Source organism: Eublepharis macularius, chromosome 6 (genome assembly GCF_028583425.1).
Source record: "Eublepharis macularius isolate TG4126 chromosome 6, MPM_Emac_v1.0, whole genome shotgun sequence".
Lineage (NCBI taxonomy): Eukaryota > Metazoa > Chordata > Lepidosauria > Squamata > Eublepharidae > Eublepharis > Eublepharis macularius.
The window spans coordinates 55,054,086-55,175,981 of NC_072795.1; the positions used below are offsets into that span (position 1 = coordinate 55,054,086).

The 121,896-nt window shown below is 43.9% G+C and overlaps 2 protein-coding genes across 2 annotated transcripts; one reads left to right on the top strand and one right to left on the bottom strand.

The window, feature by feature from the left end:
* Positions 1-30,975: 30,975 nt before the first annotated feature.
* SRPRB (SRP receptor subunit beta) lies at positions 30,976-48,689 on the top strand. The gene is made up of 7 exons (XM_054982812.1): positions 30,976-31,155; positions 32,783-32,877; positions 33,303-33,380; positions 35,666-35,748; positions 37,539-37,675; positions 43,751-43,805; positions 45,590-48,689. The coding sequence occupies exons 1-7, from the start codon at positions 31,035-31,037 to the stop codon at positions 45,804-45,806; spliced, it is 786 nt and encodes a 261-aa protein (XP_054838787.1). The 5' UTR covers positions 30,976-31,034; the 3' UTR covers positions 45,807-48,689.
* A 9,387-nt stretch (positions 48,690-58,076) lies between these two features.
* RAB6B (RAB6B, member RAS oncogene family) lies at positions 58,077-120,913 on the bottom strand. The gene is made up of 8 exons (XM_054984251.1): positions 120,663-120,913; positions 86,013-86,071; positions 76,230-76,283; positions 73,091-73,196; positions 67,940-68,051; positions 67,529-67,622; positions 65,658-65,724; positions 58,077-59,719 (listed from the first exon to the last, which is right to left on the bottom strand). Exons 1-8 carry the CDS (start codon positions 120,730-120,732, stop codon positions 59,655-59,657), a joined length of 627 nt encoding a protein of 208 aa, XP_054840226.1. The 5' UTR covers positions 120,733-120,913; the 3' UTR covers positions 58,077-59,654.
* Between the last annotated feature and the right edge of the window lie 983 nt (positions 120,914-121,896).

Genomic DNA, 121,896 nt, shown 5'->3' on the forward strand with positions numbered 1-121,896 from the left:
TAATCCATGTATATGAATTGCTCCTGGTTTTAGTGCTTTTAATCCACCATGAATTGTGTATGAATTATTGCTGCTTATATGCATGAATTGCTCATTGCCACTTATATAACTATGAATTATTGCTATTTATGTTAACGGTTGCACTTAGCACACCTCCTGGTGTGGACCCAGAGACCTGCAGCCCATTGGCTGATCCAAATTCACTCATTCGGCTAGGTGGTTCTCCAAACTAAATTTTTTAGTGACGCCTCCCCCTCCTTCCCTTCCCACTCCTTCTTCGCTCGAAGCTCGACCACTCGATGTGCCGTTCATCCTGCCTTTGAAGCCAAGTTCGGAGACCCACGCGCCTGATGTCACGTGGTCTCCGAGGGGGAGAACTGTTGCCAAGTAGGCTCCCTCTCCTGCTTTAAGGTCTGCCATGGACTGTGTTAAAGTTTCCTGCATTGCTGTTTTACTGCTACACAAAGATTGCCCTGCACGTGTGTGTTCTGGTACACGTGTCAGTTTCCTGCCTGCTTGTTGATTATCTTGCTGCTGCAATAGACTGTGTAGTTCCCTGACTCCATGTTTGGTTAACTGCACAGAGGACTCTCTTCCTGGGCAACCCTGCCCTGCCCTATATCTGGACTTCCCAGTGTGTGTGTGTGGACTTTGTTACAAGTGTGCCCCGTGCCTGCATTGCCATCTGCCACGGACCGTGCCTGTTCCCTGCTTTGGACTGTGTTTTACGTGCTGTTCCCCCTGCCTCCATGGAAGCCTGCCTCATCTGGGCCCAAGCCGCTGCTAGCAGCCAGGTGCCTGCTGGGGAAACCTCCAGCAAGCCTGGCTAGGCGCTCCCTGGTCAGTTCCCGCCTGGAGCCTCCCGTGGGCTGGTCCCCGAGCTTGCCCTTGCTACCGGGCAACCTGCTAGCCAGCCCCTGCCATGCCTAGCCGGCGACCATGTTCTTAGGCAGCCAGAAGACCAAGGGAAGAAGCCTGCTTTGGGAAGCCATTTCGGCGAAGCGGACACACCACGTCCGCAGCGAGAGTACCTCGCCCCGCTCTGCATATCTTAGGAGCCGCCCCGGAGAAGAAGCTAAGTGCCGACCATCCCAAGCACTTAGAGAATGCATCTCAAAGAAACCTCCGCATTCCAGAGCTGATGACATCAGGACAAGCCCTGTCCGCTGGAACATCCATTCAGCCCACTCGGATGTCCCCCTCCCTCTTTTTCCCCCTCTTCCAGACGTGTCACTTATCACAATCAGATTACCAAAGTGGCCCATCCAAGCCATTCAGTAACCCATTAGAGCCTTTGTTTTAATCTGTGAGAACCACCAAGTACAGCACCAGCCCTAGGGTGCGTTTTGGGGTATTTAAGCTGGTCTCTCAGACCGCATGGTGCTCAGGCCATTCCTATCCAGTACCCCTTGCTGTCTGTCCGTGGATTCATTGCTGGCATTGGACCACCCCGCTGTTGTGTCTCTGCTCCGCTTCAGGATAGTGAGTATTTCCCCTATCATCGTTGGGAACCTGCTAATGCAAACGTCTCTATATTTCTTACTCTGTATTTCCTAGTCCTTGTATGCTTTCTTGTGTGTATGTGCAAGTTCAGGCTTACGCCACACTATTAGTAAATACACGTGTTTATTGAACCTATTTGTAGTCTGCCTCTTTGTCACTAGAGCGTCTGGAATCGGGACCTCCGTAAACATTGGTTAGATCCACGCTAATTTTAGTTCCAAACTGCTAAGCTAATTTCCCCATTATAAAAAGCAGTTCTGGTAACACTGTGCCTAAAAAAAACTTTTCATAATTCATCAAATACTAGGACGTTTGGAGGGCTCATTTTGAGAGGGAACGTGCAGGAACACAGTTCCAGCAGTTCCCCAAAGAGGTTACATATCAGGTGGCCCTGCCCACCTGACTCTTGGCAATTTTGGGCCCGTTTCAGCCTGGATTGGGGCCGAAACGGTCCGGATAGAGCTTCTGACGGGTGGTGGATCACTCTCCCATTCAGCAGTGACCCGATCCTGACCATTTTGGGCCCCTTTTTGGCCATTTTCAGCCCCTTTTTGCCATTTTGGGCCCAATTTCGGCTCTGAATGGCCAGGATTGGGTCCAAAACAGCCAGGATAGGTGATGTCAGGGGGTGTGGCAATGCAAATCAGTTGTGCCAATGACACACTTCTGGTGATGGCAAGGGGCGTGCCATATGCTAATGAGTTATGCTAATGAGTTCCTCCAACTCTTTTTCTATGAAATGACCCCTGGACGTTTGTAATTAATTCCATCAGTAACTGCAATTCCAAGGGAGTTATCTATGTTTTCCAGTGTCCTTGCAACCTATTGTATGTAGGTATGACTACTAGACCTGTTAAAGTTCGTATTTGTGAGCATAAGAGCTGTATTTTTTTTTAAAAAAATTCTTTATTATTATTATTATTATTATTATTATTATTAGCATGATAATCAGTTATACAAATAAGAGGAGGGAAAAGAAAATATAACGGTACACAACATTTCAATTCACAAAGAACATGGAACTTCATCGGCACATGTTAATGCCAATATCTAATGATAAATCAAGTTAAACAACATTTGAATACTTATCAGCATCAGTTGATTTTTAAATTTCACAATATATAACCATAAAATGTTAGCCATGGTAATGAATCTGAGAGTAATATGAGAGTAAACTAGGGACTATATCAGTTTTCAAAGATAGCTTGATATAAGCGGTTAGGTGCCTACAATTCATGTTCAGCTATATACTCGTCAAACAGCATCCATTTCTCATAAAACCCCGAGCTACTGCTAAGGTTCTCCATATTGTGCAGATTACTAGTGATCTTTTCCATGATGATGAAATCCCAGACTTTTAGTAACCATTGTCTAGTGGAAGGTTGGCACTGCTTGTTCCAGTTGAACGCAATTAAATTTTTTGCAACTGTCAATAATGTCGTAATTAATTCTCGTGATGGTGGTGAGATTTTGACCCCTTGCCAGCAGTTGAGAAATACAATTTCTGGCCTAATTGGTATCTTAATTTTTGTGATTAAATATATGTATTGAAAAATATCTTCCCAGAATTTTTTAAGGACAGGACATTGCCACCAACAATGAAAATAAGTACCCACAGATCCTCACTTCCTCCAGCAATAGGGGGAGTAAGTTGGAATAATTGCTGCCAGTTTCTTTGGAGTATAATACCATCTAGTGAGTATTTTATAATTTAGCAGTTTAGTATTTATTTCTGTTGTAGTGACTAGCGTAGACCCCCATACATTGTTCCATTGCTCAGTTGTGATTTGGCCATTACAATCTAAGTTCCATTTTAAATAAATATTAGTGGCATTGTTTTTCTCAGTGTGAAGAATGATGTTGTACATTTTGGAGATGAGACCCTTCCGTGGTGTATCTGGTGGTTGTCCAAGGATCATTTCAGATTCCGTTTTAGGAGTACTTATTATTTCTGCCAAGTCTATTTTAGAAGCCATATGTGAGAGTTGTAAGTAGAGAAACCATGGTATAGCAGAGTTGATTTTTGTCTCTAGATCAGCTTTTGGTAGTACACCTCTATTAGAGATGTCTATTAGGGTAGTGGTGTCAAGTTTTCTCCAGAAGTTACGTGTGTTTAAATCGTTTCCTGGCGGGAACCATTCTTGTGTTAAAAAAGATGTATACCTAGAAATTTTGGGGAGTATTTTAGCTTTGTATTTGATCCATACTCTAATGATTTCCGTGATAAATGCATTTACCTGTATTTTTTTTTAGGGCGCTTTGAGGGCCCCATAGTGCTTCTTGTATCTTTATGGGTGCAATTTCAGAGTGTAACATTTTTATCCAAACAGGATGGTTGTTCTTCAAGAGAAGTTGACATGCATTCATTAGGCGAGTGGCCAGAGCATAAATATTCAAGTCTGGATAACTGAAACCCCTTTTCTGTGATTTTTGCCTCAGGGTTTGAAATGCGATTCTGGGGCGTTTGTAATTCCAGAGGAAATTGTTTAGAGTAGATTGCCATAGTTTTAGTTTTCCTGGTGGAATGGTATATGGAATAGCCCGGAATATGTACAGAAATTTAGGCAGTACAAAAGCTTTTATGAGATTAAATCCGTCAAACCAAGCGAATTGTTGTTTATTCCAGGACAAGATTTCATTTTTAATAGCTTTGAATTTCAGATCATGATTATATTTCATAATCGAGCCCAACTGAGAGGGGATGTTAATGCCTAAGTATGGGATGTATTTTGATGCCCAGACGTATTTAAATTTGGCTTGAATTGCCTCTCTAGTCTGCTGTGTTACGTTAATGGCCATTATTGTTGATTTAGAAATATTGACTGATAAGCCTGTGATTTGAGCAAAGTTATTTAAAGTCTCCTGCAAATAGGAGAGTGATTCTATAGGATTTGAGATATAAAGCAGCATGTCGTCTGCGAATAGACTGAGCTTTGAGATGTTTTTTCCCCACATTTATTCCTTTAATTTTGTCTTGCTCACATATAGCATAAGAACTGTATCAGATTAAAGAAACTGAATGCCCCACTTGTTAACCACTATCTCACTGCCGGCCATACAGAGAAGCAGCTGCAATTTTGGGTTGTGAAAGTTATACAGAACACATCTTCAGGGTCTCACAAACTCCTGCAGAAAAGAGAAGTGTTTTGGATTCACCATCTCCAGACGTTGATGCTTTGGGGACTTAATAAAGAAGTGGTCTGGACTTGCTGTGTCTTGAGATGGATTGGATTGGATTTGGACAATGGCCCTAATTAAATGTGTGGTATGTATCAGCCTCTCTGGTGTTCCCTTCCTTCTCTCTCTCCTCCCCTCCACCTCTTTTGAGAGCACATCTACTTATCACATGGGAGGGATTGCATCATCCTTATACCTTGTCATATAGCTGAACTTTTTAAGGTTAAAGTGCCATTGTATCTTTACTGCAGATTGATGTAACACACTCCTATACATTGGAAACCAAGCCTCAGGTGGGTTTGTGACTGGATTTGGAGAACCTAGGGGGCAATTAAGAGCATGTTAGGGAATAATTTTATAATTTGATACATTTTTTCTTTAGAGTGCTACAATAAATGAAGAGCATTGTGTGAATGCAGTCCTTTGCAGTTTATCACACAATACTAGAGGTAAATTTTCATCCAGTATTTTACCTAGAATATTTCTAGCACATTGCATGATTGGTTTCCATATGTGTGGGTGTGTTTGATCATAAATTGTTTACGATTTATGTCTCCAGCGGCACAGAGGGCAATCTAAACTCCCCTCTTTCTGGAGATCAGGGGGCAGGGCCACCAGCCATGTGACCATTTTCGCCGAGGGTGATTTAAACTTTTAAAAGCTCCCCCCTTGTTCCAGCTGACCCAAAGTGACGTCATTGGTCCTGGGAGCATGCACACTCTTTGACCACGTGCATGTGGTACCAGGGGCACCACCTCCTGCCAAGAGTTGGCCCCTGTGCTGGCAACTCACTGAGTTCCACCACCTCTTTTCCTATAAAAAAATCCCTGGCTACCTCTGTTAAGGGTAAGGTTTTTCTATAGGGATCCCAAACCCCCGGTGGGCGTGGGGGATCTCCCGCCCCTGCTCCCCACACCCCGCCCCCACTTACCTGAGCAGTGGGGGGTGCACCTTCCTTGCGCGCACCTTCCTTCTGAGATCAGGCCTGTTTTGGCCCAGATCGGGGCCGCTGTGGAGCGCAGGAGCAGGCCGGAACGACAGCAGCGCCGGCGACGTATCCTCTGCGGAAATTGCATGCAAATTACGCGCAGTGGCTGTTGGGAGTCGCGTTCTTTTCCCAAGTGCTTCATGGGAATCGTAGTTTTCGCAACCATTCTGACGCAGGGTGTGGTGGGGTGAAAAAGCTGCAAAGCGGAAGGAAACGTGAAGGGGGTTTAATTGTGGTATGTTTACTGTATGGTTTGAATTTCCCTTTGGTTTCCTGGATCTTGTGGAACAGCTCTCTTGTTCTTCCTTTTTTGTTATTCTATTTCTTTGCGCTGGTTATTATAATACATTACTTTGGGACAGGGTAAAAGCTGGAACGAGACAGAACAGGCCGAAACGGGCACTAAAGAAATGCCAGTGCCACAAAAAAGAGGGGGATGTGTTAGAGACACTCCAGAACAATATTTTAGACATGAAAACTCTGGACTGCCCTGCTTTTATTAACCCGTTCCATGCCAAAAAGCTCCCGGAACAGCACAAAACAGCCTGGAACGGGCACTAAAGAAATGCCAGTGCCACAAAAAACAGTGGGATGTGTTAGAGACACTCCAGAACAATATTTTAGAAATGAAAACTCTGGACTGCCACCCTTCAATTAACCCTTTCCATGCCAAAAAGCTCCCGGAACACCACAAAACAGCCCGGAACAGGCACTAAAGAAACACCAGTGCCACAAAAAACAGTGGGATGTGTTAGAGACACTCAAGAACAATATTTTAGACATGAAAACTCTGGACTGCCCCGCTTTTATTAACCCTTTCCATGCCAAAAAGCTGCAAAGCGGAAGGAAACGTGAAGGGGGTTTAATTGTGGTATGTTTACTGTATGGTTTGAATTTCCCTTTGGTTTCCTGGATCTTGTGGAACAGCTCTCTTGTTCTTCCTTTTTTGTTATTCTATTTCTTTGCGCTGGTTATTATAATACATTACTTTGGGACAGGGTGAAAGCTGGAACGAGACGGAACAGGCCGAAACGGGCACTAAAGAAATGCCAGTGCCACAAAAAAGAGGGGGATGTGTTAGAGACACTCCAGAACAATATTTTAGACATGAAAACTCTGGACTGGCACCCTTCAATTAACCCGTTCCATGCCAAAAAGCTCCCGGAACAGCACAAAACAGCCCGGAACGGGCACTAAAGAAATGCCAGTGCCACAAAAAACAGTGGGATGTGTTAGAGACACTCCAGAACAATATTTTAGAAATGAAAACTCTGGACTGGCACCCTTCAATTAACCCTTTCCATGCCAAAAAGCTCCCGGAACACCACAAAACAGCCCGGAACAGGCACTAAAGAAACACCAGTGCCACAAAAAACAGTGGGATGTGTTAGAGACACTCAAGAACAATATTTTAGACATGAAAACTCTGGACTGCCCCGCTTTTATTAACCCTTTCCATGCCAAAAAGCTCCCGGAACAGCACAAAACAGCCCGGAACGGGCACTAAAGAAACGCCAGTGCCACAAAAAACAGTGGGATGTGTTAGAGACACTCCAGAACAATATTTTAGAAATGAAAACTCTGGACTGCCCCGCTTTTATTAACCCATTCCATGCCAAAAAGCTCCCAGAACAGCACAAAACAGCCCGGAACGGGCGCTAAAGAAATGCCAGTGCTACAAAAAACAGTGGGATGTGTTAGAGACACTCCAGAACAATATTTTAGAAATGAAAACTCTGGACTGGTACCCTTCAATTAACCCTTTCTATGCCAATATGCTCACGGAACAGCACAAAACAGACTGCAGTTTTCTGCAGACTCGGGACTGAAAGCACACCCAGACCATGTTTTTCGCTTCCCTCGTAACAGCTTGGTTGGAAAGCTGCATGAAGTATTGGTATCTGAAGAGGGTTTTGAGTGAAGTGTCAGCAGGTGCTTGGAGAGACGGTTCAAGCATACAGGAGGGAACAGCAGAGCTGATTTGAAGAGAAGGAGACCGGGTAAGGTTGCAACCTCCAGATAGAGCCTGGAGTTCTCCTGGAATTACAGCTGATCTCCAGCTAAGAGAGATCAACTCCCCTGGAATAGCTGCTTTGGAGGGAGGACTCCATGACATTATATGCCACCGAGGTTCCTTTCCTTCCTAAACCACATCATCCTCTGATATTACCCCTAAATCTGCTGGCACAAGCAGGAGTCAGCAACTGTAAGACTGGGGAGGCTGAGGATGGTGAAGCAGCAAATATCATACTCTAGAATGTAACAGATAAAGGGCTTCTAAGCAAGATCAGGTTTGCCATTATGGCCTCTAGGAGAAAATTTCCTATGGGATGGTGGTCTGGGGCACCACTTGTCTGCACACAACACACACACACACGTCAGTGCCCAGGCAGCCAGGAGGGCCAATAAGGCTGGCTAGGCAAGAATCAGCCAGTGGTCTAGTGGTGCAGAAAAGCCTGGTGCTGCAGCTGCTGCCTATCCTCCTCACTTGGCTTGCCTTTGCCTCAGTTGCCCCATCAGTGATCCCTCTTGATCAGAGACACCAGCCACAGATGACCAATGATGAGGCAAGTGAGGCAAAGACGAGCCGAGGGAGACAGGCAGCAATAGTCCTTGGCTTCACTGTGGTGCTGCCTCCTGCTGCTGGCTTGTACTTGCATGTTAGCCCATTATCTGTTGGATCTCCTCCAGATGAGGCAGTGTTGATGGAAGAGGGATGGGACCAATGGTGAAGAACCATTTTCCATGGCTTCTTTGGCAACCCTGTCCACCCCTGTTGCCACGTCATAAAGATGATCCATTTCAGTCTGAATGTTGCCCTCATCATGGCAGACTAAGATCATTTGTTGCCCTACACTGATCCTCTTATTTAGAAACTGCATCCTTGTTTGTTTTCCTGTACTTCTTAGTGCCTTTTGATATCGTTGACAATGCCATCCTGTGACAGCACAGCATTCATATTTGCTAACGCTGTGACCTGGAACCAGGTATTTGGGACACAGGGAAGTTTATATCCCAAACATCTGTCTGCCAGGCAGCCACAAAGAGGTAGGTAGATAACATGCACAAATGATGTCTTCTTCACCCACTGGTTTGTAAAGTGTGGGTTGGGGAACCCCCAAAAATGGAGCCAGGGCATCCATTGTAGATGTCAGCACTCAAAAGGCAAAGATTGGGGGGGGGGTTACCTCCCCCTGTCACATATGTGGAAGAGAACAGCTTCTCACATATGTGAAGGACAAAGGCTTTACATTCAGTAGACAAATGGCAGCTTTCTCCCTCCCTCCTCAACGGTATCTGAAGACAGCCCTGATCAGGTGAGCAAAGCTGCTGTGGTGGAACATAGAGGAAGAGGTTGTCCTACCGATATGCCAGGCCAAGGCCATGTCATAGACAAGACCTTGAACTGAGTTTGATAACGGATGGCAGAGGCGGGGTGGGGGGCATCAGGGGGAGCAGCGCAGCCGCGACCCCCGGGGGCCCAGCTGTCTTTGTCTTTGTCTTTGTTTTTGTCTTGGGATGGGGATGGGGATGGGGATGGGGATGGGGAATTTTATTTCTGGCAACCTCTTCTACATGCAAAACTTTTTTGGTACAAAGTTGTAATGTTATAAAATGGTAAAAATTTCATAAAATTGTAATTTTACTAACAATCCAACTCAAATAAGTTTACAGATAATTCAAACAGTATTGCTTCTATAATCATATTAGGCATAAATATTAAACATAACTTTTAAACATTAAGTAAAAAGTATTAAATACTCGGTAGAGATGGGTTGAAGGTTTTATCTTAAATCCTGAGCAGTTTGAAACCTTCAAGTGAGAACTGAAAACACGTTTCTCTATTTTCTAGAAACTGCTTTTCAGTACAAAATAAACGGGATGTATGTTTTTGTTGCACTCTCCCAACCAGGAGACAGACTCCTCCTAAGAGTTTAATGGCTTCTTTCATTAACAAACGCTAGTCGTTTTCATTACGTGAGGTATCAAAATATAAATGTTTATTTAAATAAAACGTAGAAAAATAGAACAGATGAACACAACAAGAATTAAGTTTCCTAACATTTCTTAATGAAATCTAACTCAGTCAGATTAACGATGAAATGCATTAAAGTTACCGTAGCACATATTACAAGGGTAAGTTTCCTGCCTAGATCTTCATGGGATTTCTTTTGGCCAAAACCCTGATCTGCTATTTGGATTACCATTTTTATATATTATCTTATGCAGAAATCTAAGATCTTTTCATATGATAACAAAGATAAATATCAAACCAATCATAATTTAGTTCTTTTTTACTATTTCCAATCATGTGACATTCTACCTAGCCAAAAGTACCACTATGCCCAGCTGCAAGATAAGAGATATGGATAGTAAAAATGACAAGAAAAGTTACATGACCAGATCATCCTTGGTCTCTGCTAACAATTACAGAACATGTATCTGATACTGTTCACTATTTTTAATTGGCTGTCAAAGATAAAGCACCAGTTATACACCATACTAGAAAAAGAACTACAGTGATGTTCATACAGCGTTATTTAGAATGCATATGTTTCACAAAGTATGTGTTCTAAACCATAATCAGCAGTCTCCTGCTTTGAATCCCACTACTGACATGAGCTCAGTAGGTGGCCTTGGGTCAGCCACTCCTCTCAGCCCCAGCTCCATTGTGGGGATAAGAATAACACTAACTTGTTCACTGCTCTGGGTGAGGCACTAATATGTGTAGAAGAGCGGTATATAAGCACAGTTATTATTATTATTTATATTTCCATGACGCCATCCCTTGACCTGTGAAATTAAGTATTTTGATAAATATGAAAGTGATACAAAATATAAATGCATTGCATAATGTGTGCGTGTACATATACAAACTTTAAAAATTGTATTGGATAATACCGCAAAGCATGATTACTGAGAAAGCTGCTTTCACTGCTTTCAGTGTGGAGAGCTGCTTGTAGATCAAAACAACTTGATGAGCTGTCTTCATGCAGAGTACACTTGATTCTCTTGGCTTTCAATTCTGCTTTTGTTCAGCATCGGTAAATCAATGTGTCAGCAGTAAACATTTGTATCACTCCTCTCTGAATGACCTTTTAAATTTTACTGCCTATCGTGTCAAAGCAATTAAAATTAACAATACAGTTACTAAGCTGCTAAGATCAATTAATGGCTCTTAGGCTTTATCTATTGATCTAGTGACATCTTCAAAACCCACTGGTAACAGACTATACATACTTCTCTTCTATCCACAATATATACACAAGGATTGATTACATATTCTTATCGTCTAAATTACATATTTAAATGACATATTCTTATCTCCTAAATTAATCAGTCAAACTCTTACATCAAGGATTGGTGACAAGTTGTGGACAGACTATGCTTGGACAGAATGTACACTGAGAATAAATGACATCAAACAAATTGGAAACTAAATAAATCACTTTTATTTAACAAATAAATTTCTTCTGAAGTCTCTTTAGAAATTAAACAATAGAAACAAACTATGTGGCATTCCTCAAATCCACGTGTAGGATGCTATGGAAGTGGTACTTAGAGGGAAATTAATCTCCGTTGCCTCCTGTCATGAAGAGCAAAAAGAAGACATTAGAAATGAAATGATATCTAGAATAAGAAAACTAGAAGATGAACACAAAAAAGGCCACCCAATCTATAAACTTGCTTGCATGAAAATTAGAGGGAAAAACCTCCTCACATTCTATACAAGCTATTAAAGGCACCCAGGAAAAACTCAAACCAATTCTGTAAAATTAGCCGATGTATTTGCTGAATACTACCAAACCATTTGTACATCAGACAATCCTGACACTAATCATATTTTAAATTATTTATCATCACAGGAAATTTGGAAAAAAAACCTCACAAGAACATAAACAATATCTGGACCAACCAGTCACAACAGAAGATGTTACAGTCACTATCAAATCCTTGAAAAAAATAACAAAGCTTCAGACAGGGATGGATTCCCTGCCAAATTTTTACAAAAAAATACATTCACCTACTTTCAACTCCACTAACTGCCACATGCAACTCTGTTATGTTAGGAGGTAGCATCCCTCTATCTTGGTCAGAGGCTGAAATAGTAGTTACTCCAAAAAAGGACAACCATATTACAAATACTAAATCTTCTCAACCAATACCCTTACTGAATCAAGACCAAAAGATCTTTACAAGCATATTTGCCAAAACATTGTCTAAATTTAAATAACCAACTACATTCACCTTGACCAGACAATACACGTAACACTTTAACTATAATTAATTTCTGTGAAGCATACAAAACCCCTGCATTACTTCTGGCCTTTGATATAGAGAAGGCATTTGATTAAGTGGAAATACCATATCTAAAACTTTTACTTCAAAAAATGGGTTTTGGCGACCAATTCTAAAATGCCATTAATGCTCTTTATCTTTCTCCAAAAGCTACAGTTAGGACTAACAATGTACATTCAATAGATATCCATATAGCAAGGGGAACTAGACAAGGCTGTCCCCTTTCCCCATTTCTGTTTGCCATAACTATAGACAGGGCCAATGCTACCATTAGACCAACTAGGCAGCCGCCTTGGGCACAGACCTCAAGAGGGGCATAGTTTTAAACAGATTACTTTCTTGAAAAAAATGCAACTGAGAAAACCTATTGAGCACCCCCTAAATGGTCCTGTCCACAGACATCAAGCAGCTCAAAAGCTCACCGTAACTTTTTTATTTATTTATTTATTTATTTGATGTATACCCTGCCCTCCTCACAGATGGGCTAAGGGTGGCTAACAACATTAAAAAATACATTAAAATCACAGAAACATAAAATCAATCATATTTTTTTAAAAATAATTAAAATAGTCCAGGAGCAGGCTATTTAAACAAATATTGGGAGTCCGTATACAGGCATGGCAGATGGCTGAGGGCAGCTCCGGAAGAAATGGTGGTCTTAGATGGAAGAAGGACACTCGCTGGCACTCAGCCAAAGGCCCAGCAGAACATCTCCGTTTTACAAGCCCTGCAAAACTGTAACAGGTCCCACAGGGCCCAGATCTCCAGCGGGAGAGCATTCCACCAGGCCAGGGCCAGGGCAGAAAAAGCCCTCGCCCTGATTGAGGCCAGATGGATGTCCTTTGGGCCAGGGACCACCAGGAGTTGCTTGTCTGCAGAGCGCAACACCCTGCAGGGGACGTAATGGAAGAGGCGGTCCCGCAGGTATGGAGGTCCCAGTCCATGAAGGGCTTTAAATACCAAGGTTAACACCTTGAACCAGATCTGGAACTCCACTGGAAGCCAGTGCAGCTGGCACAGCACATGATGAATGTGCGCTTGGATGGGCGTTCCGGTAAGGATGCGTGCCGCTGCATTCTGGATCAGCTGTAACTTCCGGGTCAGACCCAAGGGCAGTCCAGGATAGAGTGAGTTGCAGTAGTCTAGCCTGGAGGTGACCGTTGCATGGATTACTGTGGCCAGGTCCTGTGGTGAAAGATAGGGCGCCAGTTGCCTGCCCTGTCGAAGATGAAAAAAGGCACACCTGGCAACAGTCATGACCTGGGCCTCCATTGAAAGTGTAGCATCCAAGGTCAGACCCAGACTCCTCACCATCAGGGAAGGTTTCAATTGTACCCCATCAACAGCTGGGAGCCGGTTCCCAGCTCGATTGCCCCATGATCCTGACACAGAACCTCTGTCTTCAGGGGATTCAATTTCAGGCGACTCTGATGTAACCATACCGTCACAGCCTCAAGACCCTTGACCAAGGAATCCAAAGCAAGATCGGACTGGCCATCTGTAATGATTCCAAGTAAATGTGTGCATGTATCTTTAAATGCTTGATGAGATAGGTGAAGAGTGGGGGGTGAAGGAGATGGATGAGTGAGTGATATGTGTCAGGCTATGGCATTCCAGACTTGATAGTCTGTTTCACTCCCTTCTGCAAGAAGACGAGGTCTTTTGATTTCAAAAGGTTTATTGTGAAAGACAGCATTCAAGCCCAGATGTGCATATTCCAGGATTAGAGATCCTGGCCGAGCAAAGCATTGCTAGGAATGAATCATAGAGCAAAGGTTGTTACATTTCACACTCCCGGAGCCCAGCTTCCCCCCCCCCCCGAGTTCATACAGCAAAACTTCTCAGAGGTGCGCTGAGCTGGCCAAGGTCGAAACAGCAGATAAGACAGGATCCTTTCCCATGGAATCGGCTCCTTGCAGGTGTTGCCTGGAGGGAAAGAAGTCTAAACACTACACGATTAAATATGGCGTTACTTAGGTTAAAACAGTTTCTGACAATATGATTGGTTGAGGACTGAGAGGGTGGGTGGAGTGAATGCAGTTTGAGACTGAGATTAGAGAGAAAATGTTTAGTCAGAAGAAAGCAGGCTAGCTGTGTGCTGCCTGAATATGTTGAAGTGTTTATGAGAGAAATATAACCTGTGTGGAACCTGAACTGAGCATGTTTGTGAAAGGACACTCAGTCAGGGAAAGCGAGGCAAGCTGTGCGAATGAGAGTAAATGAAGTAACTTTAAGAACCGAGAACTACGTTTATGAAACCGATACGCTTCTCGAATAAATAAAAGCTTATTTTTGTTTTGCTATATCCCAGTGTAGCTGTCATTGCTATATCCCATTCCTATCTTCAGGGCCACATAGAACCACGAAGGAGCCTGACGCTTAGGAACGTTACCAAAGGGAAAATTTAAATAAAATATCTTGGAATAAAATATTACGGGTGGCAGCAGACTACCCAGAGGGTTAAGGGATAGATTAAAAGAAAAATCTACCCTAAAGAAAGTAAAGGTCATAACACCATCCATCAGCAGATAGAGCTGAGTGTCATCCGCATACCAGTGACAACCTAGCCCAAAGCTGCGGGCTAACGGGGCAAGGGGGCACATATAGATGTTAAATAGCATCGGGGAAAGAATCACCCTCTGAGGGATGCCACATACCAAAGAATGGTAAGCAGACATCTGTTCCCTGAGTGCCACCCTCTGTCCTAGATTGTGAAGGAAGGAGTTCAGCCATTGCAGGGCTGTTCCACGAATCCCCACATCGGCAAGGCAATGGGTCAGAAGATTATGATTGACCATGTCAAATGCTGCTGTAAGATCTAAAAGTATCAGCAGTGCCGACCCACTCCGGTCCAGGTGTCGCCGCAGATCATCTGTGAGGGCAACCAGAGCCGTCTCTGCACCATGGCCAGGCCTGAAGCTGGACTGGAATGGATCCAGGATAGAGGCATCACCCAGGTATACCTGCAGCTGTTCTGCTACCGCCCTCTCAATTACTCAAAGTTATCTCAGAAGTCTCAGTCAACTTGAGAGGAACAATCCTTAGTGAAACTACTCCTTTTTAGCTCTCCAGAGAGCCAGCTAAAAAGAAGAAAGCAAACAAATTAAGTAACTGCAGACAAAAGTATCTCCTTTTCAAGTACAACACAATTCTCTCTCTCATTGTCTCACAGCAAACATGAGAAGGGGGTGGGAGTAGAAGACGCTCTGTTGTGCCAGCCAGGAAAAAGGTGGGGAAATAGCTTCCAATGCTAGAAAAAGAAACTTTTCAGCAACTTGAGGAAGCCAAGCAAGAAGTGAGAAGGAAAACAAAAGGGAAAAGGTGGGAAACTGCCTCCAGAGCTAAGAAAAAAACCCACTTCTTAGAGCAAACTGTATCCCAGCAACACCAAGAGAAGAGGCAGAGTGGAAAACACTAAAATCTTCACAGCTATTCTGCTGTGTCTGGAAAGAAATGGGCAGAAAGTCAGCTTCATAGCTGCAATAAAAGGGAGGAAAGTAGGGAAATTCTGCTGTAGCAATGCGCATAGCATACTTGCTGCAGAGGAACAAGTGCAGGGAAAAATACCTCTGCACTAGAACCTACAACTATATAGCCAAGCTTTTAAGGTTTCCTCAAAATCTGAAAATCCTTTAAAGAGTTATGATGACCTCGTCCAATCCTTAAGGCCACTTTTGGTAGGTGCCCGAGAGGGAAAACTGGTCAAGACCAATTTGTCATCTAAACCTTGGTTTGATCAAAGCTGTATTTGTGCTAAAAATGCTTTAAGCTATGCCTATATGCTAGCACTGAGAGCTGATGAAAAGACCAGACAAGATGCATATCGTTCTCTTTCATTTTTAAAAAAGAAGTATAAATCACTGGTTGCCCGCTGTAAGAAAGAACATACCAGAAAACTGTGGGCCAATATAACTGAAGCAGCTACGAGCAAAAACTCAGTGGTGTTCTGGAAACTAGTGTCAAACCGCGCCTCCACAGCCGCCTCCCCCTCGGCTTCCGCTATCCCCCCAGATAAATGGACTTCTTTTTTCCAAAAAATGTATGATGATCCTATTCAACCCCCTCCTGCCCTAACAATAGAAAATCTGGCCAAATGCCCCCCAGTTCATGCCGAAGAGGTAAAAGCTTATATTAGCCAGTTAAAGAATGCAAAAGCCCCTGGGCTTGATGGAATATCTCCAGAATTACTAAAAACAAATAAGGACTGGTGGGAAACTTTCCTAGCCTCCCTATTTACTTATATTGATGAAACCGGCTACATCCCCAATGATTGGGGAATGGCTATAGTAGTCCCCTTCCATAAGAAGGGAAAGAAGGAGGATCCATCCAATTATAGACCAATCAGCTTACTAAGCATTGTAAGCAAGTTGTCTACAAAACATCTGCTGAAGAAATTTTTAGACTGGCTAGAACAGGAGAATATAATTGCTGATGAGCAAGCTGGGTTTAGAGCTGGCAGGTCAACAATAGATCACTGCCTAGTAATGCAACACCTTGTAGAGAAATACGCTACAGGAGACCAAGCATCACTTTACCGGGCATTTGTTGATTTAAAAGCAGCTTTTGACACAGTCTCTAGAAATAGACTTTGGAGGAAACTGCAGGCCTCCTCTATTGATAGGCGACTGCTGTCCCTTTTGGGGGCTATGCACAAGCAAACTGCCCTGAGTAAGGTGCAGCCGAATTGGGCATTTGACTGACCCCATTCAAACTTACAGGCAGGTGTGCCTTCTAGCCCCCTTTCTGTTTATCTTCTACATCAACAATTTGGTAAACCTTTTGAATGACCCTGGATTGCACCCTCCCAAATTAGCAAATAGGCACATTCACGTACTGCTCTATGCAGATGATGCTGTATTACTTTCTAGGACCCCCATAGGGCTGAAACGAGCCCTAAAAAAATTCTCCCAATTCTGTGATACTGAACACCTTCTAACTAATTACCAAAAAACTAAGATCCTGGCTTTCGGTAAAAATCCAAAGATCAGACGATGGGAGCTTCAGGGGCATCAGTTAGAACAACTTACCAGCTTCAAATATTTGGGTGTAGTTTTGCAAGCCTCGGGTACCAAAACAATACATAGCAGCTTCATTGCTGATGTGGGAGAAAAAACAGCACACGGTATACTGAAATTCTATCGATCACAAGGGGGGCAGTATGTACCGGCTGCACTCAGTTTGTTTAAAGCCAAACCATTGGCCCAATTACTATACGGATCATTCTTGGGGCTGCCATCCTCCTCTTTCTCTCAACTTGAGAGAGTGCACTCCAAATTCCTTAGAGCTCTATTACAAGTGCCCAAATGCATGCCTAACTCATGGGTTAGACTGGAAACAGGAATGTTAAGGGTAGAGGCCAGAATCACCATCCTTTCAATTTTCAAATGGCTGTCAGGACGTCTAAACCCGCAAGGTCTGCTCCCTCTGTTATTCCAAGACAATCTAATTGGCAAAAGGCGACTCTGAAATCCCTGGGAAAATTGGGTCTTTCCCCTCAAAGTTTGCTAGTCATGGGGTTAGACCGAGCAAAATCACTCATTAAGCAGAGAGTGACAGACATTGAAAGACAAACATTTTCTTAGAGCACCAGGTTTTATTTCTTCAGATACTACTAAATATATTGCCGCTCCTGCAGCCTATTTTTACTTTCTTGAATCCAGTAACTCCAGAATGGCATTTGCTTTAGCTAGAAGTTCAACTCTACCCTCTGCCGTTCTGGAAGGAAAGTTTAAAGCTGTCCATTACTCTCTTAGGCTTTGCTCCTATCCCCTAAGAGAAATTGACTCAATGGAGCACATCTTCTTCAACTGCCCAAGTCATAGTAAAATTAGAGCGGAAACCATCAGACCATTAGTAGAAAGATTCCCTGGAAGTTCAAATAAAATCAAACTTGATTATCTTTTGTCTGATCGGAATCACCAGACACCATGTCAAGTAGCAAGATTCTGTGCCCAGGTCTACAAGCAACGTAAATCACATAAGGCAGCTTAAACAACTAATTTATGATGATCTTATTTTTTTACTCTTATATTTATTCATCGTTCTTCCCCGGTATCCAGTCTCAACTGCTTTTAAACTGATTTGCAAATGGTTTTATATGTACTGGTCGCAGACTGCAATAATAAACTTGACTTGACTACCTCTGCACTAAGAACAGCAGAAATACCTGAACCTACTTCATGGGGTGAATTATCCTAGCTACCACCAGAAGAAGCTGAGAAATGGAGAAAAGCGGAGGGTGTGGTGTCGGTGTTGAAGAGAATGATAGCACTTTGAAAGAGCTCCGTCTCTCCCATGCCTGAAATTTAAAATTTATGTTGAAAAGGTAAAGTAAAAATATTTACCCTTCCAACGTAAAGATACGCTAAGAGATCCAAAAGGCAGATTCATATTTATTAAAGGCACTATAGAAAACCAAACTTACACATTTGGCTCTTTCTCCAAGCTGGCTCATCTCTGCTACTCAGGAATCTGCCTTTTGGATCTCTTAGCGTATCTTTACGTTGGAAGGGTAAATATTTTTACTTTACCTTTTCAACATAAATTTTAAATTTCAGGCATGGGAGAGACGGAGCTCTTTCAAAGTGCTATCATTCTCTTCAACACCGACACCACACCCTCCGCTTTTCTCCATTTCTCAGCTTCTTCTGATGGTAGCTAGGATAATTCACCCCATGAAGTAGGTTCAGGTATTTCTGCTGTTCTTAGTGCAGAGGTAGTCAAGTCAAGTTTATTATTGCAGTCTGCGACCAGTACATATAAAACCATTTGCAAATCAGTTTAAAAGCAGTTGAGACTGGATACCGGGGAAGAACGATGAATAAATATAAGAGTAAAAAAATAAGATCATCATAAATTAGTTGTTTAAGCTGCCTTATGTGATTTACGTTGCTTGTAGACCTGGGCACAGAATCTTGCTACTTGACATGGTGTCTGGTGATTCCGATCAGACAAAAGATAATCAAGTTTGATTTTATTTGAACTTCCAGGGAATCTTTCTACTAATGGTCTGATGGTTTCCGCTCTAATTTTACTATGACTTGGGCAGTTGAAGAAGATGTGCTCCATTGAGTCAATTTCTCTTAGGGGATAGGAGCAAAGCCTAAGAGAGTAATGGACAGCTTTAAACTTTCCTTCCAGAACGGCAGAGGGTAGAGTTGAACTTCTAGCTAAAGCAAATGCCATTCTGGAGTTACTGGATTCAAGAAAGTAAAAATAGGCTGCAGGAGCGGCAATATATTTAGTAGTATCTGAAGAAATAAAACCTGGTGCTCTAAGAAAATGTTTGTCTTTCAATGTCTGTCACTCTCTGCTTAATGAGTGATTTTGCTCGGTCTAACCCCATGACTAGCAAACTTTGAGGGGAAAGACCCAATTTTCCCAGGGATTTCAGAGTCGCCTTTTGCCAATTAGATTGTCTTGGAATAACAGAGGGAGCAGACCTTGCGGGTTTAGACGTCCTGACAGCCATTTGAAAATTGAAAGGATGGTGATTCTGGCCTCTACCCTTAACATTCCTGTTTCCAGTCTAACCCATGAGTTAGGCATGCATTTGGGCACTTGTAATAGAGCTCTAAGGAATTTGGAGTGCACTCTCTCAAGTTGAGAGAAAGAGGAGGATGGCAGCCCCAAGAATGATCCGTATAGTAATTGGGCCAATGGTTTGGCTTTAAACAAACTGAGTGCAGCCGGTACATACTGCCCCCCTTGTGATCGATAGAATTTCAGTATACCGTGTGCTGTTTTTTCTCCCACATCAGCAATGAAGCTGCTATGTATTGTTTTGGTACCCGAGGCTTGCAAAACTACACCCAAATATTTGAAGCTGGTAAGTTGTTCTAACTGATGCCCCTGAAGCTCCCATCGTCTGATCTTTGGATTTTTACCGAAAGCCAGGATCTTAGTTTTTTGGTAATTAGTTAGAAGGTGTTCAGTATCACAGAATTGGGAGAATTTTTTTAGGGCTCGTTTCAGCCCTATGGGGGTCCTAGAAAGTAATACAGCATCATCTGCATAGAGCAGTACGTGAATGTGCCTATTTGCTAATTTGGGAGGGTGCAATCCAGGGTCATTCAAAAGGTTTACCAAATTGTTGATGTAGAAGATAAACAGAAAGGGGGCTAGAAGGCACACCTGCCTGTAAGTTTGAATGGGGTCAGTCAAATGCCCAATTCGGCTGCACCTTACTCAGGGCAGTTTGCTTGTGCATAGCCCCCAAAAGGGACAGCAGTCGCCTATCAATAGAGGAGGCCTGCAGTTTCCTCCAAAGTCTATTTCTAGAGACTGTGTCAAAAGCTGCTTTTAAATCAACAAATGCCCGGTAAAGTGATGCTTGGTCTCCTGTAGCGTATTTCTCTACAAGGTGTTGCATTACTAGGCAGTGATCTATTGTTGACCTGCCAGCTCTAAACCCAGCTTGCTCATCAGCAATTATATTCTCCTGTTCTAGCCAGTCTAAAAATTTCTTCAGCAGATGTTTTGTAGACAACTTGCTTACAATGCTTAGTAAGCTGATTGGTCTATAATTGGATGGATCCTCCTTCTTTCCCTTCTTATGGAAGGGGACTACTATAGCCATTCCCCAATCATTGGGGATGTAGCCGGTTTCATCAATATAAGTAAATAGGGAGGCTAGGAAAGTTTCCCACCAGTCCTTATTTGTTTTTAGTAATTCTGGAGATATTCCATCAAGCCCAGGGGCTTTTGCATTCTTTAACTGGCTAATATAAGCTTTTACCTCTTCGGCATGAACTGGGGGGCATTTGGCCAGATTTTCTATTGTTAGGGCAGGAGGGGGTTGAATAGGATCATCATACATTTTTTGGAAAAAAGAAGTCCATTTATCTGGGGGGATAGCGGAAGCCGAGGGGGAGGCGGCTGTGGAGGCGCGGTTTGACACTAGTTTCCAGAACACCACTGAGTTTTTGCTCGTAGCTGCTTCAGTTATATTGGCCCACAGTTTTCTGGTATGTTCTTTCTTACAGCGGGCAACCAGTGATTTATACTTCTTTTTTAAAAATGAAAGAGAACGATATGCATCTTGTCTGGTCTTTTCATCAGCTCTCAGTGCTAGCATATAGGCATAGCTTAAAGCATTTTTAGCACAAATACAGCTTTGATCAAACCAAGGTTTAGATGACAAATTGGTCTTGACCAGTTTTCCCTCTCGGGCACCTACCAAAAGTGGCCTTAAGGATTGGACGAGGTCATCATAACTCTTTAAAGGATTTTCAGATTTTGAGGAAACCTTAAAAGCTTGGCTATATAGTTGTAGGTTCTAGTGCAGAGGTATTTTCCCCTGCACTTGTTCCTCTGCAGCAAGTATGCTATGCGCATTGCTACAGCAGAATTTCCCTACTTTCCTCCCTTTTATTGCAGCTATGAAGCTGACTTTCTGCCCATTTCTTTCCAGACACAGCAGAATAGCTGTGAAGATTTTAGTGTTTTCCACTCTGCCTCTTCTCTTGGTGTTGCTGGGATACAGTTTGCTCTAAGAAGTGGGTTTTTTTCTTAGCTCTGGAGGCAGTTTCCCACCTTTTCCCTTTTGTTTTCCTTCTCACTTCTTGCTTGGCTTCCTCAAGTTGCTGAAAAGTTTCTTTTTCTAGCATTGGAAGCTATTTCCCCACCTTTTTCCTGGCTGGCACAACAGAGCGTCTTCTACTCCCACCCCCTTCTCATGTTTGCTGTGAGACAATGAGAGAGAGAATTGTGTTGTACTTGAAAAGGAGATACTTTTGTCTGCAGTTACTTAATTTGTTTGCTTTCTTCTTTTTAGCTGGCTCTCTGGAGAGCTAAAAAGGAGTAGTTTCACTAAGGATTGTTCCTCTCAAGTTGACTGAGACTTCTGAGATAACTTTGAGTAATTGAGAGGGCGGTAGCAGAACAGCTGCAGGTATACCTGGGTGATGCCTCTATCCTGGATCCATTCCAGTCCAGCTTCAGGCCTGGCCATGGTACAGAGACGGCTCTGGTTGCCCTCACAGATGATCTGCGGCGACACCTGGACCGGAGTGGGTCGGCACTGCTGATACTTTTAGATCTTACAGCAGCATTTGACATGGTCAATCATAATCTTCTGACCCATTGCCTTGCCGATGTGGGGATTCGTGGAACAGCCCTGCAATGGCTGAACTCCTTCCTTCACAATCTAGGACAGAGGGTGGCACTCAGGGAACAGATGTCTGCTTACCATTCTTTGGTATGTGGCATCCCTCAGGGGGTGATTCTTTCCCCGATGCTATTTAACATCTATATGTGCCCCCTTGCCCCGTTAGCCCGCAGCTTTGGGCTAGGTTGTCACTGGTATGCGGATGACACTCAGCTCTATCTGCTGATGGATGGTGTTATGACCTTTACTTTCTTTAGGGTAGATTTTTCTTTTAATCTATCCCTTAACCCTCTGGGTAGTCTGCTGCCACCCGTAATATTTTATTCCAAGATATTTTATTTAAATTTTCCCTTTGGTAACGTTCCTAAGCGTCAGGCTCCTTCGTGGTTCTATGTGGCCCTGAAGATAGGAATGGGATATAGCAATGACAGCTACACTGGGATATAGCAAAACAAAAATAAGCTTTTATTTATTCGAGAAGCGTATCGGTTTCATAAACGTAGTTCTCGGTTCTTAAAGTTACTTCATTTACTCTCATTCACACAGCTTGCCTCGCTTTCCCTGACTGAGTGTCCTTTCACAAACATGCTCAGTTCAGGTTCCACACAGGTTATATTTCTCTCATAAACACTTCAACATATTCAGGCAGCACACAGCTAGCCTGCTTTCTTCTGACTAAAAATTTTCTCTCTACTCTCAGTCTCAAACTGCATTCACTCCACCCACCCTCTCAGTCCTCAACCAATCATATTGTCAGAAACTGTTTTAACCTAAGTAACGCCATATTTAATCGTGTAGTGTTTAGACTTCTTTCCCTCCAGGCAACACCTGCAAGGAGCCGATTCCATGGGAAAGGATCCTGTCTTATCTGCTGTTTCGACCTTGGCCAGCTCAGCGCACCTCTGAGAAGTTTTGCTGTATGAACTCGGGGGGGGGGGGAAGCTGGGCTCCGGGAGTGTGAAATGTAACAACCTTTGCTCTATGATTCATTCCTAGCAATGCTTTGCTCGGCCAGGATCTCTAATCCTGGAATATGCACATCTGGGCTTGAATGCTGTCTTTCACAATAAACCTTTTGAAATCAAAAGACCTCGTCTTCTTGCAGAAGGGAGTGAAACAGACTATCAAGTCTGGAATGCCATAGCCTGACACATATCACTCACTCATCCATCTCCTTCACCCCCCACTCTTCACCTATCTCATCAAGCATTTAAAGATACATGCACACATTTACTTGGAATCATTACAGATGGCCAGTCCGATCTTGCTTTGGATTCCTTGGTCAAGGGTCTTGAGGCTGTGACGGTATGGTTACATCAGAGTCGCCTGAAATTGAATCCCCTGAAGACAGAGGTTCTGTGTCAGGATCATGGGGCAATCGAGCTGGGAACCGGCTCCCAGCTGTTGATGGGTACAATTGAAACCTTCCCTGATGGTGAGGAGTCTGGGTCTGACCTTGGATGCTACACTTTCAATGGAGGCCCAGGTCATGACTGTTGCCAGGTGTGCCTTTTTTCATCTTCGACAGGGCAGGCAACTGGCGCCCTATCTTTCACCACAGGACCTGGCCACAGTAATCCATGCAACGGTCACCTCCAGGCTAGACTACTGCAACTCACTCTATCCTGGACTGCCCTTGGGTCTGACCCGGAAGTTACAGCTGATCCAGAATGCAGCGGCACGCATCCTTACCGGAACGCCCATCCAAGCGCACATTCATCATGTGCTGTGCCAGCTGCACTGGCTTCCAGTGGAGTTCCAGATCTGGTTCAAGGTGTTAACCTTGGTATTTAAAGCCCTTCATGGACTGGGACCTCCATACCTGCGGGACCGCCTCTTCCATTACGTCCCCTGCAGGGTGTTGCGCTCTGCAGACAAGCAACTCCTGGTGGTCCCTGGCCCAAAGGACATCCATCTGCCCTGGCCCTGGCCTGGTGGAATGCTCTCCCGCTGGAGATCTGGGCCCTGTGGGACCTGTTACAGTTTTGCAGGGCTTGTAAAACGGAGATGTTCTGCTGGGCCTTTGGCTGAGTGCCAGCGAGTGTCCTTCTTCCATCTAAGACCACCATTTCTTCCGGAGCTGCCCTCAGCCATCTGCCATGCCTGTATACGGACTCCCAATATTTGTTTAAATAGCCTGCTCCTGGACTATTTTAATTATTTTTAAAAAAATATGATTGATTTTATGTTTCTGTGATTTTAATGTATTTTTTAATGTTGTTAGCCACCCTTAGCCCATCTGTGAGGAGGGCAGGGTATACATCAAATAAATAAATAAATAAATAAAAAAGTTACGGTGAGCTTTTGAGCTGCTTGATGTCTGTGGACAGGACCATTTAGGGGGTGCTCAATAGGTTTTCTCAGTTGCATTTTTTTCAAGAAAGTAATCTGTTTAAAACTATGCCCCTCTTGAGGTCTGTGCCCAAGGCGGCTGCCTAGTTGGTCTAATGGTAGCATTGGCCCTGTCTATAGTTATGGCAAACAGAAATGGGGAAAGGGGACAGCCTTGTCTAGTTCCCCTTGCTATATGGATATCTATTGAATGTACATTGTTAGTCCTAACTGTAGCTTTTGGAGAAAGATAAAGAGCATTAATGGCATTTTAGAATTGGTCGCCAAAACCCATTTTTTGAAGTAAAAGTTTTAGATATGGTATTTCCACTTAATCAAATGCCTTCTCTATATCAAAGGCCAGAAGTAATGCAGGGGTTTTGTATGCTTCACAGAAATTAATTATAGTTAAAGTGTTACGTGTATTGTCTGGTCAAGGTGAATGTAGTTGGTTATTTAAATTTAGACAATGTTTTGGCAAATATGCTTGTAAAGATCTTTTGGTCTTGATTCAGTAAGGGTATTGGTTGAGAAGATTTAGTATTTGTAATATGGTTGTCCTTTTTTGGAGTAACTACTATTTCAGCCTCTGACCAAGATAGAGGGATGCTACCTCCTAACATAACAGAGTTGCATGTGGCAGTTAGTGGAGTTGAAAGTAGGTGAATGTATTTTTTTGTAAAAATTTGGCAGGGAATCCATCCCTGTCTGAAGCTTTGTTATTTTTTTCAAGGATTTGATAGTGACTGTTGTCCGGGGTCAGCAGCCCAGCCCCCGGACTTGCTGACAGACAGTGGCAGGGGGCAGCCGGGAGACAGCAGTTCAGCCGCTCTGTCTGGCAAACAGAGCCAGACCCTGCCTACTCCAGGGGAAAGGGGCAAAAGGCCAAAGCCTAAGAAGGCTGGAGGGAGCAGGGAGAAGCCAGCTGGTCCCACCCACCATGGGGGAGAGAGGGGGCTAAGCAGGCTAGAGGAAAAGGGCCAAGACAAGGGGAATAGGGACACAGCAACAGCCCAGACAGAGCCCTTACCTTCCAAGGAGGAGAAGCAGCCACTACAGCCCAGAGCCACACCCTGGCTAGAGGACAGAAGCCTGGCTCAGGAGGTGCTAGGAGCCAAGCCCCTCCAGGTGGAGCTGCCACAGGCATTCTGAGGGAGGAGATGGGTAGCCCCTCCCGGCATCAATGAACAGGCAGCACAGAAGCTGGCCAGGGCAGCTACTCGCGAGCAAGGCCAGACAGGCTCAGCAGCACAGAAGCTGGCCAGGGCAGCTCCTCGCGAGCAAGGCCAGGTAGGCTCAGCAGCACAGAAGCCGGCTGAGGCAGCTCCTCGTGAGCAAGGCCAAGGAGACCTCAGCTGGGGATGGCTCGCATTCAACCCCACCCTGCCAGCAAGGCAAGGAAGCCAAGAAGGGATTAGTGGTAGGAGGGAAACACCTGAGGGAAGGCACAGCTGGGCCAAGTCAGGAGAGAGAACAAGCCTAGAAGGAGGGCGGGGCGGGGAAAGGAAGCCCTATATAAGGTGGCTAGGAAGAGCTCTGAGGTGGTGGGTGTGAGTGAGGGGTGATGATGTGGAGTGAGAGCAGTAGGATGCAAGGGTGGCGGCTTGGAGGAGAGTTCTGGAAGGAGGAGATGAAGGAGGATGCAGAGGGTAAGCAGGCCAGGTTGAGCAGGCCAGCGAGTGGACTGAGAGGGAGTCTGGGTGAGGTATACCGCCCCTCCTTCCACAGAGCAGGGTCCTGCAGAATCCCTGGCCCCCCTGTGACGTCAGGAGCAGACTGCCCAGGGCCACGCCCAGTGGCAGCCGCAGCAAGCCCTGACAACTGTAACATCTTCTGTTGTGACTGGTTGGTCCAGATATTGTTTATGTTCTTGTGAGGTTTTTTTCCAAATTTCCTGTGATGATAAATAATTTAAAATACGATTTGTGTCAGGATTGTCTGATGTAGAAATGGTTTGGTAGTATTCACCAAATACATCGGCTAATTTTACAGAATTGGTTTGAGTTTTTCCTGGGTGCCTTTAATAGCTTGTATAGAATGTGAGGAGGTTTTTTCCTCTAATTTTCATGCAAGCAAGTTTATAGATTGGGTGGCCTTTTTTGTGTTCATCTTCTAGTTTTCTTATTCTAGATATCATTTCATTTCTAATGTTTTCTTTTTGCTCTTCATGACAGGAGGCAACGGAGATTAATTTCCCTCTAAGTACCACTTCCATAGCATCCTACACGTGGATTTGAGGAATGCCACATAGTTTGTTTCTATTGTTTAATTTCTAAAGAGACTTCAGAAGAAATTTATTTGTTAAATAAAAGTGATTTATTTAGTTTCCAATTTGTTTGATGTCATTTATTCTCAGTGTACATTCTGTCCAAGCATAGTCTGTCCACAACTTGTCTCCAATCCTTGATGTAAGAGTTTGACTGATTAATTTAGGAGATAAGAATATGTCATTTAAATATGTAATTTAGAAGATAAGAATATGTAATCAATCCTTGTGTATATATTGTGGATAGAAGAGAAGTATGTATAGTCTGTTACCAGTGGGTTTTGAAGATCAATAGATAAAGCCTAAGAGCCATTAATTGATCTTAGCAGCTTAGTAACTGTATTGTTAATTTTAATTGCTTTGACACGATAGGCAGTAAAATTTAAAAGGTCATTCAGAGAGGAGTGATACAAATGTTTACTGCTGACACATTGATTTACCCATGCTGAACGAAAGCAGAATTGAAAGCCAAGAGAATCAAGTGTACTCTGCATGAAGACAGCTCGTCAGGTTGTTTTGATCTACAAGCAGCTCTCCACACTGAAAGCAGTGAAAGCAGCTTTCTCAGTAATCATGCTTTGCGGTATTATCCAATACAATTTTTAAAGTTTGTATATGTACACTCACACATTATGCAATGCATTTATATTTTGTATCACTTTCATATTTATCAAAATACTTAATTTCACAGGTTAAGGGATGGCGTCATGGAAATATAAATAATAATAATAACTGTGCTTATATACCGCTCTTCTACACATATTAGTGCCTCACCCAGAGCAGTGAACATGTTAGTGTTATTCTTATCCCCACAATGGAGCTGGGGCTGAGAGGAGTGGCTGACCCAAGGCCACCTACTGAGCTCATGTCAGTAGTGGGATTCAAACCAGTAGACTGCTGATTATGGTTTAGAACACATACTTTGTGAAACATATGCATTCTAAATAACGCTGTATGAACATCACTGTAGTTCTTTTTCTAGTATGGTGTATAACTGGTGCTTTATCTTTGACAGCCAATTAAAAATAGTGAACAGTATCAGATACATGTTCTGTAATTGTTAGCAGAGACCAAGGATGATCTGGTCATGTAACTTTTCTTGTCATTTTTACTATCCATATCTCTTATCTTGCAGCTGGGCATAGTGGTACTTTTGGCTAGGTAGAATGTCACATGATTGGAAATAGTAAAAAAGAACTAAATTATGATTGGTTTGATATTTATCTTTGTTATCATATGAAAAGATCTTAGATTTCTGCATAAGATAATATATAAAAATGGTAATCCAAATAGCAGATCAGGGTTTTGGCCAAAAGAAATCCCATGAAGATCTAGGCAGGAAACTTACCCTTGTAATATGTGCTATGGTAGCTTGAATGCATTTCATCGTTAATCTGACTGAGTTAGATTTCATTAAGAAATGTTAGGAAACTTAATTCTTGTTGTGTTCATCTGTTCTATTTTTCTACGTTTTATTTAAATAAACATTTATATTTTGATACCTCACGTAATGAAAACGACTAGCGTTTGTTAATGAAAGAAGCCATTAAACTCTTAGGAGGAGTCTGTCTCCTGGTTGGGAGAGTGCAACAAAAACATACATCCCGTTTATTTTGTACTGAAAAGCAGTTTCTCTAAAACAGAGAAACGTGTTTTCAGTTCTCACTTGAAGGTTTCAAGCTGCTCAGGAACCTTCAACCCATCTCTACCGAGTATTTAATACTTTTTACTTAATGTTTAAAAGTTATGTTTAATATTTATGCCTAATATGATTATAGAAGCAATACTGTTTGAATTATCTGTAAACTTATTTGAGTTGGATTGTTAGTAAAATTACAATTTTATGAAATTTTTACCATTTTATAACATTACAACTTTGTACCAAAAAAGTGTTGCATGTAGAAGAGGTTGCCAAAAATAAAATTCCCCATCCCCATCCCCATCCGAAGACCAAGACCAAGACCAAGACCGGCCCCCGGGGCTTGCGGCTGCGCCGCTCCCCCCGACGCCCCCCGCCTCGCCTCCGGCTCATATTCACCAAATATGAATGCTGTGCTGTCACAGGATGGTATTGTCAACGATATTAAAAGGCACTAAGAAGTACAGGAAAACAAACAAGGATGCAGTTTCCAAATAAGAGGATCAGTGTAGGGCATTCATCAGGGCAACAAATGATCTTAGTCTGCCATGATGACGGCAACAATCAGACTGAAATGGATCATCTTTATGATGTGGCAACGGGGGTGGACAGGGTTGCCAAAGAAGCCATGGAAAATGGTTCTTCACCATTGGTCCCATCCCTCTTCCATCAACACTGCCTCATCTGGAGGAGATCCAACAGATAATGGGCTAATATGCAAGTACAAGCCAGCAGCAGGAGGCAGCACCACAGTGAAGCCAAGGACCATTGCTGCCTGTCTCCCTCGGCTCGTCTTTGCCTCACTTGCCTCATCATTGGTCATCTGTGGCTGGTGTCTCTGATCAAGAGGGATCACTGATGGGGCAACTGAGGCAAAGGCAAGCCAAGTGAGGAGGATAGGCAGCAGCTGCAGCACCAGGCTTTTCTGCACCACTAGACCACTGGCTGATTCTTGCCTAGCCAGCCTTATTGGCCCTCCTGGCTGCCTGGGCACTGACGTGTGTGTGTGTGTTGTGTGCAGACAAGTGGTGCCCCAGACCACCATCCCATAGGAAATTTTCTCCTAGAGGCCATAATGGCAAACCTGATCTTGCTTAGAAGCCCTTTATCTGTTACATTCTAGAGTATGATATTTGCTGCTTCACCATCCTCAGCCTCCCCAGTCTTACAGTTGCTGACTCCTGCTTGTGCCAGCAGATTTAGGGGTAATATCAGAGGATGATGTGGTTTAGGAAGGAAAGGAACCTCGGTGGCATATAATGTCATGGAGTCCTCCCTCCAAAGCAGCTATTCCAGGGGAGTTGATCTCTCTTAGCTGGAGATCAGCTGTAATTCCAGGAGAACTCCAGGCTCTATCTGGAGGTTGCAACCTTACCCGGTCTCCTTCTCTTCAAATCAGCTCTGCTGTTCCCTCCTGTATGCTTGAACCGTCTCTCCAAGCACCTGCTGACACTTCACTCAAAACCCTCTTCAGATACCAATACTTCATGCAGCTTTCCAACCAAGCTGTTACGAGGGAAGCGAAAAACATGGTCTGGGTGTGCTTTCAGTCCCGAGTCTGCAGAAAACTGCAGTCTGTTTTGTGCTGTTCCGTGAGCATATTGGCATAGAAAGGGTTAATTGAAGGGTACCAGTCCAGAGTTTTCATTTCTAAAATATTGTTCTGGAGTGTCTCTAACACATCCCACTGTTTTTTGTAGCACTGGCATTTCTTTAGCGCCCGTTCCGGGCTGTTTTGTGCTGTTCTGGGAGCTTTTTGGCATGGAATGGGTTAATAAAAGCGGGGCAGTCCAGAGTTTTCATTTCTAAAATATTGTTCTGGAGTGTCTCTAACACATCCCACTGTTTTTTGTGGCACTGGCGTTTCTTTAGTGCCCGTTCCGGGCTGTTTTGTGCTGTTCCGGGAGCTTTTTGGCATGGAAAGGGTTAATAAAAGCGGGGCAGTCCAGAGTTTTCATGTCTAAAATATTGTTCTTGAGTGTCTCTAACACATCCCACTGTTTTTTGTGGCACTGGTGTTTCTTTAGTGCCTGTTCCGGGCTGTTTTGTGGTGTTCCGGGAGCTTTTTGGCATGGAAAGGGTTAATTGAAGGGTGCCAGTCCAGAGTTTTCATTTCTAAAATATTGTTCTGGAGTGTCTCTAACACATCCCACTGTTTTTTGTGGCACTGGCATTTCTTTAGTGCCCGTTCCGGGCTGTTTTGTGCTGTTCCGGGAGCTTTTTGGCATGGAACGGGTTAATTGAAGGGTGCCAGTCCAGAGTTTTCATGTCTAAAATATTGTTCTGGAGTGTCTCTAACACATCCCCCTCTTTTTTGTGGCACTGGCATTTCTTTAGTGCCCGTTTCGGCCTGTTCCGTCTCGTTCCAGCTTTCACCCTGTCCCAAAGTAATGTATTATAATAACCAGCGCAAAGAAATAGAATAACAAAAAAGGAAGAACAAGAGAGCTGTTCCACAAGATCCAGGAAACCAAAGGGAAATTCAAACCATACAGTAAACATACCACAATTAAACCCCCTTCACGTTTCCTTCCGCTTTGCAGCTTTTTCACCCCACCACGCCCTGCGTCAGAATGGTCGCGAAAACTACGATTCCCATGAAGCACTTGGGAAAAGAACGCGACTCCCAACAGCCACTGCGCGTAATTTGCATGCAATTTCCGCAGAGGACACGTCGCCGGCGCTGCTGTCGAGTCTCGCCGGAAAGCGATCGAGGGGCAAAATGGCAGCCCCCGAAGTGGCCACTTCGCGAGAAGCGCCGCCGCCTCCGCTGGACGTACAGCTCCCGGACTTGGTGCCGCTCTCGTTGTTTGTGGCGCTGGTCGTCGTGGCCCTCACGCTGCGTGAGTGTCGGCGCTGTCCCGGTCGGATCCTCGCGTCTCCCGCCGCTTTGCCAGGCCGGAGAGGAGGCGAGAAGGGGAGGTCCGGCGGACAGGAGAGTCCCGAGCAGCGGCATAACCGGCAGGCATCCTGCAGGGCTGGCTCCTCCTAGGGAAAGAGTCCCTGTGTGATATCTGCCTGTCATGTTATGCCAGCCAAGGCCCAGAGTCGCTGTTGGCGGGAACTTCTGCTTCCCTCGTTTTTACACCCCCTCCCGCCGTTGCGTGTCCCATTAACCGTTTAGAGAACAAACCAGCCTTCACCAGCTCGCTGCTCCCCAGCTTCTGACAGACGAACTTTCTCACCCAGTCTCCTCATCGTTCTCCCTCCGCATCTCTTCACCCCATCTACCCAGTCTTTTCTTTGACTGGCTGCTCAGCTCTCCTGAGGCTGAGGCTTCTCCTTCCCTCACGCCTGACCTCTTCCTGCTTTTCTTGGCCCCCCAACCTGCCTCCTCCCCTTGCTCCTTTCCCTCTGGTTCTTGCCCTCCACTCACAACCCTGTTTTTACTGCCACTCCTCCCCAGGCTTCTGCTCTTCCCTTCACCTGTTGTTAGGTGCTTTTTGTGGTATTATAGGAATGGCACCTCCAGTTCTTTTTCTCCCTGCAATGTTTGTGCATGTGTAGACTGCTGTTCTGGTTTGTGGAAGGTTTTAGCTCCTCCTCTGTCTGAAAAGAACTTTTTGTATTTCCTTACAGTGCTGGAGTTTCTCCAGGTTTGCAGAAATACCTGTTCTGTGTGTCTCCCAAATAATGTCAGTATTGTTATAGTGTAGATTGGCTGAGATACTGAGCAAGTTAATAAGGCTGCTTAGAGAACTCATGGTAGAGACCAGGTTTCTATCTCACCTTTTTAGCTACAGCGCTTCATACAGCAAGTATCTTCTGTCTGTCCAGTCTTCATCTGGTCCAGACTAGAACACCAAAATCATGTCAGTCTTTCATGATACTGTATCCTTTAAACATCAGAAAACACTAAATTTGCCCTGAGCTTTCATCATAACAATAGACATGTCTACGCTACATATTACTCAACTGTCTGTAAATGGCAAATTTACAGTTTAACTATAAAGAAAGCACTGATAAGGCAAACATGAGAAAAATAGTTATGAAGAAAGTAGAACAAAAATCTTTACCAGAATGTCTAACACCATTTGTGTTAATTCATAAGCATTTTTGTCTGTTGCTCTTTTGTACCTGTCCTGAGATAAGGCAGATTTGGGAGATAAGGCAGGTTATATACATGTTGAATTCTATCCATCCATCCAGTACTGCTCATACGGCTATTGCTTTAAGCAGAAATTAAAAGAGGAAGAACCTTATGTGATATCATGTCTCTGATGTTTAATTATTGCCCCTATATAAATAGTTTGAATTAATAAAAAAATGTACTGGAAAATTAACTTCTGTGAATAAAGATGTATGTATGGGGCAGGTGTGTCAAAATAACTTTTTTGTACAGAACTTGAATTTAGTTCTGGCCATGATTAGTGATGGTATATGTAAAACAGCTTTTTTCATGTGTGGCAATATCAGTTGTCTTGGGTACAAGCAAAGGATAAACTCTTAAGATTTTATATTTCATTGTAGTGATTTTGAAATTTATCCAGACCAGGAAGAGCAGTCGGAGAGCGGTGCTTCTAGTGGGCCTCTGTGACTCAGGAAAAACCCTCATGTTTGCTAGGGTATGTGAGTTCCTTTCTCAACATTTAATCATTTGATCCCATTTTGTCTGTAGAGCACTTTTGAGATAAAGTATGAACATTATTTCCTAGTGTTATGCTTTATTTTAAAATATTGTTGCTTGTTTATGGAAGTGAATGTTTATTTTAAAATAGCTTCAAGTAGCTTAAATGTATCTGTACACTGGGCAGCTTAAATAAAATGCAGATATGCAGATATGTTCGGCCTGTAGTTGCAGAAATGTACGTGAAAGAAATGTTTTAGCTGCTGAGGCAGTATGTTATTCCTTTGTAGATGAGTTTTCGTTAAATAGCTTCATTAAATTCAAGGGGAAATGGTTGAAACAAAAATTGTGCTTTTTGCTAGGGTTTAGATTGTTAATAATTTTGGAACATTTAATTTCTCTGTGTTATTTTAATTTTAATAGCTGTTAACGGCCAATTTCCAAAATACGCAGACTTCCATAACAGATAATTCTGGCTTGTATAGAGTTAAGAATGATAAGGTAAGGAGACTTCATGTTTTGCTTTCTGTAATATTCTTCTGACTTCCGGGGCAGTAATGAACAATTGATATTTTATGGTCTAATAATCTGTAACAAGTGAAATAAGAGCTGCTAGTCTCTAGACTTCAGCCCTTCTCACAAATGTAAAGGTACACATGCAGTAAAGGATTCCACATTAAGGCATTTTCAGCTGTTCTTTTATTTCAAGCCCTTGTAATGTGCTAGACCCTAACCTTAAATTTCAGTTCCATCTCAGGGCCCCGATGTGCTGGCTACTTGTGCTCCATGACAAGCCTCTTTTGGACCACTTTCCCATTCACCTTAATAGTCAGGCACATTTCTCAGGGCTGCCAAGTAGGGCAGGGCTTATTGATTCCCTGTGAAAAACTCACTGTTGCGCGTGCACTTTTTTGCTCACTGGACAGGAAGGACTACGTACTGTTAACATCAGTAGCCCAAATTTTCATACTTATTAGCATGTGGTGATTAACCATGTGATGGTACTATTTTCATTGGTTAATTAATAAGAATATGTTTTTGAAAAATCAGTAACTTTGATTGGATTAAAAATTAAGGAATGCTTAAGTAACTTCTCCGGAAATTATCATGGGCCAGTCTACCCTCTTTGTCATTCTGATTTCCTTGGTGTAAAGTTTAGATTGCCAAAGAAGTATATTTCTCTTTAATATTAATTGCCTGTGTATTTACTTCTTTTAAATCATGTACACAGCTTTTTCTCAAAAATAGTTATCCTGATAACTGTTTACTCACTCCTCTTTCAAAATTATATCCAACATGCATGAAAATGATGATGGACTGCATGTACTAATTTTTCTAGAAAATGCGTGTAAATATATTCAGAGGCTTAAAGCATGAAATAAAATGATGAATCATGTTTTCTCTATAGACTTGAATTTATGGTAGAGACCAATGCTTAGGTTGGTTTGCACTTGTCCATAGCTCTCACATGAATGCTTCAGGAGCTCACAGAGTCCTGCCATTGAACTTCTGCCTAAATTTGGGGGGCTGTATACAATTCCCTGCTTGTGGCGAGCCCTTACAGTTGTTCAGATAGCAGTGGCTGTGTATACAACAGGCATGTAGTTGTGGGAGCACCATTTCATATAAATGGCACAACTGCTTGAGTGGAGCTCATCTGTGAGTTCATCAATGGTCCCATATACACTCGAAGTGCTTATTTAGGTCCATTGGCAAATGTGAACTAATCCAGTGTTGAGTCTGAAGAGACTAGCTGGTTGGGGTTTAATTATGGAGAAATACGCCCCTGTGTTTGTATAGAGATGAACTTGCTAGCTGCTAACAATTGATCACTATCTTTTATAAGGCTGCAGCTTTTCTGTGAGGTGTGCTGTTGAGCTACATCACAATTTTAATCTGGTTTCAAATGCTGTAAAGAGTCATTACTCGACAACTGTACATTCATTTCTCTCTTTTAGTACTGATTTCTTTTAGTACTGTCTATCTGCTCAGATAAATATTGTTTTAAGTATTGTCATGTTTGCTCTGAGAAATTCACATCCTAGGATTCTGTGACATGCTAAAACTGCTTCTACAGAGCTGGAAACTCTGGTAACTAGTCTCTTGCTTCATATGTGTACATCTGTTGTATACAACAATGTAGTTGGTTGGAAGTAAGTAGTAGTATACAGTTTGGTAACACCAAGTGCAATTACATCAATATTTTCAAAAATGAATTTGTTTCCTGATTGCATTGTTGTTCTCAAATTATCTGTTTACTGGTCTTTAGTAATGATAATGATAATGTTAATAACTTCACTTATGTACTGCTGTTCTAGACAGATTAGTGCATCATTCAGAGTGATGAACAAAGTCAGTGTTGTTATTATCCCCACAATACAGCCGGGACTAAGAGGAGTGGCTTACCCAAGGCAACCTACTGAGTTCATGACAGTAGTGTTTATTTGAACCAGCAGAGTCCTAATTCGCAACCCAACCACTTAACCTCTATGCTGCAGCAGCTCTCTAGTCCAGTGGCACCTTAGAGACCACTTGGGCTCTCAGCGATGGTATACAAAGTAAAATGAGTCCGCTTATAACAATTTATCACCTTCACTAAGGCAATAACTGCATAAGTAGATATAAAATGATGCAGTTAGTGTTTAGAACAAACTGGAATTGAACTTCTTGAAAGAGTTAGGAGGTATTTATCAGTTTAGGCTGATTACAGGAACAAATTGAGGCCTTAAGTACAAAACAGGTCAAGGCTTTAAATGTTTATCAGAACGTTACTGCTTCTTCTACAGAACTCAAGTGTGACTTTAATTGACCTTCCAGGACACAAGAGCTTGCGACTTCAGTTCTTGGACAGGTTCAAGGCTGCAGCTAGGTAATTATCAGACGAATGTTTCATTTTTTTTCAGTCTATAACCAGAAATATCTTGGATGATGAAGCTGAACTGGCATGTCATATATAAGTATCTTCTAGGCCTATGTTGCGTTAAATTTTTCTGTCTGGCCAGTTGGATGGGGGAAAGGCAACAGGACATGTTTGAGACTTGGAAGAGGTTTTCTGGAGAGAGTTATGTGTAGATGGAGGAAGTCAGTGAGGGCTGGAAACTCTTGACTCTTGACAATAATGGGCAGGCCTGTACAACATAAGGACAATATTGCCTTGGTGTAGTGGTTAAGAGTGGCAGGACTCTATTCTGGAGAACCAGGTTTGATTCCTCACTCCTCCACTTGAGTTGGGGGATCTTGGATCAGTCACAGCTCTTTGGGAGCTCTCTCAGTTCCACCCATCTCACAGGGTGATTGTTGTGAGGATAATAATAACACACTTTGTAAACTGCTCTGAGTGGGCATTGAGTTGTCCTGAGGAGATATATAAATCAAATGTTGTTATTATTATTGCCACCCCTTTCCTGAGGAATTCTAAATAACTACTAGTAACAAAGCTAGTTGTGGGGAAAAAATACAACGGGCTCTAGAAAGTGGAGGGCGGGCAGGCAGGCATTGCCACCTCCTCCAAGCCTGATCCTGTCTGGGTGAAGGGGGTGGGTGGGCATTGTCACCTGCTCTGCACCTGATCCTGGCTGGATGAAGGGAGGCAGGCATTGCAGCCTGCTCCACACCTGATTCCAGCTGGGTGAAGGGGGGCAGGCATTGCCTCCTGTTCCATTCCTGATCCCAGCCAGGTGCAGTCGGGGGGAGGGGGGAGGCATTGCCACCTGCTCCACTCCTGATCCCAGCCGGGTGAAGAGGGGTTGGACATTGCCTTCTGCTCTGTGCCTGATCTTGGCAGGTGAAGGTGGGGGGTGGGCATTGCCACCTGCTCCCCTCCTGATCCAGCTGGGTGAAGGGGGGTGGGCAATGCCCGCTGCTCTACTCCTGATTCTAGCTGAGTGAAGGCAGGGGCGAGCATTGCCACCTGCTCCCCTCCTGATCCCAGCTGGGTGAAGGTGGGGTGCAGACATTGCCATCCAAATAATGCAAGTTTATTCCGTGAAGACAACTCTAGATGCTTGTGAATAATTCCAAAATGATGAATAATATCATCTTACAGGTTGTCTAGATCCTGGTTAATACCATTTCAAATTTCATCTTTCTCAAAGAGTACACAGACAATATTTCCATAATAAAGTGTAGAGAATAAAGGGGAGGGTTACAAGGTGCCGAGGGAGATGTAGTGGTAGACAGTTCACAGAGAGAGCAGGAATAGTAGATTAACAAAACAGTTTTAAAAGAATACTCAGAATCAAAATTTTAACAATCCTTTTTAGATGATAACGTAGGAACATGATCCTCTTAAGTTAGTAAAAATGTAAAAGCAGCTCTTAAAGTGATTTGTTGTGCTCTGGTTGTGACTACTATTGAACCAACTTTTTAAAAAATCTGCATAGGCAATCAGAAGCCCTGCTAAGCAAAATTTCCACTTGGCTCCACCCACTTTTTAAAAACACTTGGCAGGCACCACAAGAAGTGTCAGTGGGCATCATGGTGGGGACCCCTGCTTTAGTGAATTGGCGAGAAGAATTTTCTGATTCACAGTGTAACTCTGCTAAGACTACATTGGTTAACACTGTTCTTGTAGAGTTGGTTTTTGACTGGAATTTGATTCTGCCTGGTAGCAGACTAAACTATTTTCCATTTAATGAAGTGCCATTTTGTTTTTTGCAGGGCGATTGTGTTTGTTGTGGATAGTGTAGCATTCCAGCGGGAGATGAAAGATGTGGCAGAGTTCCTGTACCAGATCCTGACTGACAGTGTGGTACTGAAAAATGCACCACCCCTGCTAATAGCCTGCAACAAGCAAGGTATTGGATAGAGTAGAACCTCACAATTTGTTAATTCACAACTTGCAATTTCACTTATTTGGATGCATCTATCAACTTGTGCTGTTGCATCGCCTGAAGCACAATCCTATATGTAGTGGTGTGCAATCCGGGTCTGGGATTGCAAATCCCCAGATCTAGGATTCAGGGGGAAAGCCAGATTTTCCCCGTTCTGGCTAAATCTGGCTTTCCTGAATCAAATCAAAGAATCCAGGGTCTGATTTGGGAACCTGGATCCAGACTGCTGGATAAATCCAGGAAGTGTAGCTTCAGCCTCTGGCTGGCTCCATCCGTCTGGGACTTGTCCCACTTTTTTCCAAGTAGGGAGGGGGATTGAGGCAGAGGGAGGGGGAGTGAGTGAGGGTGGGGGGAGTGAGTGAACAAGTGGCCTTGTCTACCTGGGTTTCATGAGTGACACTGGTTCAGTTGGGCTAAGTCACAACAGTCTCTCTTGCTTCAGTTTGGTTTGTGTGGCATTCTATGTTTTGACATGTGGTTTGATGTTGGTCCTTTTGATTTACTTTGGTTCTATTGGGCTTCCTCTTGCATTTGGGAGTATGTCTTTGGCCACTGGGAGCCTTGCCTATGTGTGTTTTTGCCTAAGATCCTGCTTGGAAATGTTTCCCCCAAGAAACAATAGAGAGTAGCTGGGCAGCTTGTCCAGGGAGCAAATGGGTTTGGCGGTGGGGACGGGACTTCAGTTTGGTTCTCTTGGGCTTACTCTGGGTTGAGGTTGCATTTGGGAGTGTGCCTTTGGATACTGGCATACTTATCCCTGTGTATTTCTGCCTGAGAGCATCCTTGGAAATGTTTCCTTCATAGGAAACAATAGAGAGTAGCTGGGCAGCTTGTCCAGGGAGCGCATGGGTTTGCGGTGTGTGTGTGTGTGTGTGCGCGCGCGTGTGTTTAGTTTGGTTCTCTCGGGCTTCCTCTGGGTTGAGGTTGCATTTGGGAGTGTGCCTTTGGCTACTGGCAGTCTTGTCCCTGTGTATTTCTGCCTGAGAGCCTCCTTGGAAATGTTTTCCCCATAGGAAACAATGGAGAATGGCTGGGAGCACCTTCTTCAGGTGGTCATAGAATTGGACCCTGGGATTCAATCTTCTTGAAACTTGGGAGGCCTTTAAACGACAGTCAGCAGTAGGTTCCTTGCACATTTGATGGAGTTGGCTTGAACAATGCTACCCCATCCCCCTGGACACTCCCCAGATAGTTTTACTCATAGGGAATAATGGCTGAATAAATCTGGGATTCTCTGATCTGTCTTAACCAGATCAGTGAGTCTGTCCCAGATTTCAGGAATCCCAGATTTTTTTGGGATCTGGATTTCCTGGATTTATTGGGAGTGTGCGCACACCCCTACCTATATTCGAGGAGTAGGGTACAGCCCACAAGCTGTAAGAAATGGTTGGTACACAGTTTTACAGCTGTTGTGGGTCATAAAAACACATAAGATTCTCTGCAGACAAAAATGATGGAGCTCTGTTCCCAAATTTCAGAGCAGTACAGAGACCCACAGCTAAGACATGAAGGTACACACTAGCATAGCAGAGCCCATGTTCTTTTAGCAGAAGAACATAGACTCCTGGCTAGAGATGGGCACGAACTGGTTAGAGATGGGCACGAACCGCATTACAAACTTCAAAAACCCACAAAATTGGTGATCATGATCCAGTGGTTTGTGATTGTCCATGGCAAACGAACCAGCGTTCGGAAGAGGCCTGGTTTGGTGTGTTTGGCCGCGGTTCGGGAAGCCAGACAGTCAGGCACCATCAATCAATTCCCCTGGCAACGGAAGCAGGGGAATGCCTGAACTGTGTCTGCGCTCCTTCTGTCACCCAGGAAACCCGAATGGAAGCCCAGCTTACCTTGATCGGCAGGTCTTCCTTCCAACCACGGAGCTGCAAAGCGGTTACAAGTTGGGAGAAGACACCCAGGGGAGGGAGGGGGAAGCGGGTGTTCTGTAGCCATGGGCACTCCAATCTCATCTCTGCAAACCCTGATAGGCAGCTCTGATGGCCAAACACAGACCTCCTGCGTTGCTGAACGGGACCCGTGCTTATAAATAGCCGTGGTCTCCCAGGCTGGGTTTCACTTTCAACGAGCAGTGGAATGGGACAGAACTCTTGCTTGCCACTTGCTAGCCTTTGAGGAGAGAGACTGAGAGTATAATTCAGCTTGGACTTGGGGGATAGGGATCTATCTCCTCTGGTTCCAGGGCTGCTGCCAAGCCCTGGGGCCAAGCTTAGCGGGCACCTCGGCTGAGGGCTCACAGTATTATCACTGCCTGATCTGGTGGTCAGGCTTGTGGTTGTGCTGCTGGGCTAGCGCTATAGCCTCAGCCTCTGGTGCCAGGGCTGCTGCCAGGCCCTGGGGCCAAGCTTAGCGGGCACCTCGGCTGAGGGCTCACAGTATTATCACTGCCTGATCTGGTGGTCAGGCTTGTGGTTGTGCTGCTGGGCTAGGGCTATAGCCTCAGCCTCTGGTGCCAGGGCTGCTGCCAGGCCCTGGGGCTAAGCTCAGTGGACACCTCAGCTGAGGGCTCACTTTAGTGCCTGATCTGTTCAGGTCTGTGGGAGTGGTGGCCTAGGGCTCTAGTCCCTCCCTCCGTCTGGTGCCAGGGCTGCTGCCAGGCCCTGGGGCCAAGCTCAGTGGGCACCTGGCCTGAGGGCTCACCAAATGATTCTTCTTATTATCACAATCATTATCATTTTAATTCTTATTCTTATTATTACCATTATTATTCTTAGTCTCTGTGCCTGTTCTGTCCAGGCATCTTGGTGTGCTGGGCTACGGCTGTAGCCCCAGCCTCTGGTTCCAGTGCTGCTGCCAGGCCCTGGGGCCAAGCTCAGTGGGCACCTCAGCTGAGGGCTCACACAGTATTATTAATGCTTGATCTGGTCAGGTCTGTGGGAGTGGTGGGCTAGGGCTCTAGTCCCTCCCTCCCTCTGGTGCCAGAGCTACTGCTAGGCCCTGGGGCCAAGCTCGGTGGGCACCTGGGCTGACGGCTCAGTGCCTGATCTGGTGGTCAGGCATCTTGGTGTGCTGGGCTAGAGCTCTGGCCTCAGCCTCTGGTTCCAGGGCTGCTGCCAGGCCCTGGGGCCAAGCTCAGTGGGCACAGCGGCGGAGGGTACACACAGTCATCTCCTTTCCTGTCCTCCTTAATTCTAGTTTGGTGGCACAATGAGTCTTCCTGTTGTGTTGGCCGCCAAGGGTGGTTGTGGGATGAAGTGTGATGGCAGTCTTCCTGGTTCAGTTGTGGAAAGCAGTATTGGGTGTGGCTTGGGGGCAGCAGAGAGTCCTCCTGCTCCCCCCAATTCACCTGTGTGGGCTGTGGAGGAGGCCAAAGAGATCTTTGCGCAGGGGGGAGAGAGGAGGGGTGAGTGGGCGATGGATCCCTGGAGGAATGGTATGTGTGTTATGAAAGATCCCTCCCGTCCCCATCCCAAACTCTCGGTGGTGTCCCCGCCTGCAGTCCACCCCTCACCCTGTTGTCCGTGTCCAGCCCCACAGTGCAGCCTGTAACCATTTGTCCTCCTTCCCCTGGGACAGTTAGTGGTCGACATTTCAATGCTTCCGTATGGAGGCACTTTCAGGCCCTTCCTGATGACCCTCTTGTGGTGCGGTGCTGTGCCTGTGATGTCCTGGTGCGCAGGGGCAAAAACCCGAAGCACCTGTCTTTGATGTCCCTGACTCGGCACCTGAAGAAGCACCACCCGAGCCTGTTTCCCTCCTCACCCAGTGAAACATCCATTGGGGGGAGAAAGGGGGCCACCAGCTCTTCTGAGTGGGGGTCAGTGGGAGGGTCTCTTTGCCCTGAGGGTGATGCTGGTGAGAGCAGAGCGCTCCGGCAGGCCGCGCTCATGGAGGTTGTCCCCTCGGGGTCTGGGACAGTGCCACTTAGAACCTCGAGGCTGATGGCTCAGGAGGCGGGCCTTTGCTTCTTGGCAGAGACGATTGCCCTACATGGCTTGCCCCTATCCAACGTGGACTATGTGGGCTTCCGCAGGCTACTAAAACATTTCGCCCCTTGGTTCTCCATGCCGTTGCCACGCACTCTTGCCTGTCGAGTCCTGTGGGTATCTCGAATGAGGGCTGGAACGTTTGGGTCAGGTTTAGCCAGGCCCACTCCCACTGCTAACAGGCTTCTGAGACCTTGATAGGCCTTCCTGGCACAGCCAGATTATCATGACACCTCCTTTCTGCGAAGGCAGGAAAGTGGGTGATGCTGGAGGCAGCCTCCTTTGGGCACTTGCGCAGCAGCTCAGGAACCGTTTCATATATAGTTTAGCCGCAAGGTGCCCCCATCCATCGCAAACGCTGAGCCCTCTAAGCAGGGGGGAATGGGTCGCTTGACATGTCCTTCCCGCAAAGGCAGGAAGGTGGCCGATGTCAGCTGCTGCTGCTGCTGTCCCATTTCTGTCTCCCCCTCTCAGGAACCACTCTGACCCATCCAAGCAATGTCTCCTGTCCTGCCCATCCCCTACTTTCCGCAAAGGCAGGACGGCAGGTCATGTCAGCCGCTGCTTCACGAGGGACCATCCTGTTACTGCTCCCTCCTTGGTTACACAGCTTGGTTGCTATCGCGCAGCCGATTATATTGTATAGAGATACAGTCGGTTGCACAGCGTGGCAGCTCCCCTGTCAATGGGACTGACTGGACCACTTTCAGGTGGGTGGGAATGTGTCCTGCAACTCCCGTCCTTCCTGTCAAGGCAGGAAGGTGGGTACTGTTGGCTGCCGCCACCGCACTGTTCCTCAGTGGGACCCTTGGGTGAGGACCCGCAGTTGCTGAGGGATCTTCCCCCTCCCCCTCCTCATGATGACATGTCCTCTCCCTCCCATCCTTTCTGGCAAGGCAGGAAGGTGGGTACTGTCAGCTGCTGTCGAAATTTTCCTTAGTGGGACCCTGAGGTGAGGACCTGCAGTTGCTGGGGGATCAGGCCCCCGTCCGAATGTCATGTCCTCTCCCACCCATGCCGGGAATATCAGTGCGCTCCTCTTTGGCCTGGTGGGCAGGCACATGGGAGGTGCTGCTGGTGAGTGGCCAGACCTCCCGCCCCCTGAGGGGAGGTGGCTCGCCGCCGCCTCCCCGTGCCCACCAGGCCCGGTGGCCGCCAGCAATACCCACCGTTCCTACATTGCTGGGAATACAAGTGCGCTTCTCTTTGGCCTGGTGGGCGGGCACATGGGGGGTGCTGTTGGCGAGCGGCCAGACCCCCTGCCCCCTGAGGGGAGACGGCTTGCCACTGCCTCCCCGTGCCTGCCAGGCCCGGCGGCCACCGTCATCACCCACGTTCCTGCCCTTGCTGAGAATACCAGTGCGCTCCTCTTTGGCCTGGTGGGCAGGCACATGGGAGGTGCCGCTGTCGAGCGGCCAGACCCCCTGCCCCCTGAGGGGAGATGGCTTGCCACTGCCTCCCCGTGCCTGCCAGGCCTGGCGGCCACCGTCATCATCCACATTCCTGTCCTCGCTGGGAATACCAGCGCGCTCCTCTTTGGCCTGGTGGGCAGGCACATGGGAGGTGCCGCTGGCGAGCGGCCACAACTCCCCCCCCTTGAGGGGAGGCGGCTCATCGCTGCCTCCCCATGCCCGCTAGGCCCGGCGGCCGCCATCATCACCCACCTTCTGTACACTGGACCAACATCAAATGGTGGCTCTAATTTTATCGAGTGGGAGTTTCCTGGGGGCCTTGGATTGGAGAGGGTATAACTCCAAGATCCCTTTTGCAATCTTGTCCAAACTTGGTCTGATGGCTGTAGGAGAGCCTGCAAAACACTCCCCGGGAATATGGGCTCTCTAAGTGCCATGGGGGCCGTTTTGCGCCCAACAAACCGCGAACTGCAAACCTGTTCGGCAACGGAAAATGTTCGTTGCAGTTTGAGACCTCGGGATTGTCGTCGGCACCGAACCACGAACTGCAGAGTCATTACATTTTTTTGGTTCATGCCCATGTCTACTCCTGGCCTCTGTGAAGTTTTCAATGTCAAACCACAGATGTTGTATTCTTTCTGTTTAACGTTATAGTTAATATAAAGATATTTTCCTTCCTTCTTTAGATGTCACAATGGCAAAATCCTCCAAACTTATACAGCAGCAGCTGGAAAAAGAACTGTAAGTTGAAGTGGTTGGTTTGTCATTCATGTTACCTATCCTAGGATCACAGCATCATAAAGTCGGAAGAGGCCAGATAAGCCATCTAGTCCAAACCCCAGGTTGAGAGATACAGGTGGGCTGGTCTTTGATCATAATAAATGAAACTGAACTGAGTAGATATAAAGATAATGCTACTCAAACAGATGTCTGTCTAACCACTGTTCAAAGATCTTCATTCAGTGAGAGTCCACCAGAACCATAGGTTCTATTGTCCAACTGCTGTCACCATTAAGAAGTTTCTCCTGATGTTCAGCAGAAAGGTGGGCTTTAGTGCACATCTGCTATATTGTGTTATTTGAATACTTCCTTTTCATTGGAATTGGATAGTAGAAAGGGAAGAAACACTGAGATTATTTGCTATGAGAAATACTACAGGCAGTAGAGTAGGACTTGGTGGCAATTGCCTGACTTGTTGCATGTAATGTTGAAAAGGATTATATAAATGGCATCACATAAGTCAGTTTAATCAAATTAGTTCATGCTTTCATAGTTTAAAAATATTAAAATTATTACACTGAACAAGGCTAAACTTGGTTCCTGTAGGGTCAAGAATATTATTTCAGATACGTTAGTTAATAATTTTTCATTAGGTTAACAGTTTCATTGCTGCTGATTTTGTCTTGGTATCCAGCAGGTGGCAGTAATGTAACGAGTTCAGCATGCAGAAATCTGCAGAAGGCCAGCCGCTGAAGTTCTCACGCTCGCTGACTGATGCGGATTTACTAATTTTCAGATTCCATTCTTAGAAATGTATTTTGACTTTCAAAAGAATAGACTTCAAGTGCTGACAGATGAAAGTTAGAAACTTAAATGAATGTGTCACCTCCTTTTCCCCCCAAAGCATTAATTTTCCTGCAAATACCAAATTTTACAAATACCTCTAAGTTATTACATTTATTTGTTGCATTTATACTCCATATTTCTTCTCAGTGCTGCTTATGTAAAATTCTCCTATCCAGGTAGTGACCAGGCCTAGACCTTCTTAGTTCAGCAAGGTTGTTGAATCATATACCCTTCAAACATACCTGGCCCCTACTTTTAATGATATAACATTATGCAGATTCATTATTGCATGATTCATTTTGAGTACAAGTAATTTTTATTACATATCTCTAGTTTTCTTACATTAAGTGGACTTGTTAGTACTGAAGTTAAGAAAAACATTGGGATTTGTATAGGGCTTCAGCTTCAGAAGTTTGCTTGTATGATGTTCACAAAATACTTCCTTGCCTTCACTGGGTTTATACATTTACATTTTTAGTTACATTGGTGCATAGGAAGAGGATAAAACTGATAATTGTAGAAAACTAATACATTTATCGCTGCAGTCCCATGTTAATCTCTAGAAAAGTCAACATGCTACAAAGGTGAAATCAAAGAAAAACATCTTTTGTTTTCCCATCCTACTTCCTGTCCTCTTCCTACCATGAAAAATGCTGCTAGTTACACAGATGAATAAAAATGGCTGGACAATGAATACCTGAAGCTTTTAAGGAAACTATACATAAAACGTTATGGATGGACATTGTTTTGATTGATTCTATAGCCTTTTTTTAAAAAAAGGTTATAGTTGGTTCATGGCCATGTCTCTGTGAGCTAGAATGGTAACTCTTCTCCTGAACTGGGAGCATATGTATAGTCAGTTTAGCATTGATCTCTCTAAAAGTGATTGTATGTTGAAGTGCTTAAAGCACAAGTCTCAAAACAGGTGTGCATGTAATTCATTCTCTCTTTCCTAACAGCAATACCTTACGTGTGACCCGCTCTGCTGCTCCCAGCACACTGGATAGTTCAAATTCTGGATCTGCCTCTCAGCTTGGGAAGAAGGGCAAAGAATTTGACTTCTCCCAACTACCCATGAAGGTGGACTTTATGGAATGCAGTGCCAGAGGAAGCAAGGGAGAGGAGGGTAGTGGTGACATCGATGACTTGGAAAAATGGATAGCCAAAATTGCTTGAGTGTAGGGAAGCATCAAAGACAGCTACTAGAAAATGTGTGAATTTGAATGGTATGTGAAATCTCACACAGGAAGGATGAGTCCTGGAAGTGACCTAGGTGGGGCGGTTGAAGCCATTGGAACTACAATAATGGGAAGGTCATTCTTGCATTCTGCTGTACTTTGGGATGCTTTTCTGCTTGCTGGTGTTAATGACTATGTTATATTGCAGAATTCCTCCAAATATACACCACAAACTGTAGTCGCTTTTCTTGTTCCCGCTCTTCTTTCATTATTTTTTCCTACTGTGTTTTATCTAGGTATGCTTTACATGAGGATTCTATATTGTATGAAAGTTATAAGACCATTATTTCAGAAATGGAACCTCCTCCTCCTTGCTTGCCTTCCATCCATTGGTACCATCATCTGATATGCTTCTGTTAAAAACCTAGTTACTCATGTGTCATACCTTACTTCCTTTCCTTGTTTGGGAAGGAGAGCAGTGTTTTGGAATAAATGAATTCTGTGAGCATCTGTGAAAGCCGCATGTTGCCAGATATTCAGACATCTCAGTCGGAGATGTCAGCGTCTGCTGCGTTTAGCATTGCATTTTCTTGCTGCTAGGTTTGTGGTTTCAGGCTTCTATGAACTGTTCTTGAATAACTGCTCCGGAGAGTCAAAAAATCCAAGTTGTTGAGAAGGTTTTTGGTTCTATTTCTAAGGCTTTTTTTCAGTCATAGAGAAAAATGGTATGATATTGCTGAGTTGATATGACAGTATTTGAAATATGCTTCTGGCAAACACTTCCATATTAATTGGCCGATGTGCCCAAGGATGAGGGCCTTCCTAGCTTTAGGTAAGAACTAATGTAATACTCTCTTAGACTTCAGACAATGATAATGTTGTGTAATTGTTCTCCATTCTGGTAGTTTTACTTCTTGGTGGGTTTGGGTCTTAATATACTAAATGGAAAATTGTCAGTGCCCAGGTATCAAAAGATGTTTCTGCTGTAAGAATTTTGTTGTTCTATTGTTAGAAAAGACAAATGTTGGGACTGTGTATCCACGCTTGGCCACCAAGCTAGAGTGATTCTCAGGGTGACACTGATCTAGTTTGCAAGAAATTCTTTATGAACAGGAAAAACGTGGCTTACAATTATTTTAACATGTCACAAGAAGTATTTGGGCTTACTTCATGTAATAGGAAAGAGATGTTTGCTGCATGTCCCAGCAGTGAAGGAAGATGATCATCTGCAAACATTTGGTAAACATATGCCTGCAAGTCTCATCCAGCTGTTATTCCTGGATTCAGGTTTTCTATATGTCCACAGATGCTGATCTCCTTTTCAAGCACTAGTGTCCACTGCCTATTCCAGCAGTGACACATACATGCATCTCTTTCATATTGTGAGAAGTGTACCCAAGGTTTTATCTGCATACAGTATAATCAGTGTGTGTTAGAGACTGTTTACACATGGACTATTTGCCCCCTGTTTGGCCCTGTATTGTGTTAAATTTTTTTCTGATTTATGCACAGCATCTGATACCTTCAGTGGTGATCTTGGCACTATGTCGGGGTTTGCCCAAGTTTTAATGGATGCTGGTTTATTGTGCCGGAACTGACTCCCGCCTTTCCTCTATCTGCCCTAGACCTGCCCCCTGCACATTAATTGGCATTAATTGGTCTCCTCTCCCCCTTTTCTTCTCACCTCCCCTCTGCTCCTTGGGGGCGCTCAGCCCGTGTGTCACACACTGCAGTTCTCTTGCCTTGTTTTGGACATTCTGAGGAGTGTCTCTCCAATCAGCACCTACATTCTGTCTAAACACTAGGTTTGCCAAATACCAGGAGGGGCCTGGAGATCTTACAGAATTACAACTCGCAAGAACAGAGTTCAGTTCCCCTCTAGGAAATGGCTGGTTTGGAAGATGGCCTCCATAGCATTATATCCTTACAAGGTTCCTAACCTGCCCAAACCCTGCCCTCTTCAGGCTCCCACCCCCCAAATCTCCAGGAATCCCCCAACCTGGAGTTGGCCAGCCTACTATACATATGTAAACTGAAGGTTTCTGGATGACTTGAAATCCAAGTAATCTCTGCTATGCAGTGTAATTATAGATTAGTCTGCATACAACCACAGCAATCAGGATCTCCCAGAACAGAAGATGCAAAATGAATTATCAAGGCTCAGCCCCAGGAGATCCCAGAAAACTTCACAACAGATTCTAGCTGTAGAGGACAGGAAGATAACGGCCTTAAATCTCTTAGGACAAGACGGTTTTAGCCTGAACTTGTATGAGCTACAGTTGTGAGAGGAGAGAGAGAAGGAGGGAGTCTCGGGCAGGATGTTAGCGATTGGTTGCTTTAGCAATTTAACAGTTGTGAAAAACAAATTATGTGCAATGAGTTAAGCATTTTCAGAGGATCTTTTTTCCAATCAGAACTCTTTTTCCAATAGGGGAGCTGTGTGGACAATTAATATCGGAGAGAAATCCAACACAGAGGTGGAGGTACATAATGGTGAGGTGGAGGTACATAATCAAACAAGAACAGGCTAAATAAATGAGCTTTCACTTCTGAAAAGATCAGGAGCAAGGCGAGAGTGTGAAAAGGGTTACAGTTAATAGCATGGCATTTTCCCTGTTGTGGATTGGTTGAAAATTGGCTTTGTATCTCAGAGCAAATCCTGCTGTGGATCACAGTTCACCTCATTAACTGCTTGTTATGTTCATGCACGGTAGCAAGAGATGGATGCTCAGCCTCAGAAGAATGTGCATCTCACGATGGCCGAGGCCCAAGGTCCAGGAAGCTTTGTATGTTTTGCATTCACAAACGCACAGGTGTAAGCATCAAATCTTTTCAATTACTCTTTAAAAATACCTGTGAATAAAGTCATTTACTAACTGTTTGGTTGCTTGGCTCTTCTCTAATGCTCCTCTGATATCCCTTGTCACTCTTAATATTATTTGCTTCAAATCAAGGTGGGGATGTTTTATACAGTTCTGTCATCGAAGTCAGTGTGCCAGTGGGAGAAGCTTGCTCTAAGTGGAGTAAGATTCTCCGCTTGGATTTTGTGTGCCAGTGGGAGAAGCTTGTTCTAAAATGTTTGTATGACTGAAAGATACTTGAAATGTGCATAGCATATTTGCAGTCTGATTCTAAACTCATTAGAGAGAAAGTCCCTCTGATGATTTGTGACATACAAGCCAAGGAACTGGCTTTCGGAAAAAGTTATGGTTGAATCTCATGGCTCTTGTTCAGTGCCAGATCCAATTAATCTCACACCAGATCTCTGTTGAGGCTGCTGCCTGTTGTCCAAGTATTGTCAATTTGTTTACTGTCAGCTATAGCGGAACTTTCTGGTCTCATCTTTCCCCTAAGGATGGCTGTTTGTTAGTATCTAGCTAACCATTCTTCTTTGCATTATATGCATGCCAGTGTTTCTGCTGGTTGGAATAAGTCAGTATTATGATGTGTTTGGGGACATCATGTGGCCAGAGCCATTCTGACTATTAGACCTTGTTTTCCAATCCACAGTCACAAGAGTTGTGCCCAGAACATTTCCAGAAGTAATCCGAGTCTTTTCAGGTACAGCATTCAGAAATACATTTTAGTAACAGAGATGCGTTTTGTCTGGGTGGGGAAGTTCTGGAAGATTTATTTTGTAACTAAATGAATGAATTGTAGGACAATAGAAGTTAAAGCGCTTCCTATCTTAAAACAAGCAGAACATAGGCTGAGCAGATGCATGAGAGCAGCCAGCAGCATTCTTAGACTCCTGTAGATTATTCCCATGTTGAAGTGACTGCAGGGTGTTTGCTGCATCAGTATGAAAGAAGTTCCCCAGGAAGTGGAGTGCATTAGGATCTACCCATGTTAAACTGGATCATGCTCCCCCAATTTTTGCAGTTGGAGAACTATCGTGCATTATGTCATAACCCTCTGACCCATTTTCACACATTAAATTAGCATTATGGGAGGAAATCTTTTCCATGGAAGGATTGGAAAGATAGGGGGATTTTTACTTTGGGTCAATTGATAGGTTATAATGAGTTTTTGTCATTTTCTCAGCTGAGGCTTTGATATGATTTGTCCACTTTTGCTGAATGGCAATATTTACTACATTTGTGGGTATCAAAGTATGGCCCTGCAGCATTGAGTGTTTCAGTCTCCCACACTTTTTGGAAACTCATTGAGTCTATGCAAAAAACAAAATCTACAATATTTGTTTCTAAATATGCAGAATCTTAGGAATGAATGGAATAAGAAGTTTGCCCAGTTTGGCAAAGCAATGGGATAATGCCTTAATGCTATACCAGCTACTTCTATGGATCCTAAAGTGTAACTTATTCAGCAAATAAATATGTTTAGGTATTTTGGATAGCACAGTGCCTTTCTAGTAAAGGAAAAGTACAATGTATAATTGCTGGCGCTGTAGTTTACAGAATACTTTGCTATGGTTATGTTCAGTTATTTGACCTTTTGGGGAGGAGATGTTTACATACTTTTAAATTACTTGTTTGTATCCCGGAATCTAACTGGTGGTCAACGAAATGAACCCTCTGTGTCTTTTCTATGCCTTTACTATAGCTAAAAGACTTACGTTACAACATTGGAGAGACAAATGCCCACCTCCTATAATTCAATGGATGGAAGATCTTACAACTTTTATCTATAGTTGAATGTATGGCATGTAAACAACTACTGTGGATGGACTTATTTTTAGATGTTTGGAAACCTTTAATGGATGCTTATGTGTAGATTTCTCACTTGTTATTTCTATTATGTTTGAGGATTATTTTTTATTTTATTTTCAAATAAAATAAAAGTTGGAAAAAATAATTACCCCAAGAAATAGAATATAACACTGAAGGTCAATGAGCCATGTGTGGATGCTAGTAACACGCAGTCTATAATGTTCATAGATACTAAGCACTTTTGTGGCAAAGAAAGTTTGAAGACATTGTTTGCCTTTCTTCCGTTGGGATGATTGGCTGGTCTGTTAAAGGAGGAGATGTCCCCCAAATCTTGCATCAGCTCAGAAGAGTTCAGTGTAAGGCTTATATAGAATGGATATTACTAGGGTTATGGTCAAACTTACCTATTGTTGCCATTACCCATAACAAAATCCACAGTGACTGTGCCCTAGAGAAAGTGTGTTGATTCGAGTCATTTGAGACACTAGAAGGGGGCATGAGTATAGTAAAGAGGGAAGTCTTGGTACTGTCCAGAGAGTCTTCCTGTGCTATAAGGCTATTTAACCTTCGTGGGCCTTGCTGGCCTATTCAAGGGATAGAAATATAGGAAAATGTCAACCCTAGCATTTTCTTTATTAAATGGATGCGCTAAAGTATTGCTTTGGCTTTGCTGAGAACAACCATGGTTTGCAAATTGCCATTTCCAGTAACTTGTCAAGGTGGAGTTTTATTGGTAAATTTGTGGATAGTCTATACATGCATAAGAAAGAGCTGCTAAGGACAGACCAGTTTTTACACTTTCATTGTAAATTAATGGCTGAGGGACTAAAATTCCTTATCTGTTTTAGGTTGAAGAGAAGAAATCAAGAAACGGTGGTTCTTTTCCAGTCAACTGTTACTACTTGTATCTCATTCACAATGAACTGCTAAATACTTAGCCTTGCTCACCAACTTTGAAAATGTCTGCTTTTTAGTATATGCATTTCCTGTGGGAGAATGTGTGATATTTAAGAGGAAATAAAATGGCTAATACATAGCCAAGTGACAATTCATTCCTTCAGGCAAAAGTCATAATCATAGAACTGTATAAAAAGCTTTTGGAAAGATTTGGTCAGGCATAAATGTTGCCATGGGGTGTGATGAGGCAGCTCAGGGCCAATCTGATTTTGACTAGAGGCAGTGGAAATTTGGGGTAGCTTCACACTATGATCTCCTTACTCTGCTACAGGATTCCTTTTCTGCATTCTGGTGCAAGTGAAATTGAAACAGGCCCCTCTTAATAATCCATCCCTAAGATAAGATTGTGCTACTTGTTAATTTGGAAGGGAGCCCCTTTCAGCTTCTCACTGCGTCTTTTATTTTGTTTGTCTTCAGCCTAAGGAATTACTTCATGTTCTCTGCCAGCTCCAGGGTGTTCTCATGAATAAATGGTTAATTGTTTGCTCTTGTGGAGAGCACTTAAGTAATGCTTTTTATTGTATAGTTGTGTTGACCAGACATTGTCTGGAAATTCCATTCTCAGAACTTAATTTCCAGGCATCTGCGGACCCTACTTGGGTTGGGATCATGAGAATAGGCATCGCTATTGTTGAAGAAGGAAAAATATATTTAAAGCCCTTCAAAAGTTGGAACAAGATGTTTGAGGGTCATGTTTCTATTGATGACTGGAAATGGATTTGGTGTAATAGTTACCCTATTTAATGTCAGTGGCACAAAAATAAAAATTTAAGCTGTATAATTGGCATCTTGTACCTTACAAACTGTTTGTGGTGTTCTAGCAAGACAGACTTGTTTCATCACTTTTGGTCATGCCCAGATATTTATTAATGTAAATTTTTGTTTGGTTATTTTGGAACTTACAAGATAAGCTTGTCCTGGATCTACCGATTTGGTTGTCATGTTATTTAAAATGTGTTGTGGATGATACAGATTTGAAAATGATGTCTTGTTTATTGTAGCTGCTAGACAATGCATAGATAGACCAATGAGATCCCTACAGTAAATGAGTGGTTAGCTTGCTGTTGGCATTTTGCTAATATGACTAAATTGACTCATGGATGCAGATGCTATAACAACACTCAAGTCCAGTTGGATAGATTCATAGGAAATGGTCTATATCTGTTATGTCATGGAATGATAAAGTGAAGCCATTTGTTTTTATTCAGGTGTTGTAAAATTCATACATGTATGTGTATACAGTGGAAAATAGGTACAAAACACTTAAGAGAATTTACATGAAAACTCTTAAAAAAGGCTGATATAAGTATACTGATGTAAAGAGATTTTTCTCATTTTCTGTGGCTTCTTCCATATTCAGGTCTAATCACTTTGTTGGCTGATCTCTTAAGGGAAGTGATGTTATTGGTGGTGATCAGAGGAATGAGCTGTTTGAAAGGGCAAGGAAATTGTGTTGCTGTAAAGCATTGTGACTTGTGGCTGAGATCAATTACAGCACAAATTCCACTGGAAATGATCCCTGTGGGACCGTGGGACCCTGTTTCTTCCTCTTCTATTCTGCAGCTGCTGCATGTTCTCTTCTCAATCACCAGTTAGTTCAGTGGAGCGCCGTCCCTCTCATTTGTGATCTTTGCAGATTGCTCAGGAGAGTGCAGCATAGCTGTTCCTTGACAGCCCTTCATCCTAGCCATCCATTACTTCTGCCTTCTGCTTTAATCTCTTCAGTTGTTGAAAGGGAGGCCTGAGGAGAGTTGCCATTACAGTTTTGGTATTTTCAAGCGTTCTCTCTCTGTGAAACTCTTTCTATAACCAGCAATTTAGACTTCTAAAGGATTGCCATATCTATCACATTTCTATCCTACAGTTCTGTCTTCTCCACCCAGCAGTCCTGGAAGGTAGATTTAGGCTGTGGAAGAGACACTGGTGTTGGGTTACCAAACCAACTTTATTTGAACTCCAGTCTCCCTGTCTTGGTCTCACAGAGTCTCTCTACACATTACTAAGTATCTAGGGATGCTCAAGTGAACCTCATTTCATGTGTCCCCCCTCCAACTTTCCATGCATTCAGTCGCACGGTCACACTTCAGTTTGCTCCGTGTCACGTTTGATATCAGTTCCTCCTCAATTGCTAAAAGTATTCCAGTTTCCCCCATATCCAGTCGTTGAAATGCAGGTCTTGATACTTTCTCACACCTTAAAAGAACTGCAAATTGGCAATTCAAAGGAGCCCACAGTACTTGTTCTTGCAGCAAAACAGTGGAATTGGTGCTTTGCCTCCGGAATCACTTGCAGATGCTGTCACTCGGAGCTCTCGTGAAATTGGCATTCATGTTCATTGAGCAAGAACAGCCTGCATGTGAATTGAGGGCTAGACATACAATCCTACACTTGAGCATCCCTTGGTACTTAGTAACATGTAGAGAGATTCACACTCTTAATTACTAAACTACACTGGTTTCCTAAGTGTATTTCTGAATTGAATTGCACAACCCACATTGTGAGAAGCTGTTAGGAAGCAGTCCAAGATGGGTTTTACTGATTACCAAAGTGTACATCCGCATGCACTAGTAGTTGCTATAAATTTGTCTATGAAGGTTAGCACTGCTGAAGAAGTTTTGCATAATTTTACCTACAGGCTGAAAACAACAGAAGGTCTTTGGATCCGGATTCCAAGGTACTGTTTGTATCCTAGATTCTTGTGTCTGGCTAGCTTGCCAAGGGCACATAATAATGCGTGCCTTATTGTAATGTAGACAATAATTAGGCTGGTTTCATGAAGTCCCAAGAAGGCAGTTGTAAAGTACTTACTGGATGTTGAGGTGCTGCAGAACTTGATCCACAGGAGCAAAGCCACAAGATTGCATGGTTTCTTGACTTGAAGTACACTGTTTGCAAAAGCCACACCACATTGAGTTACTTCAGTTTCTAAGGTGTCTTAGCAATTTTAGGCTTCTAGACATTATTATTTATATCATATAGATAATTCCAAAGTAGCCTATAGAGTGTAGATCAATAAATCTACAAAGTGAAGCTAGGGACAGATAGCGGGGACCTGAAGGAAGTCCCAAGTTTGCTGGAAAATCTGAAATCTAACAAAAATACATGGAGGATTAAAACTCACACAATAATAGAAACAATGCCTGTAGCTTTAAGAAAGGAATGCCCTCTGAGCTCTCTGTGGCCATTTTGGAGGTTGTTGGGAAATCACAACAATATTGCTGAGTCTTCCAAGTATTGGTTTCTGTAAAGCAAACCCATGTGGGGAGGGAGGGAGTGTATGTGGGTAAACTTGGAGACCATTACAGACCTGGAAAAGGTGCCATCCCTCTAACTTGTCACATCTCCTGATGGAGGAGGACTCATTGAGAACAGGCCTGGCAGTGACCACCAAAGACATACTACCCAGATTACTTGGCCTGGCCCAGTGGTGGCAGCCACTACATAATTTGATCAGACTCTTCCCAGAGAGAGGCTGCCAGAGGGGGAGAGGAGGGAAAAGGTGAAGAGCAGAAAAAGGTAGATTGGCTAGTGGGGAGAAAAAAAGAAGAAATGAGGAAAAGAGGATAGAGGTACTACCAGAGGAGGGAAAGAGGAAATAACTGAGGAGGGAGGTGCATGGGGAAATGAGATACCCCCTGCAAGTCCTTGTAGCAGTTTAATGTGCAAAGTATTTTGGGAGGGTCTTGTCCAACAATCCTAATAGACAGCCCATTATAATTCCAAGTATGGAACTAAGCTATGAGCAGCTTAATGCTGGATGATTTCACAACATGAATTTGGAGGGGTGTGTGTGTGTTTGAGTGTAAGCATCCTCATGCATGAACCTATGCTGGGAAACTTTCCAATACTGGTACATATGAAATATACTTTCTTCACTTGTGATAACTTACATGAGTGGACACTTCCTCTGTATACAGCACTAGCTCCTTAAAGAGCCTCAATTAATTACTTTGCTTAAGGTCTCTCAATTCCAGCGCTAACAACTTGGCAGGTATTTTGTCTTACGAGGTTAATGGAACACAGAAGGATGGAACAAGCAAGAACCCAGGGTATAGTTATGTAGACGGCGTGTATCTGTGACTATGACCATTGTCCCTTGTGCTCTAAAGCAGTTGTCATGTTCTTAGAGAAGTTTATAGTTTACCTTCATGTCATTTACTGCAAGAGACATGGTACTGAATAAGGTAGTTTATTGATCATTGGACTAACACGGCAGTCTACATCTTCCACTGATCCAGTGAGGAGTTAAAATGCCATGTCCTAAATCATCTGCACACATGAGTGTAACAAGTGGGTACAGAAGAAGAATGAATAAAGCTGAGAGAATGAGGAGGAGATAATCTCATTGGTCAAGGCCTAGATTACCCAGTAGATTAAGGTTCTGTATAGGGGACCCTTCAAACTGCCCAAGCTGTTTTATAATTATCTGAGCACATATGTCTATTCTGCCAGTGCTAGACATCTAGCAAATTTCCAGTTGCTGTGGACATGATGGCTATTGCCTTACTATACAAGTAGAGCAGTGGCCTTGTTCCTAATTAGTTGCCCACACTGCACATTAGTCACCATGTGCGAGGTATTAATGTGCTGGGGAAAAAGTGCCTTGCCTCTGTATAACCATTTCTCTGTACCTGAGAGAATAGTTCAGCTTGCTCCAAGACACATAAAGGCTCCTGAATGTAGATCAAGATAGAGGCCCATGTAGTATACACAATGTGTATTGCATATGTATGACACTCCTGACTGCGGTCTCTGGACAAAGTGTGATATGTTCTTCCCATCCACCCACATGCATCCAGGTTCTCACTGAGTGAAAAGAGAGCCAAATGTATGGATTTCCTTAAACAGCTTGCATGTATTGATAAGAGCAGGCTGCATCTAGTATGTTTTGCCCCCTAGCTATTAGAATTCCTGCCTCCTTGTTAATCTCTGTTCTTACCCATGTGCCTTCTCTCTTCTGGCTGGCTGGAGAAAACTGAGCCAGATTGCAGCGGATCTATTCACTTGAAAGGGGTTGGGACCACCATACAATATTGCCATATGTTGAAGTTGCCTTCCTTCCTACGACGATTCTTGTTAATCTTTATGGGACAGTTCCTACAGAGTTCGGTTTGTTCTTTTATTTTCTTTGTTCACAACAAACCCCACAAGTTCTCTTGATACAATATTAAAATGAAACAAGTTAATTATATTGAACAATGACTTAAAAAAAGAAGTATACATAGTTGGTAGACCCTTTCTGCCAAGGCATTCAGATTTCTTATATATAAGAAAATCTTCAGTACTCTCTGCTCTACGAAGGTCAAGGGGTGCTTCGTCATAGCAGAACTTGGGTTTAGTTTAGTTGGGGGGGGGCGAGGTGAAGCCTTCCCAAAGCACACAGTCCTGTGTCTTAGATGCTTTTTGAGTTCACTGGGCACCATGCTGATCAGGAAGCCCTGGTTTTTCATTGGCGATCACTATTATGAGCTGAAGGTTGTGATGGAGAAGTCCAGTTTTTCTTGTTGTCATTATCAAATGAATGCTACCACTTACCTAGATTTGCTCACTGCTTGCTTGTCCATCTTAAGGGGATTTCTTCTGCTTGATGGTGGTAATTCAATTACATCTCATGAGATTTAATTTAGAACTTTGCTGTTTCTGGCTCAGCATCCTTATTCAAACCCTCTTTGTGACCTCCCCTTGACTGTATGCCGTGTTTCTGCTTCCTCTTGGTTACCAAATGCAAGTGCCCCAGATAATTTATCTCATATACTCAATTTGCTTAGCATTGATTTTTCAACAATGCATTTTCGGTTCATCTGGTTTTACCCTTCGCAGAGTGTTTTCTTACAGTCTAAAGTATTCCAGAGAAGGAATATGTGATGGACACTTCCTAGTAATCCTTTAAGTAAAATCTGCCCCTGGGAATCTTTGTACTCTAATGGGGCCTCTTCAAAGGTCTTTGTGCTGTATCGTGGTTGCATGTGATTTAAAACATGCAAAGTCTCCATTGCTTTCATTTTAATTCAAAACCTCAAGTTATATTTTTCATAAAGAAGGAAATGTGGGGCAAGGAGGGATATATTGGGGGAGATGGTGGCACTGGATGCTAGTGAAGCTTCCATGTTGAATGAGCCCACGGTGAGAAGGTCATGGAAGATCTTAAACAGTGATGTGAAAGGAGTGTGAGAAGGAAAAAGAACACAGCATGGAAGCTGAGCTGGGTCAAAGGAGGATTGATTTGGACGTGGATAAAAGTTCTCAATATCTAGTTCTGGCTGCAGGCTACATTTAGATGAGATACGGTACACGTGATGCTTGAACTTCTGTGTGATTACTAATGAGCAAAAGAGTCCTTCAAAACATGTGCTAGCGTAACAGTAAGGAGGTGTGTGTGTTGCTATACAGTTGTGGACTACAAGTAGCACTACTCGATAACGAGGAAAAGGAAAAAATCAGCATATTCATTGAAGTGGTAATCACTCTGACATTTCCTAATACTTGTGCCAAGAGTTTTTCTGGACAACATGTGGGAGGGGGTCTTTGATACTATACTGACCAAAATGACAGTGAAGTAACGTATGGGCTCATAATTGCTATCCTGCTGTAGTGTTCCCAGAATGTGATTACATGTGCTATCACACACTGAATGACAACACTTGGAAATACATCTCTATGCATTTTTTCTAGTTATACATGAATCTGAGTTTAATTTATTGAAGACATGACAAGTCACACTTTTCCCCAACAATAACAAAAACCTTCTAGACCCACACACTGCAGCAACTGTAATTTTCCACAACTGTTGTTGGTTGCAATTCAAGTCATAACAGTGGGAGAAACCAAGCATCTATATTGTGTGTGTGTGTGGGTATACATACACCTCCACACAGTGATGTGTGTAAATGTATGTTTTATGTCAATATAAAACATGCATACACATGTATACAAAAATTAAATACATTATCTATCACATCTTTGTTGCCAAAGCAGTCTTCTCTTCTTAGGCGACAGGGCCTTCTTCCTCTCTTTGTCCACTCATGCAAAAGTTATTATCACTCATAATAATGATCAACCACCATGAATAGTACAGTCGGCTAAAAGTGAGCTGGTCCCAATGGATTATGGTTGAAATGACAGTAATTGATCATTCTGGTTAAACCTTGGCCACCATTTTGAGTTGCTTCCTTGAAGGAATCTGCTTCTAATCATAAACTTAGAGATGAATGCATCTGGATACATTGGATTAAAGGGTTTTTTTAGCAAACCAATTTCGAGTGCTTTCTTCAACACAATTTTAAACTTAAAGTGGCAGCCATATTTGGTTGTGATGGTTCATTGGCAGGGAACAAAGACAATCAGAACCCCATGAGATAACCATACATTTAAAGTGACAGCAATGCCATTAGTTTCACAAATATACCCTAGTGTATGGGTGGGGCGGCTTCTGCTAGCTAATGTGATTCTTTTTTAAAATTGACTTGCTTAAGACTATGTGACAAGTGAATGTCTTAAAATATGTACCTGCCCTAGCAGTGCTTAAAAAAACTCTCATGGTATAATAAAATATCTCATGGAACATGATAGCAAGATATGCATGCACTATAGACCCTGTGAAGCCATTTGGGAGCTATGAAGGTGTACTGCCTCTATCATGAACAAAGTGTTGCTAGTTGTAGCTCTCTTGTCCACCTCTACGTGCCTATATAGTCAGAGGCCTTGTTTTGCATACTGGCAAACTGCAGCACTCACTGCTGGCCTTTCATTGGATTGTGAATTGAATATTTATTGTCTCAGTGAACCAATCAGGGACTGGTTGCCTACAAGATATGTCTGCTGTTTATGCCAAACATTGAAATTAGCCAGCCTGTATAATCTTGGGGTTTTCTCTGTAAGTTTACAAATATACAATTAAAAAAGGTGCCCAAAAAGATACATGTCCCCGTGGCTGAGAGCTGTATACACGCAATTAAAGTGTCTTGTTTAAAATTCTGAACTGTTTTGGCATTTTTAATAAAGTACAATATATTACAGCCAAACCCAACAAAATAAAATAGAACCAGCTGTTGAATAATGTATTCTGATCCCTGCCACCCCCTCCCTTCCCTGGAGAGAGACAGAGAAAAGAGATCCTCCCCATTGAATAATTCAATTTGTAGTATTAGGAAGCTAACCAATAGGAAGCAACACAACAAGCGTGTGGTGTCAAATGGAGCTGACGAATCCTGCGCTTTGCATTAACAAGAGCACCCTCCTTCACTGGCTGGTGGTTCCTGTGGTTTGTCCAACTTTATGTCAATCACTGAAGAAAAAGGTTAAGGTAGAAAACCAAAGAGGTAGGAAAAAGAGCATATGTGTCATGGTGGTAGATTGCGACAGGCTAGTTATTTAAAGACTACATCTCATCCTATAAACTCCATCTGCTCATCTGCTAACGTGCCAGTTGCTACTTACTTGCAACTATTTGTGTGGAAATCAGTTGTCATGGTCCACCTCACAAATGTTATGTACAAAATAACTATCAGATGCTTTCTGATCCAGTTTCTAGAAGGGAAATAATGACAGTAATATTTTTAAGTTTCACAGAACTCTTCCACTATTGGCAAATAACAGAGAAGCCGCAGCATTGGCTTCTGATGCTCCAAATCTCCTGTTCACCCCTAAAGCTCACTGGGGCAAATTATTTCTTACAATAACTCTGAAAGACAGGTTAAGTGAAGCATGAAGGAGAAAACTTTGAAGCCTCTTGCAAGTTGAAAAGTACTAAAGAAATCCCCATCTTACAGATAGTCTTTAAGATGCCTCAGGACTGTTGTTCTAACAGATTTATTGTCGCATAAGCTTTTGTGAGCCAAGGCTCATTTTGGCAGATGCATTAAGTGGGCTTTGGTTTATGAATGATTATGCCACAATAAATGTGCTAGTCTTTAAGGTGCCCAAGACTTAGCTGCAATACACCAACACATCTCTGGAAGTTATCAGGCAGCCAGAAATGGCCTAGGTCTTGGCTATGGCCCAGCATGACTAAGTTGAATGGGATGGGGCAGGTCAGGAAGGTCCACATGCCCCTCTCCATTCACTTTATATTGCTGGAGGCAACAGCAGCAGCTTGGATACTCTGGGCTTCTCCTCTCTCCTCGTCGTTCTCTTCCACTGCTGTGATAGCAGCAGCAAGGGCTAGTTTATGGCAAGGGAGGCTTCCTCCACCCAGAATCCTGCATACTACTGATGCTGTTGCTGTAATTCAAACTTAAATGGGTAAGCAGGGCATAGAGTTGTCTGGGCCCATTTGGCATCTCTTCCATCCAAGAGAAGTTGGAGTATATATGTATGAAAAGAGAAATCCTAGGAATGGTGTGTGTGTGTGTGTGGGGGGGATGTCTGAGAAAGATAAAGAATGGAGACTCCAGCCTCTGAGCTGCCATCTTCCCTCATCATGGAACAAGTGGGAAAGGCACTTTAATCTGATCATTATGGATCTTGATTGGAGCAGAAGCTACAGGGGGAGAAGAGGGACGGACTTGACCATCTTAAGATAATTTGCTTGGTATTGGCTGAACAAGCATGTGTGGCCGCCTGTCCCTTCCTTCACAGCAATCGTTTTCTACCAAACATACTGGAATCTTAAATTCCACTGCATAAGTACATGCAGTTGCAGTTCCTCACACTCACCCCTTGAAACTCTCTCCTGCCCCTCGATCTGTTGCCTTTGTTACCTACGCTTAGAATGTGTTAGCGTCCTGGCAGAGAGTAGGGGGCCCTCTTTCTTTTTGTTTACTTATAGAACTCCCTAAAGAGCCAGGTTTATGAATGACTGCAGTTAAGATTTGCAGCGAAGTGCAAGAGGACTGTGGTGGGAGAAACTATCATGACAACCACTCACTCATAGCCTACTAATCTACACCTAGCATCTTGAGCAAACTAGCATTCCTTTCCCACCCCAGAGGTGTTTCAGTATCAATAGGCTTGTGCTGGGCTCCTGGGTGATATGTTGGCACTTCATATCCAAGTATTAAGTGTAATTTGTTTAACTGGGGGGGGGGGAGCTAAACTATGTACCCCCACCTGCCTCTCCCCCTCTTGTAATTAATGAGGCATGACTCAAATTTCAATGAAAATGAAGACTGACATGCATGAGCTGCCAATTAAGAAACCCTCCCTGTCCATTTTGCATGCTGATAAAAGTGGAGACAAATTTCCTCTGCCTGTGCACTAAACTACTTAAGGATTTACATTTTTTTCCAGAAGAGATCTGAAGTAGCCAGCTGACTCAGTAGACCACTTGCTGCAGAGGAGCCTTATGCAGAACTAGACCATTTGTGTTTCTAGTTCATCACTATCTGCTACTCCTGGGCAGTAGCTTTCCAGGAATTCAGGCAGTGAGAGATACTTTGAAGTGGAGGCTGCCCAGGGATTGAATCTGGCATCTTCTACATGCCAAGCATAAACTCTATTACCAAGCCACAGCCCTTCACTTAAAATGCACATTCAACAATGCACATCCAAGACATCTGGATGTCTCATTGTGCACAGATCTTCATGCCATCTCAGAGAGCCTTGCTACAAGTGACATTTTACACGTGAAGTATAAAGCATCATTTTCGCAAGTCTTTCTGGAAACTCAAGTTCCTCTCCCCCACCCCTTTTCCTTCTGTTCCTTACCCTTGCTGCCTGAAGAGACAGAGAGAGCCTACGGCAACATCAGCTTTTGCAAATCGTCTTGCTGGGGGGGGGGGGGCGGGGGGCGGAATGCCCCGGAGAAAGCTGAGAAAGTTGCAGCTGCCTGTCCCAAAGATCATTGACTGGAGAAACGATTTGCAAAAGTTGCTGTTGCCGCAGGCTTTCTCTGTCTCTTCAGGCAGCGAGGGGAAGGAACAAAAGGAAAAGGGGTGGGGGAGAGGAACTTCAGTTCCCAGAAAGACTTGCGAAAATGATCCTTTATCCTTCACGTGTAAAATGTCACTTGTAGCAAGGCTCTCAGACATACAGAAAGGTGTCCATTGACTGAGGTCACAGTAGAGAATTTCTCTTCCAGGGGATGACATTACAGCTCTGTCTTACCCAGCCACAGACAGCTCTCTCCCTTCTTGCACCGAGGCTATGCTCTCTTCAAGTGGTGCTGACATATGGAACATATACAAAGCCCAGCATCCTCCTCCCGAAGGAGCTGGCCTTTCCTAGTAATTAGGCTGGAAGAGCTGCTGTCACTCACAGCAAGACACCCTCTCTCTCTTCCACCACAGTGGGTTGGAGGCGACATGCTGCTTTTTTGGATGGATGCTCAGTGGTGCTTCTGCTGCATGTTGCCTCCGGGGCAAATCGGTGAGAAATGAAAGCCAGATTCACAGTTGCGAATTCTTCTCTTGCTGCACAGAAAAGTGGAGGCCAGTTTACACAGACAGCAGAATCCAGTGGTAAAAGCTCTGATCTGTCCTACAGCCAGTGCTGGTGGGGATTGCATGTTTGCATGCTGGCCCAGGCAAAACAATGTCCCTCAATATCGAAAGTGTGGGAAAGAGCCCTTGTCTCTGACATGCTGTTTTTCCAGGTGCAGAGAAATGTAGAAATGTTCACCACTTTCTTCCCCTGCTCCTCAATAATTCAACTGGCCAAGGAGAGGACACAAGGGCAGCACAGTGGTCCACCTACTCCAGCATTTGGTTTCATACAGCAGCCAACCAGTTGCCTTGGAGGGCCAAAAGAGTATAGGGGCCAAGGCCTGATGTTGCCTCTTCGGTGACAATTGGAACATTCTAATTTTTGGCTCCTTGTGTTTTCATCCAAGGATGTCTCATATTATGGCAACCAAAGAGGAATAAAAGGGCGTACAGTACAGGAATTAGCTAACAGAAAGATAAGCACAGGCAAGCGAGGGAATGAAGATCGAGATTCGAGACTTCATTGGTCCAGTTGTCTATGTGAAAATAAAAAGCACTTGACTATATCAGAAAAATCCTCCTAGGTTTCTGGCCAAAAAGTATTCAAAAATCATGACCCATTCTCCATATCTTATTTTAAAGAAGCAGGCCTAACAATGGAGCAAGTCTGAGAGACTCCAGCTAAGTTTGCATTCTCTCCCCTCCCCCAGTCAAGGATGATAATCTACCTATCTAGAAGAAGACAGTTCCCCAACATCAGAAGCTTAAGATGTTAGAAAATATCCAAGAGGATGAATTTTTATAATGTATCCCCCCAAATGTAAAAACAGTGCTGATGAGTACATTTGTCAGCAAAGTAAGAAACTGGGCAAAGACAAAGGAAGTAAGCATCATTCAGAGATGCTAGTAATAGAAATTGATTCAGCTTAGAGCCAGGACGATGTACCAGAGCCAGAGATGTTGGACCTCCTTTAAAATAAATGTGGTGTCATCAGTTTCCAGAACTCCCTTAGCCAGAGAGCCTCGACAGCAAATTCTAACCAAGATCATTTCTAAATCATAGTGAAGAATAGCTAGTAAAGCTAGAAGAGACAGTTATATGGATCGTCTCTGGGCCTCCCTGTATAACCTAAACAAGGGAATGTCAAGCAATGTGACATACACTGCCGTTGTTTGGCCAACACTTTGAAACAATTACTCTATTTTCTGTCAGCCTCAGAGATGGAAGAAAGGCAGGAGAGTCATTACTGCAATGTTTAATTTGGAAACCATGAACTTTTCTGTAATCACACTTAATTGGACTGTATTCATTAGTATTGCTCTAGGCTGATGTTTTTCTTTTGTGTTTGTTCCATAACTGGAAAAAACGGGATTCTGGATTCAGTCTAATGAGACCATTTGTGTCTGCAAGGGAATAGCTGACGGGTGCTTAGATTGTTCTTCCAGCAATGGCTAAGCAGTAATTTGAGACAAACAGAAAATTAAGCATTGCACATGGCTTGTAGAATCCCAGCCTTTCTTCACAAGACAGAATAAATCAGAGTGAAATAATTTTTATGAATCGGTGACGAAGATTTTCTAGAGAAAAACAGCTCTACAAGCCAATTCTAATATAGCTAGTTTTTGAAACAGATGCGTTCCCAAGTCTATGCTAGTCATTAGAAGAAGACCTCAGTCAAATCACATGAAACAGGAGCCTTGAGGGTTACTTTAGTAATGCCCATAAATTGCTGGCTAACTAGCCAAAGTCCTTAACAAGGATAACATTTACCAATATGTAGAAGTGAAATGGCTTTTTTTTCTCAATGACATAAAAGAGTAACAGTAAGCATCAAAAAAAACAGAAGTTCCACAATAAGAAAAGTCACGTTCTGGATTTGATATAATTTATACTGGATATGTTTGCACACACTTGCTCTGTATGTGTGTGTGTATGCGTGCACACGTGCAAATGTATGCATATGTATCTAGCATAAATTATACTGACCATAGAACTTTGCAGGGGCCTATACATCACCCAGGGGGAGGGATACAAGTTAAGCAAAGAAACATCTTGATACTTGGCTTTTATCTTAAAAAAAAAAGCAAATGTATAGCCCATGTAATTGTGAAGATAGCCTTGATGTTGGGTGAGCTGTATCCAGCAAAATCTGCAAAGCTGTGGGGAATTCATGGGCCTCAGTGTCTTTCATGGATCCTTATCCTGCACGTTATGGCTGTATCCAGATATCACTGGATATTGGGCCACTATTGTACTATAACAAGCATTTGTAACTAGACTAGGTTGTCCAGGCATAATTCAGTTGCCAATTATTGATATAGCACAATCAATGATGTCTGGGTACAGCTCATGACTAGCAGAAACAGAATACATTATGGAAATTTGAGTGCATGTTAAGGTTGCAGAATGTAACTTTCCTTGATGCAGAATTTTGATTTTGTTTTTAAAAGAGCACCAAGTACCTTGAGCACCTTATGGCCCATACTGGTTTATATTTGCAATGGACCACTATATAGCGGTTCCCCTGCCTAGTTTCCATTTTCGCCCATTTCTACAGATATACTTATTGAACTAGGAGGAGCTGAAATATTCTCTGCTTGGGCAATTTCTGATGACAGGATGGCATGGTAAGATAACCCATGTAACTTATGTAGTATTTGCCATGGGAATTTTCAGTTGCTTTTGAATGCCTCTCTGAAGTTAATACGGAAGAGAAAGCATTCTGGGCTGGGGTGGTTTCATATGCACAGAACAAACCCTTGTGTGTGAAAACAGCCTTATCTGTCACCACATTTAATTGTGGTAGATTCCTAAGTGCAAAGGAACTTGTGGAAGAAGGAACTGTCATTACCAAAGGATACTCCCTTCTTTGCTCTTCTCTTGAACACTCTCCATCCCTGGCAAAGCTGAGGCAACACGCCGGAAGAGCTGAAGCAATATGCGGAGTGTCAGACAAAAAAGGCAGACCAGAAGCAAAATGTAAGCAGAAAAATAACTTTGTTGTGAAATGGGTTAAACAAGCCGCAGAGGACAGCCTATCTGCCCACAGGGAACAAGAGTTGGGGGTTATTCATACATGTCTCGAGGGGCAAGGGAAGTGTCCCGAGTCCATGAAAATAATGGTTGCTGGTGCTTAAAATGGGGGTTATGTCAGAGAAGCTCCAGTGGCAAAGAATTATAGAGTTGCAAGGGACCAAAAGATTAATGAATTCCCACATATGCACAGAGTGGCAGATCCCTATACCCTCCCATCCCAGTCTTCAAGGGTGCCTATGCTGAGAGCAAGGGCATGGCAAAAATATTTACAGATTAAACACCATGACCATCAGCAAACAATGCAAGCCACATGTTGTCAAGGAACTAGGTTGTCAAGTCATAATTCAGTTGCAAAAACTTGGAAGTGGGGCACATGATCAGTTAATGTTCATAAATAGCTCTTCTTTCAAAACAAATAGGATTACCTCTCTGTAAGACCTCCTGGGCATTTGATGAAGTGAGTTCTTGAGTCCAGAAAGCTTATGCTGGAATAAGTTTTGTTAGTCTTTGAAGTCCAACTGGACTCCTGTTTTGTTTTGGGTTAATCAGGCAGCCTTTAGGCTTCCATCAAACTCTACAAGCTGATGAGTGGGCAAAATAAAAGTGCATTTAAAATCAAAAGATCAGCTACCAAAAGAATGGCAGTTGACCTAGATTTTGGCCATATTACGATAGCCAAAGGCCATTTTAAAAATGTTGGAGGTAAAAAGTCTATCATATATTTGGGGTCCATGGGTAAGCTAGAATGTATTGGAACAGGAAGGGCAGGACGTGTAATGAAAGGTTCAACATGCCGCAGTGCATAATTCAATTCAACCTTCATTAGACTGGAAAATAAGAATCTGATCTGAGAATAAGTTTTCCTCCTTGGTTTGTCAAAAGCTCTGCCGCAGCCTTTAGGAACTTTTGATTGATGCTTGACAAAAGGGGGAAATGGTCACCTTTTTGCCCAGTTCTAACATTTCCGCCCCCCCCCTCTGTTTAAGGGCAAGGATCTGTTTTCATGAGATACTCAGTTTGAGCTTTCTTCTGGAAAGCCTGTGGCTATGTAGTGAATTCCTGTTCCAGCTTCTTTTGTTCTCTTACATGTGCTTTGGGTACAATGGGGACTAGCCTCTGCCTCCCAATCCCTTAGATACAGCACTAGAAAACAGACATTGATTTTTGGAAGCCTGTGTTCAAAGAAATGTATATTCTAACCATCGCTCTCTCATAAAATGGCTTTCATTAGCCTTTTCACAGCTATGCATTCCAAGTGATCTGATTTCTAGTAATAAACCTATTTTTATCTACTGTATAAACTTGCTTTGGATTGTCAGTGTAGTTACACATCCCACTAATTGTGGTTTTTATAGAAAAAACTGTTAATTACTATTTTATGAATTTTAACAAGGAAACATTGGAAGGTGCAAGGTTAGAAGCCTATCAGCCATACTTGACCTCTGGTCTCTTGTATTCCCTGCCTGATACTACCCAAGCACCATATCATGACGATGTCCCTGCATGGAGCTAATAATTTTGATTGCTGTGTGCTCATGGCAAATCAGACATGGCATTTTTCAAATGATGGGGTGCATGTAGTCTTCTGAACCTACATATAGGAGGGAAAATGCATCCTGGCATCCAGAATGGATCAAGCTGTCTGTAAAGTTCTTGCCTAGTCATCTTCACCCAAAAAGAAAGGTTCCTTTCTTACCTGTTTTACATTGTATCCTGTTTTTGCACTTGTCTCAATAAACATGACATTCAGCTCTTTAGCTCTCTGTTCCCCTTCTTCAATTGTTATCTGCCTGGGGTGGACACACAGAGCAAGGAAAATGGTAATCGTCTCATTGCAACTAGGAAAGAGGATTTATCTGGGAATGGAAGTTAGGAGTGGGAATGTAGTGAGAAGCTGTAATAATTCCACCAAGCAAAGACCTCTAATTTCACAATGCACAGGGGATTCAACAGTGGTCAATAAGACAAGAGTTGACACCCTAGGGAGCTGTTCCTATGACAACCAGAAGCAGCAGAGCTCCTTTATAGTAAGTGACTTATTGCTATTTTGTATGTTTCTTGTGATTCGGAGAAGTTCCCTCCACTCCATCTATTTTTTCCTATTTACCTCTTATCTGCAAGATCTGTTTTGTTGCCCACTAACATAATAATGACATCACTTCCTCTTTCTGTTCTGACATCATCAATCCATTTGGATGTCTGCTGGAAGGAGTTGAGATCTGTGAGAGAGAAGAGAAATAAAGAAGGTGAGAATCAGACAAAAGCCAGTTTTCCAGTAGTCACAGCTTTGGCTTTTAAAAGAATAATACTTCTATGCGACACTTAGAAGTAACAGCAAGAAGCTTCTGAACGTGTTTGGAAAGGACCTTAGGAAGGACCAGGGGCTTTTGGATGCTGCTCCCTTGTCTACCACTTACAGAGGCATAAGAGAAAATGTATCATTGACATAATGTATGTGAAAAGCTTTGAATACTAAAAAAATGCTAGGCAAAAATGAGTATTTCTATAAGGATAGAGTGAGAAGGGACTGAAGAAAAGCACAAAGGTATGTTTGATGTCTGCTGAGTTTTGAGGGCAGGAAGAGGAGGCCAAGACAAGGGAAATAATACATTTTCTTCCCTGAAGGTGATGGAAGATGAGAATGGTCAGGGAAAGCACAGAAGAGAGAAGGTCAGCGGGAGGTCTAAAAGGTCTTCTTGTCCAAACTGGGATGTTCATGTCAGTCATGTTTCTTGCACGTAACCAAGTTACATCTACAGCTCAGATCACTGTGGTGCCACCCCACCTTCACAAAGGGTAGTTGTTATCATTGGTGGTCTCTTCAAAGATGCTTTTCTGCATATGCCTTATTAGAACAGTTTCAACTTGAAATTTAGTTCAAACTAGTGGACTTGAGGCATTGGCTCAGCGTTTCCTCTGTGGAATTCTACTTCCACATGCAACTCCTTGTATTTTCATAGGAAAATCTACTAGCATTTATTTAAGAGAGGGTTTAGTGCAACTGTAGCAACCAGTGCACGGGCCTCAGACCCACCATGGCAATCCATCCATTCAAAGGAAGGTTTTTAATAAGCTGCTCCATTGCCAGTCACCTGCACAGCCTGACCTCCTCTTGTGACTGCTTTGGCCAACCAGGGCCAGCAGAGGGAAGCAGATCTGCTTTTCTGTCACTTCTCCTTTCCTCTCACATTAATTGCAGTAAGGAATGCAGTAAGTCAGATCAAACAGGAAGAAATGAGTACAGGAAAAGGACAAAGTCCAGCTTCGAGGCTGACAGCTGCAAAAAACTTCTATGATATGACCATCTTTTACAGGGTAGTTCCTTCAGTGTGGAGACAACTTGATTTCTCAGAAGACAGACCGTAGTGTACTATTAGGCGACCTGGGTTTAAATCCCTGTTAAGCTATGAAACTCACTAGGTAACTTTGGGGCAGTTACTTCCAGCCCCATCTACCTCACAGGGCTCTTGTGCAGGAGTAGAGAATCATACACTGCCCTCAGCTCACTGGAGGAAGGACGGGATTTAAAAAAGAGTGAGAGAAGAGTGGCTGGTACAAGGAAAGTTAGTGGGGCACAGAGGCCGTAAAGCTGGATTTGAGTCTGACAGATTTGGGCTTGAATTTTTCCTCTGCCAGGTACTCATTGTGTGGTCCTGCCAACTTACTGGGGTTTTTCTTTTGCTTTAGTTTCTCACTAGTAAAATAGCAGCGATTTGCCTCATAGGGCTGTTAAGATGGCAAAATCAAGCACTTGACAAGAACCAAATGTGTTATATATGCATAGAAGTGATGTGAGGCTAAGGAATAGAAAATTTTAGTCAAAAGGTCAACATGTATCCCTCAATAATGGGTTGGGCTCAGATCACGGTTTCAGATACTGTTGAGAACTCTCTGTTAGGATGCATCTGCAAAGGACATTTTTTCCCAGTGCCAGTTCAGTGTCTCAAACTGGAGTCCACATGGCTTGAGCTGATTTTACACCAACATCACATCTCAGAATGTATAGACCTATGCCACTTGTTGCCTCAAGAATATAACTTAATTTGTTCCTGTATCCATAGTTACCATTTGTTAGCCAGGCCTCAGAAATGTTGGTGGAATGTCCCAATGCAATCTAAATAAGCTCATGTATTACAGGTAAAATGCATGGAAAGGTGTGGCCAGTTCCACTTTCAGGCAACCAGTTTGGGAGATGCAGTGACATTTTTTCCCCTGTGCCTAATCAAAGGAAAGCTAATTTGTGTAACTTATTGCCCATCACCACCCACAGATGTGAACTGACATGTAATAGGAGAAACAGACTCTTCAGCAGGAAATACATTAAAAATCAAGATTGATGATCTATAATTGCTACTGTTGGTGGGAAGGTCTGATGAGGATATCTCCTGTTCTGGATGGGGTTACCCCCCCCCCCCAGAGAAGCAGTTTTGTAGCTTGAGGGTGCTGCGAGATCTATGCCTCCGATTTGATAAACTGGTAGCAGTAGTGCCCAGTGGCACTTTCCTGGGCAGGAAGTATCTTGCCACTGTGGTGCATGCCCTGGTAACATCTAGATTAGATTACTGCAAATGCACTCTACATGGGACTGCCCTTGAATACTGTCTGGAAGCTACAAAATGCTGCAGCCAGTTTGTTGAGTGGAGTAAGTCATAGGGACCATTAACTCCAGTCTTGTTCCATCTACACAGGCTCCCAGTTTTCTTCCAGGCCCAGCTCAGAAGACCTTTAAAGCCCCATATGGCTTGGGCCCTGCATACCTTAAGGACACCTTCTCCCACATGACCCTACCTATCCATACTGGCCATCTTTGGAAGCCTGGCTTTGGGTGCCCCTGCCATCTGAGGCTAGATGGGTAGCAACCCCAAAAAGGGCTTTTTTGGTCTAGGCACCAAATTTCGGAACTTCCTTCATTTGTCTATTTCTGTTAGTGTCTTCCACCAGTAAGTGAAGGCTTTTTTGTTTTGTTTGGTGTTCCCCCCATATATCTTATTGGCCCGCCTCCCTGTTATGTTGTGTTTATATGTTTTTATTGCATTGTTAAATGTTTTACTTGTACATTTTAAATGCTGTTTAATGCTTTTAATGTTTTAATGCCTTGATGTTCGTTGCCTTGGGGACCCTATTTGGATGGAAAGGTGGCATAAAAATGTTTTAAAATAAATATTCTGTGCTTCAGCCCCCACCTCCTCAGCTTGTGCACCATTTCCCCCAGATTGCTTTCTCAATCTTTTATTAAAATTAGCAATCGAACATCACACATGGCACAGAGTGGTAAGCTGCAATACTGCAGCCTAAGCTCTGCTCACAACCTGAGTTTGCTCCTGGCAGAAACTGGGTTCAAGCAGCCGGCTCAAGGCCTTCCATCCTTCTGAGGTCAGTAAAATGAGTACCCAGTTTCCGGGGGGTAAAGTGTAGATGACTGGGGAAGGCATCGGCAAACCATCCTGTAACAAAAAGTCTGCCAAGAAAACGTTGCGATGCGACGTCCCCTCATTGGTCAGTAATGACTCAGTGTTTGTGCAGAGGCCTACCTTTACCTTTATATAGCATTATAACATTAAAACAATCTACCAACTTCTTCTGAATTCCCAGTTACCTTTTTCAAAAAAGTAAACCTTTAACTTATTTTGTTGCAGAGATATGCCTTTCCCTTATGTCTCCATATTTAAAAGAGCTACTTACTTTTTTAAAAAAGAAAGAAAGCTGGTGATTCAGAGGAGCAAGCAGGTAGATTGTTATAATGATACAATGCTATAGCAATATGTCAATTTCTGATTAAAAGAAAAAGCTCAAAAATCGCTCCGATGGCCTGAGGGGCCTGAACGGTAATTGTGAGGGACTGAGCCAAGGAAAGTGCAGGAAAGTGCAGGAAAAACTACCATGTAGGTGATCTGTAGGCCACTGATAATACCTCTGCTTTTGCCGTTACAATGCCATGCGGAGAATTGTCACTATGTGGCATACAGACTTACAATAAAAAGCATTTAAAGTACATAAGGGGAAAGGCATATGTTCCATTGCAGAGGAATTCACTGTGGCAATGAAAGCAGCCACAGTCTCTTGTATTAAACACAATAACCACCTTTAGGTATTTCTAAAGATGATTTCAGCCTAAACTTGAAATGAATGGTTATACAGTTTTTGAGTCTTGTGCGTATAATAGGAGGAAGTGTTTTTTCTTCTCAACAAGATGAAGAACAAGTCCAAGTTCTCAGGTGGGAACAGTATAGAAAACTAAGGGATGTTTTATATTATGTTCCCATTATAAACCCCCAGAGTCATCCAGTTGGCCAATATTGGAATTACTTCCAGGAATAACTCATTAGAATTACTTGGTTAGTCTTAGTATTCTTTGGACCTTGTTCTGCTCCAGAAAAGTAGTTCTTAAGAAACACTCCTGGAAGTCTTTTGATTAAGAAGGAAACGTAGCTCTTTCACATTCCATCGCAGTGCAAACAAATATTTCAACCAATACTCATGAGAGAAATCTCTTAAGATCTAAGACAGTCATTAATTCAAATTGGGAATATACCATTCAGCAGATTGTTATGAACAATCAATAGTTGATATGAGAGGTTCTACATAACTGTAGCACAGTGGTTAAGTGGCTGGGCTGTGAACCAGCACTCTACTGGTTCAAATCCCACTACTGCCATGAGTTCAGCAGATGGCCTTGGGTAAACCACTCCTCTCAGAGCCAAGCTACAAGTGATGCCTGACACAGGTTGGACACTTGTCAGCTTCCCTCAAGTTTTGATGGGAAATGTAGGCATCCTGGTCTTGCAGCTGTAATGGAGAGCCAAGCTGTAAAACCAGGATGCTTACATTTCCCATCAAAACTTGAGGGAAGCTGACAAGTGTCCAACCTGTGTAAGGCGGTACTTGTAGCTTGGCTCTGAGCCCCAGCTCCCCAGCTGTATTGTGGGGATAACAACAACACTGACTTTGTTCACCACTCTGAGTGGGGCACTAATCTGTCTATAAGAAGTGCTGCTGTTGTTATGGACAGAAACAGTGTCTTCAAGAGAAAAGATTTTACCATGGCATGAAATGGAAAGAGGATGAAGTGTTCCTCTCTCCAATTCTAGCCTTCATATATAGTTCCAAAACACAGCAATCTATCATGTTTCTTCTTATATTGTACCATGTAGTGCACTATGCTATAGCTGTTCCTTATGGCTGATCTACAGCAGCAAAGGGCAGTTACAACGTGTTCCCACATTTGTTCTGCAGACAACCACACTGAAATTTAACTCACTTGTGATGTCATAGACTACCACAGCTACTGTGGAGTCTCGAATGTAACTGGGGATCAAGCTTCGGAATCTCTCCTGGCCTGCTGTGTCCCAGAGCTGCAACCGCACCTGTCGGGTCGGGGGGGAGAAAACCAGACAAGATATGCAAGAGAGAAGGCACACAACTAGGAAGAGAAACAGCCCTGGTAGATGGGGAGAAAGGAGAACAAAAGAGACAAAGAACACACAAAGGAAGCATCCATCATTTGTCTGAGATGCCCCCCTGAGAGGGTTTTTTTCCCCCTGTGATGCTTCTTGCTTCTGGCAACTTAAGGCTACCGTGTTCCTTTGCTGCAGAGACAAGTGTTTATAGCCTGGAGTGATACAGTTTTAAAAGCTGTTTGAGAGCCTTGTGAATAAAAGGTGTGATACAGGAACAGGAGGCAAAAGGCCACTGAAGTAAAATTGAAGAGCAGCTGAGAGGCGTAATAGAATGGTTTCATCAGATGAGTGCAATAGGCCATACCAGTATCATTCATTGCTGCTTTCACTAATAGGGAAAATATGAACACAGGCAGTATAAGGTTGCTTTCTGCCATATGTCTCCAAGCAAGGCACTACTCCAGCATTACAAGTTTGAAAAGTGCAGCCTAGATGTCCTCCTGCTGTCCCAGGTCTGAAGGACCTCCAGTGAGGCAGCATGGGTTGTGTGGGGGTGTTTCAGGCCCATATCTGGCTCTGTTGCACATCTGCTCCTCTAAGGCACATTAACCTGCAGGATCCTACCCTCAACTGCTCATCAAGCAGGACGATTTCTTGGGGATATCAAAGGAGTGCTCAAGAACAGCATCAGTACAGGGTACAATTTGGCATAAAAGTTTCAGACAAACAGACGTGTCCTTAAAATGAAGGAGCTTTGCCAGAAGAATGCTTGCTCACAGCTAACATGAATACCAGGAATCAAGTTCAGAGTACATTTGGCTTCATCATTTGCCTAAACACACAATAGATTTGAAAAATCTGGATCTCTTTTGGAGGGCGAGGGATGACAGAAATGAGAAGACTCTCTCAAGGTTTTGACACTGGACCAGAAATAACCCCTTGGGAAGGACAAGGAAATCTACCAATGCTCCTACATCACTCAGCCTGTGGCTTTCATTAGAGAATTGGAAAGCCCTGGAAACAACCCATTAGGCCTGAGATAGATGTCTGAGAGTGCATTAACATCGCACAAGATACTTAGCTGCTACTTATTAATGCAGCAGCTGCTGTTTCCCTCTCATTAGAGCTAACTTCCATCTCCGTTGACATTGGCTTATCCTTGTGCAAAGCCCCCCCCCAATCTATAAATCAAGACATTTTAACAGTGGGCTTTCCCCCCTACTGCTATTTCCAAGGAGATACCTTAAAATGCAATCATTTAGGAAGGGCTTCCTAGCAGAAGGAATTACTGCCTATCCTTGAAGAGTCTGCTGGGCCACAGACTTCCGGGTCACAAAATTGTTCCACTGGGACAGCACATTCGTAGCTTCTCAGGTGCTGAATTACTTCCTGACATTCTCAATATCCTTCCAGTGTAACCCCCTTCTTTTCCTTATGCATTATAGACAACAAGGTTTTCAACAGAGTGTTCAGCATGGCTACAAAGATGTACGTCACAAGGTGAATGCTTCCAGATAGTTCCTGAAGGGCTATATTTGTGATATATAGAATCATTACATATGTTGCATTCTGGACCTGAAGGGTCAAGCCCATTCATTGCTCCTGCAAAGGCACATTCTACACCATTCTACAGCTTAGTGGGAGAGAGAATGAGGCCTTTTCATTGGCCTGTGAGGTCCAGCTATCACCTGGCCTCTCTATTTTCAGACTCCTCCAGAAGCCACTCTACACAGGAAGAGAGAGACCCCTTCCATCATGATGTCTGACCCAGCTACTATCCATCAGCAGCCAGCCACCACAAGGCCCCTTCCAGAAGCCAGCTTTCACCAATTTGTATATATTGTTTCTTTGTTAGAGTTTTTTTCTTTTGAAAAAGAATTTTGGAGATAAATAACTAAACAATGAACTGTTCCAGTGCTTTAAACGCATGCCACAAATCAGTGCAGGCATGCCCCTATCTTGTCTGTAGGCTTCTATGAACTTCTTTCATGGTCATTAGAAATTGCCTGTCTATTTGGGGATACTTGATGCTTTCTCTTATGCATCAATATAATTGTAATGGTAGTAATTTTCAGACTGTTTTCTGGGAAACTGTAGAAAGGAATTTGCCTCAATGAAACAGTCAGTATTGCTGGCCAGACTCCTTAAAAATAACTTGCCAAACACAATCAACCTTCCCCTGCAGCTTCAGAGAAACATCAAGAGTGTTTTAGGTCACACTCTGAGTGCAAGCAGGGCAGCAAGGAGTCCTGGCAGGCCTGGTCAGTGCCAACATGAACCAGGTGTGCACCTTAGAACATGCCTGGGGTTGTGTAGCATATACTCAGGGGCAGGTCTCTCAAAAGATAGTTGATGTAGAAAGGGTGTCCTGAAAACAGAAAAACTAAAAACCACTTAACAGGTCACAGCTGGCGCTATGAGGCTAGCAGAGATTGCTAATAGGGATTGGTGGACTCTGTAGGGAAGAATCGAGCTGAGTTAGTATTAGGAACCCATCCCTCAAGATGATGCATTTTGTGCCTTAAAGAGTAATCGGGTATTGATCTGAAATCTGTTCCATTAAATTACATGTATCTCAGTTCAGATTTAGCTGAAATCCCAAGGAAAAGTAATTTGGAGTTTCAGTCCATGGGGTGTCATCATTGATTCATGGGAGGCGATGGCTCTTCTGTTATTTCAGTTCCATCTCAAAAAGACTAAGAGCAGGTGACCTTTGAGAAGGCATGGAGGATAAGAAGGGACCATGGGGAAACCTGTGGGTGGAAAGAGCAGCATAAAGCATCCTTGCCTATAAAGATAAGAAACTTGTAAGAGCAAAGGCCTCTGTCAAAAGCAAGCCAACAAGATGATACGAAAGCACATAAGCAGATTATGTGCTTGCCAGTTTGGGCTGTTTGGAACATGTGGTTAGTTTGGAAAGAATCTCCTGTCTTTGCCTGTTACTTCTGTCTCAATACATAGCTTGAGAATGTCAGCTTTTCAACAATGCCTGCCACTTACTGTCCGGTCTTCCAAGTACATGGTTTTAGATAAGAAGTCAATTCCAATGGTAGCCTACAAGAGAGGAAATGGAATAATGGTCAGCAGTCATTCTGGAACAAATCTTTTTAAATTGCACACCATGGCTGGGGTCAAAAGAACTACGTCACGTGCACCCAAGGGCTTTTTAGGAATGTAGGGATTATTGTTTGGTTATTTTTTTTCTTGGAGTGGCAGCTCCCACCCATATCAAATAATACACTGTTTTAGAAAGTCCCTTCAGTTTCAAAAGTAGTTACTATTTGGCTGTGGGAGATTGTTGATCAATAACCACAGGACAAAAACCCGTTGGGATGGCAGAACTAGAAGCACGGTGCTTCACATCATGCCGCACACATGCACAGTGATGCTTGGTGGATGGACAGCATCCTTGCCAGTTCCCTGATCTAGAGTTTAGTAATCAGGGCTTATTCATGGCATTGATGAGCATCATAGAGTAAGCATAACACTTGCCCAACTTTGTCACCACTTCTTTATCCAGGAAGTATCTGTCATGTATGCCCGGATACCTGCCATGATTGTATTCTGCTGGGCAAGGCTGTTTGCCAGAATTGTATACTATATTCTGTATAGATCTGTGTAGATCATCTGAGAGTGTCTTAACTTCTGATATTAATTGCAGGAGAGCCAGTGGGCCCCTCCATTATCTGTTGAAAATATGTGCGTTCACTTTTTCCAGCAAGTGTCCTTGAGGAGAGCTGCTAGCAGCAAACATTGTCACTTTCCCAGAGACTGGGATATTATTTTCCTTTGTACTTCATGAAGTCTAAACTAATCTGTTCCCATGCAGCCTCATAGGGGTTTCGCGCCAGAATGTCAACGGACCCCGGGAGGGTGGGAAGTTTTCCTATAATTAGCAATGCCTTTGTTTGAATTGTCGCTTCTGCCAATTGCCACCTTTGGGTGAATACCTGTACTGTAAGGATCTCAATAGAGCTACTTCAACTGGAACATCTGTGTGTTAACTGTGGAGGGCCTGAGGGATCTAACTGCCAGGGACGGAGAATATCAGTGCTAATTCTCAAGAAACATCCATGCTAACCCTCATCATATGCATCCAGGAACTATCAGTGCCAATTCCTAAGATGCAAAAGACAATAATGTCTGAAAATTCTTTTTGTGGCACACTGGAAAACAGCTACTGACATCAGGTCATTCACAGTCCTCCAATCATTGCCAGAGATTCAAGGAGCCCCACCCACTCAAACTGTAGACGAAAACATGAACACACAAAATTGCCTTATACTCAAGGTCAGTATTGTCTACTCTGACTGGCAGCAGCTCTCCAGAGCCTCAGGCTGTGGTCTTGCGCATCACATCACCTACTATTTGATTTTTTAAGAAAAGAGCCCAAGGATTAAACCTGGATCTTCTGCATTCAAAGCAGATGCTCTACCACTGAGCCACAGGGCTTCTCCTTAGATTCTTTTAGTCTTTTCTCCCATTTTTGCACAGAACTGTAAAGGGATTTATCATCATCCTTTACAAAAGCACTATAATTTAACTATGAGCTTGAAGTAAAAGCTATTGTGGCTAAATGAAGGATAGCACCAGTAGTACTTTGTTATGGAATGTATCCTGGTGGGGCAGTTTGGATGAAAATCATACTGGGAATGCACATAGCAGATGAGTGCTAGGTTTCCAACCAAGGATACAAATTCCAGCAGCATCCATGAGAACTGAGCCCAAATGTGTCTCATGGTGGCAGAACTGACCAGAATAATTAAAAGAAGCTGCCTTTAGAGCTCGGGCACCACACTCCCAGCTCTGGGAGTTTGGATTTCAAGTCACATCTGCTGCTGGTTTTTAGTTGATTAATCAAACAGTATGTGCTGCAGTCTGTTTGGGGCATGCTCTCCAGAGGCAGCTGAAAAAGCAAGACAGCACTGGCTCTGTGTGGCTAGCTCTGAACAATGAGCCGAATTCATCCAAGAGTTTGGGAACATGAAGCTAAGAGAATCTATCCATCTTTTGCTGTCAGAACCAGAAGACTGCTGTACGCTGCTGACCTCGAATACTTGGAAACATCTCAATCTTTAAGAGTAACCAGGGCTAAGAAAGAGATGGAATCCAAATCTCTGGACAAAATCAGTTATCCCTCCCAGACCCTTATATCTGTCATTGCCCATCATATGTCCTTAAGGGAAATGGCACTTTGACACAAGATTACAGAAGACAAACATAGAAAGGGTCTCAATCTCGACAGAGGAAAGCAACATCTACAAGTCAAGGTCAGACAGGTTAGATGCATGCTTATTTAGCCTGATCTTCTCCCCACTGTTACAAATCAAGCCACCAAAAGAGGTCTGGCTAAGTCTTCTGAATTGCAAGGGGCTCAGTGTTTGTCTACTTCTGCTTCCCCAGGCTTCCATGGCAACAGTTAGTTGGGTCAGGACACACATTGGATAGCTGCACATTCTCCCACCTAAATATTAATGCCCATTTTATTTACAAGTCCCTCTGGCTCTCCATAATAATGGAGGACAAATAATGAAGTTCGCTGCCTGATGGTCTGGACTTCATGCTATAGAGACAAAAGAGAAGTGAGACAAGCAACGTGATAAGTGTATGAATGGCAGTAAGAAAGCATGTGAGGGTGGGAGAGCATCCTGCTCCTTGAAGAAAATTTCGAACCCTAAGGGAAGAACACACTTTTGCAACTTTAAGCTCTTATTCTCCAACTAGCTCCCATGAACACTTCTACTCTCTGCTTCAGGGGAAATTTAACAGGAGATCTAGTGCTGTATTTGAATTCTTGAGGATCCCACATGGAGATTTAAAAGGCAGGTTTCTTGATCTTATGATCACAGAAGGGCAGCAAGCTTTAAAAGTACAAGGAGTGCTTAGGATGGGTAAACTCAGAAACTACAAATGTCCATAGTCAAGCTTATACTAGCTAAAGGATTGCTGGAAGAGGCTACTTGTTGTAACACATGCCACCCCATGCCGAAGACTCCTTTTCTTGTCATCCAGTCCTTGCTGCTCCCAACTCACTTTCCAGCCATCATTAGCAACCTATCCTGAATTCCCAAAACAAACAACCCTAACAGTGCCGTCTTAAGTAGAGTTACACCCTTCTAAATCCATTGAAATTAATGGGCTTAGAAGTTTAGGATTGCACTGTAAATGTTGCAGCCAGAAAAAATGATCATAGTTGAAGTGAATTGATACATTCTACTCATTCAGTTTGTATCTGGCCTATGTTGAGTTTGGGATGATCTTCTTTGTCCCATCCCACTTTCCATTGTAATGTATGCTTCCACACTGGCTCAGTGCTGAGATAACAAAAATGGCCTCCAGTAGGCCATGACTGAAGAGAGTAAGGAAAGGGCTTTGGGTTCCTTATATTGATTTACTCCTCAGTTGTCCAAATTGAGTGAGACTGAACGAGATTTAAGAATGAAAAGCAGTGGAGCCAATTAAGCATAGTATCCTGCACCACAAATGCACACACCCTATCTGAGAGACAAATAACCTTTTGAGTTTCGGGGCCTTAAAGCTCAGAGGTTGCTATTGCTTGAAGAAAAGTGCATCTAGCACAACAAATGAGCTGGGAAAGGCCAAAAGAGATGAATAAGAACAACGTTAAATCATTTCATTGCACTGTTCAAGTGGGAGGTGTGGCAAGGGAAAGAGAAAGACAGGAAGGTGATCCAGAGCAGCTTTGTTAGACATCACTTGAACCAGGCAGGACTTCAGGAAATATGAGGAGCAAAAAGGGTGTGCATACAGATCTCCCCGGATTACATCTGTTGCGGCCTTGAGTTGTGGCTGTTTTGAAGATGTGATTTGAGAGATCATTTTAGTATCAGCATTCCTTCAGTGGCCCTTTTCACACTGCTTACCTTGACTCGCAACGACGTGGAACATCATGCTAAAAATGCGGGACATCGTTTTTTCTCGCGCGAGAAAACTTGATGTTCCACGTTTTTAGCCTGATGTTCCGCGTCGTTGCGAGTCAAGGTAAGCAGTGTGAAAAGGGCCAGTGAGGCTCAAAGCAGCTCCTCCTTCTATTGGTTTGTACCAAGAATGTCAAACTTATGTTAGCCCAAACACTCATTCACGTTACAAATGCTCTTATTCTGTATCGACAACAATCAAGCATTCACTTAAGCCATATAATGAACTTTTATGAAAATGCCCTATGTGATGGTTTCAAGGGGAAGGAGGAAAGTAAACAGCTCACTTTTAAAACATGGAGGACATGCACTGTTTACAATGTTGGAGGGGTAGAGGTTAGAGGGGTAGAGACCAGCAAAGATTATAAAGACAGATGTGTCAGTGTAAGCTACAGCAGCAGCTGCTGCAGCAACTATGGTCAAGGTCTGTACTAGCCCAAGGCGACTAAAATGAAATGACAGAAAAATAATATCTTAAATGGGAAGATTAGCAGTGCAATCCTAAAAAGACATCATTCTATGCCCATTGACTTCAATGGATTTAGAAAAGTATAACTGTGCTTAGGATTCCACTATAGAAGTTTTAGGCCCCCCCCCCGCCCATCTTTAGCTGTATTTATTATTTCTTTACTTCATTTATACCCCACCTTTCTCCCCAAAGGGGACACAAAGCACTTTACATAATTCTCTTCTCATCTCATAAAAATCCTGTGAAGTAGGTTAGGCAGATTTGGCCATGTCAGGAATTAGATATATTGGCCAGTGAGGGAGTTAGAGGGGGTAGGTTGTCCCCCAGCCCTGCTAACCTGGCTGGTGTGGGAGGAGAAGGCACAGGGGGAGAAGCGAGTGCACGCACTCCCTTATCACACCAGCGATGGGATGTACTGAAGCCCAGCTCAGTAAAAATCACCTCCAAATGTGCAATTTTTACTCAGCTGGGCTTCCACATGCCCTGCAGCTCCACCATCAGGCTCATTTCCCAGAGCAGTGGGGTGCACTGAAGCCAAGCTCAGTAAAAATTGCCCACTTGGAGGTGATTTTTACGGAGCTTGACTTCAGCGGAAAACAATGTCATTTTCTGGCACAATGGGGGAGCATCGGAGGTAGGTACCCTGCTGCCCGCCAACCCGTGCCCTGCACCCCCACTTTGGCCCCTCAGGTCCTGGCAACCCTAATAGGGGGCATCTCATTTCCTACTAGGGATCCCAGGTCCCCTGGTGGGGGTGGGGGATCTCTCCCACCCTCCACTCCCAGCACCTCACATGGCCAACAGAGGTGGGGAGAAGGCTGGAGAATAGAATAAGATGAGTACCGGGTCCCCACTCCTCTTCCCTTTTCCTGGAAGCCCCCAAAGCCTCTCCCTTTCTCCTGCTTCTTTCCTTTCCTGTCACCAGCCAACCTACCTTTTATATGCCTCCCATGTTCTGCTATATTTGTAATTTATTTAATTTGTATATACCCTATCTTTCTCCTCAATGGAGACCCAAAGCAGCCTCTCCTCTCTTCCATTTATCCTCACAACAACTCTGAGATAGATTAGGATGATAGTGTGTGACAGGCCGAAAGTCTCCCAGTGAGCTTTCATGGCACAGTAAGGATTCAAACCTGGGTCTCCCAGATCCTAATCTGAAACTTTAACAACTACACCACACTGGCTTTAATGGGATGGCTGCTGTCGAATTATAGCAAGCAGCCAGACCTGGGTGAGTCATACAAGTCATGTGGTACCATGTCACCTGCTGCTTGCTGTTGGATCTGGCCCCAATGAGTCCTCCCTCAAAGGCCAAAATAGCCCTTAGGAAGGTCTCTGCCTCCCCTCCCTCCTTTACTGACAGAAACCAAGGCTTGAAGGCTGGTGATACAGTTGTGGTTGCCTAGCAATGGCCACTGTGGACATTCATTTCTTAAAGCAATAGGTGCTGTTCTTTTGGGGGGGGGTTCACCCTCAATATATTTTGTTTTAGATTTCAGATTTTTCTGCAAACCTGGAGCTTTTCATAAGTTTGAAGAAAGATTTGTCTTGTCTGTCCATGACTCAAATCTCTGGATTTAATTATCCACAGATGGGGCCACATTATGGTTCCCAGGGGCCCAAGGAGCCCAAGCAAGGTTGCAGGAAGCTTGGGGTAGGGGTGCAGGAGGGTAATCTCCTGTGCAAATGCAATGTGCACCTGGTGCTCCCCCATCACACCAGACAATCACATCATTTTTGGCATGACAGAGGAACCATGGGATGCGCTGAAGCCCAGTTCAGTAAAAATTGCACATTTGGAGTGATATTTACTCAACTGGTCTTCATCATGCCCTGTGGCTCCTCCATCACAGGTACAATGGGGGAGCACAGGAGCTTGTACACATGCTTCTTCCTGCTGGTTCCTCCCCCTCCACCAGCCAAGTGAGCTGGACCGGGGTGGGGGGGAGGTGGCAGCAAGTGGGCGCAGGGGTTCCTCTACCCTGGGCAGAGGATGGCCATCTTGAGATTTAGATATATTGTATACTGCGTGGGATCCAGATGAATGTATTTGCTACCAGAAGGAGGGGACAACTTTCACTGATTCCGTACTCCCATGGCAGACCAACTCCTCTCTCATGCTGTTCCTGGGAGCCCCCTATCCCCCATGAGAAGCTGCTCAGAGTACCTTCTGAGCTGCAGTGGGAGGGGGAGCCAGAAACATCCCATCTCAGTGATTAAAATCCCTTTAGTCAGCAGGGGTTTTGCACAGAATCCAGCCCATTCACGTATTACATGCTTCGCTTTCTAGCCAACCGCCTGCTGCCTTGACTATGGAGCACTGAATACATCTCTCACAGTCTCTGTCATTCAAAGTACCCCAAATACATGAGGCAACACTCTAGGCTCATAGATAGTCAGTTTGTGGTAATCAGGAGGAGTTTGAGCAAAAAAATCAGCAGGTTATTAGGCAAGAAACACTTTGTGAGATACATGAGCTGGTTGTTTCTTTCTCTTTAAAAGGCCATTTGCAAATGATTAATGCACCTATATGAAGGCAGATAGGAAGTCAGTGTTTTTGTGTGCTGTGGTGCTTTTCTGGAGTTATTTGCAAGTAGGTTTGCCACCTGTCAAGCTCCAAAATAAGGGATAGATTGTGATACCACAGAAAAAGGGTATATTATATGGATCAGAGCCAGTGCTGTAAATGGGGGGGGGGGAGTTCTAACCAGGCTTTCTCCTTGGTTTTCTGTCTGCAGAATAATCTTTTTTGGTAGGTGGGAGCATTCAGTCATGCAAATCCCTTCCAGCAGTGCAAACTCATACAGTCTTTCAGTAAGGACTTTGTCTTAATGTGCCCCTCTCTGTTAACATTTTGCCACCTCAGGAAGGTGGAAGAATTGAGCCAAGATACTGCTTTGATTTTATAAGGTCCAAGGAGGCTATCAGGAAAACAAGGCAGTTTTTAACAGAGGAATCCACCTAATTTGCTCACATGCAGCCCACTCCTGTGATGCATTTTAAATTGCTTGTCAAAAGGTGAAAGGGGAGTTTGTTTACAACACTAATCTGCAACACTGATTGAGTCAGGTGATGCTTTAAATCTAACATGGCAGGGAAAGCAATTGCAGAAAGCCGACTGAAAAACTTTGGTTCAAATCATAATCTGTAAGCACATTACTGCTGGAATGCCCTACTATCCCTGTGATGGGGGCAGGGGTGGTATGCTCACAAGTTCCACGGTGAAAAGGAAAAACTTAAAGAGACAAACTGAGATAATGGAATAAAGTCTCCTTTTCTTTCAACTCTCATCTAAACATGGCAGTTTGGGTCATTCCCCACTCTGCTGTCAAGCAGAGATGTGACTTACATAAAATTCCCGTTAGCAGACACAGAGACTCTGTCTTCATTATTAACTTGTATCAGTTTTATACCCATTTAATTGTCATGGTTCCCCCCTCCCCAAATGCTCAGGATTGTAGTGTTATAAGATGGTATAAGAATTCTCCATTAGGGATCTCTGTCCTCTCTCCTCATAAAATACAATTCCCAGGGCTGCGTGGGGAGATTAACTGGTCCATAAACTAGTTTGAAATCTCTGGTGTGGATATGCACAGGCTACGGTTGCCAACCTCCAGGTGGGGCCTAGAGACTTCCCAGAATTACAGCTGATCTCCAGATTACAGAGGCCCATTCTCCAAGTGAAAATGGCTGTGTTGGAGAGTGGATTCTACAGAATTTTACCCTGCTGAAGTCTCTCTCTTCCCCAAACTTTGCTCTCCTCAGGTTCCACCCCCAGTCTTCAGGAATTTCCCAATCTGGAGTTGGCAACTATAGCGCTGACTGACAATTCAAGCCCATGGACAAAAGCTGGAACAATGTGGCATAAATATACTGTATTGCTACACCCTACTGGGTTTGCCACACCTTACTGTAGGGTGTAGCAAACTGGGCTGCCCTGAGACAGTTTGTTATTTCCAAGCTGCTACAGTCCTTGGTCCAAGGAGTGTATTTTTATATCCTGACACTGCAAGGTATCCTATAATGTCAGATTTTGCACAGCCTTATTGGTCACCCTAAAAATATTGTCACTCAAGTGGCTGCTTGAATTGCTTGCGCATCTAGGACAACCTAAGGTAGCAGATTTGTCACACAATTGCTTCACAGTGCACCAAAGAATTAGTTTTTAAAACATAGGCTGGTATGTTACTACACCTCTATTAACTAATATTTGAAAAAAATTGTGGTTGCACAGTAAAATGTTAAACTACTTCAAGAAACGGTGTCATGCGCATGTGAAGCAGTCACACAACTGTTTCTCCACATGCCCAAAGCTGAATATATGTGCACATTCTACTCCCAGCAAGGTTCACAGTACAAAGAAAATCTAACAGTAGCAGACGCAAAATTAATACAGTCGTGTTTCTTAATGGACCAGGTTTTTGGTAATACATGAGCCAACAAACTTTTTAGCTTGTGTGGAATTTATCCATCAGGAAGCCAAGAAATATCAGCTGTAGAGAAAGCAATTTATTCTGGAGAGAGAAGCTCAAATTCAGATCTACACAGAGCAACTCACTGGAACACATCATGATCATGTGGAGAGGGGCTATACTTATTACTTGTGCACTTATAAGCATTACATACACAAGGATCAATGCATTAAAGGAGAGAGCAAGATGATCTGCTACAATAAATCTGATCACTTTCCCTCCCCTAGGCCTATAAAAGTCTACAGACTTTCGAAGTTTCTGGATATGGCTTGGCCATCCTACTGCACATAAACAAAACCAAATTAGGATGTTTTAATTGTTCCTTGCAAAAGCATCTTAAGATAGACTAAAAGGTTAATGGAAGAGGACAATGATAAAGGCACAAGAGATTCTGGAACACATTGAGGGTTTTTTTGTGGGGGGGGGAGACTGTGCACACCAACATAACTTCTGTGTAGGGGGAGGGGACATCTTGGCAAATGACCAAGTCAATTGCCTAATATCAGATTGTAGCTAGAGAATCCTGAGAACTAGATTTGATACCATCTCAATTCCTATTACATCAAAGGGCTATTCAATGCCAAAATTTTGCAAGCTGCATTTACTGAGGTCTCTTTAGCATCTTCTTGAAGATAAACTTTTGTGAGGGAAGAGGGCATAAGGTGAAAAAAGCACAGGAAAAGTGAGGCTACAGCTGTACTCAACAGGGCTGAGATGAACTTGGCTTATACTACTTGTCTCTGATCTCAATATTCACTCTCCATAAGAAAACAGGCAAGTGATTTTCTTTCCTAGCCTAGCCTTGACTGCAACATTACAATCAAATAAAATTTGAAAATTCAGATGTTTTCTCATTAGCAAATGTCACTCAGAGGAGTGCTTCAGGACCAATGAAACTCACCTGGTATGTGTTGTCAAAACTGTCATACATGAACCTTGTGATCAGGGATGTCTTCCCAACTGGAAAAGAAAAAGTAAGGATTAAAATGAAAATCATGGCTGCTGGGGGCATTAACAGCCCTGGATTCCTCATTCAGCCTTGGGGTATGCATTCCTTGGAGCCCTCTCGATCCATAAGAGATGACAGAGAAGCCCATGCAGCTCTGCTGGCATCCTATACCAACAGAGACTGTGCCCTGGGACAGAGGATGCACAGAGGTTTCATAGCAGATGCACAGGCAGATGGATCAATGTGGAAAGCATTTCCAGAGGGGAGGAAGTATCAGTTCCACCAGCTTAAGCATATATACAAAACCATCCCTCTAGATACCTACCCATATGCACAGTAGGATGGTTTAGGGATCTCAGCTAGTCCATCCTTAAACCACTTGTCAGCAGCACCACTTTAAAAGGTGCTTTAAGAACAGGACGGTTTGCCTCAGGACCCAGCACAAGAAACTACCCAGGTTCCCTTCAGAGTGCCAGAACACAATTCCATTTCATGCAGTGTGGAAACAGCAGGCAGGCTGCAAGTAACTAAAGTTTTTTTTCCATGTAGTATATGTATGCCACAAAGATTTACAATTGCATTGAATCTCGCTGTAGCACAAAGAATTAGGCACGTTCTAATATCCATTTGTTCAACTCATGTTCTATTTGCCAGTCATAAAGAGAGAATGGAATTTTTTTGGATGGACTTTTCAGTGTTTGTCTAAGTAGTGCAATGTTATGCTCTGCTGATATATTTGGATTTGCAACGATTTCATGGGTGTGCAGTTTTGCAAAACCTTGATACAAATCTGTTTGTCAGGTAGGCTTACCAAGTTCCTGCTGAGGACAAGGGATCCCACACCACCGCTAGGCCCTTCCTACTGTTGCTCAGCTAGGTGATGGGGGGAAAAGGGGTGGGGATGGCAGGGGACATCATCAGCATCCCAAAGCATTGACCTCATTTCCAAAGTGTTGCAAGGGACACACTAGGCATTTGACTAAAGCTCTATGGTTAAACTCTATGAATACTTCAGCACCTCCCATGATGTGCTGATGTCACTTCTAGTGACACTGGGGCATCACTGGCAATGTCATTATGTTTCCAGCAAGGTTAACCTCCATGGGGAATCTCCTGCCAGCTGCCAGTCTAGAGCCTATTGGAAGGTGCTGAAAATGTTTTGTGCTAAACAAAACAGACCCAGTGGCCATCTCATGTCTGAACACCACATTCAAACACAATATATTTGACTGCCAAACATGTTTGCTGCAAAATTCCACAAACTATAACAACATGAATGGAAGATAAAAAGATAAGTTTTGTTCATGGTGTCACTAAACCAGATTGACTCAATGCCTCCCCTCCCCACTTTACATTTGTTTTACATGTCATCCCCCCACCCCAAGCTCATTCTAAGCAGTGTCCTGTCCAGATATCAATTAAGACCAGAAATTTTCAGAGAAAGATTTTTTTAATTCCAAAATTCAAGTTCAATAGCATCATAAAGACAAGATTTCCAAGGTATAAGCTTTCGAGAGTCAAAGCTCCATTTATTGTCCACGTTTCTCATTGACACTCAAGGTGAATCACACAGTTATAAAAACAGTGCAATAAAGATGACTATAATACCTACAATGAACAGTGTAATAAAACTGAATGACACAATTAAAGAACAATGGAACAAAGACAGTATAAAATATCCAAGAAACAATTCAGTAAAAAGGGGAGGAAAATAAAAATGCCTACAATTTTCACAGGTGACTAAAATCAGAACCGTATTACCTTTTCAGAAACTGTCCTTCATGCAGAATTCTGTTTTTCCCCTTTATAAAAATGCTCTCCTCAACAGTTCCATTTAACATATTCTGCAAAAGGGTCAAAGGGTAGGGGCCTTCCTGATCAACATCAGATGCCTTTAAAACCTCCGGGGACTGAAATATTTTAGACAAGTTCATTTTATTTGCTATGACAAATCATTGCAAGCACTTGCAAAAAAAATGATCTCAATAATAACAATAATTTACACTAACTTTGGATCATCCCTGTTTTATAGCTTACTATTACTTTTGCTTAGGGAATGACCTGCAAGGGGCGTTTATTATTGCTACAGTTTAAAGCAGTCACACACAAGGACTTGAAATAAGCTGAAAAGATCCGCTTCTCAGTTATGGCCTTAAGTGGTTTAAAAAGAATGAACTGATTTTGATGTTTACTCCATAGAAAAGACTGGAGCTTTCCCCTGTACTGTTCAATGGAGGGAGGGAACTGGATATATTCTTATAAAGCTGTATGGAGATTTCTTTCAAATCAATAGAGTTTCAAGCTGGCAGATTTAAGTTAATAAGCAAATCAAAAGGCAATCATTTCCAGACTCTTCATTTAGATCCTGTGCTAGAAGCCAGGTATCGATGCATTGTACAGATGCCTTTAACATAATTCCTAAGAGACAGACGTGTGGTGAGGAAGGCTGAAAATTCAAGAGTGATTTTAGTCCTTTTCAGTTGTTACAATTTTGGTGCTCAAAACATGTACAGAGGAAGATTGTGCTCCCCCTGAGCCTTCTGAAATGCTCACATTTTATCCACTCTGTTTCGATTCTATACCCCATTTTCTTGCTATTCAAAGTGGTTTGCAATAAAAATAAATAAATAAAAATAAATAACTTAAAATGACCAGAAACTTGAAACATTAAAAAATAGCAAAATTAAACATGGTTAGAAGAACCAGTCAGAAAAGGGCCTGTCTAAACAGTACAGCCTCACTTTGCCACCTGGTTGTCATTCTCCAGGTACGGCCTGGCGTTCTCCTGGGGCTGTAACTAATCTCCAGACTATAGAAATCCATTCACATGGACAAAATGGCAGCTTTGGAGGTTAGACTCTATGGAATCACATGGTCACAGAGCTCCCTCCCCTCCTTCCCCAAGCTCTGCCACCAAATCTCCAGGAGTTTTCCAAGCCAGAGTTGACAACCCTGATTTGATAAGAGAACAGGCAGCCTTGACTTCAACAGACTTTCCATTCCATGAATATGGGGCTACCACTGAAAACAGTCCTGACAGTCACAGCTCTTAGCTTCCTTTACAGAAGGAAAAAAGAGCAAACTTTGCCCTTCCTTATGATTAGCAGAAGCAAAAGTATGAAAAATAATCTCACTGGCATATGCTTAATCCACATGATTTGTACAAGCAACACAAAGGTTCCATGTAGCTTTGACTTATGTTTCAGTACTTAGAATCCTGAAGAATGGGAGAATAATTGCAAATATGAGACATTAAGAGGGGCAAAGAAATTGGTCCATGGGTTATTCAGTTTCTTTCATGAAGCAGCATGTAATCCCTTAACGTCTATGGACACTCATTGTTTGCTACCAAGTGTATGATTAGTAATGTAATCTCTGAGAATTTAGTGTCCCCCCCCCTCCCCAAGTGATGTACCTATCTAGGTTGATGTTTCTGGCCACCTGTTTAGTATCTGGTCCAGCAAGACTGAGCATCACGTGCAATGTTCAGGGTGAGCTCCAAGGGCCTTGGGTGATCCCTCCAAGTGTTCTGCCACTGACTGTCCTCCTTTGTCCCTTCTGTAGTGATAGAATGTATAATTTAAAGACATCCCCTTACATTTAACAGTGGTAGGGAGTTGGTAGTTTGAGGACTTGCCCTAAGATCGCATCACTGTTTGTTTGTTATACATCAAGGCTTAAAGACTACTGTACAAGATGTTTTACTTCTTCTTCACATTAAAGCTGCTTTAAGCCATTCATTCTGGTAGTCTTCAGCAAAAAAAAAAAAGGCACAGGCAGACAATTTGGAAGAGAACCCTTGAAACACTGCACTGAAATCTGAAGAGGAAGTTAAATCGTCCAGAATTTGGAAGAAAACCCAAAAAGGTATGGAGCCAAAAGAAGCAAAAATTGACTGTGCAAAAAAGTCCTTAATCTGTGAATCCAGAAATATAAGACCCTCATCAATCAAACAGAGGGATAAAGCAGATAGCAGAACCACTGCCACCATAAGCAAATTGCAAAAGTTGCCCAAAGCAGTTCAGTTCAGCCACTGGGCACTTCCCAGCACTGCTCAGCTGAGTCGTGAAAGAAAAAATAGTGGGAAAATATGGAGGTGATTAAAGTCCTGAGCCACTGATATCACTCCTTATGTTCCTGGAAGTGACATTAGTGCATCACTGGGAATGGTCTAGCATTTGGGCAAAATTCTATAGTTAAAAGCAAAAAAGTTTGCCCAAAAGCTAGAGCATTCCCTGCGATCTGCTGATGTCAATTCCAGGCTCATAAAGAGTGATGCCAGTGTGTTACCAGAGACATTATTACATTGCTGGCTATCCCAGCCCCAAACACATGCCTGTGAAGTCTCCAGCCACTGCTATCATCACTCAGAGAGAGGGGACAGGCAAGCCAGTGGTGGCAGCTGCAGCTGTTCTTCCTTCCAGCTGCCATCACTACCTGTCACTCACTGTCAGTGATTGGCAGCAGCTAAGAACTGCAGCTCTCTGCCTCCCCTCACATCATGGGCACTAATCAGGCCTCTTCTCAACCTGGTTCAGGAGGAGGTATTATTGTTGTTGCTGCCATAAACAGTGAGTGCCCTGCTCAATACCAGCTGGCAGTAAGGAGCAAATCTCAATGATGCTTGCCTTCTCTCTCTCTCGGGTGCTTGCTCAAGTGAGATGAAAGATTGGTGGCATATGTTTGCCTCCACACTTGCTCTATCAGCAGGAAGAGACATCACTGTGGCAATATCATGGCCACACCACACCGAGTGAGGACAGACTGGTTCAGAAGCAGCCCAGTCCTGATACAACCACATACTGAAAAGTGACTGCTGCTGAGCTGTGGTGATTTAGGGACCAAACTTCTGTGAATGCCAAACCCTGGCACCAGTCCTATGTGCACAGCTCCAGGTGGATGAAAGAGAAAGGGGCTCGGGGAATTTTACTCAAGGCAATTGGTGTTTTTGATCTTTCAGGCGATGGACTGAAAGCAAGAGGCTCAACAATTTTTTTAATGAAAAAAGAAAAAGAAAAAAGAAAATGACTTGAAGACACATATGGGACTTCCTCTTTTCTTGATATGCTCCCATATCTAAAGTATCTCCACAGAAAACACGATAGTGAAAACAAGAGATTCCCTGATTAGACTAAGTGCACAATAAAAAGGGAAGCATTTAAAGCAAAATTCTCAGTTTAAGACCATCTCCCCTGAGGACAAGTTTGTTAATTAAGAAACTTTGTAATGTCATTCATCAGAAGCCTTAATTAAGTATGCTAATTCCCTCTGTGTTGTGCCTTCTGAGGCGATGGGAGCTGTCTTTAGGTTTAATGAGTGCCCTAGTGTTCATCTAGCGCCAGAGCATGAGGGTCTTTGGTTAGATTTTCTCCGCCCGTACACAAGCAACCCCACCCCCGTATTTTGATTCATAGCTATTCTACGTAAACAAGTGGGAGGGGGTTGTGGGACAACTAAAAGGTGGAACAATTTTAAAATCTCCCCCAATCTTCTTTTCTAGGATTCTTTCAGGGACTGAGAGATCAGGTGGCTGATCCCCGCCCCTGGCATTTTCCTTTAACTGTTAATATTCCCACCCATTCTAATACATATCCAGTCCTTATTTAGTCCTGTTTGGGGAAAGGGACATCTTTTTTTCTTTTGGTTAATTAGGTAGAGAGCTTGTCTTTGCTGGTGGATGACCTGGTTTTGCTGCTTCCAGAATTGGCACAAGGGCCAGCTCTTTACTAACAGGTAAAGCAATGATGTGGCTTAAAGTCAGCTAGCATACCGCCTTAACATCTGAGAAATCAGGAGTGATTGGGCTGTACAAGGGATGGTGACAGTTGAGTTTTCAAAGAAGGCCAGGGCCATGGTATATGCAAGTGTTAACCAGTGATCTTCTCTCACTGGAAGAACAGACAAGGATAAGTAGGCAAAATGCTCAGTATGGACCCTTGGGAAGCCATCATTGCTTGTGAAGAAGCATCTCCTTGTTGAAGTGTGTACAAGCAGTAAGACCTTCAGCCCATGCAAGGCTAGTTTTTTTGACAGGTATGTCATAAAAAAAGAGAGGGTTGTCTTATGTTTGCATACAAGTTACATTTATATTTTTGTTTGTATAGCATTTGTAAGGGGGTTGGTTGTCTTACCTTCAGGGCCATCTTTCTTTTGAGTAATTATTGTATTAAAATGTTTATACCCCACCTTGGCTCAAGGCAGCTTGTTATCTATAGAAGCAGTTTGTAGAGTCAAGGATAGGAGGTGAGGGGGTTTGGGGGGTGGAGAGAGACAGTGTGCTTCTGCAAGGTACATGAACTCACAAATCTTTTTTGAAAAGATTTGAAATGAGGATTAGAGCCAGCATGTGGACTATACTTTAAAAAGGAGTAAAGGGTTGCCAACTCCAGGTTGGGGTATTCCTGGAGATGTGGGAATGGAGCCTAGAGAAGGCAGAGTTTGGGTAAGGGAAGGGCATCAACAGGGTATAATAGCATAAAGTCCACTCTCCAAAGCAGCCACTTCCTTAAAAAGTTTGCTTATGTAAATATCATTGGCGTAGGGCTTGCTTTACACATTCTTAGGTTTCCTCTGACAACCACAAAAACATGGGAGTACTGTATTATGCAGTCCTTACCACACAATATACATCTATACAGTACTTAACAAAAGAGATTATCTACAAGAAAGAAAGCAAGGAAGCCAGAAAGCAAGAAAGAAAGTAAAAGAAAGAAAGAAAACCAAATTTATCAACAAATGATTTGACTTGTGGCAGAGCACAACTCCCGACTTTGAGGAAAGCAGCCTATAAAGCTGCCACAGAGCAGCTGCAACTTGGCTAGATGAAAGAAGTACTGCTGCAGCAACAAGTTGAACAGACATCCACAAATGACTTCAGTAAACAGAAACTGCTGTGCCACTGAATTTGTTTTATTTTGCTGCTATAGACTAACACAGCGATCGATTTGGACTGTGGCATCTTTCAATATTCAATGTACAAATATACAAGTAGAGCACAAGTGCAACGAAAGCAGCAGATCTGCTACCCCACAGCAGATCCCCAGATCCTGGATCGAAAGGGGCTTCACTTTCGACCAACTCCGCTGTTTACTTCAGTGTGCCTGTGAAATACTGGAGGGTATGGAAAGATAGATGAAGAACTTCCAACATGAATGAGCAGCACGTTTATTTTATATTTATGTATCTTATAACTAAAAGTAGTTTACAACACCATTCTCCCCTCCTCTGCCTAACTTATTCTCTGCCAGGACAGAGCACCGCTGGCCCAAGGTCATCCAGAGAGCTTCCATGGCAGAGCAGGGATTTGAACCTGGGTCTCCCAGGCACTAGCCCAACACTCTAACCAGGCAGCATGGGAGACACAGATACATTCAGCATGTATGACAAGAGGGCCGCTGGCTTCTTGCACATTCATGCACTGCACCAGTAATTGCAAAGAAGTCCTTTCATTGGCCTAACACATCACACTCCTCCTCTAATCTATTTAACCCTGCATGTAGCTAAGGCAAAGCCAAATAAAAACAGTCTGGATCTGGGTTAGCAGAAAGACAGACATCCTCATGGATGATATTTGTTTTCATTTGTCCTTCCTGTTCAAAACCACACAGTTTTGCTTCCTATCCCCTTCTGTGTGACATATATATGAGCAAACTCATTCTAATCTGTAAGCACACACAGATGCAGAGAGACCGTGACTTTGCTCAGGAAGCCACAATGCCATGACTCCTGGTGCATTCTTATTAGCGTTTGCCTATTGTGGGAACAGATGAACAAAAGCAGCAAACCCAACCCTGGATATTTATAGAGCAGCTCTAGCCAGTTCAGCACTGGACAGGGGGCTGGTGAAGAATCTTAATTGGCTGCCAAAATCTACAAGGCTTTGCCTGATACTGGCTCCCCAGAGAGGCTCCAGAAATCCAGAGCTTTGTGAAGCCGCCAATGACCATCCGCTCTGTCAAAAAATGAGTGGTTGCTTTTTCAGATGCTGACAGGTGGCTGAGACAAACAAGAGGGAAAATGAAAAGAGGAAGAGAAGGAAAGACATTTTGATTTGGATTCAGTATCTCGTCCATTATTCAATAGCCAAGCTTTTCCTAGCTACTGATGTCTACATTTAGACAGGACTTCCATGCTGACCCCACTTCATTTGTATTCATAGAGGGTGGGGATTACTCAGAACAGGCGCTGTACCAAGTTTTTGAATCTCTCACTTTCCAATTGCAACAGCGACCTGCCCAATTGTACTGCTGGATAACTTCATCCTTCCTCTCCTCTATGAAATTCTCCAGTGCACTGGCAGCCTTTTTTGGCTTTGTGCCAGAAGACAAGTAGGCATTATTGTAGTAGACTGTAATACAGATGTGTGCAAACCTTAGAGTGATTCTGCTGAGAGAGTATTAAGGCTGGGAACAGACAGGAGCTGAAGAGGCAGTGAAAGACTGACTTTAAGACACAGGCAGGTCAAGAAGCCCTCCTGCTGCTGGTCAGCGCACTGCATAGTAGGTTCCCATTGCCTGTGCCACGTCTGCATAGTCAGTGGCCATACATGCTCTAGGATCTCTCTGCTTGAACAACAGACAAGAATGGCTGCAACATTTTAATACTGGTTTATCCTGAAACTTGAGCATCTTCAGCTACCTTACGGTGCAAAGAAGAATGTGATCATTCAAAGTTAACAAACTTAATCAGCATTCTGCCAGACTCTTGGGAAATGCTTCAGCTTCCATTCTCACAGCCTTCCTTAGTGCTCTCATCCCACCCACCCCCTTCCTCAATGTATCATTTCCCGTGATTGACAGATTAGCCAATGCCCTAAGGTAGATATCCAGCCACCAGCCTTGCAAGCATACGGCTTTCAGTTGCCATAATGACCCTTATGGGGCACCACACCACTAATAAACTGCTTAGTCAGAAACATCCCTTTCATATTCATGTATCTCAGTTCAATCTCCAATAAACAACTCCTCAAGTTTGTAAACCAAGATGCAAAGGCATCACCTGGCACTGAAATTGTCCTATCCCAAGTCACAAAGCAAAGCTTGCACTTAGACCTTTCTTCCTCTTCCAGTCCATCAGATGCTGGTTCTGAAAGCGGTTGGGCTTTTGTGGGTCGCTTTCCTGGAAACACAGAGAGAGCTTTTTTCAAAGCGCATGGAGACACCTCCTCAGGCAACCCTTTCCCAGTCTCCAAGGATGAAAGAGCGGCACGATGTCTGCTCGACTTGCAGATAGCAAGGGCTGAGAGAGAAGAGCTTGCAGTACTCCACCTGTCACACTGTGTGTGGGAAAGTACTACATTTAATTTTTAAAAGTGATTTTGTTAGCTGCCCTCTCAGCTTCATGGCTTCCTTCCCATAAATATGTACCAGGTTCCAAACAGGGCTGGTGTTCAGTATTGGGGGGAGGAGTCAAAAATGAATATTTGTGCTGGAGGACCCTCCTGTTCCCCTGTTTGCAAGTTGGGGCTACCGTTGCTGCTGCTCACATGCCACTTTCCAAGTCCCACCCTCACTGCAATGGCTGCTTGGCCATGGAGGGGATCAAGTGGCTGGTGATGCTGGAGAATGAGGGAATGTCCAGCAGCTCTTTTCTTCATGGGGGCAGCAATGGTGGCAGCTGCTACTGCTTCTGGCTGTTATCTACCAGCCACCTCAGAGATGGCAGATGAGGAACAGAAGGAGGGGCAGTGGATGCTTTAGGCTCATCCTGCCTTGGGCAGAGGTTGGACTAGAAGGTCTGTATGGCCCCTTCCAACTCTGTGGTCCTTCTGACTACAGGTGTCAAGGGGCAGCATCTGTGGAGAGGGCAGCCCAGCTCAGAAATCCAAATTCTTGTTTATGCTGTTTATGGGGCTGGCAGTAGGGGTAGGGCTGCCAACCTCTGGGGGGCGGGGCGGAAAATGGAGGTCTACTAGAATTACAACTGATCTCCAGACTACAGAGATCAGTTCCCCTGGAGAAAATGGCTGCTTTGGAGAGTGGACTCTATGAAATTAAAGCCTGCTAAGGTCCCTCCCCTTCCCAAACCCTGCCCACCTCAAGCTCTACTCCTAAACCACCAGGAATTTTCCAACTTGAAGTTGGCAAACCTAAATGCTGGGACATTCTTGCGGCTAAGGCAGCAGTGGTGGCAGCTTGCCGGGCACTGTGTAACCATGGGCAGGTCCTCCAGAAGGAAGGAGCAGCCCCCTCCACTGCTCATGGATGCTAATGCCAAAGCCAGTCTCAGTTTCATGACTAGGCATCTTTGGGAGGCTTTGTGGTCATTTAGAACTGACCAGCACTTGTGTGAAAGTGTAGCATTGTAATACCACCCCCCTGATGTACCTTTTCTGCTGCTTTCTTAATATATTGCTTACAACAAACCTTTAAGAGAAGGCAGGACAAATATGTAAAACGTTTTTTTAAAAAAAAATCGAGTTTCCTTATATTTTGACAAACATGCTCACCAGGGCTGTCAGTTTGCAGCTGTTCTGCATAGAACATTTCACCTGTTCGGACATTTGCTATTTTTTTACCATTATCTATAATGCATATATACTATACAAGATAAATCTAAAATTAGCTGTTCTTTAGCCATCATTTGGAGTCCAGTTGGTCCAATATGTTGAAAATGGTTCCAGAGAAAAGAAAGCAACTCTTTCCTTGTGTCTCTGTTTTGGCAGACCAATTAGTACAGCCTTCTTCATCAAGGAATGGCCCAATGCAGGTGCTTCCCCTCCCTCCCCACCACGTGTCTTTGCCAGCTGAGCCTCCCCATGCACACTGATGCCCCACAGGTGGCATGGAGCTGGAGGCCTCACTGGAGCAAAACCTGCCTGACAGAGCGTTTCTGTTGGGAAGCTTTCCTGGCCACCAAAGCCACCATCAGCATGGCCAGGGAGAAGGCGGTGGAAATTAAAGATGAGCGTTTCAAGTGGCAGCTGGGGAGGGGCAAGCTTTTCCCAGTGGCTCATGGGCTGGATAAGAGCCCTGGAAGGGCCAGATCTGGCCTGCTGGTTGTAGGTTTGACATCCTTGCCTTAAGTGCTCCTGCAAGAAGGTGGGGATCCAAGCCCCGCCTCTCTAAAAATGGCTACTGGTTCTTAAAGGGAAATATCTCGTTATGTCAGTGAGTGAGCAAATGGGCCTGGAATGATTCTTGGCCCTGTGGAGTTTGAGTGGTTAGTTGGGGGTGGGGCGTGCGTGTCACAGCAGCAATGCGCAGAACAAGATCAGAGGTATGCAGGCTGTTCTCACCCGTTCCCATGCCACTTCCTGCAGTTGCCATGGTAAGGGCCTCCTCATAAGGTTTTGTGCCTTATGTGGAAGCAGCTGCTGGGATCAACTGTTGACTAAATAGGACTGTCCCCAGTCTTCCTTGAGGCTTTTATTGAGCACCCTGCAGTGGAGTCAACGCACTGGAAGGAAGGGGAGGAAGTGGAGCCTTAGACTGTAAGTTCATTCCTGCCTGTGTTAATTTGCTATGTTTGCAGACTTCATGATTTGCCATATGGGGTAGGAGAGCTCAGCCTAATTTGTCTGCAAAGGGCTTCCTAAACCCCTTTTTAAAATGGCAACATATTATAGATTGGGCTTCTACCTCGCCCTCTACCAACACCGTCTTGTTCTCTAGCGTGAAATTTAAAACTTCATGCACATTTTTGGGATTTTTAGTTGGTCCTAATAAAGGGCCATTCACTTAGTGAGTGATGCTGTGCAATAAGCACTGTAATTATCCTTCTCGTATCCTTCTCAAGTCATTACCTTTCAACCAACAGACAACTGCTCAGTGTTAATGTGCCTAATGAACAGTAAGTGGAATGGCTGAAAGCAAGAGAAAGGGTTGGTGATGTTTGTCTATGCCTCTGAAGTTAAGGTTGCACATGTAAAGGGAATTTTGTCATTGAAGACCCCTCCCCCTCAGTTGCACAGGAATTGGAGCCCTAATGTTGGGGCAAGGGCACACCAGGCTCTCTACAACTGACAAGCTGAGGACCCAAACTTAGGGGCAGGGTCTGTTGTAGTACAGGAAAAAATTTTGATAAATGGTTTTAGTACCGATTGCCTTCTCCAGTTTAGCTTAGGATTGCAATGTGGTCCTTATTTTAAGGCTCACAATGTCGAATTAATTAAAATGCAGATATATCCAGTGTTTTTTTTAGCGTACACCATTTCCCAAACACTGGCCAAGCAGTCCCTCCTAAGCCCCAACAAGGTACTATGAATTCTGCAAAAGGTAGCCATGAAGGGCCAGCAGGGGGTGGGGGACACAGGGGGCCCCTAATTACATTTCCATGCTATGTAGACAGGCCAGGGATCAGCATGCAGAGCAGGATTCTCTTCCATCCATTGAACCCTGGAAGAGATGAATACACATTGGTGCCAGCTTTGGCAACTGTTGCTTCCGCAAATATGTCCTTCAATGCCTTGTTACAGTAGAGGGATGGAGAATCCGCACAGAGATTGTCTGAGAAGCTGAGCTGTTACCCTGCAACATGAAGCAGCTAGTCTATTTGTATTCTAAGCCCATGCACTGCTAGCACCTCGCTCCACATTTCTGAAGGGAAATGCAAACCTTAAAAGAACACTTTGAAACATGTACTGGAAAAACAAATTGAGCTATTGCAGCTTTCATTATATTATTTTTTTTAAAGGGAGGGATGTATTGCCCCCAACATTCCAAAAAAATACGGGGAACAAAAGTAAAAATCCACCCCTACCCTCGGTGCACACATTGTACTGGTCAGGCTGAGATGCACAACTTCTTGCTCATCCAGTCCTAATCCTCAGCAATCAGGGCACAAATGTGCTTCCTTTCAGGGGTATCTGAGTGGGAAGCCAGTGCTATGGTTCTTTTTTTGGGGGGGGGGTTCCTATTTAATTTTTTCTTCCAAGGGTGTGATTCCTCAAGGGTGCCTAACAAAATGTTTATGAAGGAAGAGAGAGAACAATAGAATAGTGATAAGGAAACCAAGTTGGAGCCCCACAAGGAATTGTGGGAGGGGGGCATTGTTACCGAATACTACACGCAGACCAATTTCCCCGTATCTTTCCCTGTTTTGTCTTCTCTAGATACTCAGCAGTCCTTAACATTCCATGTCTCCAATGTACAGGTGGACTTTTAATTTACAAAAGAATATCTTTCTGCATACATGGGAAGTCACATGAATATGCAGAAATCCTGACTTTGTTTATGGGTAATCTGAAGTCTCACTGCCTTACTGATAAAAGCATAACCAACATTTTCACTATTAGAGAGAGCAAGCTGATGAGAAACGGCAATGGAATAGGTGACAAGGAACTCTCCCCACCACCACCACAATAAACTCTTAGGGGCTTATGTTTTCTTCCTCAATCTCTCTTCCATCCACATTAAATGACAGTCAACCCCCTTCTGCATGTTATGGCTCCAGGAGCATAAGGTTACCCTCATCAGGACATTTTGGGCTGCTTTATTTTTTTAATGTATAAACTATTATTTTTAATGCATAGCTGATGAGTCTACACACCAATGTACAAAAATCCCACGTACAACCCTATGCTTCTCCTTCCCATCCAATGCTTTATTGTTGTTTTTATGTTTTGTATGCATATTAGCTCTTTTATTGGTTTTAATATCTTGGAAATGGGATTTTATTATGTATGTTTCAATTTGTTAGCTGCCTTGGTAGAAAGGCACGGTAAAATAAATAAATCAAGTGCAGACCTCAGGGCTGAAACATGACTTCTTAATGGTCTGTTCTCCCCAGTGACAGATTGAGCTTGGAGGTCTGATGAAGGCCTTGCCCCTATCAGTGATCAGCCAAACTCTGTAGCTAACTGGAACCAATGACTACAAATCTTACCTCTGCTAAAGGTACTTATCCTCCTGTGTCCCCAGCCATCTGCTCCCTGTTCTTCCCTCCAACTATCACCACTCACTGCTGGACATTAACCAACCTCATGTATGTTGCCACATTCTCAGGGTTTCTCCCAGTTTCTGTGAGGCTGAACCAGCCACAACAGGGCATACATGCACAGGCACATACAGAGCAATTTCAAGGAGTTGCCAATATGACCAGTGGGTCAGGAAGACAAAGTTAATTTCGCACAACCATATAATTTGGAGGGGGGTGGGTGGTAGAAGAAGTCCATGCTAGGTCAGTAGGGTAAGTGCTTTGTGACTGAATGTGGAGTTTGATCCAGGATGATTTCAGTAGCTCCCTGTAGAGAGATAAGTTAGACATGAAGACTCAGCATTTGTCAGAGAGAAACTAGATCACCACATGGGAGCCAGTGCCCTGGGGCAAACTCACAGAGAACTGCTACCCAGTACTTCCACTGGGAGCTGGTGAAGATGCTGAAGAGGAAAAAAACCCACCATTTTTATCCATTAGCTAGGCAGCCCAGCCAGATCAATACTAGATCAAAGGTGTCTAGCAGAAGACAGTCCCTGTAATCCGTCATGGAGCTCTGAGGCTTCTTCTGCATTATCTGTGCAGCACACATCTGAGGAGGAGGGGACCAGAGGGGGAAAGAAGAATTGTTGCTTTGGACAAATATTCACTTTGTTGTCTGTCTACAGACAATTGCATGCTCATAATAGGGTCCACATTTTGAACACAGTGCATAAGTGTTTGTGTTCATAAATGCAATCCTCTCTGGGGGATCTGAGATGCCACTAACAAAAATAAACACTGCTCACACAAAGCACACAGCCCAATGTAAGTGAGGCCTGGAGATCTCCAGACTACAGAGATCAGTTCCCCTGAAGAAAATGGCTGCTTGGAGAGTGGCCTCTATGGCATTATACTCTGTTGATGCCCCTCTCCTCCCCAAGCTCTGCCCTTCCCAGAAGCCACCCCCCCAACCCACAAGAATTTCCCAACGTGATGTTGGCAACCCTAGCCCAATATGACACTTTGCTAAGTTAGAGGTGGATTCACTTAAAAGTTTTTTGCAAAAGGCTTCTAATGTACAAGTCTGTAAAGATCCAGCCCATGAGGAGCAGTTAATACATTTGGGCTTGAGCTTTGTACTGCTAAAGGCCTGTTTTCTGGACCCCATTTGTGCTGACAGGCATCTTGACTGGCAAACTCTAGGCTGGATCCCATAAACCCATTCTGCTAGAAGAGATGCTTCCTCTGCCACAAGGAACGTTCCTATCATGCAAGAACCTTAGGTCAGGGGAAAGTTCCTTCTGCTTGAAGAAAGTGCCTTTGCTAGCTGTACCAATCCATTATTTTTTATTTATTTATGTTATTTTTTGTTCACCTTTCTCACTGAGACTCAAGGTGGATTACATAGTGTAATTCAATATACTCAATAGCTGGGACATTCAATATACTATACAATAGGGTATAGTGTGCAAAAATTTAAAAACAGGCAGAAATCTGATACAGAGCTGAAACAAAACATAAACAAGTTGATGTGACATAATAAACAACAGTAACCGACAGTGCACAGTAGCATAGTCTTCAGTCCCTATCCCTTTATCAAAGTATCTCTTTTAACCATTTCCTTATAGCCCAGCCTATTACCTGTGAAAGAAAGCCTTCCTGAATAATTTGGTTTACATAGTTTGTAGAAGTCCAGAAGAGCAGGAGCTTCCCTAACCTCTTCCGGCAGGTCATTCTACAAGGTGGGGGCCACCATAGCGAATGTGTATGTACAGTCATCAATTGCTTGTTCCCATTTTGCCTTCCAGAAGGTCCTGTTCAGATGAGTGAAGCTGCTGTGGCGGAGCATGGGGGGGTGGGCGAATGGGATGGGTGGTCCCACAGATATGAGGGATCAAGGCCATGAAGGGCTTTGTATGTCATAGCAAAAATTTGACCTGGACCCAGTAACTGATGGGCTGTTCTAATGGTATAACAGCAGAATGGGAGTAATATGCATGCTCTGTCTTGCATTTGATAATAACCAAGCTGTAGTGTTCTGCCCCTGACTTTAAGGGGAAACCTATATAGAATGGATTACAGTAGCCAAGTCTCAATGTTACCATGCCATGGATCCAGGTGGCCAGATCAGCTGTGTCAAGATAGGGGCCCATCTTTCAGGCTAGGCTGAGTTTATGGAAGGTATTTTTTGCAACTGCATTAACTTGCTTCTCTGACAGTAGTGTTGAGTCCAGTATAGCCCCTGGCTCTTAACTTGGTCTGCAAGAGTCAGCTGAATCCCATCAGAAGTGGGAAGCCCAATGGCCTTCAACATCTCTGCCTTCCAAACAGCATCACTTCCATCTTGCCTGGGTTCAGTTTCAATTTGTTCAATTTCAGCCAACTGACTACAGCGGTCAGGCAACGATTTAAAACCTCTACTGCATCACCAGGGGATTAGGATGGAGAGATATACTTTACTTACTTTAATGATACTGCTCATACAGCCTATTTGGCTCTGAGCAGTGCCACACTAGAGGATGGAGAGATATAAAGCTGGGGAGTCATCTGCATATTGGTGACATCCAATTCCACAGCTACATATTATTTCTCCTAAAGGCCTTACATAAAGGTTGAATAACATAGGGGATAAGTTTGTGCCCTGTAGGGGGAAACAGCACCATCTCAGCTTTCCCCCTAGTGCTAACATTTCCCCTAGCCCTATCAATTTAATCTGGAGCATGAGAGGGTTCTTGAAAAATATATGATTTTAAAAAACCAGAATGGACAGTTAAGATTTTGGGCTACGGTGTAGCTTGGAAGAGAATCTGTGTCTTCAAACAACTGGAAAGGAGTAACCACAAGCAGAGGTACAAAGAAGGAACCCGGAGATGACAGCAGACGCTCCAAATTGCATGTCAAGGAGAACTCTGCAAGTGGCAGGGAAAGAGGCTACTCATGCAATATTTATGACTGAATACTTCTCTGAACATGTGCCTACCATGTTGTGTCTAAACGCCAAATAGCATTATGATCAGAGATGGGCAGAAATCCTTCTCCCTTCCCATCTCCACCCCTCCACAGACCTGAAGCGCTTCAAAAGGTCATTGAAGTCAGTTGCTTCCAAATCAAGTGGTACCACCAGCAGCTGCTAGTAAGGACTGCATGGAAGCAGAGAGGCTTCTTCAAAAGTTAAATGCTGCAATATAGGACAACTACTGCATAGCATATTTCACTCTTTAAAAAGAATAAAAGAAATGACCTTAATCTATATCCCAATTTTAAGGAGACACTGTGATTTTGGATGGGAGATCAAGGAAGGAGAAATGGAGTAACTCAGAAGAACCTGGGAAGAACAAAATAAGCACAGACTGAACCTCTTGCAGTGTTCAGTACAGATGAAAGCTTGTTAAAACATTTTAAGCCCTTTTAATACTCAGAGCCAGGATGGTTAATACTTAGAGCCGGGATGGCTTCCCATGCTGTTCTGGGAAGAGTGGCATTTCCACTGCATTCATGAGGTCAGAAAATAACCTTTATTTCAGAGTAAACCCTATCATAGTGGCTTGAAAAGATGTTATTCCAGTCTCTAGAACTATTATCTCTATGACTGTGCAGCTCAAATTTCAAATAGGTGCTTAAAACATTTCTATCAGCCATCTGAGGTGGCTTCCAATAAAATCATAACTGTGAAAACCACTGGGTAGAACAGCATGCAACAGCATCAGCACCAAAACATTTTAAAGGTCAGCACATCTAAAACAGTGTAAATAAACCCAGCAAGCACAAACCCATAGCCCAAACTAACCAAAGGCATGGAAGAACAAAAAACTCTTTGCCTGGGACCTGAAACCAAACAGACTAGGTACCAGCCATGCAGCAACTGGAAGGGCACTCCAGAGACTGGGGACGGGGGTACCATAGGAAAGGCCTTATCTTGGGAAGCCACATACTTCAATCCTGGTGGTAGGCTGCAAATCAGCACTCTGCTGGTTTGAATCCCTCTACTGTCATGAACTCAGCAAGTGGACTTTGTTCTTGGTCAAGTGTCTAGCACTATAGGCTGGTCAGCTACTTGGATCCCAAGATAGTCTGTGTGTCAGCAATTACCCAGAGCACAGCTGGGAATGCTACAGTGCAATCCTATGCACTACAGTTTATTTCAAGAGACTTAGACTGGAATAATTCTGCATAGGATTGCAATGCTGGTTTAAGGTGCACACCTGAGAGTATTTCAGAACTAGCCTAAATCTGCCTAGAAAACTGCAGCTTCTCCTTCCCTGGATATTGGGTAAGACAAAACCTGTCCAAGTGAGAGCTAATATGGTATAGTGATTAAGAGTGCTAGATCGAGATCATTGACGAGCCCTGTAATTTGTTATACTTTCTCTTTCTTTAATGCTTTTGAGATATTTTTATAATTTTTTTTCTTAACAATGGTCCTTCAACACAGGGCCCATGAACAGAGACATGACCCTGTCCTCAGATCTAATAAGAATATTTTTTTAGTACTTGATACCAGCAAAGTCACCCTCTTTATCCCCCCTTCACCAGCAGTGCTCTGTCATTTGGCACAGCAAAATACAGTTAAAATAGAGAAGACAGGAAACAATGACTAGTGCTGTTTGAGCAGAAGGTGATGAGAAAGGGTACATGCTAAATCATAACGACAATGAGAAATTGGCAGTCTATAGGAAATAACAAAGGGGGGGGGAACTAAAAGAGACAATGCACCAGAGAGAAAGGGAAAGTGGTGCTCTTGAGCATCCTGATGTATAATTAAAAGCCATCCAGTTCTCCCACCAAGCGGAAAATTCTCTGCCTCTGTTGCCCTGAAGAATCAGCCATGCTTGGGCAGCTGGAACATACGTCAGTCTTAACAGGGATCTCTGAAAAAGAAGGCACCACCGCAATAGTTACTCCCTGCAGAGGGACAGTCATCCAAACCAGTTCTGGCAAGGGAGGCGGGGGGGGGGGTCTCCAGCTGGTCCCATTGCCAAGGCAGCATGGAATCTGGAAAAAGAAGCTGGCACCCATACTGAAAGGGAAACCATCATGTGCTGCCAATGGCTGCTCTCTTTGCAGTGGGGAGGAGTTAATAACTCACAAGTACAGACTTCATGAGTCGCAAACTGGGCTGCTCTCCACATTGTGCCAGCTGGCGATGCAGCCTCTTGAGCAGTGCTTCTGCTTCATCACAGCGGGAGGGAGCATCCAATTTGCCTTGTGTTTGCCGTTGGCCTTTAAAAAATGTGATCCTGACAGCAGGTACGCAAATACAGAGGACTGCCATTCACAGTTGCCAGGCAACAAACGATGAAGTGAGCAAGCCGGCCAAAAGGGTCAGGTGAAGCTCGCAGAACTGCAGGACACATTGCAGAGGTGTGGGCACAAGCACCCAATTCAGGTGCAACCTGACCTGACACAGGCTTACTCAGAAATTAACCTCACTGACTTCTTTTCCCAAATAAAGAGACATGTGGTTGTGGACTTACAGGCAGCAAGGGAAGGTCCAAGGGAGCCCTTTCCCTTATTCTCTCTTGAAACAATTCAATGAAAACATTATTCCAGAGTATTGTCCCCTTAATTCTGTGATGATTGTAGCATCAGCATTTTACATTTTGTAGGTTTGACTTAGAGCATGGAAATTAATCCATTGTCTTGACTCATTATGACTTCTCAAATAATGGCAGAGGATGCCAAATGGGATTACCAACTCCAGTTTAGGAAATCCCTGGAGCTGTAGGGGTGGTGCCTGGGGAGGGTGGAATCTGAGGAGGGGCAGGAACTCAGCAGATATGTAGTGCCAGAGAATCCACCCTCCAAAGTTGCTATTTCCTCCACAGGAAGTGAACTCTGTAGTCTAGAGATCAATTGCAATTCCAAGATAGCTCCAAGCCCCACCTGGAGGTGGATAACCCTGGTGCTAAAGTGTCAGTGGCCCACCGGTTAGACATAAAGGAAGCAATTCACTGCATCAGCATAAACATCTTTAAGGTCAGACCAATAACCTGGCTTGCCCAATCCAACCACAACCAGAGGAAATGTTTGAGATCAGGGTAATAAAGAAATAAAAGGAAATAAGGACCACCTTGCTGCACAGATGAAACATCTAATTAAGCCAGCATCCCTTGCCACCTTTAAGCAACTCAAAAGCAGGGCACAAAGGCACAGGCCTCCCACCTGCCCCCTAGCATCTTGCATATTTTCCCTGAAAGTCCCATCATTGCTTTTGGAGCTCTCCCTCTCCTCCCCCCCCCCTGAACTATTATTTGGCTTCCTCTCATAGCGTTCCAGAAGTAACCTTATTTTGCTTTTGTAAATTAGACCTACTTCAAGCTTCTTTTTTACCTCTGATATTAATTTTAGTGTGTGACTTTAAAGGTTAGAATATTTCGTCTGTTTCACACAGTATGTTGGAAGAGATGGCTGAAAATGCACTTTAGAACCCTAAATAAATAATCGCAAAGCTCTCCCTCCCAGAATCTGCACAATCCTTTTAAAAAGCCATCTAAGTCAGAGACCATCTTGCAGCAATGAACCCATACTAAATGAGTTACATGAAGAAGTACTTCCTGTTTATGTCTAACCTATTTCCAGTCAGTGAAAACAGGATAATTCCAAGTTCTACTGTTTTGAAACAGGAACACAAATTAACTTAAAAGTAAATCTCATTTTTTAAAAAAAACCTTCTGTTTCCCTATAAACAAAACTCATTGAAAGTTGACATACTAAAATGTAGAAATGTACTACATACAAAGATGCAGTCCACCTCCCACTGACTAAATTCAGAGCTGTGGTGCATTTTGTGAATGGTTCTTTTGTGTCATTCATGACAAGGTAAATCACTTGGGATTGATGATGCAAAATTTGTAACTATGTTGCCTCACAGCCTACTTCTTTATGCTCTCTTTCTGAATACCACAGTGCTTGGGCGAAGAGCTAATGTTTCGGACTGTAGCAAAATGACATACTAACATCATATGAGTAACCAACAATAGATGAAGACTATTCCACCTGTGTTCAAAAAATCCTGGAAGGGAAACCATCCAGTGCTGCCCATGAAAAGCATATATGTTATTGTGAGAGAAGACCTTTAAAATCATGACTCGGATTGTCTTTTACTTCCCCCACTTCTCTTTTTTATTTTGTAACACCCAGCCTGAGGAAGAGTTCTGGTGAACAAAAAAAGCTCGTGCTTTGTTGTGTGTCACTGTAGCCTAATAAAAGGTATTACAAGAATTGTGGTTTGTTTGGACTTTGATTTTGGACCAGTACTGTTGCAAACAGCTACTCTAAATGTAAACCAACTAAGTGGAGATATTGATTTCTTAGCTCTTCAACTGATTCATTCAGGGAAACTTCAGACAATGTGACAATATAAGAATCACCTTGCTGACTCAGACTTGGGTCTGCTTAACACAGCAGTGCCCAAATAGATACTTCCAGTCATTCACAAACAGGACATGAAGACGATGGTCACGTGCCTTGTTTGTCCCCAGCATTTGGTACTCAGAGGTATGCCACCTCTGTATATGGAGGTTCCATTTAGCGGTCACATATTAACCATTCTGATAATTCTGTATGTAAACAGTATTTTTTAAAAATCAAAGCACTAGAAACAAGTCTCAAGTGCCGTTTTCATGATTTGATAAGGATGCTGATGCTGGGGGGTTGATAATTGTGCCAGCTTTCAGTTCAGAGATAACAGTTTTGTGGCCAGTTTGTTACAGATAGCAAGAAATGGCTGAACTCAGCAGTCTTCCCCGTTTCTGCTTTTTATATTATGTCATTTGAAAGATTACAAAATAAGGAAGAATTTCAGAGCACCAGGTGTCCATACAAGAAGCAGATTAAAGTAGTCTGTGATAAGATAAGAGACTCAACAAAAATGTGCATGTTGCGCCTTTGAGTTATCTGTCTAATGATGCATTTGCACTGCTGCTCCTGTTAAAATCTCCACTTCTCCATTTACATTGATTTGTTAATTTTATTAGATTTTTGGAATGTTCACTTGCATTTATATAGGATTATTATTGAGGTAAGCAGTACCAACAGCCTTATGAAGCTAAATGGTAAAATGGAAGTTAATAAAAACAAAATCAGACTGTCCATTTCTGAACACCAGGAACCTAAAATTGCATTGGGTTGCTTTATAAAATACCATCTTATGTAAAACTGACTACAACACAATAAACATTTTGCATTATACTTTATAAATAACATTGCACAGATTTTCTTTCTTTCGCATGCTTGCGTTGCTCTGTATTGTGAATATGATACACAGCAAACTCTACTAGTTAAATGATTTGAGGTTTTTCTTTGTGGGAATTAGTTCACAGTAATTCTTTTACTTATTTTAACTATATTCATTTCCTAACTCTGAACGTATTTCTCCCACTACCATAACACACTAAGTACTTTTCCAATGACTCTCTGGGATGCCCCTGGTAGCTGCATCCCGAGTAGTCAGAACCATGTTAAACTTCACCAGCATATGTAGCAGGAAGGAGTAAGAGGGGGAACATCATTGCTAGGAATTGTTTTTTGCCTTCTTGTTCCAGGTATCGTATGAAATTTGGGTGTGTCCAGAAGTGTGAGATTTGGGCACAAGGCAAGCTGAAGGGTGTGAACGAAAGGAGTTATAACCTTATAAACACCACTCTAATGCGATGTCTTGCTAGTAGCTGCTTATTAAACAAGGATTTCCAAGTCAAGAGTCCCTTTCTAGCTCCTGCTTAGTGCACAGCTAACATAGATAGGCCCATCCTGCTATTCAAGAGAGCTGAGTTTAGAAGACAAACTGAAGCTTAATCCAGACAAGGCAGAGCTGATGCTGGTTGGGGAGGCAGAATGCCTGGCTGGGGCCCATCCACCAGACCTAGATGGGGCTAAGCTTTCTTTGGTAGATCAGCATAAGAGATTGGAGGGTGCTCCTGGATCCAGCCTTCTTGATGGGTGAACAGGTTGGTGTTGTTGCTAAGAGCACCTTTTCCCAGTTATATCATACTCACAAACTGACCACCAGGATAGGTGGACCTATCAATGCTGACCCATGTCAACATAACCTCCAAACTGGAAGACCATAATGCACACTACATGGGGCTGCTTATAAAGATGGTTTGGAAGCTTCAGCTGGTATGAAATACAAGATTCCTGTTAGAGGCCATGCCCTTGGAACATAGCATGACACTGCTACACATCAGTTGCACAGGGCTAGCTTTTTGCTTCTAGGCTCAATTCACAGTACTGGTTTCATGGCCCTTCATGGCCTACCAAGCTTACCAGTTTCCTGCCAGAAACAGGGCATTCTTTGCCCCTGGCTCCTATTTCCTACCATGGCTCCAATGACCGACAAAAGAAAAATAATGGGAAAAAATTGCCCTTAGGTAATGGTGTTGTATCACTTTCAGGAAAAAAAACCTGGCAGTAATGTCAGTCTATTCTAGGAATGCTAGATTCCTAGAGAGATTTTCTGCTGTCTGGCAATGCTACGCCTTATGGCATTTAGTCATATATTTATGACTAAATTATATCTCCTGGTATAATAACCCACATGTCAGTCATACTCCTCAGATAATCTACTTCTTGCAGAGTCCTCTCTTAGAAGTGTCTCTACAGCAACAACTAAGTTTCGAGACTTCTCTATGATAGGTCAAGTCCTCTGGAGTGGCCTACAAGAGTGGGTAGGATTGCCAAGCCCATCTGGAAACCAGCAGGGGGTGGGAAGACTCACTAGTTCAAGAGGGCTTGCCAGTGATGTCATTACATCACCAGTGACATAATGATGTCTCTCCTGGTGTACCCAGAAGTAACATCAGCATGTCACTGGAGGATGCCCTGGAATACCAGAGCATTCCCATCATCCCCCAGCAACAAGCTTATGTCACTCCAGGTGCACAGGAAGTGATGTCAGTGCATCAGGACACCAATAACACCCCCATTTCCTGCTAGCACCCCCCCCCCATCGGCCAGCTGAGCAATGGCAGGAAGCACATGCTGACAGAAAGGTATCCCCTACCAGCAGTGGGCCTTGGCAAGCTTAAGAGCAAGTACTGAGGGCACTTTCTCTGGCTACATTTAGGAACACATGCAAGACAGTTCTATTTTAGAGACCATTTAAAGGAGGAGGAATTGCCTCAGCAGATTTGTTGTGTATGTTTTTAAATCTGTTAATGGACTTTTATACTCATTTTAGCTGCCTTGAGTCCAAGGAAATAAGGCATTATATGAATATTTTAAATAAATAAACAAAAAGAAGCAGTCTTGCGCTCAGTGTCCCGGTCAGACCACCAGTTTTGGCACAATGTAAATACCGTAGCACACAAGTGACCTTCACATAGCAGAGAGCAATTTTCACAACACTAAGGATTACATCTACAATTTTCAACTCCATATCCTCCATTAGACCATGAGCCTAAAACCACACTTTTGGGAGGTTTCATTAAAATCAACAGGCCTAGTCTACAAATAAATTCTGAGGCATATTTAAGTGTTAATGTCATACTAAAAGATCCAATTATAGGTATAAATTTGAAGTACTTTCAGTACAAGCTATCCACTGCCAGCAGCTAACTGATGTCAGCTCTTCCTCAGTCCTCCCACAACGGAACAACCCCCATAATGGCTAAATATGATTCAGGCTAATAAAACTATATCACAAAAGCAACAGAAATAGTTTCAGGGTTTTTTCCCTCCTTCTGGAGGGTAAGCTAGAATTTTCACCCACTGTCTTTAAATCACCTACCAGTGATTTAAGCATTGTTTCCATACTACTTTGGGTAGATACCAATTTTTTTAAAAAAAAATCCTTAGTCAATCAAAAGGTCATTTGTAGCTTTGTTTAAGAACACATTCCATTTTTTTTTAATTGCAGAACTGTTCTGGTAGCAGAATGGTGATAGATTGGTGACATCACAGGCCTCAGTCAATCACTGTGCACAGCCAGCTTCTACAGCAAACTTGCAGAACTAATCTTCCCAAGCTTCTTCTTCTTCTTCTTCTTCTTCTTCTTCTTCTTTACATTTCTAACCTGCCCTTCCTGCAAGTGGGCTCAGGGTGAGGTACAGTAGTTATAAAAATAGAATACATAATACAAATATTAAAAACAATTCATATAACTGTCCCAAGATGGCGTTAATTCCAGATTCCTGCCCATCAGCATACAGGGGGAGGGAAGCAGATAGATAACATAATGCAACCCATATGTAGGTCAGCTAACGAATGGGCATTACATAGCCCTGTGCTGTACCCATATCTTGGGCAGCCGGCCAGCGGACACTGCACAACCCCACACTTAGTGGGAGGCTGGTGGGAGGTTCAGTGAGGATCTCATGCTGGCCTCAACCATACGCCTGGTGGAACATCTCCGTCTTACAGGTCCGCCAAAATGATAGAAGGTCTTGACAGGCCCGGGTGTCCTCAGACAGTGTGTTCGACTAGGTTGGGGCCAGGACCAAAAAGGCCCTGGCCCTGGTTGAGGCCAACCAAGCCTCCTTGGGGCCAGGGACCACCAGCAGGTGTTTTCCAGCTGATCAGAGCGTTCTCCCGGGCACATACGGGGAGAGGCGGTCCCTTAGGTATGCTGGTCCCAGTCCGTTTAGGGCTTTATAGGTCAAAACAAGCACCTTGAACTGAATCCGGAATTCCACGGGTAGCCAGTGGAGCTGCTGCAGAATTGGTGTAATATGTGTCCTATAAGGAACACCCATCAAAACACATGCAGCAGCATTCTGGATCCGCTGTAGAGCAGAACCACAAGTGACAAAAGGCACAGATTGGACACTTGTCAGCTTCCCTCAAGTTTTGATGGGAAATGTAGGCAGCTTGGCGGAATGCTGGACAAGTGACAGTTGAAAAGTCCATTGGACAGCAGTCAGAGAGCGAAGCTGCGAGACCAGGATGCCTACATTTCCCATCAAAACTTGAGGGAAGCAGACAAGTGTCCAATCTGTGCCTTTTGTCACTTGTGGTTCTGCTCGTAGTCTCCGGATCAAACCCAAGGGCAGCCCTGCATAGAGCGAGTTACAGTAATCCAATCTGGAGGTGACTGTTGCATGGATCATTGTTGTTTGGTCCTGGGCTGAGAGATAGGGGGCTAGCCGCCTGGCCTGCCGAAAATGGAAAAAAGCAGCCCGGGCAACCATCGCAATCTGGGCCTCCATAGATAAGGAGGAATCCAGGATCACACCCAAACCCCTGACCGATGGTATGGTCACAAGTGGTGCCCCCTCAAAGGCTGGGAGATGGATCCCCTCCTCCAACAGCCCACGGCCCAAGTACAGGACCTCCGTCTTCACAGGATTCAACTTCAGCCTGCTCTGTGCCACCCATCCAGACATGGCCTCCAAAGCTCTCAACAGGGCATCAGGGGCAGAGTCAGGTCGATCGTCCATCAGCAGATACAACTGGGTGTCATCTGCACATTGATGACAACCCAGTCCAAACCTCCGCACCAGCTGAACAACAGGGGAGAGAGTATCGCCCCCTGAGGGACACCACACACCAAAGGCTGGCATGTGGACAACCTCTCCCCCAGAGCCACCCTCTGTCCCCGATCGTGGAGAAAAGAAATGAGCCACTGCAAGGCCATCCCTCAAATTCCCATGTCGGCGAGGTGGTGGGCCAACAACTCATGGTCGATCGTGTCAAACGCCGCTGAAAGGTCTAACAAAATCAGCAGCGCTGACCCACCACGATCCAGGTGCCTACGGAGGTCGTCCATGAGGGCAACCAACACTGTCTCCGTCCCATGGCCCGGACGGAAACCGGACTGGTATGGGTCCAGGACAGAGGTCTCTTCCAGGAAAACCTGCAGCTGTTCCACCACTGCCCGCTCAATTACCTTTCCCAGAAACGGGAGGTTCAATACTGGGTGATAACTGGATGGGTCAGTGGGATCCAAGGACAGCTTTTTCAGAAGAGGCCTCACTACAGCTTCCTTCAACGCACTGGGAGAAACCCTGGAGCTCAATGATGAATTCATAATATCCTCCAATTGGGCCCCCAATGTGTCACCACTGGCTTTCACCAGCCACGACGGGCAGTGGTCCAGGGAGCACGTAGTGGGCCTGACCAGCCGCAGGATCCTGTCCACTTCCTCCTGGGTGACCAGGCTGAAGTGATCCAAAGTCGGACCGGAAGATGGCCAAGGGGTCTCCAGTTCCCTAACTGTATCAACCCTGGAGAAAAAATTATTTGTTTAAACAGACTCTGTTAAGCAAGGTTCCCGAGAACCCCTACCTCTCAAATAAATATTTGTGTGAAGTGTAAGTGACATTCTTTGTGCTACATTAGACTAACTTCAGAAGCAGGGGGAGATGTGGACCTAAAGCTCAAAAGAAACCTTTCCGAATGGAAAGTCTGCAGATTTATAGACAAATTCTCAAACTAAAGGATGTAATAACCAGAAACATAACATGTCACAGCAGGGATAGAAGACCAGCAGAATCCAGAATTTTGAGCTAAAAATAAACCTTAATTTCCCCACTAGAATTATGCACAGCAGATAAGCGCCACAAATTAGCTTGATTGGCATTACTTGGTCTGCTTGTAAAGCTAGAATCGATCTGTAAACACCACTATCAGGAGGTGGGAATAAAATATAATCAAAGAGGCAGGAATGTGCAGTATAATGGCCAGCAGGGATCAATCTCCCCCCTCCCCCACAACTTTTCAGAGTAGCCGCCAGCCTCTCTAGGATGCACCAGCCAGCAAGGGTCTCACCTGCTGTGTAAGTTATACTCCAGTGTCTTATTCTAGCCCTTTTCTGATTATGCAAATGCTGGGGTCTTATTTCTTCGCCGTTCTATGCGCTTTTTCCAGAAAACTGATAACCCAGTTCCCCATTTTGTTATCCTTTGCTCTTGAGCCCTGACCCAGCCTAGCAAGAGAGGCTGTGTTCCTTGTAGGAAGTGGTCCAGACCCTGGCAGATCACAGCCCCTCTTCTTGCCTGACCCCCAACACTGCTGGCGGAACTGATACACAGATATACATGACAATGGCATCTCACTCAGTACATTTTGATACTAATCCTTCACTGAATGGCACAGAGAGCAAAACAGGAACCTATATGAGGATATTACTGTAAATAATGGAAAGGAAGAAACAAGAGAGTGAAACCAGATCTGAATGTAGGTTTAACATTTATTTATTGTGTGTTTGGGGGGCGGCAGCAAAAACTGGAGGATGGTTTTAGCTTCCATGCTTTGCCTGTAATCCTTCCAAGGGCATCTGTCTGGCCATTGTGTGGAACAGGAAGGATTCAGCGTAGGAGGACCAAATAAGCTGTCCCTGAATTACAACTGATCTCCAGACTGTAGAAATCAGTTCACCTCAGAAAAAATGGCAACTTCATAGGATAGACAGTGTGGTATCACATCCTTGCTGAGCCCCTCCCTAAACTTCACCCTCCCCAGACTCCACCCCCAAATCTTAGGAACTTCCCACCCTAGAGTTGGCTATCCTAACTTAACGCGTCATTGGTCCAATCCAGAACTTCCATTCTTATGAGATAACCCAAGGGATATTCAACTGAATATTCTAGGTCAGTGCAAGGAATTTATGCCATAGTCAACTCTGAGAGCCATGTTCTTTTGCTAGTCCCATGTAAAGAGTTAACAAACTGCTTGCATTTTCATTAAGATTTCCTGACCAACATTTGCAACCAATTATCTGTTTGAGGACTAGCCTGGATCAAGCCACCATTCCCTCCAGAGAACTAATATGGTTCACTAAATGACTGCTCAACGCATTTGCCAATACTTGACTGTGCAAGCTGGTCAGTAACCCTGATGATGTCATTGGCACAATTGTTTATCAAATAAGTTTCTCTGCAAATCCATTCAAAGCATGGTAAGAAGTTGAATGGTAAGGAGTCCACCTCATAATGACAAGAACATGCCAAACTCTAGCCTTTCTGAGGCTTCCTCCTAGGGTTGCCAGGTCCAGGTTGGGAAATTCCTGGAGATTTGGGGTGTGAAGCCTAGAGAGGGTGGGGTTTGGGGAAGGGAGGAGCCTCAGTGGGATATAATGCCATAGAGTTCACCCTTCAAAGCAGCCATTTTCTCCAGGGGAACAAATCTATTTGGCCTGGAGATCAGATGTAATTCTGGGAGATCTCCAGCTACCACCTGGAGGCTGACAACCCCACTTCCTCCACAGGAGCAGAAAGGGACCAATACCACACTCAAAAAGTTCTCTTATCCCAGTCATCCCAGCCTTTCCCAGACACAAGGGTTACTAACTGACAACAAATTTATAGATCCAGCTTTCCATACACACAGCTGCTAACACTTGAAATAAAAATACTGGTCCTTCTAAATCCATGTATAGGCATAGGACATGGAATCTAGCAGTTTGGGGAGAGTTTGGGAAAGAGGCCAGTACAGCGGGGCAGATCTACCAGTGCATCCCAGCACGAATGTTGCCTGTATCTAAAGTTTGGGGCTTAAAAGAACAGCCGAGGGGGAAAGACATCTGCCAAGCCAACCCCTATACACCTGCGGTGTTTGACAGGTAAAAACCACCCAACTCTCTTCCAGTTTACTAAATCTTCTCTGCCTGTTTCACTATCAAAATACAAAAAAACAACCATTGCCGTGATATGCTTACTACATAGAATATTTTATGCCACAATAAAAGTAATTTTATACAATTTACAAAAAGTCTCTTTATATATAAGGTTTAAAAGCATATATTCCGTTATGGTTACATGTGTAAAAGGCAACACATCAAAAACACTTTGGCAATAGGCAAACAAAGTGCCAAGTGCTAAGCATATAACAATTTTCTTATATAAATATAAAGTGCTTGTACCTATAGATGACAAAAAAATGTCTAAACAAGTAACCAATTTTATAATTCAAATGCTATCTTTCTGAATGGTGCAATATATATCAAAGTTCAAAATTCTTCATAGGATGATCCAACAAGTAAAATTCTATGTAAAGAGTAATAACCGCGACGGGAAGCCAGCAAATTCACTCGTTTCAAATCTTCATCCTGGCAGTTATTAATGTAGTAATAATCAAGTACAAAGATAATCAAGAGCTTCAAAAAAATTTTCAATATGTTCCAACACCATCAGCAGCCATTCATTCCATTTAAGGTGTTTCGCTATCAAGTCAATCAATGGCTATTAAAGTTTTAATCATTCCATTCCAAAAGGTTGAGGCACCAAATATCCTCCTGTCATTTCAGTCTGTATTACTTCTGCCCCTCACTCAGAAATACGTGCTTTTTGTAAGGTGTTTGCTGTCATTCATATAACTTACTCAGTAAGATCCAGACAAACAAAATATATTCAGTAACAAATACACTAAAGCAAAACTAGGAAGATACAACAGAATAGCAGATTCAGCATAACCAGCTACCAAGTGAAACACCACTGCAGATTCACTTAGATGCATTCAAATATATATTTTTTATGAAAAACAAAAATCCAATATTCATTCCGAGTAACACGACACAAGGCAGAAAAGAAAGAAATAATAATGGATGGGAAAAATGGACTAGCTGAATGTTAGCTTTTGATCCATAATATAAAAGCAGGGTAATCATCTGGAACGCTGCTGCCTATTAGATGCCTACACAGAGACAGTCAAGGTCATCTGGCCTCTTTTTCCTTTGACACAGTTTTCATTCTAAATGTAATTAAAATCCCATCGCTGTTTGTGACACACCATCAAAGGGCAACCCAGGTAGGGAAGTAGTTGCTGCCCCTGAACATCAGCAGAAAACCATCAAAAGGAGCAGATGGGCCAAGTAGGCCCAACAGAATCTCTTGGCTGAGGCTTAAGGCACACTGTTCAGATCGACATATGGCATTCCCCTCTTTTCCCACAGTTGGTGCCATATGCCTCTTTCCTCACCCACACTACTAGGATTCGTAATAGGGGAGCTAGACTCCCACCTCTACCACTATCAATGGAATCAGAAGTTATTGATCAAGTGAATAAAGAGGTCAGAAGGGGGGCATGGAAAGGAAACTTCTTTTGTCTATTTGCTATTCTCTGTTCAGGAAAGGGAGGGATATTTTAAACATGATGTTCATTTCTCAATTCTTGTGGGTCAGTCATATATTTGGAAAGTAAAACACAAGGGAATCTTGTGACACCCTGAAGGCTAAAAGGCTCAATGTGGTCCAAGCTGCCATAGACTAGAACCCCCTTTACTAGATGCCTGAAGTTTGCCACCTATGAAATAGGTGCCAGCCCAAAAAAAATCTTCCATAATAAATGCATTATGTTGTCAAAGTACCACGAGACTCATTTCTGATTTTGCGGCCGCCAGTTTTGTGGCCACCGACTAACATGGTTCCCTCTCTGATATCTGACTTTGCTTTTTTCTCCCCTACGGAAGGAAAGCTCAGCTGATTACAGCAGGATTTGAGTCTAGTGGCACCTTAAGAGACCAACACATTTTCAAGGTGTAGGCTTTCGAGAGTCAGAGCTCTATTCTGAAGGTGTCTGAAGAAGGGAACTTTGATTCTTCAAAGCTTATACCATGAAAATCGTGTTGGTCTCCAAGCTGCCACTGGGCTCAAATCCTGCTGTTCTACTGCAGACCAACACGGCTACCCACTTAAACTATCTTCAGCTGACTAGGTTCAGAACAGGATCAAGTAGAGCAAGGAACTGTGTGTGCATATGTACATAAGTTCATATGCGTGTGTAATCTAGCTGGCATTTTAGAGGGTGTGCAAAGGACCACTCAGTATCACCTAATACAAGGGCCTGTAACCTATGGCTCCAGAGCCAAATGTGGCTCAGCATGATAAGAAATATGGCTCTTCAAAAATGAAAATGACATCTTTAAATTAGGGTAGATTAGGCAGGGTGGAATGCTAAAGGACCCAGTATTGTAAAAGAAAAAAAAAAAAAAAGCAGGCAAAGATTTGTGTGGAACTAAAGGTCTTCTTAGAGATGTTTTACAGAAAGGGAAATGATAGAGGTGCCTAAGGAGGCAGAAAAGCTCCCACTCTCCTTGCTTTCTGCAAAAACAAATTGTTCAGGAAGGCTTTTTTACTTAAATAATAGGGCTAGGCTGTAAGAAATGTCTCAGAGGAATGCCTTGGTAAAAGGACAGGGACTATAGACTATTCTACTGCATATGCTCTGTTGATAGATGTGCACCTACTGGGCAGTTGCTGCACTGTTAAAGATATCATGTTTAATTAGTTATGCTTTCTTTCAGCATTGTTTAATCTCTGTGTTTGGAATTATGTTTGTTGTCAAATTTCTGCAATCCATCCCCTATTGTACTTGTTCACTGAATGTCCTAGCTGTTGTTCATATTGGCTTGCACTGTGAAATCTGCCTTGGGTCTCAGTGGGAAAGGTGGACTATTAAATAAATAAGTAAAATAATGTATGCCAGTGCACTAAAACAATTGCACAAGAGTGCTCCTGTGCATATATATTACTTATTGTGAGACCTCATGTGTGCTACTTCCTAATAAAGGACTCACAACCAACAGTAAACAACTGTAAACAATTTATGGATTATTAATCAACATATCAGTTATCAGTGATGTCAAGATACATGCCAGTTATACAAATGAGTTTTCTCATACTGGCTCTTTATTGATCTCTTCTCTAAATTTTGATGTAGTTTGGCTCTTTAATGGTGTAAAAGGCTGTGGACCCAAAAGCCAGCCTGAGCCCATTTGTGGGGAGGGCAGGGTATAAATCAAACCAAATAAATAAATAAATAGTGAGCTTAGAAGCCGGTCCCATTCCTAATGGTTTGGGAACCACTCTCTTAGTCATTGGGGAAGGACCATGGCTTCTGTGGAACAGCATCACTTTTGCATGCTGCAGGCCCAGGTTCAGCCCCAGCCTCTCCAGGGATGCCTCACACCCTGGACAGCTCTGCCAGCCAGAGACCCGTGACCTGGCTCAGTACAGGGCAGCTCCCTGTCTACCTATGTGTAACATATAGTGACATAAAATTTCCAGAGATGTTGAAGCCATGAGGGGAAAAATGTCCCCAGGGCTTCACATCTGTCATGTCACGTTTGTGGCCTCAGGCCTCCGCTTCGCTGGAAAGAGCCGTGCCTTAAGAACTGGGATCATATTTATACTACAAGCATAAACCAGTTTCAGATCTAATTTATTTTTAAGGTTCTAGGGTTCTTTTAAGGACAGCCACCACTATTAGATAATTTACTATGTAGTGAGATGTTTGCTAAGGAAAAAAATATTTTGACTCTTCATCTCTGAAATAGGGATTGAAATAGTTCCTGCCAAAGCCTTGGAGAAAAAGTGCCTTTGTTCCAGTGGAGAGGTATAGGGATGCCCGGGGAAAGATGTTCTAGACCCAATAAAGGCTTTATTGTACTAAATTTTAAAGCAGCAGCAACAGGTCATCATTTGCTTTAGAAATTGGCAACATGATGCTTACGATTTCTTATGAGCAGCATCCTTAGGATTCAATCGTATCTTTAAAATTATTATTGTTTTACATTTCTGTGAACTGCTTTCCAAAAAGGTTTTCAAGCTTACTTGAAATCATTCCCTCTGATGTGGAAACTGTTCCCTCCTCTCTAAAATGTAGGGGGCTGAGCAGGAGGCACTCTGTACATGTTCAGAGGCATTTTGTCATGATTTCACACATTCCAGATGCTGCTGTGTGGGGAGCAGGAGCGTTTGCTGGGGAATAAGCTTTTAAAACCAAATAATCACACGTCTGTCAAAAAAACAGGAGGAGAAAAAAATTTAAAAAGTGCTCTGAAGCAGCTGCCCTTTTCCTTAGGCCTGCAAATTGGACTGGCGGCGCAGCCCTCTCGCAGCGAGCTCAGGAGCGCTGGACCAGAGGAGAGCGCTGGGGAGCATCTCCGGGCTTGTGCTTCCCATTGGCTCGCCTTGGCTGCCTTGCGAGCCGACGAAGGGCTCTCTCTGGCCGCTGGGTTTTCATAAGCGGCTGGCCGGGGCGGGCGGAGGGGGAGGCTCCGCGTCTTGGCCGGCAGTAGGGTGTGTCTCCTCGCCGGCGCCTGGCCTCGGCCTTGTTTGCGCAGACCCTTGGCCTAAACCGGCGCCGGCGAAGGGTCCAGAAAAGCCGCCTGCCGACAGCATCTGCGCGCTGCCTTGTGGGGCAGGGAGGGAGATCTGTGGAGGGCAGCTGGACTCTCGGACGCTCCTTCCTCAGAGATGGAGTTGGTCTGCTGGACCTGGCTCATTCCCCGCAGCAGCATCGCCCAAGGTTGTGGCCGCCTGCCCCCGAAGCCGCACTCTCACCGGGCCCCTGGCACAATGGGGGCCCTCCCCAAAGACAGGAGCTCCGCCAGCCTTCCCGGCGGAGCGTTGCGGCCCCGCAGCCAGACCTCGGGCTCGCCGCTTTCTCCTCGCGAGGGGACCTGCGAGCCCTCGGCTGGAAGCCTCCCCCGCCCCGCCGCCGCGGGCGAGCAGAACAGAGGGCAACGCAGGCACGTTGGGCGTGGGGGAAGAAAGGGATGGGGAGAGGCGCCGCATGAGGAGCCCAGCGGCTGGAGAGCTCCGGCGGGCAGAAGTTGCCGCAGTAGAACGGGCCAGAGCCGCGACCGTGAGCCCCTCGCCGGAACCGGTCAGTTTCACGGCTCGCCCCTCTTCACCTGCTGCCAGTGCCGCCGGGGCCGCGGCGGCGGCGGGCGGGGAACGGCCAAGGCTGGGCAGGCACCTGCCGCAGCGAGCGAAGCGGCACTCTCTCGCGCGCGCACCCTTTGCAGCTGCTACTTTCGCGGCGGGAGGGGGGGGGCGGCGGGAGGAAGGACCGCGCCCGGCTACTCACCGCTTTGCTCCCCCAGGAAGACCAGCTTGAATTTCCGAAGCGGGTTCCCAAAGTCTCCTCCCGCGGACATGGTGCCTGGCTCCGGGGAGGGCTACGCGGGGAGGAAAGGGGTCGGGAGACGGAGGGCAGCAGCGGTCGCAGGCTGGTCCCTCGGCTGGGGTGGCCGGCGGCTCTGGCTCGCGCCCTCCCTGCCTTCCCGGCGGCGGCGGCTCTGGCTGGCAGCGGAAGCGGAGCTCTGCAGGGGGAGCCGCCCGAGCGGGGCGCAGCCTGCAGTCGTCGGGCAGGGAGGCGCGTCCACACCGGAGCGCTGTGGCGATACTGGCGCGAGCTCCGCTCTCTGCCAGCCACTCCCGGCTCCCGCCCTCCCCCTCCCCGGCCAGGGGCGCATGCGCTCTGGCCCCTTCCCGGTTACCCTGATGTCATGCTGGAGCGCAGAGCGGCCGGCAAACCAATGCGGCGCTGCGGGAGAGGGAGAGGGGCGCGCGCATGCAGATGTGTGACCTGGAGCCGCCGCCGCGGGCGGGGGTGGGGTGGGGTGGGGCAGAACGGCGCTGCCGGGAAGGGGAAAGGAGCGAGGAGCTCCTCCGACGGGCGGCCGCGCGGCTCTGCCATCTATCCCCCCCCCGCAGGTGCCGCTTGGAAACACCTGCGCGGGGAGGGGAGGGGCAGGGTGCCTGACTGCTGCTCGGCCCTTTGTACTCCTCGCTAATTCATCCAGAATAATTACCACCCCTTGGCTTTTATTGGCACAATCACTTAATGAGTCTTAAGTACAGCCCTGAGGATCCATCCTTTAACTGAACTAGTGGGAGGTCGGCAGGATGGTGAAAGCAGGCGAAGAAATTGTAGGCTTGTTCGAAATAACAGGGAGAACGAGCCTCTACTCGGAAGCAGGTCCCATTTTAGTCAGTGGGGCTTTCTCTCCGGAATCGATCGCAGCTATAGACGAGAAACTCTTTGACTCCTTTTCAGCAATCCAAGCAGAAGGGACAGGAGCCCTTGCCCAGGAAGGTGGGGCGCAGGCAGCAAGAACGAGCCGATGATGTGGTCTGTTTATATCATGTCAGAAGTAAAATAGATTCAGTTGGATAAAATGGATTTTTAAAAGACTGAGCCTGGGACTGAAAGAATGGGATTTGTGGAGGAAAGGAACCATCCTGTGTGGTATGCAGCTCACAGAAATGATACTTGGGCTTTTGGCTTGTGCAATGAAGGGGATTAGAAGTGGATTCTT

Bases quoted from the DNA above. Each gene is read 5' to 3' on its own strand.
- SRPRB (XM_054982812.1), top strand. From the start codon at position 31,035: ATGGCAGCCCCCGAAGTGGCCACTTCGCGAGAAGCGCCGCCGCCTCCG. The intron at 35,749-37,538 runs GTAATTATCAGA...TGTTTTTTGCAG, and splicing joins AGGTTCAAGGCTGCAGCTAG to GGCGATTGTGTTTGTTGTGG. The intron at 37,676-43,750 runs GTATTGGATAGA...TTCCTTCTTTAG, and splicing joins AATAGCCTGCAACAAGCAAG to ATGTCACAATGGCAAAATCC.
- RAB6B (XM_054984251.1), bottom strand. From the start codon at position 120,732: ATGTCCGCGGGAGGAGACTTTGGGAACCCGCTTCGGAAATTCAAGCTG. The intron at 76,284-86,012 runs GTGAGTTTCATT...CCTCTCTTGTAG, and splicing joins GTTTTGACAACACATACCAG to GCTACCATTGGAATTGACTT. The intron at 73,197-76,229 runs GTAAGTGGCAGG...CCGACCCGACAG, and splicing joins TGTACTTGGAAGACCGGACA to GTGCGGTTGCAGCTCTGGGA.